This window comes from Canis aureus, chromosome 2 (genome assembly GCF_053574225.1).
Source record: "Canis aureus isolate CA01 chromosome 2, VMU_Caureus_v.1.0, whole genome shotgun sequence".
Lineage (NCBI taxonomy): Eukaryota > Metazoa > Chordata > Mammalia > Carnivora > Canidae > Canis > Canis aureus.
In genome coordinates this window covers 32,369,121-32,513,299 of record NC_135612.1, presented here as the reverse complement: position 1 = coordinate 32,513,299, position 144,179 = coordinate 32,369,121, and the positions used below count along the sequence as shown (strand labels likewise).

Below are 144,179 nucleotides of genomic sequence, written 5' to 3'. Positions count from 1 at the left end.
ACAATCAGGTGGCATTTATTCCTGGGCTACAAGGCTGGTTCAATATTCGCAAATCAATCAATGTGATATACCACATTAATAAAAGATATAACCGTATGATCCATTTAATAAATGCAAAAAAAAGCTTTTGACAAAATACAGCATCCATTCTTTTTTTTTTTTTTTTTAAGATTTATTTATTTATTCATTCAGAGAGAGCGAAGAGAGAGGTAGAGTCACAGGCAGAGGGAGAAGCAGGCTCCACGCAGAAAGCCCAATGTGGACTCGATCCGGGTCTCCTGGATCACACCCCGGGCTGCAGGCGGCGCTAAACCGCTGCGCCACCAGGGCTGCCCCAGCATCCATTCTTGATAAAAACCCTCAACAAAGTAGGGATAGAGGGAACACACCTCAACATCATAAAGGCCATATACTAAAGACTGACAGCAAATATCATCCTCAGTGGGGGAAAAACTGAGAGCCTTTGCCCTAAGGTCAGGAATGAGACAAGGATGTCCACTCTCACCATTGCTATTTAGCATACTATTGGAAGTCAGAGCCTCAGCAATCAGACCACAAAAAAATAAAATGCATCCAAATCAGCAAAGAAGAACTCAAACTTTCACTATTTGAGGATGACAGGATATGCTTTGTAGAAAACCTGAAGGACTCCACCAAAAAACTGCTAGAACTAGTACCTGAATTCAGCAAAGTTGCAGGATATAAAATCAATGTGCAGAAATCTGCTGCATTTCTATACACCAATATCAAAGCAGCAGAAAAAGAAATCAAGGAATCAATCCCATTTGTAACTGCACCAAAAACAATAAAATACTAGGGATAAGCCTAACTAAAGAGGTTAAAGATCCATGCTCTAAAAACTATAGAAAACTCATGAAAGAAATCGAAGAGGACACAAAGAAATGGAAAAAGCATTCCATTTATGCTCATTCGAAGAGCATAATAGTTATTTAGAGGATTCGAAGAGCAAACATAGTTAAAATGTCTATACTATCCAAAGCAATTTACACATTTAATACAATCCCTATCAAAATACCACTAGTATTTTTCACAGGGCTGGAACAAATAATCCTAAAATTTGTATGGAAACACAAGAGGCCCTGAATAGCCGAAGCAATTCTGAAGAAGAAAAAACTGGAGGCATAATGATTCCAAACTTCAAGCTTACAAAAGCTAGGATCATTAAGACAGTGTGGTACTGGCACAAAAACAGACACATGGATCAATGGAACAGAATAGAGAACCCAGAAATGGATCCACAACTCTATGGTCACTAATCTTCAACAAAGTAGGAAAGAATACCCAATGGAAAAAAGACAGCCTCTTCAACAAATGTCTCTTCAACAGACAGTATTCCCAACAAATGGGAAAATTGCACATACAGAAGAATGAAATGGAACTACTTTCTTATACTATACACAAAAATAAACTCAAAATGGATGAAAAACCTAAATGTGACACAGGAAACCACAGAAAGCCTAGAGGAGACACAGGCAGAAACCTCTCTGACCTTAGCTATAACAACTTCTTAAAAGACATATGGCAAGAGGGAAAAAAAAGCAAAAACGAACTACTGGGATTTCATCAAAATAAAAGCTTCTGCATAAGGAAAGAAACAATCAACAAAATAAAAGGCAGCCTTCAGAATGGGAGAAGACATTTGCAAACAACATTTTTTTTAAGATTTTATTTATTTATTTGAGAGAGAGAAAGAAAAAGCACAAGTGGGGAGAGTACCAGAGGGGAAAGGCGGCGGTGGTGGTGGTGGTGGTGGTGGATAGAATCTCCAACAGATTCCATGCTGAGTGTGGAGCCTGAGCCATGGTCTGGGTCTCAGAACCCTGAGATCATCACCTGAGCCAAAACCAAGAGTCTGATACTCAACCAACTGAGCCACCCAGGTGCAAATAACGTATCTGATAAAGGGTTAGTATCCAAAATCTATAAAGAATTTATCAAACTCAATACCCAAAACCCCAAAAATCCAGTCAAGAAATGGGCAGAAGACATGAACAGATATTTCTCCAAAGAAGACATACACATGGCCAACAGACACAAGAAATCAGCTCAACATCACTTGCCAATCACTTGAAATGCAAACCAAAAGCTGATGAGAGATCACCTCACATCTGTCAGAATGGCTGAAATTAACATCACAAGAAACAACAGGTTGCCAAGGAGGCAGAGAAAGGGGAACTCTCTTGTAGTGTTGGTGGAAATGCAAACTGGTGCAGCCACTCTGGAAAACAGGGTGGAGGTTCCTCAAAACATTAAAAATGGAACTACCCTACAATCCAGCAATTGCACTACTAGGTATTTACCAAAAGGATATAAAAATACAGATTCAAGAAAATAATTAAAAAATAAAAAAATACAGATTCGAAGGGGTACATGCACCCCGATGTTTAGAGCAACATTAACAGCCAAACTATAGAGTCCAAATGTCCATCGACTGATGAATGAAGATGTGGTACATACATAGGATGGAATATTACTCAGCCTTCAAGAACAATGAAATTTCACCATTTGCAACAATGTAGATGGAACTAAAGAGTATTACGCTAAGTGAAATAAGTCAGTCAGAGAAAGACAAATACCATATGATCTCATATGTGAAATTTAAGGCAGAAAAAAGGTGAACATACGGGAAGGGGAAAAGAAAAAAAGGAGAGAGGGGGAGACAAACCATAAGAGACTCAACGCTAGAGAACAAACTGAGGGTTGGTGGAGGGAGATAGATGAGTGATGGGTATTAAAGATGGCACTTGTTGTGATGAGCACTGGGTCTTATATATAAGTGACATATCACTGAATTCTACTCCAGAAACCAAAATAATAAATAAAAATAAAAACAAGGACACCTGGGTGGTTCAGTCAATTATTCATGTGCCTTTGGTTCAGGTCATGATCTCAGGGTCCTGCAGTCAAGCCCCATGTCAGGCTCTCTGCTCACAGGGAACCTGCTTCTGCCTCTCCTCCCTACTCCTGAGCTCTCTCGTTAACTCTCTCAAGTAAATCTAAAAAAAAAAAAAAAAAAAAGACTAAAGATATAAACAAAAGCACTGACTACGGTGGTGAAAAATGTGAAACAATAATGTCAATAAACAAGAGGCTGATCAAATATATCACAATATACCCATACTATGAAACACTACACTGCCATTAAAAAGAATGGAGGGTAACTCGGTTAAGCGTCTGCTTCAGCTCAGGTCATGATAGCAGGGTCCTGGGATTGAGCTCCAAGCTGGGTTCCCTGCTCAGCAGGGCGTCTTCTCCCTCTGCCCCTCACCCTACCTGAGCATGTTCGTTCATTCTCTCTCTTCTCTTAATAATCTTAAAAAAAAAAAGAAAAAGAAGGAAAATGAAGATATTCATGATCTTTAAGATTTTATATATTTATTTATTTGAAAGAGAGAGCTAAGCGAGAGAGCACGAGCAGGGGGAATGACCGAAGGAGAGGGAGAAGCAGACTCCCTGCTAAGCAGGCAGCCCCTTGTGGGGTTCAATCTCAGGACCCCAAGATCATGGCCTGAGCTGAAGGCAAACACAACTGAATGAGCTACCCAGGTGCCCCACTTCAAGATCTTTCAATGGGCCAAAATCACTAGGTGAAAAGCTATTATGATATATGCAATATAATCTCATGTTATCAAAAGAACAAAAATTATGTGTATACACAGAAAAGGCTATATAGTACCACAAAATTAGAGGGAATTTCACTTTTACTAAACATAGTTCTGTACTGTTTCAATTTTTTTAATAAGTGGGAGTTTTATAATTTTTCTCATGATTTAAAAGTATTATTTGAGGGACAACTGGGTGGCCCCGTGGGTGTAGCAACAGACTCCAAACTATGGCTTTCTGCTCTGGCGGTGATCTGCAGTGCTGGGATCAAGGCCCACCTGGGGCTCCCAGTTAGGTGGGGAGTCTGCTTGAGATACTTTCCCTCTGCCTCTCCCCTCACTCGCACATGCGTGCTTGCTTTCTGTCAAATAAACGGGTAAATCTTTTTAAAAAACATATTTGAATCTCTCAGATTGTATCCTAAATGAATACTTTTGAAAACTTTGTGCCTCTGCCCCTCAGGGACAAACTAGAAAATGGTTACTCTCAAATCGCATTAGCTAAGTGAACTAAGCCACAAAGACCTCTCATATGGGAAAAGTAATACTGTAGGAATGGAGAACTCAGGTGTTGCCAGGAGTTGAGAATGTGGGAGGGGCTGCCTAATAAGAGACAGCTGAAGGAATTTGGGGGGTGACAGAACTGTTCTCTATCTTGACTGTGACGGTAATTCCATGACTATGTATTTGTCAAAACTCATAACCATACACCAAAAAGCAAATTTTACTATATGGAAATTTTAAAATAAATCCAAATAAACACCTATACAAAAAAAAAAAAAAAAAGAAAGAAAGAAAGAAAAGAAAAGAAAAGAAAAGAAAAAGGAAGAAAAGAAAAAAAACTGAAAAATTTTCTTTGAGCGACCTATCAGCACACAAACATATGTATTAAAATAGGAAATGTTTTCCACCACAAGGATGTTTGCCTCTGTCACAGAGATGATGGTGTGGGGGAAGAGGGCAGCAGGGAATCAAACAGCACCAAATTCCTATTGAATTCGTGCAAACGCATACTTGCTGTGGCTCACGTTTATTTAAATGGTGATTTCAGTTCTGTGTCTGCACATGTACGGTTCCCGCGGAGAACCACGAATGAGCTGCAGGACACCCTCAGTGGTCCAAGCACGAGCACTGGGCGATCAGCAACTGCCACCTCTGGCTGATGAACCCGGACAGGATTTTCTGGCACCATCACCAGCTGGTGACCAAGCGGCAAGCACAGCAATCTGATAAACAGTACCGGGTATCCCTGCTATCTTTTAACGAATACTATTACAAAAATCAATCACGAATTCAATCTTTTAACGAATCTATTAACGAATCTTTTAACGAATACTATTACAAAAAGGCCAAGGAACTCCACTGGGCTCACGAAGCAGCAAAACTGTCCAATGCGGCACACGTACCCTCTGCTGCTGAGAAGAAACACTGCCAGGTCTCAGTCCACAGAAACACAGGTCATCCAACACCTGGTTTATTTATTTTTTTAAACATTGGGTTCAATAAGCAGTTGCTACCTGTAGTGTTTAGACTAACACCAGAGTGGACACGGTCCGGGCGCCTCTCCCAGCTTAAAATTCGCTCCGTAAACCCCGTTTCCAGATGACTCTCACCATTTTTATTACATCCACGATATGCTGCAAACTACATGCACTCATTTCAGGCTTAAAATATACAATTCGGCACGGCCGTGCGGAACAGTGGTGCGCACCTAACCATCCCGGGGCCGTAACAAAGCCCACAACTCCTTCCCAAGAATCTGCAAAATGGTTTCGCCCCGCCAGCGTCCGTCCTGCCCTGGGCCGCAGCCGGCGGGCCCGGGGCGACTCTCGCTCCCGCTGTCGGGCCGGCGGCCGGCGCCTCCCTTTCCAACAATGACCCCGAAACACCGGTACGCCCTGCGCCCTGGAGCTCCGCCACGTGCCGGGGGTCGGGACCCGGGACCCGGGACCCTGGGGCGGGGCCGAGAGTGTGCGGGTGTCCAGGCGCGCACAGGGCGGAGGCCCGGCGGCCACCCGGGGAGGGAGCGAGGCAGGCCGCGGAGGGAGGGAGGGAGCGAGGCCGCGGGAGCCCGAGCCCCGCCGCCCGCGCAGCCCCGGCCGGGCTCCGCCGCCTCCGTGCCCACTGGGTCCGAGGGCCGCCGTGGGGGCCGCAGGGCGGCGGGGACAGCAGCCGTCTCACCTGGTCCGCGGCGCGGCGGCGGCGGCTCTCGCTGGTCTCGGCGGGCCCGGGAGTTTCCTGCGGGGTGAGTCACCCGGGCGCGCCGGGAATGCGCCAGGAAACGCCCGGCCTCCTCCCCTTCCTCCCGGGGCGGGGGCGCTCCGGCTCGGCCTCTTCCTCCCGGCGCTCCTCCCTCCGCGCCGGCCGGGTCCCCGCCGCCTCGGCCTCCGCCCGCCGCCCGCCGCCCGCCGCCGCCCCCGGGTCCCACCGGGCAGCGCGCCGAGCGTCTCCGGGCGGCGACGAGGCGACGCGCTGGCCCCGGCCGCGCGAAGCGCTTCCTAGGACGTCTCTGAGGACCACCGGCCGGCTTGGGCGGCCCCGCTCTGCGTGCACCGTGGGCCCGCCCGTGAGAACCGCCCGGCTCCTGGGGGAGCGGGTCCGCAGCGTCTCCGGGGCTCCCCGAGACCCCGAGGTACTGAGCCGCGGAAGCACCTGGGGGCCGCGGGCGGAGTCGCCCAGCGCGCCCGCCCCCGGCGCCGCGGCCAGGTGAGCAGGGCGCACCTGCGCTCCTCCGGCGGGAAGCCGCTGGCGGCCGGGCACCGAGTCACACGCGCACGCCGCAGCCCAGTCCCAGGCGGCCGCGAGTGGAGACCGACGCAGGCCCCGAAGTGGTCACGTCTGTCCAGCGCCATCTCCCGTGAGCCAGGGGCAAACGCGCGTGCAAACTTGTGGGAATGGCTGACAAGAAAACTCGTCTTGAACAAGTCCCAAAAATCAGTCTTCAGGGAGGCCAATTAAGTGACAAATTGTACGGAAGCAGTGAACGGAGTGAGTTTCTCACAAGCATGTTTAGGAGAAAAAATTGCCCTGAACTCCGCACCCACCCCCACCGACCCACTTCCGCTTCACCCACCCACCCGCATTCTGGTTCTAATGAAGAGCAGTAATGATGGGCATCAAGTATTCTAATCTGCCCACTAGACCGTGGAAACCACAACAGATTTGCTTACTGCATCTGTCCCCTGGATACTGCAAAAAGTCACAGCAAAAGGATCCTGACTAGACCAAAATCTACCAGTTGCCTAAATATTACGAGTTTTTATGGAGGTTCCCGGAGGTCCCTGACACAACTACAAAACATGGGCTTTGACTTTCTGGTTCCCAGCCCACGCATTTTCAGTCAGATCACTGTCTCCCTCTGCCCCTGCCTGAGACTCCAAGTTAGATTCCAAAGGGTTTTGTTTTGTTTTACACTGTAGGTGAAGGGATAGAATATAATATCAAGGTGTACTGTGAGGTTTTAAGAACATTTTTTTAAATTTTTATTTATTTATTTATGATAGTCACATCACACAGAGAGAGAGAGAGAGAGAGAGGCAGAGGGAGAAGCAGGCTCCATGCACCGGAAGCCCGACGTGGGATTCGATCCCGGGTCTCCAGGATCGCGCCCTGGGCCAAAGGCAGGCGCTAAACCGCTGCGCCACCCAGGGATCCCCTTTAGAACATTTTAATTCCTAAAACAACTAATAAAAAATAAGAGGCATAGCTAAAAATCCAAGAAAGGAAACAAAGTAGAATGCTAAAACACTTAATCCAAAGAAGGCAGCAAAGAAGCAAACAGCACAGAGGATAAGGAGTAATAGACAGCAAGCTATTGGGCTTAAATCCAACTATATTAGCAATTACATTAAATGTAAATGCACTAAATACTCCAATTAAAGATAAATTGTCACATTGAATAAAACAAATCCCAAATATATGCTATATAGAAGAGACATGCTTTAGGGGCTCCTGGGGGGCTCAGTAGGTTAAGCATCTGCCTTTGCCTCAGGTCATGATTCCAGGATCCTGGGCTCCAGCCGGAGTTTGACTCCCTGTTCAGCTGCAGGTCTGCTTCTCCCTCTGTCCCTGCCCCCATCATGCTCTCTCTCTCTCTCTCTCTCTCTCAAATAAATAAGATCTTTTTAAAATAACAAAAGAGACATGCCTTAAATATAAGGATACAAAGAAGTTGACATTGAAAAGACAGAAAACATATACCGCTTAGATAATAATCCTAAGAAAGTTGGAGTGACTATGTTAATATCAAAGACTTTTTTTTAGACTCCTAACTCTGGGAAACAAACTAGGGGTGGTGGAAGGGAAGGCGGGCGGGGGGCAGGGGTGACTGGGCGACGGGCACTGAGGTGGGCACTTGACGGGATGAGCACTGGGTGTTATTCAATATGTTGGCAAATTGAACACCAATAAAAATTTTATAAAAAAAAGACTTTTTTATGTTGAAAAAAATTTAGATTTATAGCCAGTTTAAATTATCCCAATTTTGTTGGAAACATCCAATGATGGAGAGAAGAAAGCATATGTTCCACTGGCTACTGACTATGATGCTTTGAATATCAAAGACTTTAAGGCAAAGTGTCACCAGAAATGAAAAGATACAGGGGTGCCTGGGTAGTATAGAAGGTTAAGCTTTGCGCTCTTGGTTTTGGCTCAGGTTCTGTTCTCAGGGCTATGAGATGGAGCCCCTCACCCATGGATCCCCCTCCAGCCTCAGGTTGGCTCCTCCTCCAGCCCTATGTTGGCTCACACTGGAGCCCCCCATTGGCCTCAAGGAATATGCTTAGAAGACTCTCTCCCTCTGCCACACCCTACCGTGCTTACGGCTCCCCACCTGTACTCACTCTCTAAAATAAATGAATCTTTACGAAAGAAAGAAAGAAGAAAGAAAGAAAGAAAGAAAGAAAGAAAGAAAGAAAGAAAGAAAGAAAGAAAGAAAGAAAAGAGAGAGAAAGAAAGAAAGAAAGAAAGAAAGAAGGAAGGAAGGAAGGAAGGAAGGAAGGAAGGAAGGAAGGAAGGAAGGAAGGAAGGAAGGAAGGAAGGAAGGAAGGAAGGAAGGAAGGAAGGAAGAAAGAAAGAAAGAAAGAAAGAAAGAAAGAAAGAAAGAAAGAAAGAAAGAAAGAAAGAGGGGCAAGATGGTGGAAGAGTAGGGTCCCCAGTCCCCTGTCCCCACCAACTTATCTAAATAACTTTCAAATCATCCTGAAAACCTATGAATGCGACATGAGATTTAAAGAGAGAGCAGCTGGAATGCTACAGGGAGAAGAGTTTGCGCTTCTAACAAGGTAGGAAGATGGAAAAAATAAAATAAAAAAGAATCAAGTGGGGGAGAGGCCCCGCAAGGAGGCCAGAATCGCCTTAAATCCAAAACCAGAAAACGACCCCACCAAAAGGGAGAATTATAGACCAATATCCCATATGAACATGGATGCAAAAATTCTCAACAAGATACTAGCCAGTAGGATCCAATAGTACATTAAGAAGATTATTCACCATGACAAAGTGGGATTTATCCCCAGGATGCAAGGCTGGTTCAACACTCATAAAACAATCAACATGATAGATCATATCACCAAGAGAAAAAACAAGAACGATATGATCCTCTTAATAGATGAAGAGAAAACATTTGACAAACTACAGCATCCATTACTTTTTTTATAATAAATTTATTTTTTATTGGTGTTCAATTTGCCAACTTACAGAATAACACCAAGTGCTCATCCCGTCAAGTGCCCCCCACAGTGCCCGTCACTCATTCACTCCCACCCCCCCTCCTCCCCTTCCACCACCCCTAGTTCGTGTCCCAGAGTTAGGAGTCTCTCATGTTCTGTCTCCCTTTGTGATATTTCACACACACTTCTTCTCCCTTCCCTTATATTCCCTTACACTATTATTTATATTCCCCAAATGAATGACAACATATAATGTTTCTCCTTCTCCAATTCACTTACTTCACTCAGCATAATCCCCTCCAGTTCCAACCACATTGGAAATGGTGGGTATTTGTCATTTCTAACGGCTGAGTAATATTCAATTGTATACGTAAACCACATCTTCTTTATCCATTCATCTTTTGATAGACACCGAGGCTCTTTCCACAGTTTGGCTACTGTGGACGTTGCTGCTAGAAACATCGGGGTGCAGGTGTCCCGGTGCTTCATTGCATCTGTATCTTTGGGGTAAATCCCCAACAGTGCAATTGCTGGGTCGTAGGGCAGGTCTATTTTTAACTCATTGAGGAACCCCCACAAAGTTTTCCAGAGTGGCTGCACCAGTTCACATTCCCACCAACAGTGTAAGAGGGTTCCCCTTTCTCAACATCATCTCCAAAATTTGTGGTTTCCTACCATGTTAATTTTCCCCATTCTCACTGGTGTGAGGTGGTATCTCATTGTGGTTTTGATTTGTATTTCCATGATGGCAGGTGATGTGGAGCATTTTCTCATGTACGTGTTGGCCATGACTATGTCTTCCTCTGTGAGATTTCTGTTCATGTCTTTTGCCCATTTCATGATTGGATTGTTTGTTTCTTTGCGGTTGAGTTTAATAAGTTCTTTATAGATCTTGGAAACTAGCCCTTTATCTGATATGTCACTTGCAAATATCTTCTCCTATTCTGTATGATGTCTTTTAGTTTTGTTGACTGTATCCTTTGCTGTGCAAAAACTTCTTATCTTGATGAAGTCCCAATAGTTCATTTTTGCTTTTGTTTCTTTTGCCTTCGTGGATGTATCTTGCAAGAGGTTACTGTGGCCAAGTTCAAAAAGGGTGTTGCCTGTGTTCTCCTCTAGGATTTTGATGAACTCTTGTCTCACATTTAGATCTTTCATCCATTTTGAGTTTATCTTTGTGTATGGTGCAAGAGAGTGGTCTAGTTTCCTTCTTCTGCATGTGGATGTCCAATGTTCCCAGCACCATCTATTGAAGAGACTGTCTTTCCTCCAGTGGATAGTCTTTCCTCCTTTATCGAATATTAGCTGGCCATAGAGTTGAGGGTCCACTTCTGGGTTCTCTATTCTATTCCATTGATCTATGTGTCTGTTTTTGTGCCAGTACCACACTGTCTTGATGACCACAGCTTTGTAGTACAACCAGAAATCTGGCATTGTGATGCCCCCAGATATGGTTTTCTTTTTTAAAATTCCCCTGGCTGTTTGGGGTCTTTTCTGGTTCCACACAAATCTTAAAATGATTTCTTCTAACTCTCTGAAGAAAGTCCATGTTATTTTGATAGGGATTGCATTAAACGTGTATATTGCCCTGGGTAACATTGACATTTTCACAATATTAATTCTGCCAATCCATGAGCATGGAATATTTTTCCATCTCTTTGTGTCTTCCTCAATTTCTTTCAGAAGTGTTCTATAGTTTTTAGGGTATGGAACCTTTACCTCTTTGGTTAGGTTTATTCCTAGGTATCTTATGCTTTTGGGAGCAATTGTAAATGGGATTGACTCCTTAATTTCTATTTCTTCAGTCTCATTGTTAGTGTATAGAAATGCCACTGATTTCTGGGCATTGATTTTGTATCCTGCCACGATACCAAATTGCTGTATTAATTCTAGCGATCTTGGAGTGGAGGATTTAGGTATCATGTCATCAGTGAAGAGGGAGAGTTTGACTTCTTCTTTGCCAATTTGAATGCCTTTAATGTCTTTTTGTTGTCTGATTGCTGAGGCTAGGACTTCCAGTACTATGTTGAATAGCAGGGGTGAGAGTGGACATCCCTTTCTTCTTCCTGATCTTAGGGGAAAGGCTCCCAGTGCTTCGCCATGGAGAATGATATTTGCTATGGGCTTTTCGTAGATGGCTTTTAAGAAGTTGAGGAATGTTCCCTCTATCCCTACACTCTGAAGAGTTTTGATCAGGAATGGATGCTGTATTTTGTCTAATGCTTTCTCTGCATCTTTTGAGAGGATCATATGGTTCTTGGTTTTTCTCTTGCTGATATGATGAATCACATTGATTGTTTTACGAGTGTTGAACCAGCCTTGTGTCCCGGGGATAAATCCTACTTGGTCATGGTGAATAATTTTCTTAATGTACTGTTGGATCCTATTGGCTAGTATCTTGTTGAGAATTTTTGCATCCATGTTCATCAAGGATATTGGTGTGTAATTCTCCTTTTTGGTGGGGTCTTTGTCTGGTTTTGGAATTAAGGTGATGCTGGCCTCATAGAACGAATTTGGAAGTACTCCATCTCTTTCTATCTTTCCAAACAGTTTTAGTAGTATAGGTATGATTTCTTCTTTAAACGTTTGATAGAATTCCCCTGGGAAGCCATCTGGCCCTGGACTCTTGTGTCTTGGGAGGTTTTTGATGACTGCTTCAATTTCCTCCCTGGTTATTGGCCTGTTCAGGTTTTCTATTTCTTCCTGTTCCAGTTTTGGTAGGTTGTGGCTTTCCAGGAATGCGTCCATTTCTTCTAGATTGCCTAATTTATTGGCGTGTAGCTGTTCATAATATTGTTTTAAAATCATTTGTATTTCCTTGGTGTTGATAGTGATCTCCCCTTACTCATTCGTGATTTTATTAATTTGAGTCTCCTCTCTCTTCTTTTTAATAAGGTTGGCTAATGGTTTATCTATCTTCTTAATTCTTTCAAAGAACAAACTCCTGGTTCTCTTGATCTGTTCCACAGTTCTTCTGGTCTCGATTTTGTTGAGTTCTGCTCGAATTTTAATTAACTCTCTTCTTCTGCTGGGTGTAGGGTCCATCTGCTGTTTTTTCTCTAGCTCCCTTATGTGTAAGGTTAGCTTTTGTACTTGAGTTCTTTCCAGTTTTTGAATGGATGCTTGTGTTGTGATGTATTTCCCCCTTAGGGCTGCTTTTGCTGCATCCCAAAGATTTTGAACGGTTGTATCTTCATTCTCATTAGTTTCCATGAATCTTTTTAATTCATCCTTAATTTCCTGGTTGACTCTTTCATCTTTTATCAGAATGGTCCTTAACGTCCACGTGTTTGAGGTCCTTCCAAACTCTTGTGATTTAGTACTAATTTCAAGGCATTATGGTCTGAGATTATACAGGGGACAATCCCAATCTTTTGGTATCGGTTCAGACCCGTTTTGTGACCCAATATGTGGTCTACTGTGGAGAACGTTCCATGTGCACTTCAGAAGAATATGTATTCCATTGAGTTTGGATGTAAAGTTGTGTAGATATCTGTGAAATCCATCTGGTCCAGTGTATCATTTAAAGCTCTCGTTTCTTTAGAGATGTTGTGTTTAGAAGACCTATTGAGTATAGAAAGAGCTAGATTGAAGTCACCAAGTATAAGAGTATTATTATCTAAGTATTTCTTCACTTTGGTTATTAATTGTTTGATATATTTGGCAGCTCCCACATTCAGGGCATATATATTGAGGATTGTTAAGTCCTCTTGTTGGATAGGTCCTTTAAGTATGATATAGCATCCCTCTTCATCTCTCACTACAGTGTTCTGGGTAAATTTTATTTTATCTGATCTAAGGAGGGCTACCCCTGCTTTCTTTTGAGGACCATTAACTGTAAATGGTTCTACAACCTTTTATTTTCAGGCTATAGGTGTCCTTCTGTCTAAAATGAGTCTCTTGTAGACAGCAAATAGATGGGTCCTGCTTTTTTTTATCCAGTCTGAAACCCTGCACCTTTTGATGGGGTCATTGAGACCGTTCACGTTCAGAGTTACTATTGAAAGATATGAGTTTAGTGTCATCATGATATCTATTCAGTCCTTGTTTTTGTGGATTGTTCCACTGGACTTCTTAAAGGGGAATTTTAAGAGTCCCCCTTAAAATTTCTTGCAGAGCTGGTTTGGAGGTCACATATTCTTTCAGTTCCTGCATGTCTTGGAAGCTCTTTATCTCTCCTTCCATTCTGAATGAGAGCCTTGCTGGATAAAGTATTGTTGGTTGCATGTTCTTCTCATTTAGGACCCTGAATATATCCTGCCAGCCCTTTCTGTCCTGCCAGGTCTCTGTGGAGAGGTCTGCTGTTACCCTAATACTCCTCCCCATAAAAGTCGGGGATTTCTTGTCTCTTGCTGCTTTAAGGATCTTCTCTTTATCTTTGGAATTTGCAATCTTAACTATTAAATGTCAAGACGTTGAACGCTTTTTATTGATTTTAGGGGAGGATCTCTCTATTTCCTGAATCTGAATGCCTGTTTCCCTTCCCAGATTAGGAAAGTTTTCAGCTATGAGTTGTTCAAATACATATTCTGGCCCTCTGTCCCTTTCGGCGCCCTCAGGAACCCCAATTAAACGTAGGTTTTTCTTCCTCAGGCTGTTGTTTATTTCCCTTAATCTATCTTCATGGTCTTTTAAGTGTCTGTCTCTTTTTTCCTCAGTTTCCCTCTTTGCCATCAACTTGTCTTCTATGTCACTCACTGGTTCTTCCACCTCGTTAACCCTCATCGTTAGGACTTCTAGTTTGGATTGCATCTCATTCAATTGATTTTTAATTTCTGCCTGATTGGATCTAAATTCTACAGTCATGAAGTCTCTTGAGTCCTTTATGCTTTTTTCTAGAGCCACCAGTAGCTTTGTAATAGTGCTTCTGAATTGGCTTTCTGACATTGAATTGTAATCCAGATTTTGTAACTCTGTGGAAGAGAGAACCGTTTCTGATTCTTTCTTTTGAGGTGAAGTTTTCCTTCTAGTCATTTTGCTCAGTGCAAGGTAGCGAAAAACAAGTTGTATTGGGAGAAGGAGAAAAAGGGAGGAGAGAAAGAAGGAAAGAAAAGAGAAAAAGAAAAAAGAAAAAAGGAAGAAAGAAAGCAAAAAAGAGAAGAAAAAGAGAAAGAAAAAGAAAGGGGGGGAAAAGGGTGGGGGAAGCAAACAGAAATCAAAAAGCAAAAAAAAAAAAAAAGAAAAACATGGGGGAGTATCTTCTGATTTTGTATACTTTAAGTCCCTTGACGTCCCCTGGAACTTGTCCGTCTAGCTGGTCTTCTGGAGGAGGCGCCTGTTGTGCTGATTTTCAGGTCTTAGTACTTGGGGGAGCTGCTCAGCCACCAGCCTGATGCAGGGCTCAGTGGGGATTGTTTACACCGTGAGGCCCCAGGAGGAACAACAACAGTGGCGGCGGCCAGCTCTGGAGCCCTGGAGTAAGCTCCCGCAGTAACTACAGAGCTCTCTCTCTGCAGGGGCCTGGATGCTCCGGGTCAGGGCCGCTGATCTGCTCAGCTCGGGGCAGGAGCGTCCTTGTTGTCCTGGGCCCTCCTGGCCTCTTCCTGTCCCTGGGACAGGCCAGATCCTTGCCTGTGTCCCTGGAGCCCTGTGTTCCAGGGCCTGCGCTGTTGGATTCGCACTCCTGGCTGCGTAGCACCCTCCACGAAGCCGCCACCTGAGCCCCTCCGAGCTGCTCCTGGTCCAGCCGTGTGAGCTGCAGCCCCTTAGGGAGCTCGGCGGGCTCTCCCCGGGGCGCAGGTGTCTGTTAGTGTCCCAGGGAGCCTGAGGGCACCCCTGCCCTCCTGGGGTCCTGCTCTAACTCTCTGTGAGCACCTCTCTGCCCAGGAAGATTGGTGAAGCTCCTGCTTCTCTGGGAGGGGCTTTCCTGTCCTGGGGACACTAGCCCCGGCCTTAGCCCGGCTCCTCGTGGGGCCCCTCCCCCTTGGATGCCTTTTCTTTCTTTATTTCTTTTTTCCCCGTCTTCCACCTCCATAGAAGCGCGAACTCTTCTACTGTAGCATTCCAGCTGTTCTATCTTTAAATCTCAGGCCGAGGGATCCCTGGGTGGCGCAGCGGTTTAGTGCCTGCCTTTGGCCCAGGGTGCAATCCTGGAGACCCTGGGTCGAGTCCCACGTCAGGCTCCTGGTGCATGGAGCCTGCTTCTCCCTCTGCCTGTGTCTCTGCCTCTCTCTGTGTGTGACTATCATAAATAAATTTTAAAAAAATTAAAAAAAATAAATCTCAGGCCGAATTCGTAGATTTCCAGGATGATTTGAAGGTTATCTAGGTAATTTGATGGGGACAGGTGATTTGGGGACCCTACTCTTCCGCCATCTTGCCCGTCCTCCATTCCTCAACATCTTAAAAGCCATCTAGGAAAAGCACACAACAAATATCATTCTCAATGGGGAAACACTGGGAGCCTTTCCCCTAAGATCAGGAACATGACAGGGATGTCCACTCTCAACCCTCTATTCGACATAGTACTGAAGTCCTAGCCTCAGCAATCAGACAACAAAAAGACATTAAAGGCATTAAAATTGGCAAAGAAGAAGTCAAACTCTCCCTCTTCACAGATGACATGATACTGTACATAGAAAACCCAAAAGACTCCACCCCAAGATTGCTAGAACTCACACAGCAATTTGGCAGTGCAGCAGGATACAAAATCAATATCCAGAAATCAGTGGCATGTCTATACACTAACAATGAGACTGAAGAAAGAGAAATTAATGAGTCAATCCCATTTACAATTGCACCCAAAAGCATAAGATCCCTAGGAATAAACCTCACCAAAGAGGTAAAGGATCTATACCCTCAAAACTATAGAACACTTCTGAAAGAAATTGAGGAAGACACAAAGAGATGGAAAAATATTCCATGCTCATGGATTGGAAGAATTAATATTGTGAAAATGTCAATGCTACCCAAGACAACTTACACATTTAATGCAATCTTTATCAAAATACCATGAACTTTCTTCAGAGTGTTGGAACAAATCATCTTAGGATTTGTCTGGAATCAGGAAAGACCCCAGATACCCAGGGAATATTGAAAAAGAAAAACAAAACCAGGAGCATCATGACGCCAGATTTCAAGTTGTACTACAAAGCTGTGATCATCAAGACAGTGTGGTACTGCACAAAAACAAAAATATAGATCAATGTAACAGAAGAGAGATTCCAGAAATGGGCCCTCAAATCTATGGTCAACTAATACTCGACCAAGCAGGAAAGACTATCCACTGCAAAAAAGATAGTCATGTGCAATAATAAATGGTGCTGGGAAAGTTGGACATCCACATGCAGAAGAATGAAACTAGATCACTCTCTTGCACCATACACAAAGATAAACTCAAAATGGATGAAAGATCTAAATGTGAGACAAGAGTCCTTCAAAATCCTAGAGGAGAACACAGGCAACACCCTTTTTGAATATCGGCCACAGTAACTTCTTGCAAGATACATCCACGAAGGCAAAAGAAACAACAGCAAAAATGAAACATTGGGACTTCATCAGATGAGAAGCTTTTGCACAGCAAAAGAACCAGCAACAAAACTAAAAGACAACATACAGAATGGGAGAATATATTTGCAAATGACGTATCAGATAAAGGTCTAGTTTCCAAGATCTATAACGAACTTATTAAATTCAACAGCAAAGAAACAAATAATCCAATTATGGAATGGGCAAAAGACATGAACAGAAATCTCACAGAGGAAGACCTATACATGGCCAACATGCACATGAGAAAATGCTCTGCATCACTTGCCATCAGGGAAATACAAATCTAAATCACAATGAGATACCACCTCACACCACTGAGAATGGGGAAAATTAACATGGCAGGAAACCACAAATGTTGGAGAGGATGTGGAGAAAAGGGTGCACCAACTTTCACTGTTGGTGGGAATGTGAACTGGTGTAGCCACTCTGGAAAACTGTGTGGAGGTTCCTCAAAGAGTTAAAAATAGATCTGCCCTACCACCCAGCAATAGCATTGCTGGGGATTTACCCCAAAGATACAGGTGCTGTGAAACACCGGCACACCTGCACCTCGATGTTCATAGCAGCAATGTCTACAATAGCCAAACTGTGGAAGGAGCCTCGGTGTCCATCGAAAGATGAATGGATAAAGAAGATGTGGTCTATATATAGAATGGAATATTACTCAGCCATTGGAAACGACAAATACCCACCATTTGCTTCGATGTGGATGGAACTGGCGGGTATTATCCTGAGTAAAGTAAGTCAATTGGAGAAGGACAAACATATGTTGTCATTCATTTGGGGAATATAAATAATAGTGAAAGGGAATATAAGGGAAGGGAGAAGAAATGTGTGGGAAGTATCAGGAAGGGAGACAGAACATAAAGACTCCTAACTCTGGGAAACGAACTAGGGGTGGTGGAAGAGGAGGAGGGCGCGGGTGGGGGTGAATGGGTGACGGGCACTGAGGGGGGCACTTGACGGGATGAGCACTGGGTGTTATGGTATACGTTGGCAAATTGAACTAAAAAAATATATACAAAAAAAAGAAAAAGAAGAGAAAGAAGAAAGAAAGAAAGAAAGAAAGAAAGAAAGAAAGAAAGAAAGAAAGAAAGAAAGAAAGAAAGAAAGAAAGAAAGAAAGAAAGAAAGGAAGGAAGGAAGGAAGGAAGGAAGGAAGGAAGGAAGGAAGGAAGGAAGGAAGGAAGGAAGGAAGGAAAGGGAGAAAGAAAAAGAAACGGAACTTTGATAAAGATAAATGGGTCAACTCCTTAAGAATAATATTTTTTAAGTATGTATACACCAAATGAGCTTTGGCATACTTGGGAAACATAAAAGCAAAAGAAGAGGGGCGGGGCAAGATGGCGGAAGAGTAGGGTCCCCAAGTCACGTGTCCCAACCAAATTACCTAGATAACCTTCAAATCATCCTGAATCTACGAATTCGGCCTGAGATTTAAAGAGAGAACAGCTGAAACGCTACAGTGAGAAGAGTTCGCTCTTCTATCAAGGTAGGAAGATGGGGAAAAAGAAATAAAGAAACAAAGGCCTCCAAGGGGGAGGGGCCCCGCGAGGAGCCGGGCTGAGGCCGGGGCGAGTGTCCCCAGGACAGGAGAGCCCCGTCCCGGAGACGCAGGAGCTGCACCGACCTTCCCGGGCGGAAAGGGGCTCGCAGGGAGGTGGAGCAGGACCCCAGGGGGGTGGGGATGCGCCCAGGCTCCCGGGGACACTAACAGACACCTGCGCCCCGGGGAGAGTACGCTGAACTTCCTAAAGGGCTGCAGCGCACACAGCGGGACCCGGAGCAGCTCATAGGGGCTCGGGCGGCGGCTCCACGGAGGGGGCTGACGCCCGGGAGTGCGAATCCAACAGCGCAGGCCCCGGAACACAGGGCGCCGGGGACACAGCCCGGGATCCGGCCTCCCCCCAGGACAGGCAGAGGCTGGGAGGGCCCAGGACTGCAAGGACGCTCCTGCCTGGAGCTGAGTAAATCAGCGGCCCCGCCCCCGGAGCATCCACGCCCTGCAGACGGAGAGCTCTGTAGTTACTGCGGGAGCTGACTCCAGGGCTCCAGAGCTGGCCACCGCCACTGGGGTTGTTCCTCCTGGGGACTCACAGGATAAACAACCCCCACTAAGCTTCACAGTGGCCTCACAGGATAAACAGGTTAAACAACATTCACTGAGCCCTGCACCAGGCAGGGAGCTGAGCAGCTCCCCAAGTGCTGACACCTGAGAATCAGCAGAGCAGGCCCCTCCCCCAGAAGACCAGCTAGACGGACAGAGGGAAAACAAATTATTGACTAAGCAGCACTGGAAGGTTCCAGGGGAAGTCAAGGGATTTATAGTATACAGAATCAGAGGATACTGCCCCTTGTTTTTGTCTTCTGTTTGCTTCCACCCCCCCTTTTTTCTTTTCTTCTTCTCTTTTTTCCCCCTTTTTTTCTTTTTTTTTCTTTTTCTTTTCTTCTTTCTCTTCTCTCTTTTTCTCCTTTTCCCAATACAACTTGTTTTTGGCCACTCTGCACTGAGCAAAATGACTAGAAGGAAAACCTCACCTTAAAAGAAAGAATCAGAAACAGTCCTCTCTCCCACAGTTACAGAATTTGCTTTAAAATTCAATGTCAGAAAGCCAATTCAGAAGCACTATTATAAGGCTACTGGTGGCTCTAGAAAAAAGCATAAAGGACTCAAGAGACTTCATGACTGCAAAATTTAGATCTAACCAGGCAGAAATTAAAAATCAATTGAATGAGATGCAATCCAAACTAGAAGTCCTAACGACGAGGGTTAAGGAGGTGGAAGAACGAGTGAGTGATATAGAAGACAAGTTGATGGCAAAGAGGGAAACTGAGGAAAAAAGAGACAAACAAAAGATCATGAGGATAGATTAACGGAAATAAGTGACAGCCTTAGGAAGAAAAATCTACGTTTAATTGGGGTTCCTGAGGGCGCCGAAAGGCACAGAGGGCCAGAATATGTATTTGAACAAATCATAGCTGAAAACTTTCCTAATCTGGGAAGGGAAACAGGCATTCAGATTCAGGAAATTGAGAGATTCCCCCCCCCCCCAAAATCAATAAAAACTGCTCAACACCTCGACATTTAATAGTTAAGCTTGCAAATTCCAAAGATAAAGAGAAGATCCTTAAAGTAGCAAGAGACATGAAATCTCTAACTTTTATGGGGAGAAATATTAGATTCACAGCAGACCTCTCCACAGAGACCTGGCAGACCAGAAAAGGCTGGCAGGATATATTCAGGGTCCTAAATGAGAAGAACCTGCATCCAAGAATACTGTATCCAGCAAGGCTCTCATTCAGAATGGAAGGAGAGACAAAGAGCTTCCAAGACAGGCAGGAACTGAAAGAATATGTGACCACCAAACCGGCTCTGCAAGAAATATTAAAGTGGACCCTGTAAAAGAAAGAGGAAGTCCAAGGAAACAATCTACAAAATCAGGGACTGAATAGGTATCATGATGACACTAAACTCATATCTTTCAATAGTAACTCTGAACGTGAATGGGCTTAGTGACCCCATCAAAAGGCACAGGGTTTCAGACTGGATAAAAAAGCAGGATCCATCTATTTGCTGTCTACAAGAGACTCATTTTAGACATAGGACACCTACAGCCTGAAAATAAAAGGTTGGAGAACCATTTACCATTCAAATGGTCCTCAAAAGAAAGCAGGTTTAGCCATCCTTATATCAGATAAACTAAAGTTTATCCCGAAGACTATAGTGAGAGATGAAGAGGGACACTATATCATACTTAAAGGATCTTTCCAACAAGAGGACTTAACAATCCTCAATATATATGCCCCGAACATGGGAGCTGCCAAGTATATCAATCAATTAATAACCAGAGTTAAGACATATAATAATACACTTATACTTGGTGACTTCAATCTAGTGCTTTCTACACTCGATAGGTCTTCTAAGCACAACATGTCCAAAGAAATAAGAGCTTTCAATGATACACTGGACCAGATGGATTTCAAGATATTTACAGAACTTTACATCCAAACGCAACTGAATACATATTCTTCTGAAGTGCACATGGAACTTTCTCCAGAATAGACCACATATTGGGTCACAAATCAGGTCTTCACCGATACCAAAAGATTGGGGTCGTCTCCTGCCTATTTTCAGATCATAATGCTTTGAAATCAGAACTAAATCACAAGAAGTTTGGAAGGATTTCAAACACGTGGAGGTTAAGGACTATCCTGCTAAAAGATGAAAGGGTCAACCAGGAAACTAGAGAAGAATTAAAAAGATTCATGGAAACTAATGAGAATGAAGATACAACCATTCAAAATCTTTGGGATACAGTGCAATTGCTGGGTCTAGGGCAGGTCTATTTTTAACTCTTTGAGGAACCTCCACACAGTTTTCCAGAGTGGCTGCACCAGTTCACATTCCCACCAACAGTGTAAGCGGTTTCCCTTTTCTCCACATCCTCTCCAACATTTGTGGCTTCCTGCCTTGTTAATTTTCTCCATTCTCCCTGGTGTGAGGTGGTTTCTCATTGTGGTTTTGATTTGTATTTCCTTGATGGCAAGTGATGCAGAGCATTTTTTCATGTGCATGTTGGTGATGTCTATGTCTTCCTCTGTGAGATTTCTCTTCATGTCTTTTGCCCATTTCGTGATTGGATTGTTTGTTTCTTTGGTGTTGAGTTTAGTAAGTTCTTTATAGATCTTGGAAACTAGCCCTTTATCTGATACGTCATTCCCCCAAAGATACAGTTGCAATGAAACGCCATGACACCTGTACCCCGATGTTTCTAGCAGCAATGTCCACAATAGCCAAACTGTGGTTGGAGCCTCGGTGTCCATCAAAAGATGAATGGATAAAGATTATGTGGCCTATGTATACAATGGAATATTACTCAGCAATTAGAAATGACAAATACCCACCATTTGCTTCAACGTGGATGGAACTGGAGGGTATTATGCTGAGTGAAATAAGTCAATCGGAGAAGGACAAACATTATATGGTCTCATTCATTTGGGGAATATAAATAATAGTGAAAGGGAATAGAAGGGAAGGGAGAAGAAATGGGTAGGAAATATCAGAAAGGGAGAAAGAACATAAAGACTCCTAACTCTGGGAAATGAACTAGGGGTAGTGAAAGGGGAGGAGGGTGGGGGGTGGGGGTGACTGGGTGACGGTCACTGAGGGGGACACTTGTGGGATGAACACTGGGTGTTATTCTGTATGTTGGCAAATTGAACACCAATCAAAATTATTATTATTTATTATTTTATTATTTATTATTATATTATAATATATAATATATAATATAATTATAATATTATTTATTTTTATAATATTATTTATTATTTTATTGTTATTAACACCAATGAAATACAAACGATTTTAAAAACATATTATAAGCAGCTATATGCCAATAAATTATGCAATCTAGAAGAAATGGACACATTCCTGGAAAACCACAAACTACCAAAACTGGAACAGGAAGAAATAGAAAACCTGAACAAGCCAATAACCAGGGAGGTCATTGAAGCAGGCATTAAAAAGCAAAAGAAGAAACATGTAAGTGTACAGTCATAATGAGAGATCCTATCCTCTCTTAGTAATTGATAGAATACGCAAACATAAAATTAGTTATGATACAGAAAAATTTAGAAAGTAATTAATTGGGATACCTGTTTGGCTGAGTCAAAAGTGCATGGGATTCTTGACCTTGGGGTTGCGAGTTTTAACTTTTTTAAAAAATATTTTATTTATTTATTCATGAGAGACGCACAGAGAGAGGCAAAGACACAGGCAGTGGGAAAAACAGGCTCCTCCGTCTCAGGGAGAGTGTGCAGGACTTGATCCCTGGACCCAGGATCATGCCCTGAGCTGAAGGCAGATGATCAACCCCTGGGTCACCCAGGCGTCCCAACAATGGAAAATTTTAAGTATGCTGAATTAATAATGAAAAAACTGCATCAAAATTTGCAAGATGCAGCTAAATGGCTGCTCAAAGGCAAAGTTTACATATGAAGTACACGTATTATAAAACAATAAAGGGGGGATCCCTGGGTGGCTCAGCTGTTTAGCACCTATCTTCAGTCTAGAACATGATCCTGAAGTCCTGGGATCGAGTCCCGCATCGGGCTCCCTGCATGGAGCCTGCTTCTCCCTCTTCTAGTGTCTCTGTCTCACTCTCTCTCTCTCTCTCTCTGTATCTCTCATGAATAAATAAATAAAGTCTTTTAAAAATAAAATAAAAAAGATAATATATTGGTTAGTATGAGCAAGATGGCAAGAGTAGGAAACCCTAGGCCCTTGTTCTCCCATAGAAACACAAACACTGGGAAACGAACTAGGGGTGGTAGAAGGGGAGGAGGGCGGGGGGTGGGAATGAATGGGTGACGGGCACTGGGGGTTATTCTGTATGTTAGTAAATTGAACACCAATAAAAAATAAATTAAAAAAAAAGAAGAAACACAAACACCATATTGACCAAAGTAGCTTTACGAATGTTCTATAAACCAGTAAAGAACCCACAGCAACATGGGGTGCCTGGGTGACTCCATAGGTTATGCTGAGCATAGAGCCTACTTAAAAAAAGGAGGGCACCTAGGAGGCTCCCTCAGTTAAGTAACTGACGCTTGATTTCCACTCAGGTCATGATCTCAGGTCATGAGAGCCAGCCCCACCTTGGGCCACACACAGGGCACCGAGTCTGCTTAAGATTCTCTCTCCCTCACCCTCTGCCCCTCCCCTCACTCTCTCTGTGAGTGCTCACTCTCTCTCTCTGAAACAACAGCAAAAAAAGAATTTGTAGCAACCAACACACAATCAGGAAAAAGTTGCATTCAAAACATTCCAAACAAAATTTCATGGCATTTTTGATCACCCTTGCCTACTCCCTCCCTGGCATGGATTTAGGAGGAAACTTATGGTAGAGACCAGAAGGATGAAAGGGAAAAAGTGGGAGTTGTCTGCAAAGGTCTGACTTGTCTAGGGTTTACTGGAGGGACTGGTTTTTGTCTTGCCTGGCTTACAGTGGTGACAGAAATAGTGGATTAGTTTGAATATCAGATCGGAAGCTGATGAAAGCAGTGGTGGATGCCAGAGAATGGTGGAGAGCTGTAGGGGACTTTGGGGTACCTGGGGGCAAGATATTAATTATGGGCAGGGGAATACAATAGAACATCTAAAGCCTTGAGAAGAAGCAGGGTGAGACTTTTAGGAAAATAAGACTTTTAAAAAGCAGCTATGTATACAGAGAATTAGGGGGGAAAGAAAAAGCATACACACAGGCCCAAGAATGATATATGACCAAAAGAAGAACTTAAGCCTTCATTCTGCAATGGTCAATGAATATCTTCCCCCGTATGGAGTCAGTTTACAGAAACTGGGAGAAACATCAGTTTTTTCAAATGTTCAGTTTTCAACAAAATATCACAAGGCATACAAAGAAGCAGGAAAACATGATCCATTCAAAGGAACAAAATAAATCTCCAGAAAGTGACCTTAAAGAAATACGGATTTCAGAGATCCCCGGGTGGCACAGCGGTTTAGCGCCTGCCTTTGGCCCAGGGTGCGATCCTGGAGACTCCGGATCGAATCCCACGTCGGACTCCTGGTGCATGGAGCCTGCTTCTCCCTCTGCCTCTCTCTCTCTCTCTCTCTCTCTCTCTCTCTCTCTCTGTGTGACTATCATAAATTTAAAAAAAAATACAGATTTCAAACTTATTTGGCAAAGACTTTGAACCAACTGCCTTAAATATGTTCAATGAACTAAGAATACATATAGAGAACTAAAGGAAATCAGGAAAACAAAATAAGAACATATTTTTATATGCCAATATATGAACAAAATGAGAATATTTGACAGAGACAGAAATTCTAGAAATCCAGTATCTGATCTAGCACATCTGGAGTTTGAAACTTGTCATTCTATCTTAACAAGTAAAAAGCTAAAGGAACTGAAAATCAACAACTCTTCTGAGAACTGAAGTAAGTTCACAGGGTAAACTGCTGACTTATCAATCAGAGAGACAGGACAGGTGGATACAAAGAATCAGAACATACCTAAAGAGAAACCCATGAGCAGAAGCCTCTCGGGGAACCAATATCTGGGTAGGGAAACTGATAAGCTGAATCTGATAAACTGCTGGAGGCTCAGTGTAGACTGGCCTAAAATGAAAAAACTCCAGGAGAGCTCCTGTCTTAAATGGGTGTGCCTACTATTTTGTGATTTTTATCTCCAGAAGCCTTACCATGTTCTCACAGCAAAGAATGGAGATAAATCGCCTGTGCTTCCAGCAGGGGAAAAGAAAAAAGGAACCATTTTGAAATATGCCAGAGCATTATGTTCTTAACAAAGCTTGCCTTTAAAAGAACTATATCACAAACCCTAACTCATTCAGGTACTATCAAAGCATAACCATCCTGCATGAAGGGAAATATTCAATGTCAACCTCTCTAGCCATCCTGTCCCACCTGAAGGAGGGGGGAAGCTGAGAAACACTTGTGAAGTTCACAGCCCAGGGACACTGCATCACTAGAAAACTGAGAACTAATCATAATTTCATTAACTATGCAATGTTTAACCTCCCCCTACATCTTAATGCCATATCAATAAAAGTCTATTTACCACAGATCCTCTTACCCAATAGAGAAAGAGAAAATGAAGAGCTCAATAAAAATCTGCTTTTTCTCCATTTCCTGCTTCTATCCTTGCTAGGACCGGCACCTCCATCCCACTTGACACATGCCTTGTAATGCAAATAGCGTATGTCCTCCTTGTAAGGGACAAGGAGCTAATGATTTCTCTAGAACAGATAACATCTAAGGAAGGACCAGGTGAGAATGACCAGATGAAGCGATCATATGTGTATTCCACACCACTAGAGATAGATATCTCAACGCCAAGACCCCTGGCTCCAAGGAATAACACCTGGGCCCTCATCTTTGTTCTAATCTGTTCCTGGATGTCTAAGAGGACATGGACATTGGACCACTGTCCTCAGTAAAAACCCCCAGACTCCAAAGACTCCTTCCTTTCCTTGATGGGTCCCCCAGACACTCTGTATCTGCACTCTCTATAGATCTTTGATAAACTCTGCTTTCCTTCCTGCTGATTTCCATATGCACAGACCTCTTGGCTGGTCTGCAGGATTCCCTCTGGATCTCTGGACCAGCCTGCTAGCATCACCAGTACATCATATATGTATTTCAAGAGAAATCACAAGCATACTAACAAGCAAAAAACACAGTTTAAAGAGATAGAGGAAGCATCAGAACCAGACTCAGATATGGCAGGGATGTTGGAATTATCAGAATAGGATTTTTAAAAACTATTATTAATTAATATGTTAAGAACATATTGTTCAAGTATTCTATTTCCTTATTTGGTCAAAAATCATTTGGCCATATATGGGAGGGTTTCTCTATGGGCTTTCTATTCTATTCCATTGGTCTCTATGTCTGTCTTTATGCCAGTACCACATTGTTATGATTACTGTATGTTATGATCACTATAGCTTTGTAGTAAGTTTTTTAAATCACTCAGACCTAAAAGACAAACAGACACTGCAATCAGCAACAGCAGAATACACATTTTTCTTAAGTGCATAGGAAACATTTCTCTAGCACAGACCATATGTGCAGCTACAAAACAAGTCTTTAAAAATTTAGAAAGATTGAAATCATACAAAACATCTTTTTTGATTATGATGGAATGAAACCAGAAATCAATACCAGAAGGAGCTCTCTGCTCCTCCCTGTTCATCAGATAGTGGCATCTTCTGGTGCAGTGCCAGCCATGTTCCTAAGACACAGTGATGAAGATTGCAGTAAATGGATTTGACTGTATTGGGTGCCTGGTCACCAGGGCTGCTTTTAAGTCTGGTAAAGTGGGTATTGTCACCATCAGAGATCCCTTCATTGACCTCAACTACATGGTCTTCATATTCCAGTATGATTCCAACCACTGCAAATTCAACAACATGGTCATGGGAAACTTACCATCAATGGAAAGTTCATCTCCATCTTCCAGGAGCGAGATCCTGCCAACATCAAGTGAGGTGATGCTGGTGCTGAGTATGTGGAGTCCACTGGGGTCTTTACCACCATGGAGAAGGCTGGGGCTCACTTGATGAGTACAGGCAAGAGGGTCATCATCTCTTCCCCTTCTGCTGATGTTCCCATGTTTGTGATGCGTGTGAACCATGCAAAGTATGACAACTTCCTCAAGATTGTCCACAATGCCTCCTGCACCACCAACTACTTGGCCTCTCTGGCCAAGGTCATCCATGACAACTTTGACATCATGGAGGGACTCATGATCACAATCCATGCCATCACTGCCACTGAGAAGAACGTGAATGGTCCCTCTGGGAAGCTGTGGCATGATGACTGAAGTCCTGTCCAGAAAATCATCCCTGCTTCTACTGGCACTGCCAAGGCTGTAGGCAAGTTCATCCCTGAGCTGAATGGAAAGCTTAATGTCATGGCCTTCCATGTCCCCACCTTCAATGTGTCAGTTATGGATCTAACCTGCTGCCTGGAGAAAGCTGCCAAATATGATGACATCAAGAAGGTGATGAAGCAGGCATCAGAGGGTCCCATCAAGGGCATCCTGGGCCACACTGAAGACCAGGATATCTTCTGTGATTTCAAGAGTGACACACACTCTTCTCCTTTCAATGCTAGGACTGGCATTGCTCTCAATGACCACTGTGTCAAAGCTTATTTCTTGGTATGACAGTGAATTTGGCTATAGCAAATAATAGCTATAAGGTGGTAGACCTTATAGTCCACCTGCCCTCCCAAGAGCAAGAGAAAGAGAGAGGTGCTCAGCTGCTGGGAAGTTCTAGCCCCAACTCATCCCCCAACACACTGATAATCTCCCAAGCCCTACACAGTTTCCATCCTATACTGTCTGAAGAAGGGGTGGGGTTTGAGGAGCCCTACCTTGTCATGTACCATCAATAAAGTACACTGTACCAAGCCCCCGCCAAAATAGCAGAATGAAAATGGAAAAATCCACAAATATATGAAAATAAAAAACACATTCAAATATCAATGAGTCAAAGAAAAAGTCAAAAGGGAAATTAGAGGGGCACCTGGGTGGCACAGTCAGTTGGGCATCCAACTCTTGGTTTTGGCTCTGGTCATGAAATCAGTATTGTGGGACCGAGCCCCATGTTGGGCTCTGTGCTCAGTGCAGAGTCTGCTTGAGATTCTCTCTCCCCCTCTCCCTCTGCCCCTCCCTCTTGTGCTTTCTCTCTTTCTTTAAAATAAACAAATCATTTTAAAAAGAGAGATTAGAAAATATCTAGAAACAAATGAAAATGAAAACACAACATATCGAAACTTATAAGATGCAGTACCCATTTTCAGAGTAGAATCTAGCAATCCATCACCCAAATATGACACCCAGTGCTCATCCAAACAAGTGCTCTCCTTAATACATATCACCCACTTAGCCCCCACCTCCCCTCCAGCCACTCTCAGTTTGTCCCCTTAACTATAGAGTCTCTTATGGTTTGCCTCCATCTCTGTTTTTATCTTTATTTTTCCTTCTCTTCCTCTGTGTTCATCTCTTTTGTTTCTTAAATTCCGCATATCAGTGAAATCATCTGATATTAGTCTTTCTCTGATTGACTTGTTAGTTTACCATAATATACTCTAGTTTCATCCACATAATTTCAACCAGTAATATTTCATTCTTCTGATGGCTAAATAATATACCACATCTTCCTTATCCAGTCATCTGTCAGGGGACATCTGGGCTCTTTCCATAGTTTGGCTATCGTGGACATTGCTACTATGAACACTGGAGTGCATATGCCACTATGTTTATATCCTTTGGATAAATATTTAGTAGTGCAATTGCTGGGTCAGAGTGTCTTCTATTTTTTTTGGAATTTACTTATTTGACAGAGAAATAGAGAGAGCCAGAGAACACAAGCAAAGAGGAATGGCAGAGGGAGAGGGTGTAGCAGGTTCCCTGCTTAGCAAGGAGCCCAAAGCAGGGCTCAATCCCAGGCCTCCGGGATCATGACCAAACTGAAGGCAGATGCTTAACCAACTGAGCCACTCAGGTGCCCTGAGCCACTTCTATTTTTAACATTTTGAGGAACCTCCCTACTGTTTTCCAGACTGCACCAGCTTGTATCTACCAACAGTGTAACAGGGTTCCCCTTTTTCCTCTTCTTCAACATCTGTTGTTTCTCAAGTTGTTAATTTTAGCCATTCTGACTGGTGTGAGGTGGTATTCCTTGTGGTTTTGATTTGTATTTGCCTGATGCTGAGTGACGTTGAGCACTTCTTCATGTGTCTGTTGGCCATCTCTATGTCTTCTTTGGAGAAATGCCTGTTCATATCTTCTGCCTATTTCTTGACTGGATTTTTTGTTTTCTAAGTGTTGAGTTTGATACGTTCTTTATACATTTTGGCTATTAGCCCGTTTCTGATAAAACATTTCCAAATATCTTCTCCCATTCCATATTTGTCCTTTAGTGTTGTTGACTGTATATTTGCTGTGGAGAAGCTTTTTATCTTAATGAAGTCCCAGTAGTTAATTTTTGCTTTTGTTTCCCTTGCTTTTAGAAAGAGGTGTCTAGCAAGAAGTTGCTATGGCTGAGGTCAAAGAGACTGCTGCCTGTGTGCCTCTCTAGGATTTTGCTGGATTCCTGTCACATTTAGGTCTTTCATCCATTTTGAGTTTGTCTTTGTGTATGGTGTAAGAGAATGGCCCAGTTTCATTCTTCTGCTTGTAGCTGTCCAATTTTCCCATCACCATTTGTTGAAAAGACTGTCTTTTCCCATTGAATATTCTTTCCTGCTTTGTTGAAGATTAGTTGACCATAGAGTTGAGGGTCCATTTCTAGATTCTGTACTCTGTATCATTGTTTTTGGGGCAATTGCAAATGGGATCAATTCTTTGATTTCCCTTTCTGATGCTTCATTGTTGTTGTATAGAAATGCAACAAACTTCTGTGTGTTGATTCTATATCCCGTGATTTTGCTGAATTCCTGTATTGGTTTTAGCAATTTTTTGTATCCAAGTTTATCAGGGACATGGGTCTGTAACTCTCCTTTTCTGGTGGGGTCTTTGTCTGGTTTTGGATCAGAGTAACGCTGGTCTCATAGAGTTTGAAAGTTTTCTTTTCATTTCTATTTTTTTGAAACAGTTTCAGAAGAAAAGATATTCATTCTTCTTTAAATGTTTGGTAGAATTCCACTGGGAGGCCATTTGGCCCTAGACACTGTTTGTTTGGAGATTTTTTATTACTGCTTCAATTTATTTGCTGATTATGGGTCTGTTCAAGTTATTTTTATTTCTTATCATTTCAGTTTTGGTAGTTTATATGTTCCTAGGATTGCATCAATTTCTTCCAGATTGCCTAATTTGTTAGCATATAATTTCTCATAGCATTTTCTTATAGTTGTGGGTTTTTTTTAAAGATTTTATTTATTTATTCATGAGAGACACACAGAGAGAGAGAGGGGCAGAGACACAGGCAGAGGGAGAAGCAGGCTCCACGCAGGGAGCCCAACGCGGGACTCGATGCTGGGTCTCCAGAATCAAGCCCCAGGCTGAAGGCAGCGCTAAACTGCTGAGCCACCCAGGCTGCCCTATAGTTGTGGGTTTTTTGGTGTTGGTTGTGATCTCTCCCTTTTCACTCATGATTTTATTTATTTGAGTCCTTTCTCTTTTCTTTTTGGTAAGTCTGGCCTTATTAATTCTTTCAGAGATCTTATTAATTCTTTCAGAGAATCAGCTCCTAGTTTCAGCGATATGTTCTACTAGGTTTTTTTTTTTTATCACTGATTTCTGCTCTGATCTTTATTATTTCCCTTCTCCTGCTGGGCTTAGGCTTTATTTGCTATTCTTTTTCCACCTCCTTTAGGTGTAAGGTTAGATTGTGTATTTGAGACTTTTCTTATTTCTTTTTTTTCTTAAGATTTTATTTATTTATTCATGAGAGACACACACACACACAGAGGCAGAGACACAGGCAGAGGGAGAAGCAGGCTCCATGCAGGGAGCTCAATGTGGGACTCTATCCTAGGACTTCAGGATCACGCCCTGGGCTGAAGGCAGGCGCCAAACCACTGAGTCACCCAGGGATCCCATGACTTTTCTTATTTCTTGGGGAAGTCCTGTATTGCTATATACTTCCCTCTTAGGACCACTGTAGCTGTATCTCAAAGGTTCTGAACAGTCATGATTTCATTTTCATTTGTTTACATGAAAATTTTAAATTCTTTTTAATTTCCTGGTTGGCCCATTTATTCTTTAGAAGGATGTTCTTTAACCTCCATGTATTTGTGTTCCTTCTAAATTTTCTCTTGTTATTGAGTTCACATTTTAAAGCATTGCAGTCTCAATATGCATGGAATAATCTCAGTTTTGTGGTACCAGTTGGGAACTGATTTGTGACACAGTATGTCATCTATTCTGGAGAAAGTTCCATGTGCAGGAAAAGAATGTGTGTTCTGTTGCTTTGGATGAAATGCTTTGAATATATCTGTGAAGTCCATATGGTCCGGTGTGTCATTCAAAGCCCTTGTTTTCTTGTTGATCTTCTGCCTAGAATATCTGTCCATTGCTGAGAGTGGGGTGTTAAAGTCTATTATTATATTATTATTGATGTGTTTCTTTAATTTTGTTATTATTTGGTTTATGTATTTGGTTGCTCCCAACTTAGGGGCATAAATATTTACAATTGTTAGATCTTCTTCTTGGATAGACCCATTTATTATGATATAGTGTCCTTCTTCATCTCTTATTACAGTTTTTTTTCTTTTATTACAGTTTTTGATTTAAAATCTAAAGCGTCTGATGTAGAGATTGCTACTCCAGCTTTCTTTGATGTCTATTTGCAGGATAAATAATTCTCCACTGCCACTTTCAATCTGGAGGTTCTTGGGGTCTAAAATGGGCCTCCGGTAGAGAGCATATTGATGGGTCTTTTTATTTTTTTAAAGATTTTATTTATTTATTCACGAGAGACAGAGAGAGAGAGAGAGAGAGAGAGGCAGAGACACAGGTAGCCAGAGAAGCAGGAGATCCGCAGTCTCCAAGATCACGCTCTGGGCTGAAGGTGGCGCTAAACTGCTGAGCCACCATGGCTGCCTGATGGGTCTTTTTTAATTTTTTATTTTATTTTTATTTTTTTAATAAATTTATTTTTTATTGGTGTTCAATTTACCAACATACAGAATAACACCCAGTGCTCATCCCGTCAAGTGACCCCCTCAGTGCCCGTCACCCATTCTCCCCCACCCCCCGCCCTCATCCCCTTCTACCATCCCAGTTGGTTTCCCAGAGTTAGGAGTCTTTATGTTCTGTCTCCCTTTCTGATATTTCCCACACATTTCTTCTCCCTTCCCTTATATTCCCTTTCACTATTATTTATATTCCCCAAATGAATGAGACCATATAATGTTTGTCCTTCTCTGATTGACTTACTTCACTCAGCATAATACCCTCCAGTTCCATCCACGTTGAAGCAAATGGTGGGTATTTGTCGTTTCTAATGGCTGAGTAATATTCCATTGTATACATAAACCACATCTTCTTTATCCATTCATCTTTCGTTGGACACCGAGGCTCCTTCCACAGTTTGGCTATTGTGGACATTGCTGCTATAAACATCGGGGTGCAGGTGTCCCGGCGTTTCATTGCATCTGAATCTTTGGGGTAAATCCCCAACAGTGCAATTGCTGCGTCGTAGGGCAGGTCTATTTTTAACTCTTTGAGGAACCTCCACACAGTTTTCCGGAGTGGCTGCACCAGTTCACATTCCCACCAACAGTGTAAGAGGGTTCCCCTTTCTCCACATCCTCTCCAACATTTGTGGTTCCCTGTATTGTTAATGTGTGTGGTGGTGTGAGGTGGTATCTCATTGTGGTTTTGATTTGTATTTCCCTGATGGCAAGTGATGCAGAGCATTTTCTCATGTGCGTGTTGGCCATGTCTAAGTCTTCCTCTGTGAGATTTCTGTTCATGTCTTTTGCCCATTTCATGATTGGATTGTTTGTTTCTTTGGTGTTGAGTTTAAGAAGTTCTTTATGGATCTTGGAAACTAGCCCTTTATCTGATATGTCATTTGCAAATATCTTCTCCCATTCTGTAGGTTGTCTTTTAGTTTTGTTGACTGTATCCTTTGCTGTGCAAAAGCTTCTTATCTTGATGAAGTCCCAATAGTTCATTTTTGCTTTTGTTTCTTTTGCCTTCGTGGATGTATCTTGCAAGAAGTTACTGTGGCCGAGTTCAAAAAGGGTGTTGCCTGTGTTCTTCTCTAGGATTTTGATGGACTCTTGTCTCACATTTAGATCTTTCATCCATTTTTTTTTAATTTTTTTTTATTTTTTTTATTTTTATTTTTATTTTTTTTTTCTTTCATCCATTTTGAGTTAATCTTTGTGTATGGTGAAAGAGAGTGGTCTAGTTTCATTCTTCTGCATGTGGATGTCCAATTTTCCCAACACCATCTATTGAAGAGACTGTCTTTCTTCCAGTGGATAGTCTTTCCTCCTTTATCGAATATTAGTTGACCATAACGTTGAGGGTCCACTTCTGGATTCTCTATTCTGTTCCATTGATCTATGTGTCTGTTTTTGTGCCAGTACCACACTGTCTTGATGACCACAGCTTTGTAGTACAACCTGAAATCTGGCATTGTGATGCCCCCAGATATGGTTTTCTTTTTTAAAATTCCCCTGGCTATTCAGGGTCTTTTCTGATTCCACACAATTCTTAAAATAATTTGTTCTAACTCTCTGAAGAAAATCCATGGTATTTTGATAGGGATTGCATTAAACGTGTAAATTGCCCTGGGTAACATTGACATTTTCACAATATTAATTCTGCCAATCCATGATCATGGAATATTTTTCCATCTCTTTGTGTCTTCCTCAATTTCTTTCAGAAGTGTTCTGTAGTTTTTAGGGTATAGATCCTTTACCTCTTTGGTTAGGTTTATTCCTAGGTATCTTATGCTTTTGGGTGCAATTGTAAATGTGATTGACTCCTTAATTCCTCTTTCTTCAGTCTCATTGTTAGTGTATAGAAATGCCATTGATTTCTGGGCATTGATTTTGTATCCTGCCATGCTACCAAATTGCTGTATGAGTTCTAACAATCTTGGGGTGGAGGCTTTTGGGTTTTCTATGTAGAGTATCATGTCATTGGTGAAGAGGGAGAGTTTGACTTCTTTTTTGCCAATTTGAATGCCTTTGATGTCTTTTTGTTGTCTGATTACTGAGGCTAGGACTTCCAGTACTATGTTGAATAGCAGTGGTGAGAGTGGACATCCCTGTCTTGTTCCTGATCTTAGGGGAAAGGCTCCCAGTGCTTCCCCATTGAGAATGATATTTGCTGTGGGCTTTTTGTTGATGGCATTAAGATGTTGAGGAATGTTCCCTCTATCCCTACACTCTGAAGAGTTTTGATCAGGAATGGATGCTGTATTTTGTCAAATGCTTTCTCTGCATCTAATGAGAGGATCATATGGTTCTTGGTTTTTCTCTTGCTGATATGATGATCACATTGATTGTTTTACTAGTGTTGAACCAGCCTTGTGTCCCAGGGATAAATCCTACTTGGTCATGGTGAATAATTTTCTTAATGTACTGTTGGATCCTATTGGCTAGTATCTTGTTGAGAATTTTTGCATCCATGTTCATCAGGGATATTGGTCTGTAATTCTCCTTTTTGGTGGGGTCTTTGTCTGGTTTTGGAATTAAGGTGATGCTGGCCTCATAGAGCGAATTTGGAAGTACTCCATCTCTTTCTATCTTTCCAAACAGCTTTAGGAGAATAGGTATGGTTTCTTCTTTAAACGTTTGATAGAATTCCCCTGGGAAGCCATCTTGCCCCGGACTCTTGTGTCTTCGGAGGTTTTTGATGACTGCTTCAATTTCCTCCCTCGTATTGGCCTGTTTGGGTTTTCTATTTCTTCCTGTTCCAGTTTTGGTAGTTTGTGGCTTTCCAAGAATGCGTCCATTTCTTCTAGATTGCCTAATTTATTGGCATATAGCTGTTCATAATATGTTTTTAAAATTGTTTGTATTTCTTTGGTGTTGGGTCTTTTTTTAAATCCATTCTGATACTCTCTGTCTTTTGATTAGAGGTTTAGCCCATTTACATTCAGAGTAATTATTTAAAGATATAAATTTAGTGCCATTGTATTGCCTGTAAAGTCACTGTTGCTATATATTGCCTCTGTTCCTTTCTGATCTTTGTTACTTTTTGGGTCTCTCTTCATTCAAAGGATCCCGTTTGATATTTCTTTTTTTTTTAAGATTTTATTTATTCATTCATGAGAGACAGAGAGAGAGGCAGAGACACAGGCAGAGGGAGAAGCAGGCTCCATGCAGGGAGCCCCATGTGCGACTTGATCCTGGGTCTCCAGGATCAGCCCTGGGCCAAAGTCAGGTGCCAAACCGCTGAGCCACCCAGGGATTCCCCCCTTTGATAATTCTTGCATGAGTGGTTTAGTGTTCACAAACTCCTTTAGTTTTTGTTTATCTTGGAAATAACCTTTCTCTCCTTCTATTCTGAATGACAGCCTTGCTGGATAAAGTATTCTTGGCAGCACATTTTCCCCATTTAGCATGTTAAATATATCGTGCCAGCACTTTCTGTCCTGCCAGCTCTCTGTGGAAAGGTCTGCTGCCAGCCTTATGTGTCTACTCTTGTAGGTAAAGACTTCTTGTCCTGAGTGGCTTCCAGGATTTTCTCTTCATCTCTGAAATTTGGAAGCTTCACCATTGTATATTGAGATGTCCTATTTTTATTGGTTGGGGGGTTCTCTATGCCTCCTGGACTTGAATGCCTGTTTCCTTCCCCAGATTGGGGAAGTTCTTAGCTATGATTTGTTCAAATAACTCTTCTGCCCCGCCCCCCTTCATCTTCTGGGAGCCCTATATCTGGTTGTTATTTCAATTTATGGAATTGCTCATTTCTTGAAGTCTCCGTTCATGATACAGTAGTTGTTCTTTTATTTCTATAATAAGGGATTCTCTAATGTCTTCTATGCTTTTTCAAGCCCCACTAGTATCTTTATAATCATTGTTTTATTTTTTTAAGATTTTTATTTATTTATTCATGACAATACACATAGAGGAGAGAGAGAGGCAGAGACACAGGCAGAGGGAGAAGCAGGCTCTATGCAGGGAGCCTGACATGGGACTCCATCCCAGGTCTCTAGGATCATGCCCTGGGCTGAAGGCGGTGCTAAACCGCTGAGCCACCCGGGGCTGCCCTAATCATTGTTTTAAATTCTAGTTCAGTCATCCTATTTATATCCAAATTGATTAAATCCCTGGCAGAGTGTGCTCTCTCCTGTTCTTTCTTTGTGGTGAGCATATGGGGAATTTAAGAAACAAAACAGATAAACATAGAGAAAAGGACGAAAAAATAAAATAAGATGAAATAGAGATGGTAACAAACCATAAGAGATTCCTAAATATAGGAAACAAACAAGGTTGCTGGAGGGATAGTGGGTGGAGTGTGGTGTAACTAGGCGAGGAGCTTTAAGGAGAACACTTGAGGGAGTATATAAGAATCTGGCAGATACAAAAGAAAAGGGATGGTTTAAAAATTACCCCCACATCCTTGGACACTTGTCCCACTGGGGGTGAAGTTTAGTTTCCTTCTCCGTGAATATGAGACCTCAGTGACCTGCTCATGATGAAGGAAATGCAGGGAAGTGATACTCTGTGACTTCCGTGGCTGGCTTTCTGCTGTCTCTCTTGGGACACGTATCCTGGGAGCCCTGGGCCACTACCTGAGAAACCTGGCACTGCGAAGGCACCGTGCTGCAGAGACCGCGTAGAGGCCGCTATGCCTTGTGTCTCCCCAGCCCAGATGTCGGGCACGTGGACGAGCCTTCAGATGCATCCTGCCCCAGCTTCCAAAGGCTGAAGCCTAAAGCAGGGGGAGGCAGAGACAATCCTTGCCCCACCCCAGCCCTGCCCAGGAGATTGCGTCCTCAGAAACATAACAAATATTTTATTGTTGTTGTTTCAAGCCACTGAGTACTGCAGCGGGGAATCTGCAGTCCCCGTATTGGACCTCAGGGGAGTGTCATTAAATCAGCAAAGGTGCAGGGACGTGTTGGGATGATGAACCCTGATTCGAGATGATTTGGGTTTTTGTAGAGGTTCTGACATACTTCCACAGCTGACAGCAAGACTCTGGGGAAAAAAAAAAATATTACATGGCTTGTCCTTTTTTTCCCGGAATTTAAATATTATGTAGAACTTCAGAGAATAACATATTCCAGCACCTGGGGGGGAAAAAAAGGAGAACACTTGAAGTAATGAACATTTGGTGTTATGCAACTGGTGAATCACTAAATTCTACCTCTGAAACTAACAATACAGTATATGTTAATTAAATTGAATTAACTTCTAGAAAATATTTTATTTATAATGGGCAGCCTCGGTGGCTCAGCGGTTTAGTACCACCTTTGGCCCAGGGTGTGATCCTGGAGACCCGAGATGGAGTCCCACATCGGGCTCCCGGCATGGAGCCTGCTTCTCCCTCTGCCTGTGTCTCTGCCTCTCTCTCTCTCTGTGTGTGTCTGTCATGAATAAATAAATGAAATCTTAAAAAAAGAAAATATTTTATTTATATATTTTAGAGATAAAGAGTGAGAAAGAGTATGAGTTGGGGGTGGTGAGGGAAGTCAGTGGAAGAGGGAGAAGCAGATCCTCACTGAGGAGGGAGCCTGGTGTGGGACTTTATCCCAGGACCTGAGGTCATGACCCAAACCAAAGGCAGTGGCTTAACCAACTGAGCCACCCACATGCCCCAATTAAATTGAATTTAAGTCAAAAAATTAAAAAAACCTCAATTGAGGAATGGGCAAAGGAGTTGAATAAATATTCTCCAAAAAAAAAAGATCTGCAAATGCATAATATGCACAGGAAAAGATGTTCAACATCACTAATCATTAGTGAGATGCAAATCAAAGCAACAATGAAATTACACCTTACACCCATTATCAAAATAACCACCTGCTCTTCCCACTCCCTAACCCATAAAAAGAGAAAATAACAAGTTTTATGAGGATGTGGAGAAATTGGAACTCTTGTGCACCATACGTGGGGATGTAAAATGGTGCAAACACTGTAAAAACAATACGGAGGCTCTTCAAAAAATGAGTCATAAAATCATCATATGATCTAGCAATTTCACTTCTGTACATATATGCAAAATAATCGAAAACAGCGTCTCAAAGGGATAGTTGTACAACCACGTTTATATTAGCTTTTTTTTTTTTTTTTTTACCATAGTCAAAAGGTGGAACTAACCCAACTATCCATTGACAGATGGATAAACAAAATGTGGTATGTATATACCATGGAATAATATTCATCCTTAAAAAGAAATGTGAATTCTGACACATGCTATGTGGATGAACCAGGAAGACAAAATTCTACATGAAATAAGCCAATCACAAAAAGACAAATATTGTATGATTCCACTTTCATGAGTTATCTAGAGTAGTCAAATCCATAGAGCTAGGAAGTAGAAGGGTGGGATAAATGGGATTTATCCTAGGAATGCAAATATTTAAACATACAAAAATCAACTAACATCACTATTGATTAATACAAAAAATCACACAACCAACTCAATGATACAGAAAAAACATTTGATCAAGCCCAATAACCTTTCATGATAAAAAACATTTAACAAACTATGAATAGAAGTGAACTTCCTCAACACAATGAAAGGCATCTATAGACATCCCCATACAGACTGGATACTTTCCCTGTAAGATCACTTCTATTCAACATTGTACTTAAATTCTACCTAAGACAATTAGAAAAAAAGAAAAGGAATTCACATTGGAAAGGAAAAAATAAAAACCATCTCTCTTAGCAAATGACATAATCTTGTGCGTAGAAAATCTTAAAGACTCCACTAAAAAAATTACTAGAACTAGTAAATGAATTTAGCAAGGTTGCAAGATACAAAATCTGTATCTAAAAATTAATTGCATTTATATACGCTTGCAATGAACGATCTGGAAAGGAAGTGAAGAAAACAATTCCATTCACAATAGCATCAAAAAGAATAAAATACTTAGGAGTAAATGTAACCAAAGAGGTTAAAGACTTGTAGACTGAAAAGTTTAAAATGTTGATGAAATGAATTAAAAATAATCTAAGTAAATTCTATCAAGGCATCTGCTCTAGGATGATGGGCAACATGATAGAATCAATTAAACCTATGAGCACAGGCTCATTTTGTTTTTGTTGTTGTTCTAAAGTGAGTTCCTTGATCAGAAAGAATGCTGTGTGTAATACCATAATGTCAGATAAGGTGTGTCTATTGTGGAAAACTTTGGAAAAAAGACAATTTGCATCCAGAAAACATTTTCCTTATTGAAATATTTTTGCATCCTTTCCTTCTATTTCTCTTGGCCAGACCTGTGTCAAACTTACTCTTGTATATTTCTGTCTTGCAGGCACTGGACTCAAACATTCTTTAAAACTGTTTTCACCTCTGCCTCCCAAGCTCCAAATCTGCTCAACCACTTTTATCACCATCTCATGGAAGGGTACCACTCTTCATCCAGTTGCTGAAGCCATATAATGAGGTCTTCTTCTTCTTCTTTTTTAAATGAAGACACATTCTTGACTCCTCTCCTCATCCTCCATTTGTAATCAAATTCTGCTGAGATTTGAGTCTAGTATATAGGTTTAGATGGAAAGAGCAGTTTGGGGGTGTAAGTCCTGACAAAGATCATCAGTGCCTCTCAACGCAACTATCTCAGGGGGGACTATTACAGATGTCCCTTTGGCTCATTCTTTACTTTACTTTCCTCAATTTCTCTGTGCAGTTAGGAGCAATCATTTAAATCCATTTTATTCTTTATTTTTATTGAAATATTCTAACAAGCACTTGGGCACCTAGAAACTCACCTCCTAACGTTATTCAATTATAGATATCCAGCAGTGAAATTTGAATAACTGTCCTGCCACATGATTCTATGGATTACAGAGTCATAATCAGGGTTATCAGTGCCTTTAAATCTAACCAGTGGATTGCCTGGGTGGCTCACTGGTTGAATGGTTGCCTTTGGCTCAGGGCATGATTCCGGGATCCGGAATCGAGTCCTGCATCAGGCTTCCTGCATGGAGTCTGCTTCTCCCTCTGCCTATGTCTCTGCCTCTCTCTCTCTGTGTGTCTCTCATGAATAAATAAATAAAATCTTTAAAAAAATCTAACCAGAGAACCAATTCCAGATAACCCAGAAAACAATTCAGAGAATTTAATCTTAAGATTCTGTTTCTTTGGAGCCATGTTTAGTATCAAAATATGTATCAATCAGAGTTAAATCAGAAAGGCAGAAACACTAGGAGATATATGTGCATATATAACACCTAGGTTAAAAGATTCATTACAAGGAATTTGCTTACCTAATTGTTCAGACTGGAGCTAAACAAGTCCAAAATGTGTAGGACAGGCCATCAGGAGGGGAAGTTAGCTGGGAATTCTTGGGCATGGGCCAATGCTGTTGTTCACATACTGTCAGAAAGAGATGATTACAAGCAGACAAAAGCTGAATTTGGTGTTCACAGGTAATTGGCAAAGGAAGTGACAGCTAAGTAAGGGAGAACAAGTGCAGAGTTACATGCTAAGAGTCTAGTTCAGACACAGGGGAAGGGAAAATAAAATAAGATGAAATCAGATAGAGACAAGCCTCAAGAGACTCATAACTAGAGGGAACAAACTGAGGGGTGCTGTGGGGGAGGTGGGTGGGTGGTGGGGTAACTGGGTGATGGGCATTAAGGAGGGTACTTGATGTAATGACCCTGGGTGTTATATGCAAGTGATGAATCACTAAACTCTAATTCTGAAACTAATAATACACTATATGTTAATCAAATTTTATTTTATTATTTATTTATTTATTTTAAATATTTAATTTATTTATTCATGAGAGACACAGAGAGAGGCAGAGACACAGGCAGAGGGAGGAGAAGCAGGCTCCATGCAGGGAGCTCGATGTGGGACTCGATCCTGGGACTCTGGGATCACACCCTGAGCTGAAGGCAGACACTCAACCACTGAGCCACCCAGGCGTCCCTCAAATTGAATTTTATATACAAAACTAACAAAAAGAGTCTAGGTCAGAGAATGTCTAAGCGTCTTTTACAGGTCTCCCTCTGATTAAGTAACGCCCACAAAGATATTCTCCTTTATTTACAGTCAACTAACTAGGAACTTTAATTACATCTGCAAAATTATTTTCATCAAAATAAATTATTTACATCAAAACTCATCATACTAAAATACCCAGACTTGGGACCTTGGATTCAGCAACAGTAGAAAGGCTGAGCTCAAAGATGAAAGGCACGGGCAAATTTTATTGGGGCAACAGCTACAGGTAAGGGGTGAGGCATAATCAGGACAGAGGTGTCAGACTCGCTCCTCCAAAAATAGCCACAGAAAGTTTTAAAGGGGCTGAGGTGGGAAAGGAGTGGTGTGTAAGCATGTAGGGGTGGGGAATATAGGGAATTGGGCATACAGTTGTAGTTGACAGAACATGCTTCTTCATAAATTGTAGGTTTCATTTGCATGTTAACTCTCCACCTTTGGGTGTGATTTTTAACATTAAAATGAGAGGAAAATATCAGAAAGGGAGACAGAACATGAGAGACTCCTAACTCTGGGAAATGAACTAGGGGTGGTGGAAGGGGAGGTGGGCGGGGGGGTGGGGGTGAATGGGTGACGGGCACTGAGGTGGACACTTGACGGGATGAGCACTGGGTGTTATTCTATATGTTCGCAAATTGAACACCAATAAAAAATAAATTTATAAAAAATAAAGAAGAAAATAGAAATAGCCTATAATTCTATCACCCAATGCTAATCACTGTCAATGTTTTGGTTTGGCATTATTTCATAACCATTTCTCTACTATATGTAAATGCTTTTCAAATATTTGGATCAAACTTGAAAAAAAATGAGAGGAAAAATCAAAGAAACGTCAGATTTGGTGACCATCCTGTCTCAGATCACATAGAACTTGTCTGGGCTTGTTTCTTGGTTCCAGCTCTGCTCTGCCAGAAAAGCAGTAACAGCCAGCAGGGAATGCCCTGGGTATATAGAGGCTTGTTCTCAAGGTCCTTGACTATATTACTACCATCGTCAAAGTCTTTATTTCTTCATTCCAATCTCCATAACTGGAATAATCAGCTACATGAAATTTCTGTCTCTCCTTTTCATTAATTCTGCATGCTACTCCCAGATTAATCTTTCTGAAATGTTGCATTTCTGTGACTGTAGTTACAAGTCAAATTTCAATTTGAGATGTATAGACAATGAATAATGTAGCTTAAATATAAATATGCTTGGAAAATATTAATGAAAAAAATCAGAACTATCAATTAATAGAGCGGTTTTCTAAAACTTTGAATTAGTACTTTTTAAAATTTAGGATCAGTTTTTTTTAATTGGGTTGAAATTCACACAACATAAAATTTTTATCAAGAAAGAATGCTGTATTTTGTCAAATGCTTTTTCTGCATCTATCGAGAAGATTATATGGTTTTTATCTTTTCTTTTATTAATGTCGGTTATCACATTGATTGATTTATAGATGTCGAACCACCCCTGTGGCCCCAGGAATAAATCCCACTTGGTTGTGGTGGATAATCCTTTTAATGTACTGTTGGATCCAATTAACTAGTATCTTGGTGAGAATTTTTGCATCTAAGTTCATCAGAGATATTGGTCTGTAATTCTCCATGTTGGTGGACTCTTTGGTTTTGGGATCAAGGTAATGCTGGTCTCAGAGAATGACTTTGGAATTTTTCTTTCCGTTTCAATTTTAAAAAATATTTTCAAAAGAATAGGTATTAATTCTTCTTTACAAGTTTGGTAGAATTCCTGTGGGAAGCCATTTGGCCCTGGACTCTTGTTTGTTTGGAAATAGTTGAGTACTGATTCAATTTATTTGCTGATTATGGGTCTGTTCAGGTTTTATACTTTTTTTAGGGTGAAATGCACTGTTTCAATTTTGCTAGTTTGTAAGTTTCTAGGAATTTGTCCATTTCTTCCAGATTGTTAATTTGTTGGTATATAACTGCTCATAATATTCTCTCAAAATTGTTTCTTTTTCTTCAGGGTTGGTTGTGATTTCTATTCTTTTATTCATGATTTTTTACTTGGGTCCTTTCTCTTTTATTTTTGATAAGTTTGGCTAGGGGTTTATCAATCTTGTTAATTCCTTCAAAGAACCAGCTCCTAGTTTCATTGCTTTGTCTTATTGTTTTTTGTTTGTTTTTTTATCATTGATTTCTGCTCTAATCTTTATTATTTCTCTTCTCCTGCTGGATTTAGGTTTTATTTACTGTTCTTTTTTCACCTCTTTTAAGTGTAAGATTAGGTTGTATATTTGAGACCTTTCTTATTTCTTGAGGAAAACCAGGATTACTACATACTTCTATCTTAGGATGGTCTTTGTTGCTTCCCAAAGGTTTTGGACTGTTATGTTTTCATTCTCATCTGCTTCCATGTATTTTAAAAATTCTTCTTTAGTTTCTTGGTTAACCCATTAATTCCTTAGTAGGATGTTCTTTAGCCTCCGTATATTTGTGGTCTTTCCAAATTTTTTTCTTATGGTTGACTTCAAGTTTCATAGTGCTGTGGTCTGAAAATATGTGTGGTATGATCTCAATCTTTTTGTATCAGTTGAATCCTGATTAGGTAACCCAGTTGTGATCTATTCTGAAGAATGTTCCATGTGCATTTGAGAAGAATGTGGCTTCTGCTGCTTTAGAGTGAAATGCACTGAATATGTCTGTGAAGCCTTCTGGTCTAATGTGTCATTCAAAGCCTTTGTTTCCCTGTAGATCTGCTTAGATGGTTTGTTTGGAAGATCTGTCCATTGTTATGAGTAAGGTGTTAAAAGATTATCAGAGTATTATTGTATTATTATCAATGTGTTTCTTTAATCTTATTATTAGTTGGTTTACATATTTGGGTGCTCCCAAGTTAGGGCCACAAATAGTTATAGTTCTTTGATCTTCTTGCTGGAGAGTCCCTTTTATTATGAAATAGTATCCTTCTTTATTTCTTATTACACTCTTTGGTTTGAAATCTAGTTTGTCTAAGGATGGCTATTCTTTCTCTTGATGTCCATTAGCAAGGTAGATGGTTGTCCAACCCTCACTTTCAATCTGGAGGTGTTATTGGATCTAAAATGAGTCTTTTGTAAGCAGCATATTGATGGGCCTTTTTTTTTAATCCATTCTAATACCCTCTGTCTTTTTATTGGGACATTGAGTTCGTTTACATTCAGAGTAATTAATAAAAGATATGAACTTACTGCCATTGTATTACCTGTAAATTCATTGTTCCTAGAGATTGTCTCTCTTTTGGTCTTTGCTCTTTTTCGTCTCTTTCTGCTCAAAGGGTCCCCTTTTATATTTCTTGCAGGGCTGGGTTAGTGTTCAGGAATATCTTTATTTTTTGTTTGTCCTGGAAACTCTTTATCTCTCCTATTCTGAATTACAGACTTGCTAGATAAAATATTCTTGGCTGTATAAATTTCTCATTTAGCACATTGACTATATCATGCTAGTCTTCTCTGGCCTTCCAGGCCTCTGTGGACTGGCCTGCCACCAGCCTTACATGTCTACCCTTGTAGGTTAAGGACCTCTTGTATTAACCTTCTTTCTGAATTTTCTCTTTATCTTTGTGATTTCCAAGTTTCACTATTATATGTTGTGGCATCCAAGTTTCACTGTTATATGTTGTTAATTTTTAGGGGAGTTCTCTGTGCTTTTTGGACTTGAATGCTTGTCTCCTTTTCCATATTAGGTAAGTTCTCAGCTATATAATTTGTTTAAGTAAAATTTCTGCCCTCTTTCCTCCACTCTATTTTTTCTGGGACTCCTATAATATGGATATAGTTTTGCTTTATGGATTCACTGAGTTCCCACTCAGTGAATCATCCCAAAACTTCATAATCTAATAGTTTTCTTTCCTTCTTCTTTTCAGCATTATTTTCCATATTTTTATCTTCTATGTCAGTGATTCACTCTTCTGCTTCATTCATTTTATGGCCTCCACTTGAGACTGCATCTCAATTATAGCATTTTAAATTTTGGCCTGACTAGATTTTCATTCTCTTAGCTCTATAGTAAGGGATTCTCTAGTGTCTTTTATGCTTTTTTTTTCCCAAGCCCAGCTAATATCTGTATAATCATTGGTTTAAATTATTGTTCAGACATCTTACTTATATCTGTATTGATTAAATCCCTGGCAGTGAGTACTACGTCCTATTCCTTCTTTTGAGGTGAATTTCTCCATATTCTCAGTTTGTCCAGAAATTAAAAGAGGAGAGAAAAAAACAACAACTAAAACAAGAAGAAGAACAACAACAAAACACACATAGAAAAAGCTGGATCCTTGGGTATGTCTTGGTATGCTTGTTAAACAAAACTGGATATCATAAAGAAGATATAGATAGATAGATAGATAGATAGATAGATAGATATAATATTGCTCAGCCATTGAAAAGAATGAAATCTTTCCATTTGCAATGGATATGATGGAACCAGAGGATATTATGATAAGCGAAATAAGTCAGAGAGAGACAAATACCATATGTTTTCAGTCATAGTGGAATTTAAGAACAAAACAGATGAATACAGTGGAAATGAAAGAAAAATAAAATAATAGGAAGACAGAAAGGGAGGCAAACCATAAGAGAATCTTAACTATAGGAAACAAACCAAGGGTTGCTGGAGGGGAAGTGGGTGGCAAGATAGTGTAATTGGGTGATGAGCATTAAGGAGGGCACTTGAAGTAATGAACACTGGGTTTTGTATGAACTGATGAACCACTGAATTCTACCTCTGAAACTAATAATACAGTATATGTTAATTAAATGGGATTTGAATAAAAAATTAAAAGAAAAACTGAATCCCAAAATAAGAAAGAAAACTATATCTCCATCTATATATAAAGAAAGAACAATGAAAGGAGACAAAATAGTAATAATGTATAAAGTATATATAAAATAAAAATTAAAAAAGAATAAAAAATGGATGAAATAAGAAAATAACTGAAATAATAATAAATGACTAAAGAATAAAAATACAAAGAATGCTAGATGCTGTTTCTCCCTAGAGCTGAATGTTTGCAAGCCTCTATGATCAGTAAACTCACTGGAAGTGAGTTGTTTGTGCTGGTCTGCTAGGAGAAGGGCCTGGTTGTGCTGATTCTTGGGTGGCAGTGCACCTCCAGGTTGCAGGGAGGCATGACTTGGTGTAGGCAGCTCCAGATACCACTAGATAGTGATATTTTGCTCCCTGAAGGCTTTCAGCACTGATAGGTGAGATGAATCTAGTGGCACCTGCTTTCTAGCCCTGGAGTTGAAAATTTGCACTGCCCACTTCAGTGAACCCTCACAGAAGACCATTCAATAACTCTTGTCTCCCCAGTTGCCATCAGAACTCTATGTTCACCCTGCATGTGTCTGAGCATTTTTATCTCAGGCATGCCACTGAGGTTCAAAACTCCAAGTTTTAGAGACTCTTCTGGCCAGTCCTGCACTGTTCCTTCTGGGGAAGTTCTTGCCATGCTTCTGCCTTTTGCTGGAGCCATCCATGTAAAACAGTCATGTGACTGTGCAGCAGTTCACAATTTATGGCAACATGGAGCAGAAAGCAGGCACCTAGACTTGCTGTTCTCAGCTGGCTTCTATGATCCTATGCTTGAGAACTCTGATGCACTTAGGCATCACCCTCTTCTTTCTGGCACCCAGGGAATCCTGAGACCACACTGCCATACCTGGGATTTCACCACTCGAGCACCTTTAAGCCAGTCATCTCTCCTATTGTAGCAGACTTCTAAAAGTTCTGATTTTGTGCTCCATTGATTATAATACTTTGTGGTAGCCTCCTTAAGCAGTCCCCTTCCCCACCACTGTATCCTCAGCTGTATCACACTGGATTCAAGTCTCTGCACCTCCTGCCTTCCAAATGGTGATCACTTTTCTACTTGTAGACTTGCAACATTTTTCTGAAGCCTCTGATTTATCAGGTATTCAGAATGATTTGATAACTGGTTGTATTCAAAGGATGAATAAATGGACGGGTAAACTTATGGTCCCCCTATCCCTCCACCATCTAACTCCTACCCCTGTAAGTTAAGAACCTTTTGTCCCTAGCTGCTTACAGAATCCTCTCTTTATCTTTGTATTTTGCAATTTTCACTATGATATGTAATGGTGTTGATCTCTTTTTATTGGTTTTGAGAGGAGTTTTCTGTGCCTCTTGGACTTGAATGCCTGTTTCCTTTTCCAGATTAAGGACGTTTTCAGCTATAATTTATTGAAATGAACGTTTTTCAAGCCCAGCTAGTAGTCTCATGACTGTTGATCTGAATTCTTGGTTCAGATATGTTGCTTATATATGTTTTCAGCAAGTCCCTGGCTGTGATTTCTTCTTGATCTTTCATTTGGGGGAGAGTTCTTCCATCTTGTCATTTTGGCTAAATTTCTGTCTTTTGCTTGTCATGAAAACTTGTTACCTGCATCTGAGAGTAATACTATATTAAAATGGGGTTCGAGTATCTGAGTGGCTCCGTCTGTTAAGTGTCTGACTCTTGATTTCTGCTCAGATCATGATTTCAAGATCATGGGATTGAGCCACACGTTGGGCTCCCAGTGGGGAGTGTGCTCAAGATTTTCTCTCTCCTTTTGTCTCTTCCTCCTCTCTCTCTCTCAAATAAATCAATCAAACTTTTTAATAAGGGGGAATGGTGTCATACACTGTCCAGGGCCTGGTACTTTAGGAATTTCTGGTGTATGCTGCAAGCACTCTCCTGTTGCATTTTGGCTGTTATTTCTCACTGGTCAATACTCTGCATAGTTTCCCCTTGCTTGCACTGTGGAGTTTTTGGAATTTTAACTAGGTGTGCTTTTTTTTTTTTTTTTTTTTTTTTTTTTTTTTTTTTAGGTGTGCTTTATTTGTTGAAATAAGCCTGGAAAAAGAAAAGAAGGAAAAAAGCCTGATCCAAGAGAGAGAGAGAGAAAGGGAAAAGGAACAGCAGCAGCAGCAGTAACAGTAACAACAACAACAAAAACAAACCCTAAACTGACAATCAAAAAATAGCCTGATTCCAAGGAAAAAGAAATCTGATCCCTTATATATATGGTAATATATATATATATATATATATATATATATTCTCTCTCTAGAAAGAGAGAGAGAAGGAAATGTAAAACTAACAAACAAAAAACTATAGCCTTATTTCAAAGCAAAAAAAAAAAAAATACAGCTTGGTCCCACCAGAACTGCAGGTGATGATTTGAAGCACTGTATGATCAGTAGACTTGGTGCATGCAGGTTGCTGCCTGTGATGGTATTCTGAGGGAGAGGCCCACTTGCTGGTTCAGAGTTAGTCCTGCTCCAGTAAATATGCACTTTCCAGGCACTGGGGGATGAGGTTTGGTATAAGGAGCTCCCACTTCTATGGGGAGACACTGTGTAGTTCTCTATATTTGGACCGTGTTGGTTGGGAGGGGAAAATGGTGCCACCCCACTCTTGTCCCTGGACCAGGGATCTCACACCTCTCTGCTGTACAGGAAGCCCTCCCAGAAAAGTGAATGCTGTTAGTGTACCTGGTGCCACACCTCTCGTGTGTTTTATCTTTAGCACGTTGTTGGATTCAAAACTCCAAGTCTTAAAGGACTGGCCACTTTGCAGATTTGCTCCTTTCTCTGGAGAACAGCTTCCCTGCCATGCTGTGTCTAGTGTCCTTTGTCCCAGAAAAACAGTCCCATGCCTGCATAATGCACAGAATGTATGTTGTAGCACTGCAAAAAGCATTGACCAGATTAGCCACCCTCTACGCACACCTCTGTCCACTGCCAATGAAAGGCTGTTTGCTGGCACCTGCGGGGTCTTTTGTCCTTGGAGGGGCAATATACCCTCTTCCAAATGTATTCCAGGAGGGGGAATGTTCTCTACTATGCAACTCAGGAGATCCCTGCATCACTTTGTGCAGGAGCCACAGCTCTGCTCCAGCAAAAGTTTAACACTTCCAAAATTCCAAAGTCTGAGCTCTACACACTATTTGCAAAAACCCTGTGACACTCAGTTCTTACCAGTTGGTGGTACAGACAGGTTTCCTCCTTATGTGGACCCAGTGCCATACTGTCTCAACTACTCTTTCTCTCCCTTTTCTCTCTGTGGAAAGGGCCCCATCCCTTCCATGGTGTGGCCGTTTTTCTCCACCTCAATTCACTTCCACATATCTCACACCTGTCACACTGTCTCCCTCCCACCAAGGAAATCTTTCTTCCAATCCTCAGAGTTATTTTCTGGGTGTTCCAAGTGATCTGACCTCAACACAGCTTTGTTCAAGGGGCAAGGAAAACCCAGGGTCCCCCTACTTCTCCACCATTGTAACTCCTCTCTCTTAAATAAAGTTTTACATGCTGTCTTCCCTAAAGGTTGACAGATTAGGCTGTCTGAAAAATGGATTTTTACGTACCTGGGAAGTTTAAAAATGGAAAATAACTTTAACCAATATCAATAAGTATAAAGTCCGATTTGACCTAGGTCAATTGTTGGTACATAACATTAGTTGACATTTCTGAGCAATTTTTGTGAGCTAGCCAGTAATATCTTAAGTAAAATTATGCTTCCTCTTTAAAATTTCCAAATTTTCTTTGTAGACTTCTTGGCATGTTTCTAGTACTAGTGACTCAACACTATTTATACCACTTACTTTTAAAAGAAACCACCGGACCCCCAAGTAAACTCAGAGCTGAGAACTAGGATTCCTGCCTACCTAAGATACAATCTCAGTCATCTCACAGCATCAGTATTTTCAGCATGCAGACAGCAAAGCCTGGGAACAACTCCTCCTGGGAGTCAACTAAGATATGGGGCTTTACCCTGAGGTTTTGGAAGAAATTTGGTGGGGGGGGGGACCTCAGATGTCACAGAATGAACAACTACTTCCAGGTCTCAAGAAAATACTTCGTATAGCCTAGCAACTGTAAGGTATGTGAAGTTTCTTATGATCTGGTCCTGTTAAGTAAAAATCTTCCATTTAGCAGTCATGATGGATTTGAGTTTTAAACGATGATAGGCTGACTCTTCCGGTAAAGTTCTTTTTATTATTTATTTATTTATTTATTTATTTATTTATTTATTTATTTATTTATTTATTCATTCATGAGAGAGAGAGAGAGAGATGCAGAGACACAGGCAGAGGGAGAAACAGGCTCCATGCTATGCAAGGAGCCTGATGTGGGACTCGATCCCTGGTCTCCAGGATCACACCTTGGGCTGCAGGTGGCGCTAAACCACTGCGCCACCGGGGCTGCCCCTGGTAAAGTTCTTTATACAGACAAACCTCATAGATAATCACAGGTTTGGTTCAGTCCACAGCAATAAAGCAAATTTTGCAATAAAGCAAGGCAAATTAATTTTTATTTCCTAGTGAACATAAAAGTTATGTCTATACTATCCTGTATCTTTTAAGTGTGTAATAGTAATAGGATTGAGTCTAAAAAACCCAGTATAGAATATAAATAATAGTGAAAGGGAATATAAGGGAAGGGAGAAGAAATGTGTGGGAAATATCAGAAAGGGAGACAGAACATGAGGGCTCCTAACTCTGGGAAACGAACTAGGGGTGGTGGAAGGGGAGGAGGGCGGGGGGTGGGGGTGAATGGGTGACGGGCACTGAGGGGGCACTTGACGGGATGAGCACTGGGTGTTATTCTGTATATTGGTAAATTGAACACCAATAAAAAATAAATTTATTAAAAAATAAAAATAAAAAACCCAGTATATATGTTAAATTTATTTAATTTTAAAATTTAAGTTAAATTAATTAACATATAGTGTATTGTTAGTTTCAGTGTTAGAAGTCATTGTAAGAAGTCAGTGATTCATCAGTCTTATATAACACCCATGCTCATTACATACATGCCCTCCTTAATGTCCACCACCCAGTTACCCCTCTCCCCTCCATCAATACTCAATTGTTTCCTACTATTAAGAGTATCTTATAGTTTGCCTCCTTTTCGGATTTCATCTTGTTTTATTTTTTCCTCTCTCCCCCTATGATTGTTTTGTTACTTAAATTCCACATATGAGTGAGTGATTTCACATGATAATTGTTTTTCTCTGATTGACTTATTTCACTCTAATACCCTGTAGTTCTATCCACATCATTGCAAATGGCAAGATTTGATTTTTTTGATGTCTGAGTATTCCATTGTACATATATAACATATCTTCATTATCCATTCATCTGTTGATGGACATCTAGGCTTTGTCCATCATTGCTGCTATAAACATTGGGGTGCAGGTGTTCCTATGGAGCACGACATTTGTATCTTTGGGGTAAATACCCAGTTGTGCAATTGCTGGGTCATAGGGTAGCTCTATTTTCAACTTTTTGAGGAACCTCCAGAGTGGCTGTACCAGCTTGCACTCCCACCAACAGTGCACGAGGGTTCCCATCTCTGCATACTTACCCACAACTATTGTTTTCTGTCTTGTTAATTTTAGTCATTCTGATTGATGTGAGGTGTTATCTTATTTTTTTTTTATTTGTATTTCCCTTATGCTGAGTGATGTAGAGCATAATTCATGGATCTGGTGGCCATTTCCATGTCTTTTTTGGAGAAATATCTGTCCATATATATTTTTTTAAATTTTTATTTATTTATGATAGTCACAGAGAGAGAGAGAGAGAGAGAGAGAGAGAGAGAGAGAGAGGCAGAGACACAGGCAGAGGGAGAAGCAGGCTCCATGCACCGGGAGCCCGACGTGGGACTCGATCCCGGGCCTCCAGGATCGTGCCCTGGGCCAAAGGCAGGCGCTAAACCACTGCGCCACCCAGGGATCCCATCTGTCCATATCTTATGCCCATTTCATGACTGGATTGCTTGTTCTTTGGGTGTTGACCTTGATTACTTCTTTATACATTTTGGATACCAACCTTTTATCTGATATGTCATTTGCAAATATCTTCTCCCATTCAGTAAGTTGAATTTTAGTTTTGTTTACTGTTTCCTTTGCTATGCAGAAGCTTTTTATCTTGATGAAGTCCCAATAGTTCATTTTTGCTTTTGTTTCCCTTGCCTTTACAAACTTGTCTCACAAAAAGTTACTATGACTGAAGTTGGAGAGGTTGCTGCCTCTGTTCTCTTCTAAGATTTTGATGGATTCCTGTTGTAGTTAGGCTTTTCATCCATTTAGAGTTTATTTTTGTGTATGGTGTAAGAGAATGGTCTAGTTTCATTCTTCTGCACGTGGCTGTCCAATTTTCCCAGCACCGTTTATTGAAGAGACTGTCCTTTTTTCCAGTGGATATTCTTTCCTGCTTTGTTGAAGATTAGTTGACCATAGAGTTGAGGGTCCATTTCTGGGTTCTCTCTTCTGTTCCATTGATCTATGTGTCTGTTTTTGTGCCAGTACCACACTGTCTTGATGATCACAGCTTTGTAATACAGCTTGAAATCCGGCATTGTGATGCCCTCAGTTTGGTTTTCTTTTTCAACATTCGTCTGGCTATTCGGGGTCTTTTCTGGTTCCATACAAACTTTACTATTATTATTATTATTATTATTATTATTATTATTATTATTTCCACCTCTGTGAAAATGTCAATGGTATTTTGATAGGAATTGCATGGAACATGTAAATTGCCCTGGGTAGCATAGGCATTTCCACCATATTTATTCTTCCAATATGGATTGGAAGCATGGGATGTTTTTCCATCTTGCGTCTTCCTCGATTTCTTTCATAATTATTTTATAATTTTTAGCATACAGATCCTTTACTTCTTTGGCTAGGCTTATTCCTAGGTATCTTATGGTTTTGAGTGCAATTGTAAATGGGATTGATTCCTTAATTTCTCTTTCTTCTGTCTCATTGTTAGTGTTTAGAAATGCCACTGATTTCTGGGCATTGATTTTGTATCCTGCCACATTGCTGAATTGCTGTATGAGTTCTAGCAATCTTGAGGTGGAGTCTTTTGGGTTCTCCACATAAAATATCATGTCATCTGTGAAGAGGGAGAGTTTGACTTCTTTGCCGATTTGAATGCCTTTTATTTCTTTTTGTTTTCTGATTGTTGAGGCTAGGAACACAGGGGTGAGAATGGACGTCCCTGGAGTGTTCCTGATCTTAAGGGAAATGCTCTCAGTTTTTCTCCCTTGAGAATGACATTCGCTGTCGACTTTTCAGAAATGGCTTTTATCATACTGGGAAATTTTCCCTCTAACCCTACACTTTGAAAAGTTTTAATCAGGAATGCATGTTGTATTTTGTCAAATGCTTTCTTTGTACCTACTGAGAGGATCATATGGTTCTTGTCTTTTTTTTTTATTGATGTCATCTATCATGTTGATTGTTTTATGAATGTTGAACCACCCTTGCACCCTTGCATAGGGTTGTGATGAATAATTCTCGTAATGTACTGTTGATCCTATTGGCTAGTGTCTTGGTGAGAATTTTTGCATCCATGTTCATCAGGGTCTGTAATTCTCCTTTTGTGGTGGGGCCTTTATCTGGTTTTGAGATCAAGGTAATCTTGATCTCTTGAGAGAGAAAGAGAGAGACAGAGACAGAGACATAGGCAGAGCGTGAAGCAAGCTCCCTGCGGGTAGCCTGATTCAGGACTCGATCCCAAGACCCCCAGATGAAGACCTGAGCCAAAGGCAAATGCTCAACCACTGAGCCACCCAAGTGCCCCAGTAGAATAGGTATTATTTCTTCTTTAAATGTTTGGCAAATTCCCCTGGGATGCCATTGGGCCCTGGACTTCTGTTTCTTGGGAGTTTTTTGATGAATGCTTCAATTTCCTTGCTGGTTACTGGTCTGTTCAGGTTTTCTATTTCTTCCTGTTACAGTTGTGGTAATTTGTATGTTTACAGGAATGCGTCCATTCTTTCAGATTACCTAATTTGTTGGCATATAGTTGTTCATAATACATTTTAAAAATCATTTGCATTTCTTTGGTATTGCTTGTGATCTTTCCTCTTTCATTCATGATTTAGTTAATTTGAGTCTTTTCTATTTTTAATAAATCTGGCTAGGGGTTTATCTATCCTATTAATTCCTTCAAAGAACCAACTCCTGTTTTCATTGATCTGCTCTACAGTTCTTCTGATCTCTATTTCATTGAGTTCTGCTCTAATATTATTATCTCTCTTCTGCTTGGTTGAGGCTTTATTTGCTCTTTACTCTGATTCCTTTAGGTGCGAGGTTAGCTTGTGTATTTGAGATTTTTCTAATTTTTTGCTTGTAATATATTTCCCACTTGGACTACCTTTGCTGTATCTCAAAGATTTTGAACAGCTGTGCTTTCCTTAGTTTCCATGAATCTTTTTAATTCTTCTCTAATTTCCTTGTTGACCCATTCATCTTTTAGTAGGATGCACTTTAACCTCCAGGTGTTTGAATTTCTTCCAAATTTCTTCTTGTGATTTGAGTTCTAGGTTCAAAGCATTGTGGTCTGAAAATATGCAGGGGACAATTCCAAACTTTGGTATTGATTGAGACCTGATTTGTGACCCCATATGTGTTCTATTCTGGAGAAAAGTTCCATGTACACTTGAGAAGAATGTGTATTCTGCTGCATTAGGATGGAATGTTCTGCATATATCTGTGAAATCTATTTGGTCCAGTATGTCATTCAAAGCCCATGTTTCATTGGTGATGTTCTGCTTAGAAGATCTGTCCTTTGCTGGGTGTGCCTGCTGAGTGTGTTGAAGTCTCCTACTATTAATGTATTATTACCTATGTGTTTCTTTACTTTGGTTATTAATTGATTAATATACTTACTTGGCAGGTCCTACATTAGGGGGATATATATTCATAATTTTTAGGTCTTCTTGTTGGATAGACCCTTTAAGTAAGATATAGTGGCCCTCTTCATCTTTTACCACAGTCTTTGGCTTAAAATATAATTTATCTGATATGAGGATTGCTACCCCAGCTTTCTTTTGGGGACCATTTACATGGTAAATGGTTCTCCACTCCCTCATTTTCAATCTGAAGGTGTCCTTAGGCCTAAAGTGAGTCTCTTGTAGACAGCAAATAGATGGGTCTTACTTTTTTGTCCATTTTAATACTTTGTGTCTTTTGATTAGATCATTCACATTCAGAGTTAACTATTGAAATATATGAATTTAGTGCCATGGTATTACCTTATACAGTCCCTGTTTCTGCAGATTGTTTCTTTGGGCTCCCTCCTTCTCTTATAGGGTCCCCCCTTAATATTTCTTGCAGAGCTGGTTTGGTGGTCACATATGCTTTCAGTTTCTGTCTATCCTGGAAGCTTGTTATCTCTCCTATTCTGAATGAGAGTCTTGCTGGATAGAGTGTTCTTGGTTGCATTTTTTGTTTTGTTTTGTTTTGTTTTGTTTTAGGACCCTGAATGTATCATGTCAGCCCTTTCTGGTCTGCCACATCTCTGTGAAGAGGTCTGCTGTTAATCTGATATTTTTCCCCATATAAGTTAGGAATCTCCTGTCTCAAGGTACTTTTAGGATTTTCTCTTTATCTTTGAAATTTGTGAGCTTCACTCTTATATGTTGGGGTGTTGATTGGTTTTTGATTTTGTGGGGGGCTCCTCTCTCTCTCTTGGATATGAATGTCTGTTTCCTTCCATTGATTATGATTTGTTCACATATACCTTGTGATCCTCTCTCTTTCTTTACCTCGTCTGGAATCCCAATAAGACGAATATTAATCCTTCTCAAGCTATCCTTTATTTCCTGAAGCCTTTCCTCATGGGTTATTAATCGTTTTTCTCTCTCAGTCATTTTTGAGAGACACAGACTGAGAGAGAGAGAGAGAGAGAGAGAGAGAGAGAGAGGCAGAGACATAAGCAGAGGGAGAAGCAGGCTCCTCACAGGGAGCCTGATGCAGGACTCAATCCTGGATCCTGAGATGATGACCTGAGCCAAAGACAGGCACCCAACTGCTGAGCCACCCACACAAATAAAATCTTAAAAAAAAAAATCAACCATGACTTAAGTAAACTATAACCTAGACAATTCTATAGGGGCCAGGGACAAGAAAATTAAAAAAAAAAAAAAAAGACCATGAAAGTGAAAAACAAATTTTAAAAAATAGTAGAAATTAATTTAAAAAAGGGTGGGGAGGAAGTGCTAGGGGAGAGAGAATATAGTCTCACAGAGTGGAACAAGGAGGTGATCCTCTTGATTCTGAGTGTATTTGGTTCTGTATGTTGGAAGGTGCTAAATTCCAAATTTATATAACCAGTAAGACTTACCTAGAGACACAACAGCAACCCTGAAACAGAAACAAGATAAAAGTGGGGGATGGAAATGGAAGGAAGAGAGAATATAATCTCACTGAATGGACCAATGTTGTGCTCCACTTGGTTCTGAGTGTAGTTTGGTCCATATGTTAGAAGATACTAAATTCCAGAATTATAAAACAACACAAGACAACCCCCCATAATCTATATATTTAGAAAAATTAGATTGAATACATTGATAGGAATCCAAAAATGAAGAATATATCTAAGACACGTAATTGGAAATTATGGAAGTCAAAAAGGAAAAAATTTAAAACTGAAGAGTTGATAAAATACTATAGTTATGGCAGGCAAAGAGAAAAAATATTAGAAAATTTTAACCTGAAATATAAATGAAAAATAAGGAAAAAAAACTGGAGTTCTATATACTATTTTCCCTCAGTCCTGGAGCTTCCAGTGCTGCTCAGTCAAGAACTTGCTCTTCCCCTGTCCTTCCAGCTCGTCTTCTGGGGAAGGGGCCTGCTGTGCTGATTCTCAGGTGTGTGTACCTGGAGATGCCCCACCCCCTGCTGAGTGCCGGGCTCAGTGGGAGCTGTTTACTCCATGAGGCCCCTGTTCCCTGGTGGCCCTGCCTCTCCCAGGTGAAAAGAGAGAAGAAAGAAAATTAAAATGACTGTGGCCAGATCTCCAGCCTGGGAGCCAAGAGGTCCCTGCACGCACCAAACTGCAGTCTGTCAGTGCACACTGGCCTAGATCCTCCTGGGGGTGGGCACGGGGCATTGATCTGTACAGACTGAAGGGTGCCGAGCGGCATAACTTTCACTGTCTTGTGCCCTCCCTAGTTCCACCTGTCTCGGAGGGAACAGAGGGTAGTCTGCTTCTGGTCACTCTCTCTCTTGGGTAAAGAGAGCTCAGCTGCTGGCCCTCGAACCCAGCACACTTCTCCCAGATGCCCTGACGGGGTTGCCGTGTTTGAGCTCTTTAGGGAGATCTGACTGTGTTTTCCAGTGTGCTGTCTTCCTGGTGCCTCTATTCTTACTGTGTCTCTGGGAACATTGAAACCTCACTGCCCCTCCTAAGATTCTGCCCTATTTCCTCACTGAGCACTTTTCAGTCAGAAGACTTTCTTAAGTGCAGGTTTCTAAAGGTCCTGCTTGTGTGCTGCACTGCTTTCCTAGGTTCCCTCTTCCGCCATTTATCTTCTGATATATCCCCTCTGTTCCTCTTCTCCACCTTCCTACTCTGTCAGAAGCGATCACTCTTCTCTGTCGCATTCCAGCTGTTCTCTCTTTACATCTCAGATTGAATTTGTAGGTGTTTAGGATGGTTTGAAAGTTAAGAGGTAAGTTTGGGGGACCAGGTGAAACGAGGACCCTACTCCTCCACCATTTTGCCTCCATCTCTCTACCTCCTTTAGATGTAATGTTAGTTTGTGGTTTTGAGACCTTTCTTGTTTCTTGAGAAAGTCTTATATTGCTCTATTCTTCTCTCTTAGGACCTTTGCTATATCCCAAAAGTTTTGGACAGTTTTTTTTTTTTTTTTGACAGTTTTGTTTTTCATTTGTTTCCATGAATTTTTTAAAAAAAATCTTTAATTGGCTTTGTTGACCCATTCATTCTTCAGTAGAATGCTCTTTAACCTCCATGTACTTGAGTTTTTTTCTCAGGTCTGCTGCCAGTCTAATATTTCTATCCTTGTGTGCAATAGACATCTTGTCCCAAGCTGCTTTCAGGATTTTCTCTTTGTCTCTGAGACTTGCAGGTTTCACTATTATCCTTCAGGGTGTTCGCTTATTTTTATTGATTTTGAGGGAGGATTCTTGGTACCTCCTGGATTTGGATACCTGTTTCCTTTCCCAGATGAGGTAAATTCTCTGCTATAATTTGCTCCACTATACCTTCTGCCCCCATCTCTCTTTCCTCTTCTTTTGTGGTTTCAATTATCCTAATAACGTTTTCCTTTATGGCATCACTTAATCCTTCGAATTCTTCCATGATCCAGTAGTTATCTTTTTCTCAGCTTCTTTATTCTCCATCATTTTATTTTCTATATCACCCAGAATCATACATTACAGAGAAAACATTTTAATTTTTTTAATAAATTTATTTTTTATTGGTGTTCAATTTGCCAACATACAGAATAACACCAAGTGCTCATTCCGTCAAGTGCCCTCCTCAGTGGCTGTCACCCATTCACCCCCACCCCCCGCCCTCCTCCCCTTCTACCACCCCTAGTTCGTTTCCCAGAGTTAGGAGTCTTCATGTTCTGTCTCCCTTTCTGATATTTCTTACCCATTTCTTCTCCCTTCCCTTCTATTCCCTTTCACTATTATTTATATTCCTCAAATAAATGAGACCATATAATGAAAACATATTAATTTTAAAAGATTTTATTGCTGGGCAGCCCGGGTGGCTCAGTGGTTTAGCGTTACCTTCAGCCCAAAGCCTGATCCTGGGTTTTCTCTCTGGCCAGTCTACCTTTCCCCTCTTTCCACTGGTAGTCTGCATGTCTAACTCCATCTTGGAGGCTGCTTCCCAGAGAAACTAAGTGGTGATGGTTACGGTGTATTCTTCTAGTTTTATTTTTAAAAATATTTGTATTTATTTGAGAGAAAGAGAACATGTGCATGAGTATGAGCAGGGGAGGAACAGACGGAAAGGAAGAGGGACAAGCAGACTCCCTGATGATTGGGGAGCCTGATTCAGGGCTTGATCCCAGGGCCCTGAGATCATGACCTGAGCTAAAGTCAGACACTTAACCAACTGTGCCACACAGATACCCCTTTTTCTCCAATTTAAACTTGCTAATATTTCCTTGGAAACTCTTAAAATCATAAGAATAGGTCAAATATTACAAGTTTTGTAACAGACCAAAATCCATTTCTGTGAAGAAAGTAGTATATAGTGCAGAGATCAGAGGGTCGTTCAGGGTGGATCAACACCATGATGTTGTTCAGAATGCAGGTTCCTTATGGCTTGTCCTGCCACTGCCTTTGATGCTGCCTTGTTTCCATGATCAAACCTGGGTGGCGGGTCTGCCCACAGGAGGGAAGAAGAGAAGAGGCAGAGGGCAAGCAAATTTCTTACATGGTCATATCATAATCTAGTTGTTAAGAGGCTGAGAACTTGGTTAAGGTATTTGCAGTTCTAGCCTTTTTGAAATGCTGAGGTATAATATATCTACAATTACTCACTTAAAAAAATGATTTTATTTGAGAGTGAGCGAGCCAGCATCGTGGGTGGGGGTGGGGTGGGGAGGACAAGGGCAGAGGGAGAAGCAGGCTTCCTGTTCAGCAGGGACCCCTATAAGGGCCTCATTCTCAGGACCCTGGGATCATGACCTCAGCAGAAGGCAGATGCTTAAGCAACTGAGCTACCCAGGTGTCCTAGAATTACTTATTTTTATCAGAGATTTGTCTGAGACTTGATTCAAATTCTATCTAAGAAAAATTTCTACATTACTTCTCTACTTTGGGTTAGGATACAAAAGACACTAAAGACCTTCACTCCTGTTGTTACAAGAAAATACAAAATACAATTTATATTTTTCTGTGGGATTAGTGCAGACTGTCCATACAGAAAACTTGAACTGAATTCCAGAGAGAAATAAGTCCTTTATAAGAAAGTGAAAGGCTTTGCAACTTCCATACCCTAGGATGGATGAATGGTGAATGTGTGGGTTGGCAGTAGGACCTAGTCTGCCATCGGTGCAGGGAATATACTGGGATGAGAAGAAATCAGTTGAGCCTCTGACAAGCAATGTGTTCTGCTAGGATGGATTAGAATGTGAAAATTGCAAATACAAAATCAATCACTTGTTCCAACAATTCCACCCCACTCCCCCAATCCTCCCCAAATTTTGCTAAGGTGGCAGTAAATAGAAACCTGGGACTATAGTCCTGTGTGTTCTCAGAGTGATTGCATTCTGGAGCCCTAACAAACCTAAATCCAAAGGTTAACCAAAAGCATCTGAAAATGCAGCTTAATCCTTCCTACTTCAATTACTCATGAGATAAAAAGGTAGTGATAGTGGAGGTTAGAGTCTGGAAATCCAGGTCAATTCAATATAATTAAAGCTGAAGTCCAGCTGCAATTCAACCCAAGTCTAGAAGGAATCTGAGGAATCCTTTCCTGTCACAAACTACAGGATTCAGATTCTATATTCCAATTCTGATGTGTAAATGTTTTTTCCCTAAATTAAGTAATTCTCCAACACCAGCTGGCTGCCCCCCAGTTCAATTCTGACACTATTTATCTGCAAGTAGTTTTTGTGGGGACTAAACCCCACAAGAATGCCTCCCCACTCCCACTTCAGACACCAATTGCAAGTCCAGATTGTCACTTCTTCTGACTCACCAGATATAGATCAGAAGTTCCAAAAACCCCCTCCCTATCTGGGTTTGGTTAGTTTGCTAGAGCAGCTCACGGAACTCAAGAGAAACATTTTCCTTTAGTAGGTTACCAATTTATTATGAAAGGATATAATTCCTCAACAGCCAGATGGAAGAGATGCATAGCACAAAAGATATATGGGACGGGGCAGAGTTTCTGTACCCTCTGGGCACTCCACATTCCTAGCACCTCCATATGTTCACCAACCCAAAAGCTCTCTCCGAACCCTGTTGGTTTTAGGTATTTAAGAAGGCTTTGTTACATAAGCATGATTGATTAAATCTTGGCCATTGGTATTTGAACTCAATATTCAGCCCCTCCCCCTGCCCAGAACTGGGAGGTGAGACTAAAGTTCCAACCCTCTAATCACACCAGTTCCTAGGTAACTTACCTGGTTCCTCATCCTTAGGTAAGTTACCCAGGAACTTTACAAAAGTAATCTCATTAACATAACAAAAGACACATTTATTGCTCACATTACAGGAAATCCCAAGGGTTTTAGGACCTCTGTGCCAGGAATAGGACAAAGACCAAATATATGTATTTCTTGTTATAAATCACAATATTGCAAGGACAGACTTGTATTCTCTGGGAAAACAATCTTAACTACAGTGTCCAATGTTCTTTTATAGACATCTAGAATAAAATCTCAAAACCTAAAGACATGTAAGTATGACACATATAAAAAAAATGTCATAATTGAGGAAAAATAGCCAATAGAAGAAAACCAATAGTTGACTCAGAGTTAGCAGACAAGTACTTTGAAATAATTATAGGTGTGTTAGGACGCCTGGGTGGCTCAGCAGTTGAGCATCTGCCTTAGGCCCAGGACATGATCCTGGAAGTCCTGGGATTGAGTCCCACATAGGGCTCCCTGCATGGAGCCTGCTTCTCTCTCAGCCAATGTCTCTGCCTCTCTTTGTCTCTCATGAATAAATAAATAAAATTTATTTAAAAAAATTATAGGTGGGTTGAAGAATTTTCAGGAATAGATGGCATACATGGCAAAGAAAACAGTTATTTCAGGGGCATCTGAGTGGCTTGGTTGGTTAAGTGCCTGCCTTTGGCTCAGGTCATGATCCTGGGATCCTGGGATTGAGGACTGCACAGGGCTTCCTGCTCGGGCCTTCTCTACTCGCTTCTTCTACTCACTTTCTCAAATAAATAAACAAAATAGGTATTTCAGGACAGATATGAGAAATAAAAAAAAAAGGAACCTTTAGAACTGCAAAAGAAATTCTAAAATTTAAAACACCATTCTGACTAAAGGTTAATAAACTTGAAGACACGTTACTATAGACATGTTACTATAGACTTATAGTCTATACTATAGACTATAAGAAGAGAGAGACTGTAAATGAAAAAGTATCCATAGCATAGAGGATAAGTTGGTCTAAGGTATGTGTAACTGATAACCAGAAAGATAGGACAGAGTGAATGTGCCAGAAAAAATATCTTAAAAATAGTGGCCTAACCTCTGGGGCATGGGTTCTCAGTCCAAGCAAAGGGAAGACTCATCCAATAGAGAGTTAGTAACTGTAGAGCTTTTGCTACTGCTTTATTACTAAGGACCTGCTCAGGTTGGGTATGGGGAGAAGGACCATAATAAGGGCTGATCAGTGAGAAGCCAGAGAGCCTATTTGTATTCCCAGGAGCCAATCCTGTACTGTTTTGTAGTCAGGTGAGTGTCAGGGGTGGAGGGGTGGGGGCTCTATTCACTCCACTGGAAGATGAATGTAACCTACATGGTAATAAAAACAATCATTTCCCCTCTGATCCCAGAAGAGCTGGCTCCAGAAAACTGGGATCATTCTGAATGGAAAATATGTTATGAGTCCAGCATAATGCTGATAACAGAAATTTATAGGGGATTGCAAGAAAATAAAATTACAGAAAAACATCTCTCATAAGATAGACCCCAATTCCCTAATGAAATCAAGTCTTTAAGTAAATTGAATTCACCACAGATGATTTATCCCAGAAAAGCAGGTTTGGTTCAACATTTGAAAATCAGTTTAATCAACATATTAACAATGGACAAAAACCATCTAGTTGTCTCAATAGATGTAGTATATGAAAAAAAGCCAACGACCATTCACAATAAAAGCTCTCAACAAACTAGCAATAGAAAAGTACTTTCTCAACCTAATAAAAAACATCTTTAAAAAATCATACTTAATGGTAAAAGATCAAATGCTTTACCCCTAAGGTCAAGAACAAGGCAAACCTGTCTGCTCCCAACACTTCAATGCAATATTATACTGGAGGTTCCAGCCAGTGCATTAAACAGGAAAAAGAAATAAAAGACACAATGATTGGAAAATAAGAAGTAAAATGTATTTATTCCTAAGTGACATAATTGTGTATATTGTAGATACAAAGGAATCTCAAACTAGTAAAACTAATAGATGAATTTAATAAGTTCACAAGATTCAAGGTCAATATAAAAAGTATTTATTAGAAAAACAAACTGAAAAATTTTAATTAAGCAAATATAATAAAGTGGTTTATTTGTAGGATAAAACTAGGTGGTGGGTTCATTATAAAATTCTTTGAACTTTCCTGCATGTTTGAAATTTTATAGTATTAGAAGATAAAAGACCATAAAATATAACATTGAAAATATTAAAGGAATGCATTTAATACAAGATACATAAGACCTTTATATCGAAAACTATAAAGCATTGCTCAGAGAGATTAAGGGCCAAAATGAAGATATACCATATATATGAATTAGAAGAGTCTATGTGAATGTCAGTTCTTCCCACCTGACCTATAAAATCAGCACAACCCAAATTAATTCCAGCAGGCATTCTATGACAGGCTGATTCTAAAATTTATAGGAATATAAAAAGGGCCTAGAATAATCAAAGCGATCTTGAAAGACAATATTATAGGACTTTCATTACCTGATTTCAAGACTTTCTATAAAGCCACAGTCATCAAGATTAGTGTGGTACTGGCAAAAAGATAGACAAATAGATTAATGATATAGAAGAGTCCAGAAATAGACTTATATTGTCTATTTTTTAAAAAACTAAAATATCAAAAAATGTAATGGGGAAAGGAAAGTTTTTAAACAAATGGTGTGAGAACAACTGGATGATTCGAACTATATGACATTCTGGAAAAGGCAAAACTGTGGAGACAATAAAAAGATTTGGTGTTGGAGAGAGGGGAATGAATAGATGGAACACTGGATTTTTAGGGCAGTGACACTATTCTGTAGGACCCTGTAATGGTGGGTACAAGTCATTAATACATTTGTCAAAAACCACAGAATGTATAACACCTAAAGTGAGGACGCCTGGGTGGCTCAATGGTTGAGCGTCTGCCTTTGGCTCAGATCATGATCCCAGAGTCCCAGGATTGAGTCCAACATCGGGCTCCCTGCATGGAGCCTGCTTCTCCTTCTGCCTGTGTCTCTGCCTCTCTCTGTGTGTCTCTCATGAATAAATAAATAAAATCTTAAAAACAAAACACCAAAAGTGAACCCTAATGTAAAGAATGGATTTTGGGTGATAATATGTTAATACAAGTTCATCAACTATAGTAAATGTACATAGCTCTGTACATGATGTACAGATGTTGATAGTAGGGGAGAATGTGCATGTGTAGGGCCAGGGAGTATATGGGAAATCTCTGTACCTTCCTTAGTGAATTTTGCCGTGAACCCAAAACAGCCCTAAAAAATAAAAGTCCATTTTTTAAAAAGTAACACATTGCTGACACACATAATAAGCATTTCAAGATCTTTATGTTGAAAAAAAAGAAGCCAGACTTAAAAGGATTCATGATATATGATTCCATTTATATACAGTTAACAACAAACAATTAATGTATATTGATGACTGGAACGGTGGATGCCTCAGGCAGGCATAGTGCCTGAAAAGGGTAAGGGAGAGCTTTCTGGGGTAATGGAAATGTTCTGTAGCTTTTTTTGTTACACAAGTATCTACATTTGTCAAAACATATATAGCTTTAAGATCTGTGCAATTTACTGTGTAAATTATACCTCAATTCTAAAAAGTAAATATTTTAAAAAGTTCAACACAATTAGGGGCACTTGCTTGGCTCAGTTGGAATAGCATGTAACTCTTGATCTCAGGGTTGTGAGTTTGAGCTATACACCAAGTGTAGAGATTACTAAAAAACATTAATTTAAATTCAGCACAATTACATACCATTTGCACACTTATTAAAACAGCAAAATAAAACAAGAAAGTGACAATATCAAAACCTGACATAGATGTAAAGCAACTGGAATTTTCATACTTTGCTGGTGGGAATACAGAATGGTATAACCACTTTGGAAAAAGATTTTGTTGTCTTCTTTTTTATATAATATTATAAATATACTTTACATGGCCTAGCAATTCCAGCTCTAGCATTTACCCAAGAGAAATGAAATTATGTTCACACAAAAACCTGTACACAAATGTTTATAGCAGCTTTATTTGTAAAGGCCAAAAACAAGAGACACAATCTATCACCTGGTCTATGAATTAACAGCGCCAATTCAAACAAGGAAATACTGTTCAGCAATGAAAAGACATAAACTTGTAACAACCTAGATGGATCTCAAAAACAGTGTTAGGTTAATCCATCCCTAAATGGCTACATATGTATGGTTCCTTATATTCTGGAAAATCAACATAATATGACAGAGAACAGATAAGGTGTTGCCAAGGGCTGGGGCTCAGGGAGGAGACTGACACAAAGGGGCATGCATGAACTTCTGGAGATGACAAAATGGTTCTCTATTTTGAGGGAGTGGTGGGTACATCAGGATTCATAGACCTGCATATCTAAAAAGAATAACTTTTTAAAAATTACGTTTATTTATTTATCTATTTATTTAACTTATTTGAGAGAGAGAGAGAGCGCACAAATAGGAGGGAGGGGCGGAGTAGGATGGAGAAACAGACTCCCTGCTGAGCAGGGAGCCTGATGTGGGATTCAATTCCAGAACCCCCGGATCATGACCTGAGCTGAAAGTAGATGCTTAAACGACTGAGCCACCCAGGCATCCCTAAAAAGAATAACTTTTACCCCAAGTTTTACCTCAATAAATTTGACTTTAAAAATAGAAAGTAGGAAGCTCAGGGGGGCAAGATGGCAGAAGAGTAGGATCCCCAAGTCACCTGTCCCCACCAACTTACCTAGGTAACTTTCAAATCATCTTGCAAACTTATGAACTCGGCCTGGGATTTAAAAGAGAACAGCTGGAATGCTACAGTGAGAAGAGTTCACGCTTCTATCAAGGTAGGAAGACAGAAAAAAAATAAATAAAAAAAGCATCCAGCGGGGGAGGGGCACTCGCAAGGACCCGGGCTAAGGCTGCAGGGCAAGAGCCCCCAGGACTGGAAAGCCCAGGCCTGGAGAAGCAGGAATTTTACCAAATTTCCCGGATGGAAAGGTGCTCGCAGAGATCTAGGTAAGGATCCCAGGAGGGGCAGTGGAGCCCCTAGGTTCCCCGGGTCACTAACAGAGGACCTGCATCCTGGGGGAAAGCGCACCACACACTGAGGGCCGAGATCCATAAAGGGATGGAGCGCGCACCCGGCGGGGTCTTGGGAGCAGCTCACGTGGTGGCTCCTGCGGAAGAGGCTGCATAGTCCTGAGAGTAGTTCAGGCTGCGGCTACGCATGGAGGGGGCTATGCGGCCCCAGGAGCAGGATTCCAGCAGCAGAGGCCCCAGAGCCCAAGGTACCGGGGGACACAGCCCAGGATCTGGCGCTACCCTTGGGACAGGCAGAGGCCAGGAGGACACAGGACAGCAAGGACTCTCCTGCCACGGGTACCCTAAGTAAGCTGTGCAGGCCAGTGCCCTCCACCCCCAGGGGCATCCAGGCCAGTGTGGACTGGGAGCTGCAGTAGTTACTGCAGGAGCTGACTCCAGAACTGGAGAGCTGGCAGCCACCAGTGTTGTTATTCCTCCTGGGTCACCCTGTGCCTGGGAGGAGCAAGGCCACCAGGGAGCAGGGGCCTCACAGGCTAAACAGCTCCTACTGAACCTGGCAGGGGCGGGGCAGCTCCCCCAAGTGCACACACCTGAGAATTTGGCTGGAAGGACAGGGGAAGAGCAAGTTCTTAACCAAGCAGCGCTGGAAAGCTCCAGGGGAAGTCAAGGGACTTACAGTATCTAGAATCAGAGGATACCCCTCCTTGTTTTTTTTCCCCCTTTTTCCTTCCTTTTTCCAGTACAACTTGTTTCTAGCCATTCTGCCCTGAGGAAAATGACTAGAAAGAACTCACCACAAAAGAAGGAATCAGAAACAGCACTCTCACCTATAGAGTTACAGAATTTCAATTACAATTCGATGTCAGAAAGCCAATTCAGAACCACAATTATAAAGCTACTGGTGGCTCTGGTAAAAGCATAAAGGATTCAAGAGACTTCACGATTGCAGAATTTAGATCTAACCAGGCCGAAATTAAAAATCAATTAAATGAGATGCAATCCAACCTGGAGGTCCTAACGTCGAGGGTTAATGAGATAGAAGAACGAGTGAATAACATAGAAGACAAGTTGATGGCTAGGAAGGAAGCTGAGGAAAAAAGAGAAAAAGAATTAAAAGACCATGAGAAAAGGTTAAGGGAATTAAATGACAGCCTCAGAAGGAAAAATCTACGTTTAATTGAGGTTCCAGAGGATGCCGAAAGAGACCGAGGATTAGAAAATGTATTTGAACAAATCATAGCTGGGAACTTCCCTAATTTGGGGAGGGAAACAGGCATTCAGATCCAGAAGATAGAGAGATTCCCCCCACCCCCATGAATGAAATAGAGACCAGAAGAACTGTGGAACAGATAAACAAAAACAGGAATTGGTTCTCTGAAAGAATTAATAAGACAGATAAACCATTAGCCAGCCTTATTAAAAGACAGAAAAGAGTCAAATTAATAAAATCACGAATGGAAAAGGAGAGATCACTACCAATACCGAGGAAATACAAACGATTTTAAAAACATATTATGAGAAGATATATATATATATATATATATCCTAATAAATTAGGCAATCTAGAAGAAATGGACGCATTTCTGGAAAACCACAAACTACCAAAACTGAACAGGAAGAAACAGAAAACTAGAACAGGCTAATAATCAACAAAGAAATTGAAGCAGTCATCAAAAACTTCCCAAGACACAACAGTCCAGGGCCAATTGGCTTCCCAGGGGAATTCTATTAAACGTTTAAAGAAGAAACCATACCTATTCTACTAAAACTGTTCCGAAGGATAGAAAGGGAGAGAATACTTCCAAACTTGTTCTTTTTTTAAAAATAATTTATTTTTTATTGGTGTTCAATTTGCCAACATAAGAATAACACCCAGTGCTCATCCCGTCAAGTGCCCCCCTCAGTGCCCGTCACCCATTCACCCCCACCCCCTGCCCTCCTCCCCTTCCACCACCCCTAGTTTGTTTCCCAGAGTTAGGAGTCTTTATGTTCTGGCTCCCTTTCTGATATTTCCTACCCATTTCTTTTCCCTTCCCTTCTATTCCCTTTCACTATTATTTATATTCCCCAAATGAATGAGACCATATAATGTTTGTCCTTCTCCGATTGACTTATTTCACTCAGCATAATACCCTCCAGTTCCATCCACGTTGAAGCAAATGGGGGGTATTTGTCATTTCTAATGGCTGAGTAATATTCCATTATATACTTAAACCACATCTTTATCGATTCATCTTTCGATGGACACCGAGGCTCCTTCCACAGTTTGGCTATTGTGGACATTGCTGCTAGAAACATCGGGGTGCAGGGGTCCTGGCGTTTCATTGCATCTGCATCTTTGGGGTAAATCCCCAGCGGTGCAATTGCTGGGTCGTAAGGCAGGTCTATTTTTAACTCTTTGAGGAACCTCCACACAGTTTTCCAGAGTGGCTGCACCATTTCACATTCCACCAACAGTGTAAAAGGGTTCCCCTTTCTCCGCATACTCTCCATTTGTGGTTTCCTCTCTTGTTAATTTTCCCCATTCTCACTCGTGTGAGGTGGTATCTCATTGTGCTTTGAAAGAATTAGTAAGAAACATAAACCATTAGCCAGCCTTATTAAAAAGAAGAAAGAGAAAATTTCAAACTTGTTCTATGAGGCCAGTATCACCTTCATTCCAAAACCAAAGATCCCACCAAAAATGGAGAATTACAGCCCAATATCCCTGATGCAAAAATTCTCAACAAGATACTAGCCAATAGGATCCAACAGTACATTAAGAAGATGATCCACCATGACTAAGTGGGATTTATCCTCGGGATGCAAGGCTGGTTCAATATTTGTAAAGCAATCAATGTGATAGATCATATCAACAAGAGAAAAAACAAGAACGATATGATCCTCTTAATAGATCAGAGAAGGCCTTTGACAAAATACAACATCCCTTCCTAATGAAAACTCTTCAGAGTGTAGGGATAGGACAAACATTCCTCAGCATCTTAAAAGCCATCTAGGAAAAGCCCATAGCAAGTATCATTCTCAACGGGGAAACATTGGGAACCTTTCTCCTAAGATTCGGAACAAAACAGGGATGTCTACTCTCACCTCTGCTATTCAACATAGTACTAGAAGTCCTAGCCTCAGCAATCAGGCAACAAAAAGAAATGACAGGCATTCAAATTGGCAAAGAAGAAGTCAAACTCTCCCTCTTCACAGATGACATGATACTGTACATCGAAAACCCAAAAGACTCCACCCCAAGATTGCTAGAAGTCATATAGCAATTTGGCAGTGTGGCAGGATACAAAACCAATGCCCAGAAGTCAGTGGCATTTCTATACACTAACAATGAGACTGAAGAAAGAGGAATTAAGGAGTCACTCGCATTTACAATTGCATCCAAAAGTATAAGATACCTAGAAATAAACCTAACCAAAGAGGTAAAGGATCTATACCCTAAAAACTATAGAACACTTCTGAAAGAAATTGAGGAAGACACAAGAGATGGAAAAATATTCCATGCTCATGGATTGGCAGAATTAATATTGTGAAAATGTCAATGTTACCCAGGGCAATTTACATGTTTAATGCAATCCCTATCAAAATACCATGGACTTTCTTCAGAGAGTTAGAACAAATTATTTTAAGAATTGTGTGGAATCAGAAAAGACCCCGAATAGCCAGGGGAATATTAAAAAAGAAAACCATAGCTGGGGGCATCACAATGCCAGATTTCAGGTTGTATACAAAGCTGTGGTCATCAAGACAGTGTGGTACTGGCACAAAAACAGACACACAGATCAATGGAACAGAATAGAGAATCCAGAAGTGGACCCTGAACTTTATGGTCAACTAATATTCGATAAAAGAGGAAAGACTATCCACTGGAAGAAAGTCTCTTCAATAGATGGTGCTGGGAAAATTGGACATCCACATGCAGAAGAATGAAACTAGACCACTCTCTTTCACCAGACACAAAGATTAACTCAAAATGGATGAAAGATCTAAATGTGAGACAAGAGTCCATCAAAATCCTAGAGGAGAACACAGGCAACACCCTTTTTGAACTCGGCCACAGTAACTTCTTACAAGATACATCCACAAAGACAAAAGAAACAAAAGCAAAAATGAACTATTGGGACTTCATCAAGATAAGAAGCTTTTGTACAGCAAGGGATACAGTCAACAAAACTCAAAGACAATCTACAGAATGGGAGAAGATATTTGCAAATGATGTATCAGATAAAGGGCTAGTTTCCAAGATCCATAAAGAACTTATTAAACTCAACAGCAAAGAAACAAACAATCCAATCATGAAATGGGCAAAAGACATGAAGAGAAATCTCACAGAGGAAGACATAGACATGGCCTGCATCAGGCCATGAGAAAATGCTCTGCATCACTTGCCATCAGGGAAATACAAATCAAAACCACAATGAGATACCACCTCACACCAGTGAGAATGGGGAAAATTAACAATACAGGGAACCACAAATGTTGGAGAGGATGCGGAGAAAAGGGAACCCTCTTACACTGTTGGTGGGAATGTGAACTGGTGCAACCACTCTGGAAAACTGTGTGGAGGTTCCTCAAAGAGTTAAAAATAGACCTGCCCTACGACCCAGCAATTGCACTGCTAGGGATTTACCCCAAAAATACAGATGCAATGAAATGCCAAGACACCTGCACCCCGATGTTTCTAGCAGCAATGTCCACAATCGCCAAACTGTGGAAGGAGCCTCGGTGTCCATCGAAAGATGAATGGATAAAGAAGATGTGGTCTATGTATTCAATGGAATGTTACTGAGCCATTAGAAACAACAAATACCCACCATTTGCTTCGACATGGATGGAACTGGAGTGTATTTTGCTGAGTGAAATAAGTCAATCGGAGAAGGACAAACATTATATGGTCTCATTCATTTGGGGAATATAAAATTAGTTAAAGGGAATAAAGGAAAGGAGAAAAAAATGAGTGGGAAATATCAGAATGGGAGACAGAACATGAGAGACTCCTAACTCTGGGAAACGAAATAGGGGTGGTAGAAAGGGAGACAGGCGGAGGGTGGGGGTGACTGGGTGATGTGCACTGAGGGGGGCACTGGATGGGATGAGCACTGCGTGTTATTCTGTATGTTGGCAAATTGAACTCCAATTAAAAAAAAAGTAAAATAAATAAAAACAAAAATAGAAATATGGATGCCTATCTGGCTCAGTTGGTACAGCATGTGGCTCTTGATTTCAGGGTTTTGAGTTTGAGTCCCACATTGGGTGTAGAGATTACTTAAAATTAAAATTTAAAAAAATAAAAAGAGAAAGTCAATTTACAAGCCAGTAAATGGAAAACTTAGTTTAAATTTAAGTTCAACATATGTCCTAATTCAATGCAAAGAAGCTGACTGACTTGTAAAAGCCAACATACAAAAACAAGGGCATAACTGCACTTCTTCTCATATGCTGGAATACAACATGGAACTCTGATCCTGGTTTATATGCAGATGTATAGGTTCATGACACAGATAATCTATTTTTCATTGTGCTAGGTCTCACTCATTCAACAAACACTGAGCACCTACTGTACACCTTGCCCCATGACAGATGCTGACCATAACATGGTCATATACAGACGTGTTCCCAAGGATCTCACAGTGCAGTGAAGAGCACAAATAAGAAACAAATACATCATTAAAAGGGCATAATTATCAATAAATTAATTACACCTTGTCATCTTCATTATCAGACATAGGAATGTCCATGTTTATCATAATACATCCTAAATGGCATTTGATTATCTGAAGCCCTATCCTTTGCGTATTTCCTTTATTTTAGACAGCTTGCTTCTCCCTCTGCCTAGGTCTCTCATGAATAAATAAAAATATTAGAAAAGAAAATCCCTTTGCAGAGAGGAGTTAAGATGGTGGAGGAGTGGGGTGGGGAGGTAGACTTGCCTTATCTCTCGAACACAATTAGATAAATATAAAATCATTTAACATTTATTTATTTAAAATAAATAAAGATTATATTTATTTACTCATGAGAGACACAGAGAGAGGCAGAGACACAGGCAGAGGGAGAAGCAGGGTCCCTGCAGGGAGTCCGATGCAGGACTCAATCCCAGGACCCTGGGATCATGACCTGATCCAAAGGCAGAGGCCCAACCACTGAGCCACCCAGGCATCCTGAACACCCAAGAAATTGATCTGAGGAGTGAGAGAGCCAAACTGCACTAGGGGTAGAAAAAAACAAAAATCATAGAAGGTAGGAGCTGTGGAGAGTTGACTTGGGGGAGAAAAGAACTACAGGTGCTGCAATGGGAGGGGGGGCCTGATCATGGAGACTGGAGAGAGAGACAGAGACAGAGAGAAACAGTGATCAGCATGCACGGCATTGCACAAGAAAAACTCTTCCCCTAAACCATTGTGGGAGGAAAAGGAAAGGGGCTGACTACCACAAGTACTATTAAGCAGTAGAGCACAAACTCTAAAGTTTTGGATGTCTGTTACATTACCAGGGTTGTTCCTTATGGGTGGGAAGGAGGGTGGAGGCTTGGGAGCAGGCACCATGGTCTCAGGACTCAATTTCCCACTTCAATGCATTTGGGAGAGCGGGTACAACTGCTCCAAGGGCACCACTGGCTGTGCTATTCCCTTGCATGGGAACAAAGGCTGAGGGCAGCAAGCCATGGTGCTATCTATTTGCTGATCTTTACCATAAACTCCAAATGGCTGTGCTGTCACAACTGATTTCTGGGACAAACCGGCAGATGGCAAAAGTGTGGGGAGACCCTTCTCCAGAGGAACAATGTGGGTCTGCACCTCAGGGATCTTTAAAGTTGGTGGAGTTTTGAAACCCAGCTCCATGCCTGAAATAAAATACAGAAGTGTTGTGCAACCTGGCAGGCAGACAGCTTGGATGCTGGCAGGGTGGAGCCAGGGATCTGATGGAAGCTGGGGACAGAAGAGAGGTGACTCTTTGCTCTTCTGTGAGAGCTTCCTCAGGAGTGGTGGGTGTGAACTCCCTGCTCAGGGATAGAGGGAGCAGGGCAACACCATTCTGCCCACTGTCCTCCTTTACCCCCGTACATCAGCACTGAATTCATATCGTTCAACAATCATTCTGAATGTAAAATGGACTAAATGCTCCAATCAAAAGACACAAGTATCAAAATGGATAAAAAACAAGACCCATCGATATGCTGTGTAGAAGAGACTAATTTTGGATCTAAAGATACCTCCAGATTGAAACTGAGGGGATGAAGAACCAACTGATCATACTAACAGATCTCAAAAGAAAGCCAGGGTAGCCATGCTTACATCAGACAAACTACATTTTATTTTTTTTTTCAAACTACATTTTAAAACAAAGACAGTAAAAGCAGCCTTAAGAGGTAAGTACACTGTAATACAGGCCTTTCTCAAAAAGCAAGGAAGGTCTCAAATATACAACCTAATCCTAGAAAAGGATCAGCATATAAAGCATAAAGCCAGCAGAAGAGAATATAGAGCAGAAAGAAATGGTATAGAGGAGTACATGGGTGGCACAGTTAAGCCAAAACTCTTGTTTTAGGCTAAGGTCCTGATCTCAGGGTCTTGAGATTGAGCCCTACATCAAGCTCCATGCTCAGTGCAGAGTCAGCTTAAGACTCTCTTTCTCTCTCTCTGCTCCTCCCCACTGTACTTTCTCTCTCAGATAAACACATAAATGTTTGGAAAAAAAGATATAGAAACAACAATAAAAACCAGTAGAACTGATCAATAAAACTAAAAGCTGGTCAGAATGGGTAAAATCAACAACTCAGGAAACAACATGTGTGGGCGAGGATGTGGAGAAAGGGGAACCCTCTTACACTTCTAGTGGGAATGCAAACTGGCGCAGCCAAATGTATAAAAACATGGCGTGTGTGTGTGTGCACACACGCACACATACTGGAATATTACTCAGCCATCAAAAAGAATGGCATCTTGCTATTTGCACCAATGTGGATAGAACTAGAAGGTATTATGCTGAGTGAAGTCAGTCAAAGAAAGACAAATACTATAAGATTTCACTTGTGGAATTTAAGAAACAAAAGCAAATAAACATAGGGGAAGGGAAGGAAAAATAAATAAGAGGGAAACAGAGAGGGAGGCAAACCATAAGAGACTCTTAACTATAGGGAACAAACTGAGGGTTGCTGGAGGGGAGGTAGTTGAGGGGGTTGGATAAGAGCATGATAGGTATTGAGGAGGGCACATGATGGAATGAGCCCTGGGTGTTAGAAGCAAGTGATACTACTTAGTCCTCTGTTTCTACAGATGAAACAGCTACCTTCTCCCTTTGATTTAGCCCATAAAACGTCTGTCTGCCTCACATGGTATTTTGAACTGTTACACCTGCACTTTCCTGGAAGCTTTTGAAATTGCTAAAAAACTCTATCCTCTGATAAGGAAGAGTTACAAAAGCTACACATAATAGTAGGGTATGACTGAGATCTATTCTGCCATCTACTTTACTTAATAATAGTTCTAAATTCTACTTCTGAGACTAGTAATACACTGTATGTTAACTAACTTGAATTTAAATAAGACGTAAAAAAATAACAGAAACAAAGAAAAACTATGTAAGAATTTCTGCAACCAAGCAAAAGGAGAATAGATTTTAAAATGTCCTCTTTTTAATAGCAGTTAATTGCAAATGACATAATTCACATTTAAAGGTAAGATACCAAAAATGTATCTTACAGTAGGAAATATATAAGTATAAACAGCTTATATACACTTTGCTTTATTGATAAAATTTTATATACATAACCTTGTATACTATCCAATAATTTCCAAAGAAAACATCTGCAAATCTACTTGTCTAGACAGTAGAGAATAGTTTTTAAAATGAATCAGAACAGAGATTCTGATTCCTCAGCTGCATGTGGTGGAATTATATTTGTATAAAGATCAATCTTAGGTATTTACTACATTAAAGATATTTAACTTTGTTCCATTCCAGCCATGAGTGACAGTGCAAGAGATTCCACTGTGGAAATAATACAAAATAAGGTTACAAAATAGGTTTAAATATTTGAAAATAAGGCTTATTAAATACAAATTGAAAAAGTAAGGTTTACTTCATTTTTAAGATTTTAATGCTGAAAACAAAACATCTTGCATTTCACTGAACAAATCACAATTGTCTCCTGTATCATAGAATCTGGAGTCAGCTCATAACAAAATGCTATGTTCTAACCTATGAATGGATCCTCTTTGTGAAACAATCACCCAATGCAAAATGGACAAATAGGTTAATGTTTGCTCTAACACGTGTTTTTAAAAATGTTCAGCTACTCTTAATTAGTACATCACAATTAGAATACACAAAAAAAGGGAAGAGATTAAACCCATACGTTTCTGGAAAAAAAAAAAGCTGTGCAAAGATACTACTTAGTCCTGTTTCTACAGATGAAACGTACTACACATAATAGTAGGGTATGACTGAGATCTATTCTGGTTTACTTAATAATAGTTCTAAACCTTTAAAAAAATTAAAAGCATCTGATATTCACTTATCACATTGTAATTCTGAAAAAATAAGTCAAAGCATGGCACAACTGCTGAGGGACTTTCCAAGTTTGAATAGATAAAAATTTCTAATTCTTCATGAGATTAGTACCAAAATAATAACATGCAGACTTAGCTACAAGAAAATACAAAAGTAGTAATAATTTAACATGGTATACTCACAATGGGGAAAGGATCCTCTACAGACAGCTTTGTTTAAAATGGTTACAAGAAACATATGGCAGTTTTTAAAATCAGACTCCATTTTCTCTATAGATTCCATTCTAGGAAAGAAAGTAAATTTCAATTTAAGTATATAAAGGGTTAATGAGTAGGTTACAAAATATCTTTAGAGGAATTCCAGATGTACTTCAGTTTAATTGCCAAAGTCTAAAGAAATACAAAATTTCCTGCCCAACCTTAAAATACAAGCTTTCCAAATGTTTGAAGAAAAAGTCATTAGGACATAAAGCTTCCTTTTAGGTGGTACTGAGTTCTGAAGCTGAGATGACTGGGGATGTTCCCTTTCCCATTACACATTTCTTTATTTTCATTTACATACCTTCTTTTGAAACAAAGACTACATTAAAGATATAAAACCCTACATTTTAAAATTATTAAAAAAACGGGAGGGAAAAATAAGACAATCAGAGAGGGAGACAAACCATTAAGAGACAAACTGAGGGATGCTGGGGGGGGGATGGGGTCACTGGGTGCTGGGCATTAAGGAGGGCATGTGATATAATGAGCACTGAGTGTTATAGAGGATAATGAGTCACTAAATTCTACCACTGAAACTAATAATACACTATATGTTAATTGAATTTAAATAAAATAAATCATAAAGAATAAAATCTTTAAATTAAATAATAAAACTTTATTATGGGCAATATGCAACATACATAGAAAGAGAGCCCAGAGGACATTCACACATCCACATCCAGCTTCAGCAGGCATGTACCACCTAGGAGTTCTATGCACAGCCAGCCCTACCACACTTAGAAGCAAATTTGAGGCATGACAGCATTCTGACGTAAGTATTTCAGTGTGTATACATTAAAAATAAAACCCTTTTTCAAACATAGCCACAATATCATTTGCTTGAAAATCCTTAATATTTTAATATAATTAAAAAACCAGTCAGTACTCAAATTTCAAGTTGCTTTTGAAATTTTTCATTCTTTTGCTTTAAGTCTGTAAGTTAATTTCCATAAACTATAATGGCAAATAATGCTTCTTAAGCCCTCCTAACTCCTGTTATTTTTCTAACAATTTACTTTTGAAGAAATTGAAACAGTTCAATTTTAGACAAGCATATGCAGCAGTGTTATTTTCTCCTTTATCTCACAGTGATATGGAGAGAAAAAGGTGCTTTACACACTATGAGACAGTCATAACAAAGCAAGTAAGACTTTTATTTTTGCTGCAATTATGAATTTTATTATTTATTTATTTTTAAAAAAGATTTATTTACTTATTTATTTATGATAGACATAGAGAGAGAGAGAGAGAGAGAGGCAGAGACACAGGAGGAGGAGAAGCAGGCTCCATGCCGGGAGCCCGATGTGGGTCCCGGGATTCCAGGATTGCGCCCTGGGCCAAAGGCAGGCACTAAAACGCTGAGCCACTCAGGGATCCCCTATTTGTTTAAAAAAGGATGAATCTTTATTTAGACTCAGAGGGTTTAGTCCACTACAATACAGAAACATACGGCATTTAACAGTTATTTTGTAAAGGTATAAAATAGACCAATTCTATCTTTTAATTAGATTGTATTTATATTTTAATTGATGTCAATTTAAGCTTATTTTGCTAACAAAGGCCTGAGTTTTCATTCTAAGTCCACGAGTACATATTAGAGAGATCCCATCCTCTTTTTTTTTTTAATATATATATATATATATTTTCTTCTTAATTTTATTTATTTATTCATGACAGACACAGAGAGAGAGGGGCAGAGACACAGGCAGAGGAAGAAGCAGGCTCCACGCAGGAAGCCTGACGTGGGACTCGATCCCGGGTCTCCAGGATCACACCCCAGGCCGAAGGCGGCTCTAAACCGCTGGGCCACTGGGGCTGCCCGTCCCATCCTCTTATTTATTTTTTTATTGGAGTTCAATTTGCCAACATATAGCATAACACCGAGTGCTCATCCCATCAAGTGTCCCCCTTAGTGCCGGTCACCCAGTCACCCCAATGCTCCACCCACCTCCCTTTTCACCATCCCTTGTTCATTTCCCAGAGTTAGGTGTCTCTCATGTTCTGTCACCCTCACTGATAATTCCCACTCTTTCTCTCCTATCCCCTTTACTCCCTTCTATTTTTTTATATTCCCTAAATGAATGAGACCATATGTTTGTTCATCTCCGATTGACATATTTCACTCAGTGAAATAAATATTTCACTTAATAACCTCCAGTTCCATCCATGTTGAAGCAAATGGTGGGTATTTATCATTTTTAATGGCTGAGTAATATTCCTTTTTTTAAAATTCCTTATTTACTTTTTAATAATAAGTTTATTTTTTATTGGTGTTCAATTTGCCAACATAAAGAATAACAGCCAGTGCTCATCCCATCAAGTGCCCCCCTCAGCGCCTGTCACCCATTCACCCCCACCCTGCCCTCCTCCCCTTCCACCACCCCTAGTTCGTTTCCCAGAGTTAGGAGTCTTTATGTTCTGTCTCCCTTTCTGATATTTTCCAAACATTTCTTCTCCCTTCCCTTCTATTCCCTTGCACTATTATTTATATTCCCCAAATGAATGAGAACATATGTTTGCCCTTCTCCGATTGACTTATTTCACTCAGCATAATACCCTCCAGTTCTATCCACGTTGAAGCAAATGGTGGGTATCTGTCATTTCTAATGGCTGAGGAATATTCCATTGTATACATAAAACACATCTTCTTTATCCATTCCTCTTTCGATGGGCACCGAGGCTCCGTCCACATTTCGGCTATTGTGGACATTGCTGCTAAAAACATCGGGGTGCAGGTGTCCCGGCGTTTCATTGCATCTGCATCTTTGGGGTAAATCCCCAGCAGTGCAATTGCTGGGTCGTAGGGCAGGTCTATTTTTAACTCTTTGAGGAACCTCCACAGTTTTCCAGAGTGGCTGCACCAGTTCACATTCCCACCAACAGTGTAAGAGGTTTCCCTTTTCTCCGCATCCTCTCCGACATTTGTGGTTTCCTGCCTTGTTAATTTTTCCCATTCTCACTGGTGTGAGGTGGTATCTCATTGTGGTTTTGATTTGTATTTCCCTGATGGCAAGTGATGCAGAGCATTTTCTCATGTGCGTGTTGGCCATGTCTATGTCTTCCTCTGTGAGATTTCTCTTCATGTCTTTTGCCCATTTCATGATTGGTTTGTTTCTTTGGTGTTGAGTTGAATAAGTTCTTTATGGATCTTGGAAACTAGCCCTTTATCGGATACGTCATTTGCAAATATGTTCTCCCATTCTGTAGGTTGTCTTTGAGTTTTGTTGACTGTATCCTTTGCTGTGCAAAAGCTTCTTATCTTGATGAAGTCCCAATAGTTCATTTTTGCTTTTGTTTCTTTTGCCTTCGTGGATGTATCTTGCAAGAAGTTACTGTGGCTGAGTTCAAAAAGGGTGTTGCCTGTGTTCTCCTCTAGGATGTTGATGGAATCTTGTCTCACATTTAGATCTTTCATCCATTTTGAGTTTATCTTTGTGTATGGTGCAAGAGAGTGGTCTAGTTTCATTCTTCTGCATGTGGATGTCCAATTTTCCCAGCACCATTTATTGAAGAGGCTGTCTTTCTTCCAGTGGATAGTCTTTCCTCCTTTATCGAATATTAGTTGACCAGAAAGTTGAGAGTCTACTTCTGGATTCTCTATTGTGTTCCATTGATCTATGTGTCTGTTTTTGTGCCAGTACCACACTGTCTTGATGACCACAGCTTTGTAGTACAACCCTAAATCTGGCATTGTGATGCTCCCAGCTACGGTTTTCTTTCTTTCTTTTTTTTTTTTAATTTATTTATTTATGATAGTCACACACACACAGAGAGAGAGAGAGAGAGAGAGAGAGAGAGAGAGAGGCAGAGACATAGGCAGAGGGAGAAGCAGGCTCCATGCACCGGAAGCCCGACGTGGGATTCGATCCCGGGTCTCCAGGATGGCGCCCTGGGCCAAAGGCAAGCGCTAAACCGCTGCGCCACCCAGGGATCCCTTTTTTTTTTTTTATTTTTTTTTATGGTTTTCTTTTTTAAAATTCCCCTGGCTATTCGGGGTCTTTTCTGATTCCACACAAATCTTAAAATAATTTGCTCTAACTCTCTGAATAAAGTCCATGGTATTTTGATAGGGATTGTATTAAACGTGTAAATTGCCCTGGGTAACATTGACATTTTCACAATATTAATTCTGCCAATCCATGAGCATGGAATATTTTTCCACCTCTTTGTGTCTTCCTCAATTTCTTTCAGAAGTGTTCTATAGTTTTTAGGGTATATCCTTTACCTCTTTGGTTAAGTTTATTCCTAGGTATCTTATGCTTTTGGGTGCAATTGTAAATGGGATGGACTCTCTAATTTCTCTTTCTTCAGTCTCATTGTTAGTGTATAGAAATGCCACTGACTTCGGGGCATTGGTTTTGTATCCTGCCACACTGCCAAACTGCTGTATGAGTTCTAGCAATCTTGGGTGGAGTCTTGGTTTTTCTATGTAGTGTATCATGTCATCGGCGAAGAGGGAGAGTTTGACTTCTTTGCCAATTTGAATGCCTTTCATTTCTTTTTGTTGTCTGATTGCTGAAGCTAGGACTTCTAGTACTATGTTGAATAGCAGGGGTGAGAGTGGACATCCCTGTCTTGTTCCTGGTCTTAGGGGAAAGGCTCCCAGTGCTTCCTCATTGAGAATTATATTTGCTGTGGGCTTTTGGTAGATGGCATTAAGATGTTGAGGAATGTTCCCTCTATCCCTACGCTCTGAAGAGTTTTCATCAGGAATGGATGCTGTATTTTGTCAAATGCTTTCTCTGCATCTAATGAGAGGATCATATGGTGCTTGGTTTTTCTCTTGTTGATATGATCTATCACATGATTGTTTTACGAGTGTTGAACCAGCCTTGTGTCCCGGGGATAAATCATACTTGGTCATGGTGTATAATCTTCTTAATGTACTGTTGGATCCTATTGGCTAGTATCTTGTTGAGGATTTTTGCAAGATTGGAAGTTTTCATTTTAAATTTCTGAAATAGCTTCAGAGTATGTATTAATTCTTCTTTAAATGTTTGGTAGAATTCTGCTGGGAGGCTTACCTCTTATTTGTTAGACTCTTGTTTGTTGGGAGATTTTTGATTACTACTTCAATTTCTTTCCTGGTTGTGGATCTGTTCAGTTTTCTATTTCTTTCTGTTTCAGTTTTGGTAGTTTATATGTTTCTAGGCATGCATCCATTTCTTCCAGATTGCCCAATATGTTGGCATATAGTTGCTCATAATATTCTCTTATAATTGCTTGTATTTCTTCAGTGTTGGTTAAGATTTCTCCTCTTTCATTCACGATTTTATTAATTTGGGTCCTTTCTCTTTCTCTAATCTGGTTAGGTGTTTATCAATATTAATTCGAAGAACCAGCTCCTAGTTTCGTTGATGTGTTCTAATATGGTTTTTTAAAAAAACCTATAGATCATTGATTTCTGCTCTAATCTTTATTCTCTTCTGCTGGATTTACACTTTATTTGCTGTGCTTTCTCTAGTTCCTTTAGGTCTAAGTTTAGGTTGTGTATTGGAGACTTTTCTTGATTCTTGAGTACTGTCTTGCTATATACTTTCCTGTTATAATTATCTTTGTTTCATCCCAAAAGTTTTGAACTATCATGTTTTCATTTTCTTCCATGTTTTAAAAAAAATTCTTTAATTTCCTGGTTGACCCAGTTCTTTCTTAGTAGCAATGCCCCTTATCCTCCATGTATTTGTGTCACTTCCAAATTTTCTCTTGTGATGGAGTTCACGTTTTAAAGTGGTCTGAAAATAGGCATAGTATAGTCTTAATCTTTTGGTACCAGTTGTTATTTAATTTGTGACCCAGTATGTGATCTATTCTGGAGAATGTTCCATGTGTACTTGAGTAGAATGTGTATTCTTTTGCCTCAGGATGAAATGCTCTGGATATAAACTGAAATCCATCTGGTCCAGTGTGTCATTTCAAAGCCCCTATTTTCTTGTTTGATCTTCTTAGATGATCTGTCCATTGCTGTGAGCAGGGTGTTAAAGTCCCCTACTATTATTGTATTATCAATGTGTTTAATACTGTTATTATTAACAGTATACTGTTTATATAATTGTCTGCTCCATAGTTAGGGGCATAAATATTTACAATTGTTAGATCTTGTTGGATAGACCCTTTAATTATGATATATAGTGTACCAATTCTTTTATTGAAGTCTTTGGTTTAAAATCTAGTTTGTTTGATAAAAGGATGGTTACTTCAGGTTTCTTTTTTTATGTCCACTGGCATGATAAATGGTTCTCCATGTTCACACTTTAAATCAGAGGGTATCTTTGGGTCTACAATAAGTCTCTCTTATAAGCAGCATATTGATGGGACTTATTTTTTTATCCATTCTGATACCATATGTCTTTTCATTGAAACATTTAGTTCATTTACATTCAGAATAATTACTGAAAGATTTGAACTTAATGCCACTGTATTACCTGTAAAGTCATTGTCCCTGTAGATTGTCTGTTCTTTTCTGGTCTTTGTTACTTTGGGGCTCTCTGCTCAAAGGATTCCCTTTAATATTTCTTCCAGGGCTGGTTTAGTGTTCACAAATTACTTTTGTTTGTTCTTTAAACTTTTTTTTTTTTTAAGTTTTATACATTTGACAGAAAAAGAGAGAACAAGCACAAGTAGGTGAAGTGGCAGGCAGAGGGGGAGGGAGAAGAGGCTCCCTGCTGAGCAGAGCCTCATGTGGAGCTCAATCCTAGGACCCCAATATTATGGTTGAATTGAAGGTAGATACTTAACCAACTGAACCACCCTGGTGCCCCCTTCCTGAAAACTCTTTTATCTCTCCTTCTATTCTGAATGACAAACCTTGAAGTACTCTTAGCTGCATAGTTTTCCAATTTAGAACCCTGAATATATCATGACAGTCCTTTCTAGACTGCCAGGTCTTTGACCAGGTCTGTTGCCAGCCTTCTGTGTTTACCCTTGTAGATTAAGGACCTCTTATCCCAAATGGCTTTCAGGATTTTTATCTTTATCTCTGAAAGTTGCAAGCTTCACTATTTTACGTTGAAGTATTTGATATCTGACCTAATTTTATTGATGGGGGGGGGGGAGTTCCTCTGTGCTTCCTGGATTAGGGAAGTTCTTAGCTAGAATTTGTTCAAATATACCTTCTGTTTGCCCCCCCTTATCTTCTGGGACCCCTATTATCTGGATGTTATGTTGCTTTATGGAATTGCTGAGTTCTCAAAGTCTCCCTTCATGATCCGGTAGCTTTCTCTCTTCTTTTCAGCTTTATTCTCCATCATTTTGTCTTCTGTGTCACTGACTTCTCTGGCTCATTCATCCTTGCTGTTAGAGCTCTATTTTTTACTGCATTTCAGTAATAGCATTTTAAGTTGGGCTGTTAGATTTTCACTTTTATTTCTCCATACAGGATTCCTGAATATCTTCTATAGTTTTTTCAAGCCCTGCTGGTATCTTTATAATCATTTTAAATTCTAGTTCAGTTATCCTATACTTATATTCATATTGATTAAATCCCTGGTAGTGAGTGGTATCCCCTGTTCTTTCTTTTGTGGTGAATTTCTCCATTTGATCATTATGTCCAGAAAAGAAGAAAACACAATACCAGAAAAACAATAAGAAAAATAACAAACCAGAAGAAAACAAAAAGAAGGCAAAATATGAAAAAAAATCATCAAACCAGACACAAACTGAACAAAACAAAATACTATCTCCTGGGATTATTTTGGTCTGCTTGTTAAAAGAAACTAGATCCTGGGCAGCCTGGGTGGCTCAGCGGTTTAGCGCCGCCTTCAGCCCAGGGTGTGATCCTGGAGACTCGGGATCGAGTCCCACATCAGGCTCCCTGCATAGAGCCTGCTTCTCCCTCTGCCTATGTCTCTGTGTCTCTTTCTCTCTGTGTCTTTCATGAATAAATAAATAAAATCTTTAAAAAACACAAAATGAAAAGAAACTAGATCCCAACATAAGAAACAAAAATGTATGTATATGAAAATAAAGTAAAATATACAATGAATGGAAAGCAAAGATAAAAAATATATACATATATAATGTATGTATAAAAAAAGAATTGAAAAAATAAGAAAATAGCTGTAAAAAAACAGAAAGACTAAATAAATAAAAAAATCACCAATGCTATATAGTGATTTCTCCAAGAGCTGAATTTTGTAGATCTCTATGGTTGGTGGACTCAGTGTTAACTGCTTGTTTCTGCTGCTTCTCTGGTGGAGGCACCTGCTATGCTGATGTTGAGGTGCCCTTATGGTGGTGGAATTCCACCTCCCTTGCCAGTGGGTTGAGATCAGGGTTAGGGGCTCCAGACGCCACCGGGTGGCGCTGTTTTGCTCCCTGAAGGCTTTCAGCCCTGATGAGGAGAATGAAAATGGCCAGGCCCCAGTCTCTAGCCCCAGATCTAAAGGATTGTGACCCCACTCTTCAGTGAGCCCTCATAGACAAGCAGTCATCATAAAGCCTGTTTTAAAAGGAAAGCTGAAATAGTCACAGTGCAGAGGTTCCACAAGCTACTTACTGCCACGTCCCCAGACCTGCTTGCCAACCATCTGCAAACATGAGAGCCAAATTCAATACCTTCATGATGGCTTCTTTCACAAAACTGACCTGGAGATGAAAACCACAGACAAAATACAGGCTCTATAACTATGTTTGGACATGGACACCAACACTTTCATTTAATCTACATGAGTCACAGAAAAAGCTCATCAGTGCAATGACAGCCTTCAGTATAATATGGAAGGGTGCCAGACTATGAATAAGTGCACTTGGAATCAGATACAGGGAATATTAGCAACAGAGCTGACCAATAGAGCAAGAGACCATTTCCTGGGATGGCCATTTAAGTTCATCCACAAAAGGGAGCAAGTAATCCAATGGACTTATCCCATATATTCTTGCTAGCTGGATGCACTTCCTGACTAAAGCACTGTATCATTCCACAACTGCAGACAGAATTTTCCAATTGAATACAAGCGCAGTGTGCAGATGATCACAATGCAGTTCTCATCTGCTTCTCTCAGACACAATTTCTAGTAATATGGCACAAATTTGTAACAAATTTGAAACTCTGCAGAACAGAGGCTTAGTAAGTGTTAAATTCCGAAGCAGATAGACAACTTCCCTTGGCCAGCTTCACTCCTGCCTCAGTGGCCAAATCTGCAGATGACATCTCACTTACCTTTTCTCTTAGCAAACATCGATCATGGATGGTTGACAAGTATCTATAGTGAATCTTAATCAATTGATCTAAATCCTTGGCTTCTTCAACTTGATGTTGAAACTCCAGTCCTGTACTGTGAAGAATCTTGAAAAGAAAGATGAAGTTTAATCAGCAGACTTCTTTGAGGACTTGTGTGCTAGACACAAAACTGTTTATCAACCTCTTCTACTCCTCTCAAATTTTCTTCAATAGTTACATCTGTAAAATTTACAAAGTACCTTTTTTAAAAAAGATTTTATTTATTAATTTGTGAGAGACAGAGAGAGAGAGGCAGAGACATAGGCAGAGGGAGAAGCAGGCTCCCTGTGGGGAGCCCAATGTGGGACCCCCTCCCAGAACCCTAGGTTCACAACCTGAGCCAAATTCAGTTCAAACACTGAGCCACGCAGGTGCTCCGAAGTACCTTCTTTAAAGGCTGGCATTCTTATCCTAGAATAATGGTGGAGGTCAGTTCTTTAGGAAATCCACTTGTACAGTAAATGAATGCCTTAGTTTGTACTAACAGGTTGCTCCTGGTGGCCAGGGGCAAGTACATCAAACCACATACAAAATGCATTGACTTTTTAAAAAACAATTATCAGGTAAATTAAACTTATGTGTTTTTTTTAAAATTTTTATTTATTTATGATAGTCACACACAGAGAGAGAGGGAGGCAAAAACATAGGCAGAGGGAGAAGCAGGCTCCATGCACCAGGAGCCCAACGTGGGATTCGATTCCGGGTCTCCAGGATTGCGCCCTGGGTCAAAGGCAGGTGCCAAACCGCTGCGCCACCCAGGGATCCCCAACTTATGTGTTTTTTTAAGTTCCACTGTTTTTATAATGATCTTTCTTTAAAAGGAAGATAGATGTTTAATGAGAAAACAAGAAACAAGTAAAAACTTAAAAACTCCTACCATTTACTCTCAGTAATTAAGGGTTTAAGGCTGCCTCTGAAGGCCAATATGTGGTAAGCAGAAAGCACCTCTGCCATATGCATCATGTCTAAAACACAGGCTTCAAAGCCTCACTTCTTCCAAATAAGTTGAATTTTCAGAACTTACGTTCAAATGAGTTTTTTTTTAAAGCAGCCATTTTAAATCCCAAATAAGTACTGTCTTCCAAAATACTGCTATTGTTCAAATATCTGAACTCCTATTCCAAACTTCCTCTAGACCTGTTTTTAAGATGTATAAGGAAAGCAGTTTCAGGGGCAACTGGGTGGCTTAGTGGTTGAAAAGTCTGCCTTTGGCTCAGGTCATGATCCCGGGATCCTGGGATCGAATCCTACATCAGGCTCCCCGCAGGGAACCTGCTTCTCCCTTAGCCTATATCTCTGCCTCTCTCTTTCTGTCTCTCATGAATAAATAAATTAAAAATCTTGGGGAAAAAAAGGGAAGAAAGAAAAGCAGCTTCATTTACTTCATAATCAGTTGCTTCTTTTTTTAAAGAAAAAATACATAATCTGGCTGCATCTTCTTCTTTATACACCATACTAGCCTGACAGATTTTTGGCTGTTACTAAAATTTGAAGCCATTTTCCAGGGACAGATCTGTCACCACTGATAAAGCTTAAAAGGCTATATATTTCAAGTTCTGAAGATAATTACAAAAGAGGAGCTCTGGATATACCTGTCCCAAGAGGCTACTGGACAACATGGACAGGAGTCTCTGGTTACACATGTTGTGGCATGTTTAAAAAAAAACATTTCCCCCCACTGCCTTGTTATTTTATGATCAAATATTTTATATGTGCTATTTTCTTACTTATAGTCTACAAGTATTCTCTGGGCTCTTTACTTATAAATATATCACAAGTAGTCCAGGTACAAACCCTGGTCATGATGTAGTTGTGTAAGCTGTTCACAAAGTGCATGAGCTTCACTCTCAAGAGGAACATACGATGAATTTGCTGTCTTACTGGCTCCTTTTGTGGTGCAAACCGAGCAGTTGTATCTTGTTCACATAAAAGTCCTTCTCTAAGTTGTGGTTTTCCAGCAGTACTTGCCAGTTCTATATAGGATTGAAAGAGCAGAGAAGGTGGCAAGAACATCTACTCAAGGCCCACCTGTGCCATTGCACAGGGATGGGACTTCTGATAATGGTCACCAACCTGCAAAGGGCACTCTACAGGAGGCACACTAGTGTCTCTGGAAGGTAGGTAAGACAGTGAAAAGTTCCCCTTATCATCCTGATTACCACTGTCATTAAAATGTAAATGCAAAGTCCCAATATCTGGTCATTTTAAAGATTTTTGTATAATTAAAGAGTATTTATTCTAGCTAAATTCCTTTTTTTTTTAATTTATTTTTTATTGGTGTTCAATTTGCCAACATATAGAATAACACCCAGTGCTCATCCCAATTCTAGCTAAGTTCCTAATCAAGCTGTTATAATTCAGATGGACTGCAGTATAATTCTCTGGTATTTCATTCAGGGAAGTTAATCTTGACATCTATAAAACTGTTGCTGTAAATGCTTGTGATTTGGGCACTTTTGTATACATAAAAAATGACCAAAGATCACCCCCTTCTTTATTTCAGGGTTAAAATTCAATTATAACTTATCTGTTGAAAACAAATCTTACCACCAAATAGTAAAACATCCAGACTATATTTTGCCCACTTTATTTGCAATAAGAGAAGGAACACCTGATTATAAATTTTTTGACATTCCAAACTTATAACAATATCCACAGGCCATGGGATCTATGAAAACAAAAACAAAAAATTAGAGTAGAAAGTAATCTATTACTTGCATGTTGTAATTTCAACAGAAAACAATGTTCTTATAAAGTGTATCAGCACATACCTTATAACTCAGGGTCAGACCATCTAAGATATGAACAGGGAGTTTCTTCTTAGTTGTGTCAACATTTTCATAAGATATAGACAGACTAGAAAAAGAGATTTCAGCTTTAGTTTGTGAAAGTACTATGCTCAAATAAAAATACTCTTTAAAAACCATTAGCATTTTAACATTCACAGCAATTTCAAAGAAGACTCATTTCATAAAAGGAATGCAAATATTTCAATAAAGGTTTTCTAGCGTATATTCCAGAATAGGAATTTGGTTTTAGAAGAGGAGCAAAGTTTTTAAATAATGGGTTTAGCTACGAAAGAGAAGAGACACTTAGATGTAGTAAGTTATTTAGGAAAAAGATGAAGTCAGGGAAGAAGATATAATGGTAATATGCTGGCTGGGTGCTTAATTTTTTTAAAAGATTTTATTTATTTATTCATGAGAGACACAGAGAGAGAGAGATGCAGAGACACTGGCAGAGAGAGAAGCAGGCTCCACATAGGGAGCCTGATGTGGGACTCGACCCCGGGGGCTCAAGGATCGGGCCCTGGGCTGAAGGCGGTGCTAAATCGCTGAGCCACCCAGGATGCCCTGGGTGCTTAATTCTGATAAAATTCAGGCAACAGGCTCAGAAGATAGACTCTTTGCTGAGGGCAGTGGAGGCAGACTGCTCTCCTTGCCCTGGAGAGTGTATATACAAGTCTATTGATAGGAATGGGGTCTGTTTCTAAAGCAAAGATATATACACACTGCTTCATCCACTGTTTCCTAACATTGGTTTGAATGTGACTCTCAACTGAAAGCAACAAATGTACATGGAAATGTCCTTGCACCAGGCACCACATGGGCACTTAAGTGCCCTTACTCATTAAATCCTCAGAGTAGTTCTCTCAGTGGACTGGGAAATGATGCAACACTCCCACAATTACAGAGGCATCAAGTGATGAAACAAGGATGCAGACCATGGAAGGTTTAAGTGTAATACAGATGGGGAGGCAGCCTTACAACCAGAGATGGCAAGCACAGCGTGTGACTTATAAATTAGGCAATTCATTCCATGTCATAGGCACTAGTTAGAATTTTTTTTAGCTTTTAAGTCTATTACATGTGCATCCACTAAGTACTTAGTAGGCACTTACTGGATACCTTGACAGTCACCATGCCAAGCATGTGAAAGAAAAGTCAATCCCTTCCCTTCTACAGGCTCATAGCCTAGAGCAAATCCAGAGCAGACAAGGGTCAGGGTGCTACACCAATCCAGGCCAAGCAGGACTACGTAGAACAGGCCACTGCCAAGCCATGCAAATGGAAGAGCTCATAACTGGAGGAAGCTGTGAAGCAGGGAGAGTATACAGCTCTTTGGCAAACCAGAAATATTCTAAATCCTTGAAATGTATTGGAGATACATACATGGTAGTGTATGGAGAGAGGTAGGAGAGAGAACATGATGTGTCTATATGGGTACATGTAACTAGAAATGGGGTTAGGAAATGAGCCAGGTAGTAAAAGCTTGCCCTCTTATGAGAAGCTCAGCCCATCTGTTATGAGGCACCAATAAGGAGACTGAACACAACTGGTGGAGGGAACTGCTGGTTTACTGTAGTCACTCTGGTGACCCTGTTGGGGTTAAATGGAAGGGAGTGAAGCTTAGACACAGATAGTCAGGAGGTGTCAGAGAGGAGCTCTTGAGTGAGCACCCAGAGGTAAGGGGGAACGTTATCTAAGAGGCAGGACTGAACAATTAGGAAGCTGTAGGAGTTTTAGGAAAGAGGAAGGAATCTAGAGCAAGCCACACACTTCCTTTGGGCACTGGAATGAACAATGGTGCTCAACTAGAAGAGACAAGAGATGATTTGGGATGAGACAATGAAGTGCTCCGTTTTGGACACCAGACATTTGAGTGGAGTCACAAGCAGACACTTGGGCTAAAGGTACTGATCTGCAGGTCATAAGGCATTGCTGAAACCATTAACAGGGACTGGAATTGCCCCTGGCAGGAGTGCTGAGGCAGTAGAGAAAGAAGCTATGCCAAGGACATGTGGAAAGCAAGGGGCCCAAGGGAGATTATAGAAAGAGTAGCAGTGATGTGTGAGAGTTGTAAGACAGAGGCACTGTGCAGGGCAGGGGAGTAGCACTGGCAATGACGCTGGAATTGAGAAGGAGACTCAGCAAGCCTGAGGAGGCAGACAGCTGCCTAGAACACATGGAAGCTTGGAAGCCATAGCAAAAGAGGTCCCCCAGGTGGCTCATTCCTCCTGAGTTAATCTATGACTAGAATGCAATCTCTTTATATTTGATATAAAAATACCATCAAATATTTTGTTTTGGTGGAGCTAGACAAGTTGATGATAAAGTACATTTGGGAAAACAAGCAAACAAGAATAGCCAGGAAAGCCTTTATTATTAAAACAGGATGCTATTAGCACATGATTAAATAGAACAAAGAAACAGAATGGAAAATCTAGAAAGATACTCAAGTACATATGAAAATTTAATGATAAAGGGCATGTCAAATAAATGTAGGAAAGATGGATTTTTTTTAATAACTGATGGGAACAAATTAATCATTTGGAAAAAGATAAAACTAGACCTATTTCTCATGTGTTTAGGGGGATAAATTCCAAATGGATCAATATCTAAATGTAAAAAAATCTAAGTATTAGGAGAAAAGATGGGTGATTTTCTTTGTAATCTGGAAAAAGTAAAACTTATCCTCTCAACTCAAAATCTAAAAGTAGGAAAAGACTGATAAATAATAAAACTAAAAAAAATCTACCTGACAAAACAATAATAAAAAATTATTATAAATGTAAGCAGAATGAAAAGACAAATGTCATTTGGGAAACATATGTAATATGTTTCTAAAAATGGAGAGAATTAGAGACCAATAATCTGATACTAACAGAAATGGTGGGAAAAGATATATACAGTTTTTGTTTAAAAAAATTACAAACAGGGGATCCCTGGGTGGCTCAATGGTTTAGCACGTGCCTTTGGCCCAGGGTGTGATCCTGGAGTCCCAGGGATCGAGTCCCACATTAGGCTCCTTGCATGGGGCCTGCTTCTCCCTCTGCCTGTGTCTCTGCCTTTCTCTCTCTCTCTCTCTCTCTGTGTCTCTCATGAATAAATAAATAAAATCTTTAAAAAAATTACAAATAAATATACGGGAAAATGATAAAAGTCACTCATAATTAGAAAAATGTAAATTAAAACTATACGGAGATACCATTTCTCATCAGATCAGCAAAATTCCAAAACTCTGGCAGCATAGTCTGTTGGAGAGGCTGTGGAGAAAGCTACTCTACATATTGCTGGTGGGAATCAGAAAAAATACAGCCCATATGAAGAGAAATTTGGAATAGCTAGCAGAATTGCACACACATTTACCCTTTTACCCAGCAATTCCATTCTAGGAATATACTCCAAAATTACACTGGCAAAAATATGAAGCAAGATGTACAAGACTTGTTAGTCATTGCATATACGTACAGCAGAACAGAAACCCAAATGCCCACCAACAGGACAAATGACAGAATACAGGGGAAAGCCAGACAGCTGTAAAGAAGTAAGGACAAGCTCTCTAGCTTATAAATGGAGTGTATGTGAGACACATTAGTAACATAAGAAAAATAAACCAGATGCCAGAGTGGGCAATGCATGCTACCTTTTGTATAGTAGGCAATGAGGAAATGGAATACAGACACATGTTTTTGATTCCAAAAAATAAATACCTGAAGGATAAAACAAAATCTAATAAAAACAGTTACTTAAAGGAAAGGGAGAAAAAGGGTGGGAACAGGACTAGAAGACAGTTCTCCCTAGAAGTGCACTGTACCAGTGATTTTAACTTAAGACATATACAGCTGTTTACATAATTAAGAAACAAAAGCCAATCAAGAAAAAAACAAAGCAATTCCTAAAAGTAGGAAATAAATGAAAACAAATGAACTTGAGAACTTGACCCTATATTAAGCTGGTGGCATAATCATATGAAGAATTATTCCAAGTGGCCTTGAAATACAGTATTCTGATGACAGTACAGGAAGAAAAGAATCACAAACCTTAATTTAAGCTCTCAGTGGGCTATTATTACTTTGGAACTATTACTTATTATAGAATTAAAAAACCATTCGTTACGTCAATGTGTTAGTAAGCACTCAAGAGACGAAGTACAAAGGAAAACCAAAGAGTTGAAAACTAATCTTTAATATAAATTGGAAATATCAATATGAAATTATGATTAGTTTTTTTCTTCCTACATATTTCATCGCTCTGTCCACTGAAAAACCCCAGAAGTACTAACAATCCAATACTGATGAATACTCTGGCACCCAGATAAAGGTGTTTTTAAGCTACCAAATAGATGGGCCCAGTGCTTCTGGGAGAGGTGCACAAGCCTAAGGCAGGAGGTGCACAGGACCAGCCTGCACATCCAATTAGCTCTGAAAGTAAAGATACTCTCTCAGATTACTAGGGTCATATGAAGGGGTGCCTTTGGGTAAAAAATGGGAGTCTGAGCAACAAAAAAAGAAAAGCTGCAATAGACTGTGACTTTAAATATAACAAATTTATGAGTTTCTGCTAATAGTGAAAAACAACTTTCCCTGTTTTCCATGGGGGTTGCTGGGCACATAACTCACGAAAATTGTTTTTATGGAGGAATTAAAGGTAATAAAAAAGAATGACACAAAAATAAAAGAAATTAGAATAATCTACTAAGTAGTAGCTTGGTAATCTAGCACGGCTATGAGGAAATGACATGTAATGTTAATTATTATGACTGCTATTCGTGAAGGACCTCTGAGGATGCGAAGAAAAGAAGCTAAGTAAGAGAACCGAGCAGGGATGTGGAAGAGAAAAAAGACTACCAAGCAGTGTATTAGATTCACAAAGATTTGGTGGTACCAACCCACAGACCTGGGTGAGCTGAACGTTCAGCAGACAGACCAAGAGGCACTGAGACAGGCTTGATCAGATCTACAGTTGAGGGTAAGAGAGAGCCGAATCTTAACCACTAGACCACCAGGGTTGCCATAACAGTTTGAAAACATGCAACTGTCTATTAAGTGGTAGAAACCATTTCCCAACCCTGAACGCAGGCTGACCCGTGACTAGGTTTGACCAACAGCCTGTGGTGGAAGTGAAAGTCTGTGATGCCTGAAGCTCAGGCGTCGGCAGGTCTCAGAACATCACCAAAGACTCCTGTGTAAGGAGGCCAAGCACAGCTGGCTGGAAAGTCTGTGATGCCTGGAGCTCGGGCGTCGGCAGGTCTCAGAACATCACCTAAGACTCCTGTGTAAGGAGGCCAAGCACAGCTGGCTGGAGGACAAGGACTTCAGGCCTGTGAGTGTAGGCCACCAGACTGACAGCCTACCTGGCTCCATCTCATCATCTCCTTCTTAGTGGGCAAGTCATTTAGCTACCTTCTGCCTCAGTTTTCTAACATGAAAAATAATATTCATAAAATTCATAGCGTGAGGATTAAATAACATACCTAAGAATTCACAGCAGAAGTGTTGCACATGGATTATTTTATATTATTTAGACTAACAGGTCTTATGTTTTACCGTAAACTATCTTCAGGATAACGTTGTCCTACTGCTTCTTGAAGCTGCACATTAAGGAAAGACACATTCTGCCAGGTCTCCTTTTCTCTTATTTTATCAAAAATTGATGTGTAGAAGTCATACATGGTATCTCCACCTTCCATTAAGAAAAAATTTCTCATGGCTTGTAAGTATTCAACCAACCTAAACAGAAAATAAGCACACAAAGATCTTGCACTCCTGAGACTGAATTCTGGATTAGGACCAGGCTTTGTACACTACTAATTTTAAAATAGGTTTACAAAACCTACATTTACAAAAAATAGAAATGTTAACACCTTTTAAAGACTTTTTAAGTAACAAAAATAGTATATGTTTGTTTTTAATAGAAAGAAATAAATTACTTTCCTATTACATTGTAGAAAGATGGGAAAAGTCAAAAAACTGTAACAAACTGAAGTTAGTCCAAATCCTGCTATTCATAGTGAATTTCTACTGTTAATTCTTGGGGTATTTCTTTCTAGCTCTTTTTTCTATGCATTAAAAAAATATACTTCCCATCATATTATATATCCTGCATTTTAATCTTTAAGAACATTTTATATTATTTCAAACTCTGGACAAACATAATTCTTTTTTAAAGATTTTATTTATTTATTTAAGACACACAAAGAGAGGCAGAGACAGAGGCAGATGGAGAAGCAGGCTCTCTGTGGGGAGCCCAATGTGGGACTTGATCTTGAGACTCTAGGATCATGACCTAAGCCAAAGGCAGACACTCAACCACTGAGCCACTCAGGCATCCCTGAACAAACATAATTTGTATGAAACAAAGTTTATATTTGACATGGATATGCCATAGTTTATACGGCTATATCATATTTATGGATGTACCATTATTTAAAGAACTAATCATCCATTACTAAGTAATTTCATGTTCTTCTCTCTGACAGCAAACTTCTGATGGGCATTTTTGTGCAACAAGCTTTTTCTGTATTTCTTTCAGGACAGAGTCTCAGATACAAAGAATTAAATTTTGCAATATAATGGTATGAAACACTGATAGTTGATTCTCTCAGAAGAAAACTGTTTATCATGTACCCGTTAGTTACTCTATTAACTTGAAATACAGATTTCAAAATAATTTCAACTGTTTTAAAGTACAATAACCTATTTCCAACACAAAACTACTCCCTTAATACCTGTAATCCTTTTTTAGAGTTCGCATGAGGTTTCCACAGCACTCTAGATATTGCTTATCAATATGAGGATAGAGGCAAGATCTCAGTGTTAACTCAAAAGTCTGGCACGTCACAGATTCTGATGATCTATCCACACATATATCTCCACCAGCAAACTTCTCATGAAAGTCACTCTGTTCCAAATATAACCTTTAAGATAAAAATGTGAATCTCTTTTTATGAGCTGTTGTCAACAGAATTCCCTTAATCAAAACTCCAGAGTCCCATTTTTACCTTTAAAGTTACCAAATATTACAGAAAGAAACTTCCCCCCAAAATATTCTTTACACAAAAACAGTTTTTTAGCCATTTCAACCCTTCTTCCTTAAGGGTCAAGTACTGAGTAGATCTTTTTAATCACTGGGCCGCAGGCAGTGAAAAATGGCCATTAGACAACAGGGTGCTAAAAATAGATAAGGGTCAAGATGCATTTTAAGCAGGGTATGTGTGTGTGTGTTTGTGTCTGATGCCTGCACATGACCCAGACGTTCAGAAGTATCTTCTGTATGAGTGATGGCAACTCCCCATGGATATAGGGCACATCAAAAAGCCTGTGGACTTTCATAAACAAGGAGGCCAAACTGAATACAATGTCCTTTTGCATTTCAGTCATTAGAAAAGATGAGCTACAAAGGTTTTTAAGGGTGGAAAGCCCCACCTTGCAGAAATAAATGGTTACTAAATATTGCACAGATTCTATTTAAATCATCCAAAATCTTGCAGGTATGTATCACCTTGCAAAGTTAATTGCCAGCAGTGGATCGTGAACATCATCCAGTTCCAGATGCCTTTCAGCAATGGACTGCATCTTAATTAGGTTCTCTTTGGTTGCCTGCTGTTCAGTGAAGACCTGTGTAGTAGAATCTTCTCCATGTCGAAGGCGTGACTGTACAGATTCCAGAAACAGGGTATACAAGCTTTTTCTTTCTGCATCTGAAACATGAAGAAAGATGTATGGTGAACTATGTTCTGGTAAATGATAGTAACATTAAGAAATACTAAATAGTTCTATCCTTTTTTTTTTAAACATTTTATTTATTTATTCATGAGACAGAGTGAGGGAGGCAGACTCCCCACGGAGCAGGAAACCCAATGCAGGACTCGATTCCAGGACTCTGGGATCTGGGATTCCAGGACCTGAGCCAAAGGCAGATTCTTAACCAACTGAGCCACCTAGGGGCCCTAAATAGTTTTATCTTAATATAGCTTGGTATTTTTCCTTTGGCTTATGAGAGTCTATCCCTGTTTCTTTACTTCTACAGTATGGTAGAACTAAGTAATTTTATATTCTATTAGACAACCGCAAAGCTCAGAAACATTCAAAGCAGAAGCTAATTTTTTCTGAAAGAGCAATACCATAAGCTGGATGCTTAACAGTTAAGTTAACCACCATAGTGGATAGCACTATGATAATACTAATTGGAGTCATAATTTCTTTGGGGAAAACACTTCTGACAGTGACCCTAGAAGCTCATTACATTTTATTATTGAGTCAAAAAGGAAATGTTCCACAAAGTGAAATATTACTTAAGTACAATAATACAAAGAAATGTAAAACTAAGATAATTTACAAACAATTAAGGTCACATATATACTTTCAAGTCTTTTTAAGTCAGTTGATAAAACCTGAAGTATTTCATTACTTAAATTATAAAAAAAAAAAAAAAAAAAGGCCATAAATATATCAAGATTTTCTCAAGATCTATGATCATGTCTGAACCACTAAACCAGCAAATTCCTATCCACCGGGGTTTATATTTATGGTTTTCAACAGCTAAATGCTGCACTGTATTAAGAAATGGAAGAAAATTAGAAACACAGTGCTGAAAATTTCCATTGAGGATATTCTTCAATCAGGAGTAGTAATTTGATCAAAGTGGTAATTTCCACAAAAGTAAAAGGCTTTGATAATTTTCAAACTACAAAATAATTACATATCTATCTCAGGATGACAAGAGTGAAGAGAGAAGAGCTGCCTGAATGCTGAAAGATATATGAAGAAGGAAACTGCTACCTCTGGCTGTGTCCTGGCATGTGGTGCTCTCCACACACTGCAGGTTCTTCAGCAGCTGCATTGACTTGCCAGCCATAATTATCTGCTTAAGGACAGGTTTGAGGAAGGACACCATGGTATGCTGCCTGCTGGAGGGCCCCTGGTCACTTCCAGAACTTGCACTAGCATTATCACTCATTTTTTCTTCATTTTCTGTCTTTTCCGATACGCTGTATAGTGTATAAGTGGCATACCAAAAATCTCTGTGATTTACCGGAACGTTTTTGTTTCTATAGAGATTCAAAAGAATTTTAAATTTCAACTTTTCAGCCTTAAAAACAAGAGTATATCTATTCTAGCTTAGGCATGTTTTCCAGACATTCCAAAAACAGTTTTATCAATTATTAGTAAAATGAAGCACAAAATGGGGCAGAGGTTTATCCGACTTCAGTTTAACATAGAAAAGTAGATAAATACTCTTAATGGCATAGGTAAAATTTAACTAACTAGAAAGTTTCTTAAATTGGAATGCAATGGTCAGTCACTCATCACCCTCTAAGAACAGCCAGAATCCTATTTTCGCAAAATTATCATGCAAGATCAATGAAAAAACAAAATGACAGACGTGACTTAGTTAGAGAAGTTCTGCTTATTTATATGAGCACTGCATAAACAAGGTTACCTTTTCAGAGCTGTAAGAACTTAATGCTCTCCTTCTTGATGAGTTAAATGGATAGCTATCCATAAAAATCATACATCTAAACAGAGTGCATTAATTTAAAACTGAGTTAAGAGAGTTGTATATAGCAGCGTGTATGATTCTGTTCAGAAAAATCAATTAACTGAGGGAAATCGTAACAAGTGACTTATGATTTTCCTTGCTTTATTAAATATTATATGAAGGAGGGTAATCAAAGAAACCCCTAGCTAATTTGGATAAATACCATATTAGAGGCATATTCTGTAATATTTTCATATCTTTTATCCTACAGATAATTTATAATGGGAATTAATTGAAGCCATTTGATATTACCTAAATTCATTTTATGGGAAGCAATGTGCCTTTTACAGTATCAGCCAATCATAAGCACTATCATTTAAAAAACAGAATTTGCTAAGAAAAGGTATAAATTTACATAAAACTTGGAACTTTTTTTGGGTACCTAACATCTACAAAAATGCAAAAGAACTTGTTTATGATAAAAACATAGCTCTGTCACTTGCACTAGTCTCCCTCAGCATCACCTGAACCAACAAAAGTGTATGATTTTCCTGTGAGAGAAAAGAGGTGCAAGCATTTCCCCACATCTCCCGAGCTGTGTGGAGGACCTGACCTTTGGATGATGAACTCCCTAGCACCGTCACATAGATGTCCATGCACGATCCACTCATCCACAATCTGCAGGTAGGGTCGTACTGTTTCAACCCAGAGAGAGAACAGAAGCGAGACCTGAGGGCAGAGTGTACAGTCAATTCTCAGAACTTCCTTGTCCCTGGATAAAATGAAGTTTAAATATTTCTAATACTTTTCTTTTTCTTTTCTAGAAAGGGAAAGAGACTGCACACACAAGGGTGGGTCCAGGGAGAGAGGGGAGAGAGAATCTTTAGCTACCTCCACACCCAGCATAGAGCTCAACGTGGGGCTTGATCTCATGATCTTGAGATCATGATCTGAGCTGAAATCAAGTCACATGCTTAACCAACTAAACCACCCAGGCACCCCTCTGAAATACCTTTTAAAAAGTGATGGGATTTCTGCTTTTTGACAGAAATTAAGAAATTAAAAATCTAAAACATACTTTATAAAAATCCTTATGAAAACTCACCTAAAGATAAGATGACCATATCATCTGTAGTCCATACCAGGACTCTCTTGGGAATTAAAGTTACAAGAGGGTTACAAGAGCAGTCTTAAGTTGGATAGTACAAACTGAGGAACAGCTACCCTATCTAAAACATATTAGCAAAATGTCCATTAAGAATGAAGAAATGAGGGATGCCTGGGTGGCTCCGCGTTCGGCTCAGGGCATGATTCTGGAGTTCCGGAATTGAGTCCCACTTCAGGCTCCCTGCAGGGAGCCTGTTTCTCCCTCTACCTATGTTTCTGCCTCTGTCTCTGTGTCTCTCATGAATAAATAAATAAAAATCTTAAAAAAAAAAAAAAGAATGAAGAAATGATTTCATTCTACTATACTTCCCAGTAGGAAAAAAACTGCATAGCTGAAAGAAATGAAACTTTTATACTGAACTGCAGGACCAAAATGGTGAGAAAACAAAGTTACATCAACGTACTAGGAAACAACACCTAAAATGTGTATCCAAAGAAACCTGCAGCTTTCTAGACTATAGCTTCTGTTAGATTTGTATTTTTTTAAGTTGTATTTTTTAAAATTTAAAAAAATTTTAAAATGGTATGTATTAAAATTTTAAATTAAAAAAATTTTAAATTAAAACATGTAACACAAAAAATACTATCTTAGGCATTTTTGAAAGGCTTTATTTATTTGAGAGAGAGAGAGCACTAGAGAGACAGAGCAAGGACAAGGTGAGAGGCAGAGGGAAAAGGAGAAGCAGACTCCCCTGAGTAGGGAGCCCAACCCAGGGCTCATGACCTGAGCTGAAGGCAGATAATCAACTGCTACTCAGGTGCCCCTGTCTTAAGCATTTTTAAGTGTACAGTTCAGTAGTGTTAAATATATTCATATTGTTGTGAATGTTTTTCTTGGGTATGCTGCAGAACTGAAACTCTGCACCCATTAAACATCTTCCCGCTTCTCCCTTCCCAGTTTGTGGCATCCACCATTCTGTTTTGTTTCTATGAATTTGACTACTCTAGATACCTTATATAATCTGTATTTTTATTGAAGAGTAATTGCAAATATCTATATAAGTCAGCTAGATGTTTTTCACATCTTGCTTTTTACGTTTTGCTTTCTCCTTGCCGCATCCTCCCCATAATCTCTGTGATTAAAGCCAAGAAGCCAGTTTCCTGTAGCGCTGATTTTAGAAGCTTATTTAAAAACTCTGAACAGGGACGTCTGGGTCTGGGTGGCTCAGTGGTTTAGCACCTGCCTTTGGCCCAGGGCGTGATCTTGGAGTCCCGGGATTGAGTCCCACATCAGGCTCCCTGCATAGAGCCTGCTTCTCCTTCTGCCTGTGTCTCTGCCTATCTCTCTCTCTGTGTCTCTCATGAATAAATCTTTAAAACAAAACAAAACAAAACAAAACAAAACTCTGAACAACTGTATGACACACCATGATTTAAGCAGTATTTTTACAAAGAGCTATGACAGGCTATCTACCACTACTTTGGCTGAACAGAAGGGAGTCACACAACTTAGGATGAAGGTCTTACATACAGTTTGCTCAGAGGCTTCTCCAACATTGTCATATTCAAGAATGGCCTTGTACAGGGTGTTGAGCAGATGAGATGCCCGAACAACATTTCGAGTGTCAGGTGGAACTTCTGCTACTCCAGTACTAAATACTTTGTGAAGAACTTTGAGTTGAGCCAGTCGAGGTGACAACTTGTCCACCACTATTGCAAGAGTTATTGTAGTGTCTGCAAAATATCAAAAAATCAAACCCTTTAGCAAGGAAGAATATCTGCATTCAGAAAAGGATATAAATGCTAAGTCACTTATGGAAAGACATGGCAAACTAGGGCATGGTGGATTTTTTTTTTTTTTAAAAGAAAGCACTTTATTTTTTTTAAGATTTTCTTTTTTAATCTATTCATGAGAGACACACAGAGAGGCAGAGGCACAGGCAGAGGGAGAAGCAGGTTCCATGCAGGGAGCCCGACGTGGGACTCAATCCTGGGACCCCAGGATCACACCCTGGGCCGAAGGCGGCACTAAACCGCTGAGCCACTGGGGCTGCCCGGGCGTGGTGGATTTTAATCTCCCATCATAAGGAGGTAATTTCTCTAAAGAAAGAAAACTCAGAAGATAAATAATATATAAAGGAACTCACAGTTCAAGGGAAAGGAAAGGAAATAAAAGTGATTCCTAAATATATAGAGATATTCAACCTCAATTATAACAAAAGAATACAAATTAAAACTACACTGGGCAAATAAAAAAGACTTCAGTGGGCTATTATATTAATGAGGAGATGGTTCCTACGAAGGGGAGCAAGAATAAGTTTTTTCATGGAGATGGAAGAGCTCTGTATCCTGAAGATGGAAGTGGATTTACAAATATATGTGATATTTGTCACATGTGATAAAGTGTCACAGAACTATACACGAAGATACCACTCCCTTCCCCACAAAATAGCAAGTGCCTGCAAAACTGCTGAAACTCATGCCAGGTCTGCAGAACAATAAATGTATTGTTCCAATGTCAATTTCCTAGTTTTGATAATTATTATAATTATCATATATATATAATATATATAATTATCATATACATATCATATATATAATTATCATATCATATTATAATTATTATAATTATTATAATTATTATATACCATTATTATGGTAAGGTGGGAATTATTGGAGGAAGTTGGGTGATGGGAACCTGGGATGTCTGGGTACTATATTTTTGCAGTAGTTGAAAATAAAAGTAGAGGGTGAGGGGGAAGCTAAAAATGCTGGTTACCATTTTAAATCTGTTTGATAACACACTGTTGATAACACACTGTTAACAAGACTGTGAGGACACAGGTACTCATATATATTGCTCGTTTAACAACACACTGTTGGCAAGGGTAATCATATACATTGCAGGCAACCATGTGGAATACGTATCAAAATCACATATGCCATCACATTCTCTTTAACCTAGGAATTCCATTAAGAATTTATGCTACAGGGATGCCTCAGTAGTTGAGCATTTATTTGCCTTTGGCTCAGTAGTTGAGCATTTATTTGCCTTTGGCACAGGTATGATCCCGTGGTACTGCGATTGAGTTCTGCATTAGGGTCCCTGTGGGAAGTCTCCTTCTCCCTCTGCCTATGTCTCTGCCTCTCTGTCTCTCATGAATAAATAAAATCTTAAAAAAAAAATTTATACTATAGCTTGCTTCATATTAAGTAAGCAGTTATCACTATAGCACTATTGACAATAGCAGATCAGAAACAACCTAAATGTATATTCACACAACTAAATACTCAATTTGTAAAAAAGAATGAGGAAGCTCTTCATATTTTTGTATGGTATAATCCTCAAAACCCAAATTAGGAAACAATTTGAAGAGAGGGACGCCTGGGTGGCTCAGTGGTTGAGCGTCTGCCTTCATGCCCAGGGCATGATCCTGGAGTCCCTGATCGAGTTCTACATCGGGCTCCCTGCATGGAGCCTGCTTCTCCCTCTGCCTAGGTCTCTGCCTCTCTCTCTGTGTCTCTCATGAATAAATAAATAAAAAAAAAAAAAATCTAAAAAAAGAAAAAATAATAATTTGAAGGGAGAAGTTAACAGACTAGTAGGTATGTATATATGAATATGTATTGCTTGCATGTGTTTCAATTATTTCTGGGGATGCCTGGGTGGCTCAGTGGTTGAGAGCCTGCCTTCAGCCCAGGGCATGATCTTGGAATCCCAGGATGGAGTCCCATATCGGGCTCCCTACATGGAGCCTGCTTCTCCCTCTCCCTGTGTCTCTGTCTCTCTCTGTGTGTCTCTCATGAATAAATAAATAAAATCTCAAAAAATATATATTATTTCTGGAAGAATGCAAAAGAAACTTATGACTTGGTTGTCTCTGGGGAAGGGAACTGAGTACTTGGCTAGAGAACTTGCACAGGAAGAATAATTTTCACTGTAAACTTTCTGTACTATTTGGATTTTTAGAGAATGAATGGTTTAATACAAATTTAAAATGATTTAAAATGATCATGAATATTACTTATTTGTCATAGAATTTACAAACTTTGTATAATTTAATAACCTAGATGGCATTCTAAATATGACTTATGTGTCTTAGAAGTAAAAAGGAAGGATATTTAAATACCATTATTGATGATGTACTTCTCAATGTCTGTAAGTTCCTTTTTGAAACTAATGAAGTATTTGTATAGGGCCCACATGAAAGCCTGGTATGTCCTAAAGGGAGCTTCAGTCAACTTCTTGGGAAGAGAACCATTTCCAGGTAACATGCCTTCGGAGCTATGCCCCATGACTTCATCGATGAACTCTTGGAGTCGAAATACAACCTGGCCATATGCTGCTATTTGTTCTAGCACTGATCGTAAACAACTCTATAATAGAAGCAAACCGCAAACATTTGAAGTCCTTAATAAACATTCAAATACATATTCGTTCACTAAAATATTTATTTCACGACTGGTTTTTTTGGGTCACTGTTTTAAACACTGTGCTTAGTAGACAACAATGAATAACAAAATGAATAACAATGTAAGCATTAATTTCTACAGAATACAGAATTGTGGCTTACACTTTTTAAAAACACATATAATGTAAGTAAATGTACTACAAATAAAAAATTTATAGTACACAGCTTCCCAATACAGAATTGACAGAAATAAAAAGGAGAAAACATAAATTGAAACTAAATGTGAATATAACAAACTATTAAAGAATTCTCTAGCACTGTAAACATGCACAATTTAATTTTGCCTTTTGGATCTCAAGTACATTTAATAATTAATTTTGATACTGCAAAATGGTTTAAAGTTACAGAACTATGGTTTACATAAACTCTATTATTTGGGCAGCCCGGGTGGCTCAGTGGTTTAGTGCCGCCTTCAGCCCAGGGCATAATCCTGGAGACCGGGGATCAAGTCCCACGCCAGGCTCCCTGCATGGAGCCTGCTTCTCCCTCTGCCTATGTCTCTGCCCCTCTCTCTCTCTGTCTCTCATGAATAAATAAATTTTAAAAATCTTAAAAAAAAGATTTAAATCCTATTATTTAATTTTAATTACAATAAATACAAATAACTTACATGTGTCAAATGAGTTACTGTAACACTGTTTCTCACAGTTACTTTTCCATCTATCAACTGAAATATAAAGAGCTTTTTCACCCCTGAAAGTAACCTAAAATGAAATAAAAGAGATAAGCCTACAAAAATATTCATTACAGTAATGCCTAAAAAAATATTTTCTTCTAAATTTTTATTTAAATTTTAATTAGCTGACATATAGTATAATATTGGTTTCAGGAGTAAAATTTAGTGATTCATTACTTGCATATAATAACCAGCACTCATCATAACAAGTGCCTTCCTTATTAGCCCATCCCCACCCACATCCCTCCATCAATCCTGTTTGTTCTCTACTGTTAAGAATTCTTTTGGTTTGCCTCCCCCTTTCTCCTTCTCTTATTTTCTCACTTCCCACACATTCATCTGTTTTGTTTCCTAAATTTCCCCAAATGAATGACATCATATGGTATTTGTCTTTCTCTGACTGACTTACTCACTTAGCCTAATACACTCTAGCTCCATCCTTGTCATTGCAAACACTGCTTAAAAAATTTTAATGAAAGATTCAGAATTGGGGGTTTGGGGCAAAGAGAGCAGATAATTAGAAAACAGAAGGCATCAATCTTTTTATCTGATTACCATAAGACTCAAGATATTTCAACATCATCTTAGAAGTCAAGACAGCGTTGTCAAAGCTTTTCCTCATCTGTGTGATGGCCTAAATAAGTCTTCCCATTTTTAAGAATGTCAATATTATACTTTGTGGCAGAGGATCAAAACCTGAAAATCTCAGTAGTATCAGCACTACATGCTGCATTTCTCATTTTCATTTTTATGGGAACACAATCTAAATTCTTTTTTTTTTTCCACAATCTAAATTCTTAGGTTCCTGGTTTCCAGGTAAAAGAAACAGGATTTCACTGACATACTCTGCCTATTAAGAGCAGTTAGCAGCAAACTAGGAGCCTTTCTTTGAACTCAGTAATTAAAAAAAGATGGTTTAATCTAATTAAATAGCATACTAAATGATTTAAGATAAAAAAAAAAATAAACATATCAAATTCCCACAATCTCCACAATCAAATTTGAAGTTTGGGTTTCCTGAGTCCCCCCATTTACGCTTAGGTGCCTCCTAGAAACAGTTTTGGGTTAAACCTAATGGCCTGTTTCTAGTATGAATGTGAAAAAAACCATGAATACTTTTGCTTAAAAAACCAAAATTCTGCTTCTCAGTAACAAAGTCTTCTACACTATTAATTAGTTTAATAGGTCTTACCATAAGGTTTCCCGAATAACCTGTGTCTCAGTAACAAAAACTCTGTCATCTGGAACATATAACGGGTCACTGCTATACAAGTGTTGGTCCCTATTAGATAGCAAACATCAAATGTTAATGTAAACGTTTCTCATGAAGTAAAATTATGTTTAGTAACATATGCATTAGGTGGTAATTTAACCAGTAATCAATAAACAAAAAACATGCTTTAAATGCCCTCCATACTCATTTCTACATGTCAATTATAATTCTTTCAGAAGTATTTTCAGAACAATTCCAATTATTATATTCATTATTGATTTAACCAAGTGTTTAAAACTATGCACTGTTTTAGAAAAATAGTAACTGTACTTTTGAAATAAGTGCATTAAAACAGAAATCAAATGGGCTACTTCATACCAATCCATTAGCTTTGAAAATAAATAAAAAAAAAACCAGACTATAATTAAATAATAACTTCATTTTTAAAATAAATAACTGAAAACTATGTTCAATTAGAATTGTTAAAAAAAAACAAGTTTAAATTTCAGGGAAGTATTTGATATAAACCACAAATCAACAGCAAATATTAAAAAATCAAAGTTTCTCCAATTAACACATTAAGTGAAAAACTTAGCTTCTTACCAGACAGCGGCTAAATTGGAGTACAAATGTAAACTATGAGGAAATCTCGAGGATCTGGCTGTCCAGTATTGATGAACCACATGCTGTTCCAGCCAACTCTGGCCATCTATCTCATCTACTAGAAGAATATTTAATAAGTTTAAGTTATGAGAGTTAACAAAAAATACTTGAGCAGCTATCCCAAAATTCTGGATTTACGACTCCATTCAAATATGCAGTTTAAAAAAGCCCTTTAACTTACCAAACTCAACACCCAAAAAACCAAATAATCCAGTTAAGAAATGGGCAGAAGACATGAATAGACACATTTCCACAAAAAAACACATCCAGACAGCTAACAGCCTCATGAAAAGATGCTCAACGTCACTCACCATCAGGGAAATACAAATCAAAACCACAACACAATACCACCTCACACCTGTCAGAATGGCTAAAATTAACAAAACAAGAAACAACAGGTGTTGATGAGGATGCAGAGAAAGGGGAACCCTGCTACACTGTTGGTGGGAATGCAAACTGGTGCAACCACTCTGGAGAACAGTATGGAGGTTCCTCAAAAAGTTAAAAACAGAACTACTCTCTGATCCAGCAATTGCACTATTAGGTATTTGACCAAAGGATATAAAAATACAGATTCAAAAGGATAGATATACTCCAGTGTTTATAGCAGCATTATCAACAACAGCCAAACCATGGAGAGGGCCCGAATGTCCATCGACTGATGAACAGATAAAGAAGATATGGTATACATACACAATGGAGTATTACTCAGTAATCAAAAAGAATGAAACCTTGCCATTTGCAGCCACATAAATGGAGCCAGAGTGCATTATGCTGAGTGAAATAAATCAGAGAAAGACAAATATCATATGATCTCACTCTTATGAAGCAAAACAGATGAGCATATGGGAAGGGGGAAAAGAAAAAAAGGAGAGAGGGGAAACAAGCCATAAGAGACTTAATGATAGAGAATAAACTGAGGACTGATGAAAGGAGTTGGGGATGGGCTCTATAGAAGGGTGATGGGTATTAAAAAGGGCACGAGTGATGAGCACTGGGTGTTGTATGTAAGTGATGAATCACTGAATTCTACTCCTGAAACCAATATTGCACTGTATGTTAACAAAAGTTAAATTAAAAGAATCCTTAAGAACAGAAAAAAGCTCTTTAGAATGTGTGTGTATACACACACACACATATAAAATGTATATTCAAAATTTAAATATCATTGGCTATAAAGAAAAAATTACTCTATTTTAAATGATCTATGAATAAGAAAACACAGACAGTATATTCAAGTAGTTCAATAATCATTAAAGAAATTGAAATGGTAATCAAAGATGTTCTCATGAATCCCCCCAAACCCTTAGGACTGGGACGAAGCTTTAAAGAACTAAATGAATTATAAAGCTAATATAAATTTGCTTCTAAACCAGATAAGAAGCAGTAATAATGACATAAAAATGAAAAATCCTAAATTAAAAACAGCTAACCTAGGGGCACCTGACTGGCTCAGTTTGTTGATCATGTGACTCTCGATCTCAGGGTCGTGAGTTCGCACGAGCCCTACATTAAGCATAGAGCTTATTTTTTTTTAAAAAGAAGTTTTTACTACTTTAATAAGAGAATCATTAATTCATTAATCATTAATAAGAGAATTATTCAGGAATTCAAAGATGATTCACTATCACAAAATCTATCAATGTAGAAATAGAACAAAAAAGAAAAAGTATAGGATTATCTCACAGAGAAGAATATATGATAAAGTTTAATATTCATGACTAAAGACTCTTGGAAAAACAGGAATAGAACTGTCTTAACTCAATAAAGGCCACATACCCAGAACCTATAACAAAACCCATCACACTTAATGGAGGAATTTCAGGTGTAACCCTCTCAGAAGAACAAATCCAGGAAACCTGCTCTCACTGCTGATGCTTTCTCTTCAGACTAAAGGCCTGGCCAGAACAGACACTATTAATGTGTTGCGAAGAAAATACAAGATACAAGAATTGACAGGACTGGGATGCCTGGGTAGCTCAGCAGTTGAGCATCTGCCATCCGCTCAGCATGTGATCCCAGGATCTGAGATAGAATCCCACAATGGGCTCCCTGCAGGGAGCCTGCTTCTTCCTCTGCCTGTATCTCCACCTCTCTGTGTCTCTCATGAATACATAAATAACTCTTAAAAAAAAAATTTGACAGGAGATAAAACTGTTTGCAAATAATGATCATCTATATAAATAAGAAGCTTTTGCACAGCAAAGGATACAGTCAACAAAACTAAAAGACAACCTACAGAATGGGAGAAGATATTTGCAAATGACATATCAGATAAAGGGCTAGTTTCCAAGATCTATAAAGAACTTATTAAACTCAACAGCAAAGAAACAAACAATCCAATCATGAAATGGGAAAAAGACATGAACAGAAATCTCACAGAGGAAGACATGGACATGGCCAACACGCACGTGAGAAAATGCTCCGCATCACTTGCCATCAGGGAGATACAAATCAAAACCACAATGATACCACCTCACACCAGTGAGAATGGGGAAAATTAACAAGGCAGGAAACCACAAATATTGGAGAGGATGCGGAGAAAAGGGAACCCTCTTACACTGTTGGTGGGAATGTGAACTGGTGCAGCCACTCTGGAAAACTGTGTGGAGGTTCCTCAAAGAGTTAAAAATAGACCTGCCCTACAGCCCAGCAATTGCACTGCTGGGGATTTACCCCAAAGATGCAGATGCAATGAAACGCCGGGACACCTGCACCCCGATGTTTTTAGCAGCAATGTCCACAATAGCCAAACTGTGGAAGGAGCCTCGGTGTTTACTGAACACCAATAAAAAATAAATTTATTATTAAAAAAAAAAAAACTAAAGGGGAGAGGCATCCAAGATGGTGGTATAGGATGACTCTGAACTTCCCTCCTCCCACAAACACACCAAAAGTACACCTACATATGGAGCACTTCCTCCTGACAAACAACTGAGGGCTGACTGAACAACAAACAACAGAGGAACCATACAGAGAGGGGTAGGAGAGACAGAAACATGGTCATGACAGGAACCTGACTCCAAATGCTGTGCAGTGGGGAGACAGAGTACTGAGGGACCAATTTGGTCCCTCAAGATTTGCCAGCCGTAGGACACAGAAAAAAGCTGCAGATACAAGGACAACTGGACTAAAATTGATGGAAACCCATTCACTACCCTAGAAGGTCCACCAAATGGCAGAGGAATACCTAAAACTCTCTCCAGGTCAGAGGTGTTGCTGAATACCATTGTTTTTTTGTTTGTTTTTTTAATTTTTTAATTGGAGTTCAATTTGCCAACATACTGCATAATACCCAGTGCTTATCTCGTCAAGTGGCCCCCTCAGTGCCGGTCACCCAGTCACAACCCACCACCCACCTCCTTTTCTACAACCCCCTGTTCGTTTCTCAGAGTTAGGTGTCTCTCATGTTGTCACCCTCACTGATGTTTTCACTCATTTTCTCTCCTTCCCCTTTATTCCCTTTCACTATTTTTTATATTCTCCAAATGAGTAAGACCATGTTTTCCTTTTCCAACTGACTTACTCCACTGGAATACCCTCCAGTTCCATCCACACTGAAGCAAAAGGAGAGTATTTATATTTTTTCTTTTTTTTTATAAATTTATATTTTATTGGTGTTCAATTTGCCTACATATAGAATAACACCCAGTGCTCATCCCATCAAGTGCCCCCCTCAGTGCCTGTCACCCAGTCACCCCCAACCCCCACCCACCTCCCTTTCTACCACCCCTAGTTCATTTCCCAGAGTTAGGAGTCTCTCATGTTCTGTCTCCCTTTCTGATATTTCCCACTCATTTTTTTCTCCTTTCCCCTTTATTCCGTTTCGCTATTTTTTATATTCCCCAAATGAATAAAACCCTATGTTTTCCTTATCCGATTGACTTATTTCACTCAGAATAATCCCCTCCAGTTCCATCCACACTGAAGCAAATGGAGAGTATTTATCTTTTCTAATGGCTCAGTAATAGTCCATTGTATACATAGACCACATCTCTTTAAGATTCTTTATATATATATATTTTTTATTGGATTTCACTTTACCAACATATAGCATAACACCCAGTGCTCATCCCATCATGTGTCCCCCTCAGTCCTGACACCCAGTCACCCCCACCCCCTGCCCACTTCCCTTTCCACAACCCCTTGTTCCCTTCCCAGAGTTAGGAGTCTCTCATGTTTCGTCTCCCTCTCTGATTATTTCCTACTCATTTTCTCTCCTTTCCCCTTTATTCCCTTTCACTATTTTTTATATTCCCAAAATGAATGAGACCATATAATGTTCGCCCTTCTCCTACTGACTTATTTCACTCAGCATAATACTCTCCAGTTCCATCCACGTTGAAACAAATAGTGCGTATTTGTCGTTTCTAATGGCTGAGTAATATTCCATTGTATACACAGACCACAGCTTTTTTTTTTTGTAATAAATTTATTTTTTATTGGTATTCAATTTGCCAACATACAGAATAACACCCAGTGCTCATGCCGTCAAGTGCCCCCCTCAGTGCCTGTCACCCATTCACCCCCACCCCCTGCCCTCCTCCCCTTCCACTGCCCCTAGTTCATTTCCCAGAGTTAGGCATCTTAATGTTCTGTCTCCCTTTCTGATATTTCCCACACATTTCTTCTCCCTTCCCTTATAATTATTTTCACTATTATTTATATTCCCCAAATGAATGAGAACATACAATGTTTGTCCTTCTCCTATTGACTTACTTCACTCAGCATAATACCCTCCAGTTCCATCCACGTTGAAGCAAATGGTGGGTATTTGTCATTTCTAATGGCTGAGTAATATTCCATTGTCCACATCTTCTTTATTCATTCATCTTTGGATAGACACTGAGGCTCCTTCCACAGTTTGGCTATTGTGGACAGTGCTGCTAGAAACATCGGGGTGCAGGGGTCCCCACGTTTCACTGCATCTGTATCTTTGGGGTAAATCCCCAGCAGTGCAATTGCTGGGTCATAGGGTAGATCTATTTTTAACTCTTTGAGGAACCTCCACACAGCTTTCCAGAGTGGCTGCACCAGTTCACATTCCCACCAACAGTGCAAGAGGGTTCCCCTTTCTCCACATCCTCTCCAACATTTGTGGTTTCCTGCCTTGTTACTTTGCCCCATTCTCACTGGTGTGAGGTGGTATCTCGTGGTTTTGGTTGTATTTCCCTCAGGGCCAGTGATGTGGAGAATTTTCTCCTGTGCTTCTTGGCCATGTCTAAGTCTTCCTGTGTGAGATTTCTATTCATGTCTTTTGCCAACTTCAGGATTGGACTGTTTGTTTCTTTGGTGTTCAGTTTTATAAGTTCTTTATAGATCTTGGAAACTAGCCCTTTATCTGATATGTCATTTGCAAATATCTTCTCCCATTCTGTATGTTGTCTTTTAGTTTTGTTGACTGTATCTTTTGCTGTGCAAAAGCTTCTCATCTTGATGAAGTCCCGATAGTTCATTTTTGCTTTTGTTTCTCTTGCCTTCATGGATATTTCTTCAAGAAGTTACTGTGGCCAAGTTCAAAAAGGGTGTTACCTATGTTCTCCTCTAGGACTTTGATGGAATCTTGCCTCACATTTAGATCTTTCATCCATTTTGAGTTTATCTTTTTGTATGGTGTAACAGAATGGTCCAGTTTCATTCTTCTGCATGTGGATGTCCAATTTTCCCAGAACCATTTATTGAAGAGACTGTCTTTTTTCTCGTGGATAGTCTTTCCTGATTTGTCAAACATTAGTTGGCCATAAAGTTGTGGGTCCACTTCTGAATTCTCTATTCTGTTTCATTGGTCTATGTGTCTGTTTTTGTACCACAAAAACAGTACCACACATGACCACAGCTTTGTAGTACAACTTGAAATCTGGCATTGTGATACCCCCAGCTACGGTTTTCTTTTTTAATATTCCCCCTGACTATTCGGGATCTTTTATGATTCCACACCAATCTTTTTTTGTGTGTGTGTGCATATAAGAATAGTTTTTTTTTTTTTTTCCATGAAACAAATTATCAAGTGAGACACTGCATTGGTACACACAGAATCTGGTGTGAACAGAGGCCCCCTGAGCACTGGGTGATATATGTTGCCAAACTGAACTGCAATAAAAATATAATCCAAAAAATAGAGGCTCCCTGGGGAAAACTGCTCGATGTAGAGGCAACCCAGGCCCTGACAGAAAACATGCCCAGAACCTCCATCTGCACTTGCTCCTGGGCCTTCAAGACAGAAGTGATGAGTGTGCATGCCCTGGTGGTCCTGATCCCCTTCTACACGGAGGTTTGTTCTGGGCTCACACTGAAGTCGCCTCACTGTGTCACTTGCACAGTAATACACGGCCGTGTCCTCGGCTCTCAGGCTGTTCATCTGCAGATACAGTGTGTTCTTGGCGTTGTCTCTGGAGATGGTGTGATTCCAAACCAATCTTAAGATAATTTGTTCCAAATATCTGAAGAGGGTCCATGGTATTTTGATAGGGATTGCATGAAATGTGTAAATTGTCCTGGGTAACATTGACATTTTCACCATATTCATTCTTCCAAACGATGAGCACGGAATATTTTTCCATCTCTTTGTGTCTTCCACAATTTCATTCAGAAGTGTTCTGTAATTTTTAGGGTATAGATCCTTTACCTCTTTGATGAGGTTTATTCCTAGGTATCTTATGCATTTGAGTGTAATTGTAAATGGGACTGACTCCTTAATTTCTCTTTCTTCAGTCTCATTGTTAGGGTATAGAAATGCCACTGACTTCTGGGCATTGATTTTGTATCCTGCCACACTGCCAAATAGCTATATGAGTTCTAGCAATCTTGGGGTGGAGGCTTTTGGGTTTTCTATGTAGAGTATCATGTCATTGGCGAAGAGGGAGAGTTTGACTTCTTTGCCAATTCGAATGCCTTTAATGTCTTTTTGTTGTCTGATTACTGAGGCTAGGACTTCCAGTACTATGTTGAATAGCAGTGGTGAGAGTGGACATCCCTGTCTTGTTCCTGATCTTAGGGGAAAGGCTCCCAGTGATTCCCCATTGAGAATGATATTTGCTGTGGGCTTTTCGTAGATGCCTTTTAAGATGTCAAGGAATGTTCCCTCTAACCCTACACTCTGAAGAGTTTTGATCAGGAATGGATGCTGTATTTTGTCAAATGCTTTCTCTGCATCTAATGAGAGGATCATATGGTTCTTGGTTTTTCTCTTGCTCATATGATGAATCACACAGATTGTTTTACGAGTGTTGAACCAGCCTTGTGTCCCGGGGATAAATCCTACTTGGTCATGGTGAATAATTTTCTTAATGTATTGTTGGATCCTATTGGTTAGTTTCTTGTTGAGAATTTTTCCATCCATGTTCATCAGGGATATTGGTCTATAATTCTCCTTTTTGGTGGGGTCTTTGTCTGGTTTTGTAATTAAGGTGATGCTGGCCTCATAGAACAAGTTTGGAAGTATTCCGTCTCTTTCTATCTTGCCAAACACCTTAGTAGAATAGGTATGGTTTCTTTTTTAAATGTTTGACAGAATTCCCCTGAGAAGCCATCTGGCCCTGGACTGTTGTTTCGGGGGGTTTTTGATGACTGCTGCAATTTCCTCCCTGGTTATTGCCTGTTCAGGTTTTCTATCTCTTCCTGTTCCAGTTTCGGTAGTTTGTGGTTTTCCAGAAATGCGTCCATTTCTTCTAGATTGCCTAATTTATTGGCGTAAATCTGCTCATAATAAGTTTTTAAGATCATTTGTATTTCCTTGGTATTCGTGGTGATCTGTCCTTTCTCATTCATGATTTTATTACTTTGAGTCTTTTCTCTCTTCTTTTTAATAAGGCTGGCTAATGGTTTATCTATCTTATTAATTCTTTCAAAGAACTAACTCCTGGTTTTGTTGAACTGTTCCACAGTTCTTCTGGTCTGTATTTCATTGAGTTCTGCTCAAATATTTATTAACTCTCTTCTTATGCTGGGTGTAAGATCTATTTGCTGTTTTTTCTCCAGCTCCTTTAGGTGCAAGGTTAGCCTGTGTATTGGAGTTCTTTTAGTTTTTCGATGAATGCTTGTATTGCGATCTATTTCACCCTCAGGACTGCTTTTGCTGCATCCCAAAGATTCTGAACAGTTGTATCTTTATTCTCATTAGTTTCCATGAATCTTTTTAATTCTTCTCTAATTTCCTGGTTGACCCTGTCATCTTTTAGCAGGATGGTCCTTAACCTCCACGTGCTTGAAATCCTTCCAAACTTCTTCTTGTAATTTAGTTCTAATTTCAAAGCTTTATGGCCTGAGAATATGCAGGGGATGATCCCAATCTTTTGGTATCAATTAAGACCTGATTTGTGTCCCAGTATGTGGTCTATTCTGGAGAAAGTTCCATGTGCACTTGAGAAGAATGTGTATTCAGTTGCGTTTGGATGTAAAGTTCTGTAAATATCTGTGAAATCTGTCTGGTCCAGTGTATGACTGAAAGCTCTTATTTCTTTGGAGGTGTTTTGCTTAGAAGATCTGTCGATTGCAGAAAGCGCTACATTCAAGTCACCAAGTACATGTGTATTATTATCTAAGAATGTCTTAACTTTCGCTATTAATTGACTGATATACTTGGCAGCTCCAACATTCAAGGCATAAATATTGATGATTGTTAGGTCCTATTGTTGGATAGATCCTTTAGGTATGATATGGTGCCCCTCTTCATGTCTCAGTACAGTCTTCGGGATAAACTTTAATTTATCTGATATAAGGAAGGCTACCCTGGCTTTCTTTTGAGGACCATTTGAATGGTAAATGGTTCTCCAACCTTTTATTTTCAGGCTTAGGTTTAAAATGAGTCTCTTGTAGACAGCAAATAGATGGGTCTTGCTTTTTTATCCAGTCTGAAACCCTGCGTCTTTTGATGGGGTCATTAAGCACATTCACGTTCAGAGTTACTATTGAAAGCTATGAGTTTAGTGTCATCATGATACCTATTCAGTCCCTGTTTTTGTGGATTGTTCCCTTGGACTTTTTCTGTTACAGAATCCTTCTTAATATTTCTTGCAGAGCTGGCTTGGTGGTCACATATTCTTTCAGTTTCTGCCTATCTTGGAAGCTCTTTATCTCTTCTATTCTGAATGAGAGCCTTGCTGGATAAAGTATTCTTGGCTACAGGTTCTTCTCATTTAGGACCCTGACTATATCCTGCCAGCCCTTTTTGGCCTGCCAGGTCTCTGTGGAGAGGTCTGCTGTTAATCTAATATTTCTCCCCATAAGAGTTAGAGATTTCTTGTCTCTTGCTGCCTTAAGGATCCTCTTTTTATCTTTGGAATTTGCAAGTTTCACTATTAAATGTCGAGGTGTTGAGTGTTTTTTATTGATTTTATGGGGGGAATCTATTTCCTGGATCTGAATGCCTGCCTGTTTCCCTCCCCAAAGTAGGGAAGTCTTAGCTATGACTTGTTTAAATACATTTTCTGGCCCTCTGTCTTTCTTGGTGATTCTGGAACACCAATTATATGTAGATTCTTCCTTCTGAGACTATTATTTATTTCCCTAAGCCTTTCCTCATGAGCTCTTAGTAGTTTTTCTCTTTTTTCCTCTGCTTCCTTCCTTTCCATCAACTTGTCTTCTATGTCGCTCACTCTTTCTTCCACCTCATTAACCCTATTCGTTAGGACATTCAGTTTGGATTGCATCTCATTTAATCTATTTTTAATTTTGGCCTGATTAGATCTAATTTCTGCAGTAACAAAGTCTCTAGAGTCCTTTATGCTTTTTTCCAGAGCCACCAGTAGCTTTATAATTGTGCTTCTGAATTGGCTTTCTGACATCGAATCATATTCTGTAGCTCTATGGCAAAGAGTACTGTTTCCAGTTCTTTCTTTTGTGGTGAATTCTTCCTTCTAGTCATTTTGCTCAGTGCAGACTGGCTGTATGAGTGAGCTGAGTCAAGAAAATCAACCATGACCTAAGTAAATTTCACCCTAGATGATTCTAACGAGGTCAGAGACCCGAAAAAGAAAACAAAGACCGGAACCAAATAAAACAAAAGGACCACTAAGGTGAAAAAGAAATTTTAAAACAATGTAGTAAAAAACAATATGCCAAAAATCCCAAAGAACAGAAAAAAAAAAAAAGAAAATTAAAAAGGAAAAAGAGAGAAAGAAAAATAAAGAGAATAAAAAACGAAGGGGGGGTACTGGGAATTTGTGGTATTTAAGTTGTAGTGGACGGAGAATGTAGTCTACTGAGGTGATCCTCTTGGTTCTGAGTGTATTAAGTTCTGTATGTCCAAAGATGTTCAGTCCCAAATTTGTATAAACCAGCAATACTTGTAGAAAGGCCCAACACTGACCACCAACACAGAAACAATATATGTGAGAGGGGCAGAAGAGGAATTAAGAGAGAATATAATCTCACAGAATGAACCAGCACGGTATTCCACTTGGTTCTGGGTGCATGCTGGTCATGGTTTAGAAGGTATTAACTTCCACTATTGTAGAACAAAATGAGGCAAAGAAAACAAAAAACACAAAACAAAATCGTATCTTGTATATCTCCCAAAATTAAATTGAATATGTTGAAGGGAATCTGGAAGTGAAAAATACATCTAAGACATGTTATTGTAGAAACATGAAAGTCAGAAAGGAAGAAACTTAGAAATGAAAAGATGGTAAAATATTGTAGTTAAGGTAGGAAAAGAGAAAAAATACTGGAAAATTTTATTTAGTCTGATATAAAAACGAGTTCTACTAGAAAAAATAAGGAAAAAAAAAAAAAAAAAGAAGGGTACCCTCTACTTTATATACTATAAATCCCTCGACTTCCCCAGGAGCTTTCCAGTGCTGCTTGGTCAAGAACGTGCTCTTCCCCAGTCCTTCCAGGTGGTTTTTGAGGTGGGGCCTGCTGTGCTGACTCTCAGGTGTGTGCACCTGGGGCAGATGTCCTGCCTCCAGCTGGGTGCTGGGCTCAGTGGGAGCGGTTTACCTCCTGAGGTCTCTGTTCCCTGGTGGCCCCACCTCTCCCGGGCACAAGGTGACACCGGGAAGAACAATAACACTGGCGGTGGCCAGGTCTCCAGTTCTGGAGTCAGCTCCCCACAGTAACTACCGCAGTCCCAGTCCGCACTGGCCTAGATGCTCCTGGGGCGGGGGGCGGGGGGGAGGCGCTGACCTACACAGCTTGGGGGCTCCTGCTATCCTATGCCCTCCCCAGCAACCTGAGATCTGGGGCCTGTTCTGTTGGGATTGCACTCCTGGGCCGCAGCTCTTGAAAGCAGCAGGGCACAGAACCCTCCGTCCAGAGCTGCCACCTGACCCAATAGCTTTTCCCCGAGGCCCCACCGGCTGCGTACTCCAGCCCTTTACCGAGATTGGCCTCGGTGTGCAGTGCTCTCTATTAGTGACTCTGGGAGAATGGAGGCATCCCTGGCCCTCCTGCGGTTCTGCCCAATTTCCCTGCTGAGGACTTCTCCGTCTGGGAAGAATTTGGTGAGGATTTTTAAGATTCCCGCTTCTCCAGGGCTGGACTTTCCTGTCTCAGTTGTAATCGCCGCCCAGCCTTAGCCCGGCTCCTGGTGGGGCCCCTCCCCGTGATTCTTTTTTTTCCCCCCACCTCCCTACCTTGTTAGAAGCAAATACCCTTTTCTCTGTAGGGTTCCAGCCATTCTCTCTTTAAATCTGAGGTCAAATTCGTAGGTGTTCAGGATGGTTTGAAAGTTATCCAGGTAAGTTGGTGGGGCCAGGTGAGGTGAGGACTCCTACTCTTCCACTATCTTGCCTCTAAACTGCGTCCAGTCCTTTCTAGAGTCTACTCATTCATAGTCTTCACTAAAACTTAAGCATTTCAATTTAAAATTCAATCATATAGATCTTTTTTCCTTTTATTTAGCTAACTTTAGCAAAGTCAACCCTTTTCCAATAAAAAACAAACTGAAACATTTAGGGCTACTAAAGTTCTTAGAACTATAAAAAAGAGAACAGATTTTACTCTAAATCTCTTTTCATATTAATTCTGTAGTATCATAGTATCACTTCTTAGACACTATAGGTCTACTAATGGTTTAAAGATTATGAGGATGGCAGAACTTACCAATACCTTAAATTACATAGAACTGATTCCCAAAATGAGCCTATCCTACTACAAGAAAATGATGCCAACATCTGAGAATACACAGTACCTTTCCAGCTGATATGAGGCCCCAGTTTTCTGTTTTGATCTTGTTCTTCTAACGGTGTCCTGTCCACCTGAATCCCAGAGTCTTCTCTACTTAATGGCTGTTGATCATCTTCGTCTTCACTTTCTTCAGACCAATTCTGATACAAAATGGAAATATATTTTACCCTTATGAGTGTACGGTGACTAGAACTATTTAGATGAAAAGATTATCTGTCTCTGTATCTCTCATAAATAAATAAAATCTTAAAAAAAAAAAAAAGGATGCCTGGGTGGCTCACTGGTTGAGCATCTGCCTTCGGCTCAGGGCGTGATCCTGGGGTCCTGGGATCGAGTCCCACATCGGGCTCCCTGCATGGAGCCTGCTCCTCTCTCTGCCTGTGTCTCTGCCTCTCTGTGTCTCTCATGAATAAATAAAATCTTAAAAAAAAAAAAATAAGAAAAGATTAAGAAAACTTCCAAAGAAGAGCAAAAAGTATATCTAATGACACTTTTTTCTAAATGTCTTCAAAGTTACTAGTTACTATTATAACATGAAATTATTTTTGATGGCAAAACCCCCAAGATTCACAGCTCTATAAAGGATACTTAACATTCATTCTATTCAACTTCCTAGTACTATTGACTCACTGCAAAATCTCAATAAATCTTTGAATATAAACTAATCTCATTTAGTGAACAGTGTTCTTGTTTTGGTTAAGTTACTCTAAGGTGAAAGGAATCATAAAAAACGTATCACTTGACATATATGCATATTTTCAATAGTAAAACTATTGCCACTTACTGGTGTGTCTACATTTGGACCAAGGTCAATTTCTTCACCTTCCATCAAGTATTTTCCCCAGTCAAAATCATCTTTCTTTTCTAAAATGTAACAGAAGAATTTAATCAGCTTTATCAAAATTATGTGGGAGAAATCCCCAAAACTATAAGAAAAAAGTCTAACAAAACTCAAAATAAAATGCACTCAGGTGGGACGCCTGGGTGGCTCAGCGGTGTAGCATCTGCCTTCAGCTCAGAGTGTGATCCCAGGTCATGGGATTGAGTCCCACATCAGGCTCCCTGCATGGAGCCTCCTTCTCCCTTGCCTGTGTGTCTCTGCCTCTCTCTGTCTCTCATGAATAAATAAATGAGCTCTTAAAAAAATAATAATAAAATGCACTCAGGAGATGGAAATTCAAAAATACTGAAACACTCAATTAATTGATATTCTAACACATTTTAAAATTTAACTTATTGTCAAAAGTGACTTTTCTCTTTAAATAATTGAAAGTTAACTAAGAATTTAAATTTTAACAGAGGATTTGCAATTGCAATTGTTTTCAAACCAACAGAAATGTTTTAGTCTCATAGATTTTTACAACTTTTTAAAAATCTCAATGTCACCAATCTTGCTTTTGTTATATATTAAACATTTGGCAACGTACCCACTTCTTTATCTCTTGGTGTTTCCACATAATTGCTGTTTGAAGGTGAATCAGATAGACACAGAAGAAGTGACAGTATGGAATAATGTGCATCTGTCTTGAAAACAAAATATAAATATTATCAATCACTGAGGTTGGTGAGAACTTTCAAAACTAGTTTAAGAAAAGAAAACCCCATGTCAGTTATGTCCCCAATATTTTTTCTAGTTTTAGAAAACATAAATCATATCTAAATATATTCTAATCTCGAAGTCTCTTTTATAGTTCAAATGTGTACGTATAAAGAACTTGTCAAAAATGCATTACCTGAATCATAATGAGGAATTGTCAAAAATACCAAAACTGAGGACAAGTCACCAAATAATTGGCCTGTGCTCTTAAAATATGTCAAGATCAAGGGGGGAGGTTGGGGAGAAGCTGAGGAAGTATTCCAGATTAAAAGAGACTGATTAGTGAACCTGAGCAAAGGATACACTGGAGTTTACTTACTATTCTTCAACTTCTCTTTAAGTTTTTTTTCTTTTTTTAATTATATTTAAAAGACCATATTTGTGGTGCCTGGATGGCTTAGTTGGATAAGCATCTGACTCTTAATTTTGGCTCAGGTCATGATCTCAGGGTTGTGGAATCAAGCCCTGTATCTGGATCCACATTTGGTACAGAGTCTGCTTGTTCCCCTTGGTCTGCTCTTCTCCCTACTTACACTGTCTCTAAAATAAACACATAAAAATAAAATCTTAAAAAACAAAATAAAACAAAACCATGTTTAAAAGTTACCAAAAAATAAAAACACCCCAAATGGGCTGTCATAAACTATGCTGGAAAGAAGAGATGGGTTAAATTCAAGGAGGTAAGTGTCTGATGCTGAAAGACCAGGTGAACTCTTCCTATTCTGCTCTTTTTTTTTTTTTTTCTTTTTCCTATTCTATGTTGTATTCAAGTCTTCTTCCACACTTACAATAGGGTTACATCCCAAGAAAGTCATTGTAAGTTGAAAATATTTTAAGTCCAAAATGTACTTAATATATCTAACTTACTGAACATCATAGCTTGGCCTACACTATTTTTAAGTAATCTCTACACCCAACATGAGACTTGGATGCAGAACCCCAAGATCAAAAGTCCCATACTCTACCAACAGAGCCAGCCAGGCACCCTTGGCCTATTCTATCATAAACATGCTCATAACACTTATATTAGCCTACTTTTGGGCAAAATCATCTAACACAATGCTTATTTAATAATAAAGTACTGAATATCTCATGTAACTTATTGAATACTGTACTGAAGGTGAAAAACAGAATGGTTGTATAGGTATAAAATGGCTATTAAGTGTATTGGTCATTTACCCTCATGAACACCTGGGTGACTGGGGGCTGTGGCTTGTTATCACTGTCCAGCATTACAAGAGTCCTGGGATCCAGCCCCATGTCAGGCTCCTTGCTTAGTGGGGAGTTTGCTTGTCCCTTTCTCTCTCCTCCTGCATATCACTAACCTGAGAAATGATCAAAATTCAAAATCTGAATTTCTACGGAATGTGAATTGCCTGTATACCACTGAAAGTCAGGGACCATCTGTACCACCTTATATAAGTATCCATAATGTTTATCATAATTAAATAACTATTAAAAAACTATCTGAAAAGATAAATAAATAAAAAATAAAAAACTATCTGGGCAGTGATTATCATGTCCTGTTTATTCTGTATTCCTATCACCTTGTATGATGCCAGGGACACACTAAACACTTGCTAAACTTTCCTAGGAATGTTTAGGAAATATATCACTAATAAGAGTGCAAGGAGTTGCCCTTTTCTTATAATTTCTCACCTGCTTAGATGACTGAAATTTAAAGTTCTTTAACAAAGAACTTTTATTCCACAGAGAAAAGTGGAATAAAAAGTGAAAAGAGAGGGGAGGGTGCAAGATGGTGGAAGAGTAGGGGTCCCCAAGTCACCGGTCCGGATCAATTTACCTAGATAACTTTCAAATCATCCTGAAAGCCAATGAATTTGGTCTGAGATTTAAAGAGAGAACAGCTGGAATGCTACAGTGAGAAGAGTTTGCACTCCTATCAAGGTAGGAAGATGGAAAAAAATAAGTTAATTAATTAAAGAGCATCCAAGGGGGAGGGGCCCGGCGAGGAGCCGGGCTAAGGCCGCACTGCGAGTGCTCCCACAGGACAGGAAAGCCCAGGCCCGGAGAAGCAAGAGCTTTACCAACCTTCCTGGGTGGAAAGGTGCTCCCAGGGAGTTGGAGCAGGATCCCAGGAGGGGCGGGGGTGCCCTCAGGCTCCCAGGGGCACTAATAGAGGACCTGCGCCCTCGGGGAGAGTGGACAACACACCGTAGGTCAAGCTCCCTAAAGGGCTGCAGTGCACGCCTGCGGGGGGGGCGGGGGAGGGGGGGTGCTGAGAGCGTGATTCCAGTGGCGCAGGCCCAGGAGCCCAGGGCACTGGGGGACACAGCCCAAGATAAGGTGCTCCAACCTGCAGAGGCCGGGAGGGCCCAGGACAGCAAGGATGCTCCTGCCACCAAGCGGCCTAAGCTGTGTAAATCAGTGGCCCTCACCCCCGGAGCATCCAGGCCCCTGCAGACTGAGAGCTGTGGTAGTTACTGCAGGATCTGACTCCAGGGCTGGAGAGCTGGCCACCGCCACTGTTGTTGTTCCTCCTGGGGCCTCACAAGATAAACAACTCCTACTGAGCCCTGCACCAGGCAGGAACTGAGCAGCTCTCCCAGGTGCTCATACCTGAGAATCAGTACAGCAGGCCCCTCCCCAGGAAGACCAGCTAGACGTACAGGGGAAAAGCAAGTTGTTGACCAAGCAGCACTGGAAAATTCCAGGGGAAGTCGAGGGATTACAGTATATAGAATAAGAGGATACTCCCCCTTGTTTTTTGTTTTCTGTTTGCTTCCCATACTTTTACTTTTTTTTTTTTTCTCTCTTCTCTCTTTTTCTCCTTCTTCTAGTACAACTTGTTTTTGGCCACTCTGCACTGAGCAAAATGACTAGAAGGAACACCTCACCTCAAAAGAAAGAATCACAAAATCCTCTCTCCCACAGATTTACAAAATTTGGATTAGAATTCAATGTCAGAAAGCCAATTCAGAAGCACTATTATACAGCTACCGGTGGCTCTAGAAAAAAGCATAAAGGACTCAAGAGACTTCATGACTACAGATTTTAGATCCAATCAGGCAGAAATTAAAAATCAATTGAATGAGATGCAATCCAAACTAGAAAACCTAACGATGAGGGTTAACGAGGTGGAAGAACTAGTGAATGACATAGAAGACAAGTTGATGGCAAAGAGGGAAACTGAGAAAAAAGAGACAAACAATTAAAAGACCATGAAGATAGATAAAGGGAAATAAATGACAGCCTCAGAAGGAAAAATCTACGTTTAATTGGGCTTCCCGGGGGCACCGAAAGGGCCAGAGGTCCAGAATATGTATTTGAACAAATCCTAGCTGAGAACTTTCCTAACCTGGGAAGGGAAACAGGCATTCAGATCCAGGAAATAGAGAGATCCCCCTCTAAAATCAATAAAAACCACTCAACACCTCGACATTTAATAGGGAAACTTGCAATTTCCAAAGATAAAGAGAAGGTCCTTAAGCAGCAAGAGACAAGAAATCTCTAACTCTTATGGGAAGAACTATTAGATTAACAGCAGACCTCTCCACAGAGACCTGGCAGGCCAGAAAGGGCTGGCAGGATATAGTCAGGATCCTAAATGAGAAGAACCTGTAGCCAAGAATACTTTATCCAGCAAGGCTCTCATTCAGAATAGAAGAGATAAAGAGCTTCCAAGATAGGCAGAAACTGAAAGAATATGTGACCACCAAGCCAGCTCTGCAAGAAATATTAAGGAGGATTCTGTAACAGAAAGAAGAAGTCCAAGGGAACAATCCACAAAAACAGGGACTGAATAGGTATCATGATGACACTAAACTCATAGCTTTCAATAGTAACTCTGAACGTGAATGTGCTTAATGACCCCATCAAAAGGCGCAGGGTTTCAGACTGGATAAAAAAGCAAGACCCATCTATTTGCTGTCTACAAGAGACTCATTATAGGCCTAAGACACCTACAGCCTGAAAATGAAAGGCTGGAGAACAATTTACCATTCAAATGGTCCTCAAAAGAAAGCAGGGTTAGCCTTCCTTATATCAGATAAATTAAAGTTTGTCCCAAAGGCTGTAGTAGGAGATAAAGAGGGACACTATATCATACTTAAAGGATCTATTCAACAAGAGAACCTAACAATCATCATTATTTATGCCCCGAATGTGGGAGCTGCCAACTTTATCAATCAATTAATAGCCACATTAAGACATACTTAGATAATAATACCCTTATACTTGGTGACTTCAATGTAGCGCTTTCTACACTCGATAGGTCTTCTAAACACAACACCTCCAAAGAAATAAGAGCTTTCAGTGATACACTGGACCAGACAGATTTCACAGATATTTACAGAACTTTACATCCAAACGCAACTGAATACACATTCTTCTCAAGTGCACATGGAACTTTCTCCAGAGAAGACCACATACTGGGTCACAAATCAGGTCTGAACTGATACCAAAAGATTGGGATCGTCCCCTGCATATTTTCAGACCATAATGCTTTGAAATTAGAACAAAATCACAAGAAGAAGCTTGGAAGAATTTCAAACATGTGGAGGTAAAGGACCATCCTGCTAAAAGATGACAGGGTCAACCATGAAATTAGAGAAGAATTAAAAAGATTCATGGAAACTAATGAGAATGAAGATACAACTGTTCAAAATCTTTGAGATACAGCAAAAGCAGTTCTGAGGGGGAAATACATCTCAATACAAGCATCCATCCAAAAATTGGAAAGAACTCAAATACAAAAGCTAACCTTGCACCTAAAGGAGCTGGAGAAAAAACAGCAAATAAATCCTAACCCAGCAGAAGAAGAGAGTTAATAAAGATTTGAGTAGAACTCAATGAAATACAGACCAGAAGAACTTGGAACAGATCAACAAAAGCAGGAGATCAACAAAACCAGGAAAGAATTAATAAGATAGATAAACCATTAGCCAGCATTATTAAAAAGAAGAGAGAAAAGACTCAAATTAATAAAATCGTGAAGGAGAAAGATCACCACCAATACCAAGGAAACACAAATGATCTTAAAACCTTATTATGAGCAGAGCAGCTTTACGCCAAAAAATTAGGCAGTCTAGAAGAAATGGATGCATTTCTGGAAAACCACAAACTACCAAAACTAGAACAGGAAGAAAGAGAAAATCTGAACAGGCCAATACCAGGGAGGAAATTGAAGCAGTCATCAAAAACCTCCCAAGACACAATTGTCCAAGGCCAGACGCCTTGCCAGGGGAATTCTATCAAAGGTTTAAAGAAGAAACCATACCAATTCTACTAAAGCTGTTCGGCAAGACAGAAAGAGACGGAATACTTCCAAACTCGTTCTATGAGGCCAGTATCACCTTAATTCCAAAACCAGACAACAACCCCACCAAAAGGAGAATTACAGACCAACATCCCTGATGAACCTGGATGCAAAAATTCTCAACAAGATACTAGCCAGTAGGATCCAAAAATACATTAAGAAGACTATTCACCATGACCAAGTGGGATTTATCCCCAGGATGCAAGCTGGTTCAACACTCGGTAAAGCAATCAATGTGATTGATCATATCAGCAAGAGAAAAAACAAGAACCATATGATCCTCTCATTCGATGCAGAGAAAGCATTTGACAAAATACAGCATCCATTCCTGATCAAAACTCTTCAGAGTGTAGGGATAGTGGGAACTTTCCTCAGCATCTTAAAAGCCATCTACGAAAAGCCCACAGCAAATATCATTCTCAATGGGGGAAACACTGGGAGCCTTTCCCGTAAGATCAGGAACAAGACAGGGATGTCCACCTTCACCCCTCTATTCAACATAGTTCTAGAAGCCCTAGCCTCAGCAATCAGGCAACAAAAAGACATTAAAGGCATTCAAATTGGCAAAGAAGAAACCAAGCTCTCCCTCTTCCCTGATGACATGATACTGTATATAGAAAACCCAAAAGACTCCACCCCAAGATTGCTAGAACTCATATAGCAATTCGGCAGTGTGGCAGGATACAAAATCAATGCCCAAAAGTCAGTGGCATTTCTATACACTAACAATGAGACTGAAGAAAGAGGAATTAAGGAGTCAATCCCGTTTACAATTGCACCCAAAAGCATAAGATACCTAGGAATAAACCTAACCAAAGAGGTAAAGGATCTATACCCTAAAACCTACAGAAAACTTCTGAAAGAAATTGAGGAAGACACAAAGAGATGGAAAAATATTCCATGCTCATGGATTGGAAGAATGAATATGGTGAAAACGTCAATGCTACCCAGGGCAATTTACACATTTAATGCAATCCCTATCAAAATACCATGGACTTTCTTCAGAGAGTTAAAACAAATCATCTTAAGATTCGTGCGGAATCAGAGAAGATCCCGAATAATCAGGGGAATATTAAAAAAGAAACCATATCTGGGGGCATCACAATGCCAGATTTATTTCAGGTTGTACTACAAAGCTTGGTCAACAAGACAGTGTGGTACTGGCACAAAAACAGACACATAGATCAATGGAACAGAACAGAGAATCCAGAAGTGGACCCTTAACTTTATGTTCAACTAATGTTCGACAAAGCCTTTCCTGCTATCCACTGGAAAAAAGACGGTCTCTTCAAAAAATGGTGCTGGGAAAATTGGACATCCACATACAGAAGAATGAAACTGGACCATTCTCTTACATCATACACAAAGATAAACTCAAAATGGATGAAAGACTTAAATGTGAGACAAGATTCCATCAAAATCCTAGAGAACACAGGCCACATCCTTTTTGAACTTGGCCACAGTAACTTCTTGCAAGATACAACCATGAAGGCTAGAGAAACAAAAGCAAAAATGAATTATTGGGACTTCAAGATAAGAGGCTTCTGTACAGCACAAGAAACAGTCAACAAAACAAAAAGACAACCTACAGAATGGGAGAAGATATTTGCAAATGATTTATCAGAAAAAGGGCTAGTTTCCAAGAACTATAAACAACTTATTCAACTCAACAGTAAAGAAACAAACAATCCAATCCTGAAATGGGCAAAAGACATGAACAGAAAACTCACAGACGAAGACATAGACATGGCCAACAAGCACATGAGAAAATGCTCCGCATCACTTGCCCTCTGGGAAATACAAATGAAAACCATAATGAGATTCCACCTCACACCAGTGAGAATGGGGCAAAGTAACAAGGCAGGAAACCACAAATGTTGGAGAGGATGTGGAGAAAGGGGAACCGTCTTGCACTGTTGGTGGGAATGTGAACTGGTGCAGCCACTCTGGAAAACTGTGTGGAGGTTCCTCGAAGAGTTAAAAATAGATCTGCCCTAAGACCCAGCAATTGCACTGCTAGGGAATGACCCCAAAGATACAGATGCCGTGAAATTCCGGAACACCTGCACCCCGATGTTTATAGCAGGAATGTCCACAATAGCCAAACTGTGGAAGGAGCTTCAGTGTCCATCAAAAGATGAATGGATAAAGAAGCTGTGGTCTATGTATACGATGGAATATTACTCAGCCATTAGAAACGACAAATACCCACCATTTGCTTTGACATGGATCGAACTGGAGGGTATTATGCTGAGTGAATGAAGTCAATCAGAGAATGGCAAACATTATATGGTCTCATTCATTTGGGGAATATAAAAAATAGGGAATGGGAATAAAGGGGAAAGGAGAAAAAATGAATGGGAAATATCAGAGAGGGAGACAGAACATGAGAGACTCCTAACTCTGGGAAAGGAACTATGGGGGTTGGAAGGGGAGGTGGGCGGGGGGTGAGGGTGACTCTGTGACGGGCTCTGAGGGGGGGCAGTTGATGGGATGAGCGCTGAGTGTTATTCTATATGTTGGCAAAATGAACACCAATAAAAAAATAAATTTTTATATAAAAAATAGTGAAGGTAATAAAGGGGAAAGGAGATAAAATGAGTGGGAAATATCAGAGAGGGAGATAGTGCAGGAGAGACTTCTAACTCTGGGAAACGAACAAGGGGTGGTAAAGGGAGGTGGGCGAAGTGTGGGGGTGACTGGGTGACGGGCAGTGAGGGGGGCACTTGATGGGATGATCACTGGGTGTTATGCTGTATATTGGCAAATTGAACTCCAATAATAACTAACTAAATAAATAAATAAAAGTGTAAAAATAAATTTAAAAAGTGGAAAGAAAAATGAAGTCTAAAATATAAATACTTAAAGAAAATATCTCTCAGTATAGAAACCTATTATGTTCAGTAAGAATTGGAAGTATCAGATTATTATCTATTTTGGATTCTGTGTACCTGAATGAGGTGAAAGGTGAATGACGAATAAAGTGTGTACAGGGAAAGGGCACACAATGCACCTTTGCAGACCTCCCTACCTGGCCAAGGTTTATAACTATTGCCCTGTAGCACTGTAGGGATGCACAAAAGCAGCTCTTGGTCATGGGAGGAGGACATGAATGATGCCATTTCCCCACTCCTATACCTTATTCATTTTTTGAGTAACTTCTATAAAGGAGCTTGAGCCTGAGACACTCATCAATTGGGTTATCACTGAACTACAAATCAGCACTAATGGTTTAAACACAGCCTACCAACCAGCTATATACATCATGCTTTGACCAAAATTACTAATTGTAGTAAAGAAAAAGAACACTGCTTAGAGTTAGGATTCTGGCACTTACATTTAGAAGATATGAACAATTTTACTTAACGTTAAAAATATAAGTAGGGATGCCTGGGTAGCTCACTAGTTGAGTGTCTGCTTTTGGCTCAGGGCGTGATCCCAGGATCCTGGGATTAAGTCCCGCATCAGGCTCCCCACAGGAAGCCTGCTTCTCCATCTGACTATGTCTCTGCCTCTTTGTAGCTCTCATGAATAAATAAATAAAATCTTTTAAAAAAATATATGTTAATTTGATTTTTTATGTCATCTTTTCACATAATTTTTATTTATGTTCAATTTAGTTAACATATAGTGTACTATTAGTTTCAGGGGGTAGAATTTAGTGATTTATTAGTCGCATGTAACACTCAGTGCTCATTATATCACGTGCCCATCACCAAGTTACCTCATCCCCCCACCCATCTCCCCGCCAGCAGCCCTTGGTTTGTTCCCTATAGTTAAGAGTCTTTTATGGTTTATCTCCCTTTCCACTTTTATCTTATTTTACTTTTCCTTCCCTTCTCTTATTTTCACGTTTTCTCTTTCTCTTACTGACTTATTTTGCTTAGCATAATACCCTGTAGTTCCATCCACATCATTACAAGATTTCATTCTTTTTTGATGGTTGAATGATAATCCATTGTATATATACCACATCTTCTATATCTACTCACCTGTCAATGGACATCTGGGCTTTTTCCACAGTATGGCTATTGTGGACATTGCTGCTATTAACAGTGGGGTGCAGGTGCCCCTTCAGATCACTATGTTTGTATCCTTTGGATAAATACCTAGTAGTACACTTGCTAGGTTGTATAGTAATTCTATTTTTAAGTTTTTGAAGAATTTTCATTCTGTTTTCCCTAGTGGCTGCACCAGTTTCCTTTGTTGTTGTTGTTGAAGTAGGCTCCATGCCTGGGGCACCTGGTTGGCTCAGTCAGTTAAGCATGACTTCAGCTCAGGTCATGATTCCAAAGTCCTGGGATTGAGCCCCATATCAGGCTCCTTGCTTGTGTAGAGTCTGCTTGTCCCTTTCTCCCCCTACCCATACTCCTGCGGTCTCTCTCTCTCTCTAAAATAAATAAAATCTTAAAAAAATAAAAAGTAGGCTCCATGCCTAGTGTGGAGCCCAACACAGGGCCTGAACCCATGACCCTGAGATCAAGATCTGAGCTGAGATTAAGAGTTGGATGCTTAGGGCAGCCCCAGTGGCTTAGTGGTTTAGCACCGCCTTCCGCCCAGAGCGTGATCCTGGAGACCCGGGATCGAGACCCACATCAGGCACCCTGCATGGAGCCTACTTCTCCCTCTGCCTATTTCTCTTTCTCTCCCTTAAAAAAAAAAAAAAAAAAGAGTCGGATGCTTAATTGACTGAGTCACCGAGGTGCCCTGCCATTGGATCTAGATTATTAAATTCTACAGTCTATACAAGAAGCTATATAAAAAAAAAATCAAGAAAAGATCTAAAAAAAGATTTACTTACTTCCTCTCTTTCAAAATGGTCCTTTCGGGAATAATATACAGAAGTGTGTTTTTAATCCTTAGGGCATGGATTCAAAGTACTGTGGAGCTCTCGTTTCCAGAAATACTTTTTATAGCCTTTCCTTAAATTGATAGTTTCAAAAATTATCTAAAATTCTCTTCCTTATGAGGAAGGAAGCTCTCTTCCTTACCACTTCCCACAGTGTAGATAAAGAGGAAGCCTAACAATTACAGAATATCTCGTAGTGCTTATTGTGAGGGTGAATTAATATATATGTGAAATAAAGGATATACTCAGGAAGCCTGAGTTGCCCAAACTCTAATCATCTCAGACTGGCCCTTTACTAGCTCCTGAGAGAATCTCTGAGCCCTTGGAATATCCTGCTAAGATAGTGTTTCTGTATGCTTTGGGTCATGCAGTATCAGTTTGATTCCTTTGGTCATGTAGTATCAGTTTGATTAGTTAGTTTATGCTAACAATGTGACTTATGGTGAATGCATTTTCTTATGCCTGAGGTCCTTAGTTTGACCTCAGAGGGACTGGAGACTGAAGAACTATGGTCAAGCACATGTGTACTGCACATCCATGTGACTGACCCCCAACTAAATGCTAGACACCAAGGCTCAGGTGAACTTCCTTGGTTTGCAAACACTTTGCATATGTTGTCATACATTGCCACTGTTAGAATTAAGTGCACTCTCATACAATTCCAATAGGAAGGCACACCTGGTTTCTTCTGAACGTTATTCAATGTATCTTTTCCCTCTGTTCATTTTAAATCTGTATCCTTTTACTATAATAAACCTAACAGTGAGGATAGCAGTGTTTTAAAAGTTCTGTGAATCCCTCTAGTGAATCATCAAGTCTATAGGTGATCTTAGAGACCCTCAGCTGAATATATGAATGTGCTTAGAACAGCACCTGGTATCTAATTAGCAATACATAAGTAGCTATTATTACCTAGTGCTGAAAAGCCATTTAAAAGTTTTAAGACAGCCAGACAGTGCTACTATTTGTGCCAGTCGATTTCAATTTCCATAGTAGGTTCAGCTTAGAAGACAAACAAGAACATGCCTTTTCACTGATCACAAGCCTGAGGCACACTGGATTTGATGACAATGCTTAAGTCAATTTCCAGAAGGTTCTGCTCCAATTAGCAGATGATTATAAAACAGAATGTTCAAACAGTAACAGAAACAAGCTGATGATAATAGATTGGAAACAATAAAATATACATGAAATGTCACAATATAAGGCTTACCTTTATTTCCTTTATGCTCAGTAGTGATGCATTTAGAAACTCTTCAGTTAATCTCTTCCAACTAGCAGCTTTGCTGAGATCAGAATGAATGATGAATTTTTCATATATTCTAAAATATAAAGAATAAACTGATAGTTACAATAAAAATATCTACAAGAATATACATAAATTTCTGAATATGTACATATATACACACACATATATGAAACTAACTTACCCTTCTATTGTCTTTTCTACTTTGTGGCTGTTAACATCCAAGAAACGATGAAATCTAAAAGATAAAATGCAATTCTTATATGAATCTTGCCATATACCTAAAGAGACTAGTTTCAGAGCCCTCCATAGCCCTACAGATACCCTATATTCAGCAATATATTTCCAGGACTGCATCCCTGTCAGGTCATCTCTATCATCCAAGCAAATAGCCATTCAGTAGTCTAAGGAGGCTGCTCAAGCACAGGTCAGCCTTAGCCTCTTTTGTCCTCTGATTCCTTCATCTTCCCATAATGCTCTAGAGCAGGGTTCCTAATCTTTTTATACCATAGTGAATGAAGCCCAGTGAAATTTAGGGATCTCTTCTCTGAATAACGCTTTTAAACCATAAATTGAAATACAAAGAAAACCAAGTATACTGAAATGTGGTTGTGAATTTTCTAATGTTTGTGATATAATAAGAGACCTATTTATTAAAGCATTAAATAACAAGATCTAGCAGTGGATCCATAACTCACATTAAAGAATAAAAAATATTTAGAAAAATCTGCCATAACTTTATGATGTAAACTATGTGATTTCTACCTTTGACATAGTCATAGGTAAACCAGTATTGCTTGTTGCTTTAATTTGTAATTTAAGAAAATGCTACTTTTTAGTTAGAGGTTAGTGTAATTTTTTTTCTTGTCCAAATTCTTAACACCTGAATTCTATCTTCAGGCTCTCAGGTTAAAAACTCCTATCCTACATCATATGTAATTAACTTTTGTCTCTTTTCCTTTAGGATAGAGGCTATGTCTCACTGACCTGAATTTCTAGGGCCTAGAACATGGCCACAATTAAAAAAAAAAAAAAAAAGGCAGCAGACATGAATTATTCATTTTTCTGATAGATTAAAGTATTATAAAATTGTAGAAGAGCTCACTCAACTCTTGTTTTCCATGTTTTAGTGTCAAAGACAACAATTTGTATTTAAAAGAAATAATTTATGGTACTAAATAATATATCTAATTCTAAATGGCTGAGTAGAACACCAGTTTATCTATTACCATTTAGGTGTTGGGGTAAGAAATGAACAAAACAGACCAAGATCCCTACCCTTGTGGAACTTAGATTGTAGCTGAAAGTAAGGTTAGAGGAAAGAAACCGTCAACAACATAAAAGCTATCCAGTGTATTATGCTGTGCATTTTGGGGAGAGAGAAAAAAAAAGAAGACCAAGGTAAGAGAAATCTGGCTTAGCTCAAGGAGAGAGGAATCCGTAAGAACACTTCTGCCTCACAACCTCACTGCCCTGTCCGGTCCGACACAGCCGCCCTTGCAGGCGTGCGCGTACCAGACGACAGGGAAGCAGACGGCCTCAGGGCACCAAGCTGCCCCAGCAAAGGGAGCGCCAGAGCTCCGCCGGGGCGGGGACCGGGCCGCGCGCCCCGGGCACTGCGAGACCCCTTCCTGTCGCCGGCCTCGCCCAGGAGCCGCACCCCATTACCTGAAGTTGGACCAAGCAAAGTGCAGGGCCAGCTGGAAGTTGGGGTCTGCCTCGTCCTGAAGGCCTGCCACATGGCGAACGAGCTGGCGAACGTCGCGCTCCTGCTGTGCGTCCTGCGGGCCCCATGACAGCGCGGGCCGAGACATACCGCGCAGCCCCAGCGGCAACTCGCCCGGGGAGAGTGAGCCTGCTCTCGCGAGAGTTACACCCGCCGAAACACACCGCTCCAACTCCGACCACTGCCCGTCTTCGCGAGGTTGCGCCGACTCTCGCGAGAGTTCACACTCCCGCGGCTTGACGCTCCCGAGAGGCTCAGGATGCTGTCGCGAGAACTCGCACTCCTGCCACCTTGAGATTCAGAGCCGGCGATCCCTGTGTGTTCCAAGTTGGGTTTTCCTTTCCTTCCTGGGTGCTTTTAGGAGCGTCCTCAGAAACTTAGCCTTTATTGTCTATCACATTAATAACCTCTCCCTGGACGCCTGGGTGGCTCAGTGGTTGAGCGTCTGCCCTCAGCTCAGGTGGTGATCCCGCTGTGCTGGGATCCAGTACCGCCTTGGGCTCTCTGCAGGGAGCCTGCTCCTCGCTCTGCCTCTGTCTTTGCCTCTGTCTCTCTGTCTCTCAGGAATAAATAAATAAAATATTTTAAAAAATACTCTTTGCCTAACTTTGGTTGGTGGTTTAACTTCTGATATTTGGAGAGCACTACTTTTCATCCTCTTTGCACCTGCCTTTTCAGGTACCGTTGACCCCTTATTGTCTATCCTTATCCCAGCTTCAGGTTCTCCTAGAGCTGATCTTAATTATCTCTATTTCACTCTGTCTACCCAGGTCACACTACGCGGTCCACACTGCAGGAAGTGTCAGCAAAGAGGCTTGTCTGGCAGAGGCACACAGGCTGAGCGCTGCTCCTGCTTCCTCTCTGGGAACAGCCAAAGGCGGCTTTATAATCCCTGTTGACCAAATGACGTATTGTCTTTATTATTCATAATTAAATCTGTACCTTTGAACTAACTTTAAAAAAAAAAAGACTTTATTGGGATCCCTGGGTGGCGCAGTGGTTTGGCGCCTGACTTTGGCCCAGGGCGCGATCCTGGAGACCCGGGATCGAATCCCACATCAGGCTCCCGGTGCATGGAGCCTGCTTCTCCCTCTGCCTGTGTCTCTGCCTCTCTCTCTCTCTGTGACTATCATAAATAAATAAAAAAAAAAATAAAAAAAAAAGACTTTATTTATTTATTTGACAGAGAATGAGACAGCACAAGCAGAGGGAGCAGCAGAGGGACTGGGAGAAGCAGGCTTTCTCCTACCCAGGGAGCTAGATGTGGGGCTGGATCCCAGAACCCTGGGACAATGACCTGAAGCCAAAGCCAGATGCTTAACTGACTGAGCGACCCAGGCGCTCCTGAACTAACTTTCTGCCTGGTGTTGTATATAACCATTCCAGAAACCTAGATCTCTGTATTTTTCTTTTAGTGATCTGCTAGGTTTTTAATAAATGTGGTTTATTACATTGCACTACTGTAGTAATAGCCGATACATCATTGTCAGTCCATTTGGGCAGTTGTAACAAAATACTACAAAACAGATGGCTTCTAAACAACAAAAATTTATTTCTTACAATTCTAGATGCTGAAATTCAAGATGAGGGTGCCAGCATGGGGTTTGTGAAGGGCTTCTTCCTAGAGCAGACTTCTGATTGTGTCCTCTATGGTGAAAGGGGCAAGGGAGTTCACTGGGGCCTGTTTTATAAGGGCACTAATCCCATTCATGAGGGCTACCATTTAGTACCTGATCACCTCCCAAGGGCTCAACCTGCTAATACATTGGGGGTTAGGGTTAGGGTTAGGGTTAGTGGTGGGGTAGGGTTATGGTTAGGGCTAGGGTTTGGGTTAGGTTATTGTTAGGGGTGTTAGGGAAGGATTAGGTGCAGGGGTATGGTTAGGGGGAGGCGTAGGGGTACAGGTAGGATTAGGGGTAGGAGTAGGGGCAGGAAAATGGTTAGGGATAGGGTTAGGATAAGGGTTAGGGTTAGGCGTACAGGTAGATATAGGAGTAGGGTTAGGGTAGGGGTAGGTTAGGGCTTGGTGTAGGTGTAGGCATGGGGTAGGGTTAGAGGTAGGGATAGGGGTATGTGTAGTCATAGGGTCAGGTTTAGGGTGACGATTAGGATTGGGGTACGGATAGGGGTAGGGCTAGGGTTAGAGTAGGGTTTCTTTTAGGAATAGGGTTATGATTGGGAAGCGGTAAGGGTAGGGTTAGAGTTAGGATAAGGGCAGATGTAGGAGCATGAGTATGGTTAGGGTTAGTGTTAGGGGTCGGTGTTGGTGTAGGGGTAGGTTTAGGGTTAGGATTAGGTGTAGGGCTTAGGGGAAGGCATAGGGTAGGATTAGCATTAGGGAATGGGTATGCATAGTGGTAGGGTTAGGGTTATGGTTACATTAGGGTTAGGTTTCATGTTAGGTTTAGGGGTAGGGATGGGGTAAAGGTATGGTTAGGGTTAGGGGAAGGTGTAGGTGTAGGGTTAGTGTTTGGGTTAGGGCTAAGGTTAGGAATAGGATTAGAGTTAGTGTTAGGGTTTGGGTATGTTTAGGGGAGAGAGAGGAGTAGCAGTAGAGGGAGGGATGGTGTTAGTTTAGGGTTAATGTTAGGTTAGTGGTAGGGTTAGGGGTAGGGACAGGTAAAGGGGTAGGGTTATAGTATTCTTAGGTTTAGGATTATGTTTAGGGTTAGTGTTAGTGTTAATGGTAGGATTAGGGGTAGGGATAGGTTTAGGATTAGTGTTTGGGGTAGGGGCAGGTGTAGGGTTAGGGATGGGTTAGAGGTTGGGTTTGGGTTAATATTAGGGTTATAGTTAGGGCTAGATGTAGCGTTAGGAGTAGGGGTAGGGATGTGGTTAGGTTAGGGTTAGTGTTAGTGTTATGTTTAGGGTTGGTTTAGGTAGTAGTAATGTTAAGGTTAGGGAGTAGGGTTAGTGTCAGGGTTAGGGGTAGGGATAGGGGTATTGGTGGGTGTAAAGATATGGGGATAGGTAGGGGTAGGGGTATGTTTAGGTGCAGGTTAGGGTTAGGGTTAGGGGTAGTGGTAGATGTTGGATCAGTAGTAGGGTTAGATTAGGGGTAGGGGTAGAGGTGGTGTAGGAGTAGGATTAGGGTTAGGAGTAGGGATAAGGGTAGGTGTCAGGTTAGGGTTAGGGTTATGGTTAGATTTGGTTTAATTTAGGGTTGGGTAGGGGTAGGACTAGGGTAGAGTTTGGGTTAGGGATTAGGGTTAGGGTTAGTGGGAGGGTTAGTGGTAGGATTAGGGTAGGGTTATGGGTAGTCATAGGGGTAAGGTTAGGGTTATGGTAAGGTTAAGTTTAGATGTAAGGTTTTTTTTTTAAGATTTTATTTATTTATTCATCACACACACACACACACACACACACACACACACATACACACAGAGAGGCAGAGACACATGCAGGGAGCCTGATGTGGGACTAGATCCCGGGTCTCTAGGATCACGGCCTGGGCTGAAGGCAGTGCTAAACCCCTGATCCACCCGGGCTGCCCTAGGTGAAAATTTTGATGTGTAGTGGGTGTAGGTGTAGGTGTAGGTGTAGGTGTAGGTGTAGGGTTAAGGTTAGGAGTGCAGTAGTGTTAGGGGTAGGAGTAGGGTTATGGGTAGTGGTAGTGCTAGGGTTAGAGATAGGATTAGGGTTGTGGGTACTTTGAGGGGGATGGGGATGGGTAGCTGTTGGGGGAGGGGTGGTGGTAGTTTAGGGTTAGGATTATGTTAGGGGTATGGGTAGAGTTAGGGTTAGGGATAGTGGTACGGTTTTGGTAGCATTAGGGTTAGGATTAGGTTTAGATTTAGGGTTAAGGCTAGGGTTAGGGCTAGGGGTTGGAGTATCAGTGGTGGTGGGTCAAGTGTTAGGTTGGTACAGGTTAGGGGTAGGTATAGCAGTAGGTTTAGGGTTGGGGTTTCAGTTAGGGAGAAGAGTAGCATTAGGAGTAGGTGTTCAGGTAGGGTTAGGGTTAGTGTTAGGGGTGGGGGTAGTGGTAGGTGTAGGATTAGTGGCAGGGCTAGATTAGGGTTAGGGTTATGGTTAAGGGCAGAGGTTGGTGTAGGGGTAGAATTAGGGTAAGGTTAAGGATAGCTGTAGGGATAGGGGTAGGATTAGTGGTAAAGTTAGTTTAGGGGCAGGGTTAGGGATTATGGGTAGAGTTACAGTTATGGATAGGGTTAGGGTTAGGGGTACGATTACAGTAGTGTTATTGGTAGGCATAGGCATAGGGTTAGGGGTAGGGTTAGGGTTAGAATTAGAGTTAGGAGTAGGGGTAGGAGTAGGTTTAAGTTTAGGGTGAGGGTTAGGGTTGGGGTAGGGGTAGTGTCAGGGTTAGGGTGTGGTTTTGGTTAGGATTAGGATTAGGATAAGGGTAGGGGTAGGTGTAGGGTTAAGGTTAGCAGTAGAGTGGGTTACAGTTAGAATTAAGGGTGAGGTAGTAGTAGGGGTATTGTTGGGGCTAGTGTTAGGGGTAGGGGTAGGATAGGTGTAAGGATAGGTTTAGATTTACATTTTGGGGTAGAGTTAGATGTAGGGGTAGCAGTAGGGGTAGTGTTAGTGTTAGTGTTAGCTTAGGGTTAGGATTAGGGTTAGGGTTAGGCTTAGAGAATGGGTAGAGGTAGTGTTAGGGTTAGGGTTAGGTATTGGGGTTAGTGTTAAGAGTCTTGGCAGGGGTATCGGTGGTAGGGGTAGGGATAGCTTTAGGGGTAGGATTATGGGTAGGGGGAAGGTATACAGGTAGAGGTAGGGTTACTTTTAGGGTCGGGGTAGGGGTAGTGGTATGTGTATGGGTAGTTGTAGCGGTAGGTATGGGGGTAGGTGTACGGGTAATGGTAGGGGTATGTTTAGGGCTAGGCATAGTGTTGGGGAGAGGTAGGACCCAGTGTAGGTGTAGGCTTAGGGGATGGGTTAGTAGGTGTAGGATTAGGGATATGAGTAGGGGTCAGGATAGGTGTAGGGTTAGGGCTATGTGTAGGGTTAGGAAGAGGGTTAGTGTTGGGGTAAGGTTAGGAGTAGGGGTAAGAGTAGGGTTTTGTGTAGGGGTCGGAGTAGGGTTAGTTGTACAGGGAAGGCTAGGGGTAGGGACAGGGTAGGGTTAGGGGTGGGGGATTTGGGGTAGGATTAGGCTTATGGATAGGGGTAGGGGTAGTGTTAGGTGTAGGGTAGTGGTAGGGGTAGAGTTAAGGGTAGGGGTAAGAGTATGGTTAGGGGTAGGTGTAGGGTTAGAGGGACTTATAGGGAGTAGGAGTAAGGATAGATATAGTGTTTGGGGGTAGGGATAGGGGTAATGGTAGAGACAGGAGTAGGAGTCGGTGTAAGGGTAGGGGTAGATGTAGCTGAGGAGTAGGTTAGGAGTAGGGGGTAGAGTTAGGGATAGGGGAAGGGTTAGGGTTAAGGTTAAGGTTAAGGTTAGTGCTAGCTTGAGGGTTGGCATAGGGTTAGGTGTTTGATTAGTGGTAGGGGTATTGGTAGGATGAGGGGTAGGGGTAGGGTTAGGGTTAAGTGTAGAGGTACAGGTAGGTTTAGGGGTAGGGGTAGAAGTATGGGGCAGGGGTAGGTATAGGGTAAGTGTATGCATGGGGTAAGGCTAGAGGTCCGTGTTAGGGTGGGTGTAGGGCTATGACTATGATTAGTGGTAGGGGTAGCAGTAGTAGTAGTAGTGGTTGAGGTAGCAGAAGAGTTAGGAGTAGGTGAAGGGCTGGGGTGGAGGATGGATAGTGGCAGGCATAGGGTTAGGTGTAGGGCCCAGGAGTAGGGGTAGGGTAGATGTTAGGGTAGATTTAGGGGTAGGTAGGGTTAGGTGTAGGAGTAGGGTTAAAGGTAGCTCTGAGAAACAATTATTTCTTGACTGCAGCATTCAAGTAACCTCTCACCTTTCTCAATGGTACAGGTAGAGGCACATTGGGAATGCAAAGTACTGAAGTCTGAGAAACAAGCATTCCTTGAATGCAACATTCAACTACCCTCTCAATAAGGGAGTTAAAACCTACCTCAACAGTCAAGGTGGAGGTACAATGGAATTGAAATGTACTGGGGCAGCCCCGGTGGCTCAGCGGTTTAGTGCTGCCTGCAGCCCAGGGCGTGATCCTGGAGACCCTGGATCGAGTCCCACGTCAGGCTCCCTGCATGGAGCCTGCTTCTCCCTCTGCCTGTGTGTCTCTGCCTCTCTCTCTCTCTGTCTCTATGAATAAATAAATAAAATCTTTAAAAAAAAAGAAATGTACTTAACTCTGAGAACCAAGCTTTCATAGAATGCATCCTTCAAAAGCCTATTACATAAGGGAGATGGAATTTAACTCAATAGCAGGCATAGAGATGCAATGGATGCAATATACTTAACTCCGTGAAACAAGAATTCCTTGAATGCAGTGTTCAACTAGACTGGAATTGAGCTATACTTAATTGTCAGAAGCAAGTGTTCCTATAATGCAGCCTTCAACTAGCCTTTCATATAAGTGAGTTACAACCAATCTCAGAAGTACGTGTGGAGGCCCATTGGAAATGTGCTGTAGGGAACACTGAGAAATAAACTTTCTTTGATTGTGTTTTCAACTAGCACCTCACATAAGGGAAATAGAAACTATTTCAACAGTAGGTGTGGAGGTGTAATGGATATGTGCTATAGTTAACTCTCCGAAACAAGAATTCCATGAATGAAAGCATATGAAACCAGCCTTTCATATAAGTGAGTTAGTACCTACCTCAGAAGGACGTGAGGAGGCCCATTGGAAAGGTGCTTCATGTTACTCTGAGAAACAAGCCTTCCTTGAGAGCAGTGTTCAACTAATTTCTCACATAAGAGAGTTAGACTGTATTAGAGCAGTAGGTGTGGAGGTGCAATGGAAGTGTGATATACATAAATCTGAGAAACCAAATAATGGTGAATGCAGATTTAACTAGCCTCTCACATAAGAGAGTTAGAACCTATCTCAAAAATTGGTGTGGACGTTCAATGGAAATGTGATATTTTGAATTCTGAGAAACAAGCCTTCCTTGAATACAGCTTTCCACTAAACTCTCTTAGAACCTACCTCAGAAGTAGGTGTGGAAGCCCATTGGAACTGTGCTCAAAGGAATTCTGAGAAACAAGCCTTCCTTGAATGCAGTTTTTAACTAGCCTCTCATGGAAGGGAGTTAGACTCTATCTGAGCAGTACGTGTGGAGGTGCAATGGAAAGGTGATACACTCAAGTTTGTGTAACAGTTTCCTTGAAGGCAGGTGTAACTAGCCTCTGACTTACACAAAAGAGTTAGAGCCTATCTCCACAGTACTTGTGGAAGTGCTATGGAAATGTAATATACTTAACTCTCTGAAACAAGCATCCTAAACTTAGCTTGCTAACCAGTCTCTCACATAAGAGAGTTAGAACCTCTCTCAACAGTAGGGATGTTCAATGGATATGTGATATATTGAATTCTGAGAAACAAGTCTTCCTTGAATGCAGCTTTCAACTAGCCTTACACATCAGGGTGTTAGAACCTATCTCAACAGTAGGCATTAACTTTCAATGGAAATTCCATATACTAATCTCTGAGAAACAAGCGATCCCTGAATGCAGCTTTCAACTTGCCTCTATGAAAAAGGAGCTTGAGTCTATCTCAACAGTAGGTGTGGATGCTCAATAGAAGTCAGCTGTACTTAACTCTGAGAAAGAAGCATTCTCTGAATGCAGCTTTCAACTAGCTTCTCATGTGAGGGAGTTAGAAACTATCTCAACAGTAGGTTAATTGGAAATGTCCTGTCTCACCTCTGAGAATCAACCATTCCCTGTCTGCAATTTCAACTAGCCTCTCGCATACTGGTTATGAACTTATCTGAACAAGTAAGTGTGGAGATGCAATGGAAATGAACTGTGCTTAACTCTCATAAACAAGCATTCCTTGAATGCAGCTTTCAACTATCCTGTCACAACTGGGATTTAGAACCCATCTCAACTGTAGGTAAGGAGGTGCAATGGAAATGCTAATGTTAACTCTGAGAAACAAGCGTTCCTTGAATTCAGCTTTCCACTATCATCTCCCATAAGGGAGTTAGGACATATCTCAACAGTCGTCGTGGAATTGCAATGAAAAACTCTGTACCTACCTCTGAGAATCCAGCGTTTCTTGAATGCAGCTTCATAACTAGCCTCTCACATAAAGGAGTTAGAACCAATCTCAACAGTAGGTTTGGAGGTGCAATGGAAACATAAGTGCTGTACTTAACTCTCAGAAACAAGCTTTCCTTGAATGTAACTTTCAACTGCTGAATAGCCTCTCATGTAAACGAGATAGAACCTACCTCAATAGCAAGTGTGGAGGCACAATGGAAATGTGCTGTACTAAACTCTCAGCAACAAACAGTTCTCGAATGCAGCTTTCAACTCGCCTCTCACATAAGGGAGGTAGAACCTATCTCAAAGTAGATGTGGAGACACATTTGAAATGTGCTGTACCTAACCCTCTGTAACAAGCATTCCTTGATTTTTAGTTTTCAACTAAGCTCTCACATACATGAGTTAGAAGCTATCTCAACAGTAGGTGTGGAGTCTCAATGGAAAGGTGATGATCTACTTAACTCCAAGAGAAAAGCATTTTGTGAATGAAGCTTCAACTGGCATCTCACATATGGGATTTATTTTTTTAAAATATTTTTATTTATTCACAAAGACACACACACACACACACACAGAGGGGGGGAGCAGAGACACAGGCAGAGGGAGAAGCAGGCACCACACAGGGAGCCCAACATGGGACTCGATCCCAGGTCTCCAGGATCACACTCTGGGCTGCAGGCAGTGCTAAACCACTGTGCCACCGGGGCTGCCCTCCAGTATGGGATTTAGAAGTTATCTCATCTTTAGGTGTGTAGGCACAATGGAAATGTGATGTAGTTAACTCAGAGAAACAAGCATTCCTTGAATGAGGCTTGAAACTAGACTCTCATGTAAGGGAGTTGGAAACCATGTCTAAAGTCAGTGTGGAAGTTAAATGTAAATCCGTTGTACTTATTTGTGAAAAAAATCATGCCTTGAATGAGCTTTACTAGCCTCTCCCATAAGGGAGTTAGAATCTATCTCAACAGTAAGTGTGAAGGCACATTGGAAATGTGATGTTCTTAACTCTGAGAAACAAGCATTCTTTTTTTTCATTTATTTTTTATTGGTGTTCAATTTGCCAACATATAGCATAACACCCAGTGCTCATCCCATCAAGTGCCCCCCTCAGTGCCCGTCACCCAGTCACCCCCACCCCCCATCCACCTCCCTTTCTACCACCCCTTGTTCGTTTCCCAGAGTTAGGAGTATTTCATGTTCTGTCTCCCTTTCTGATATTTCCCACTCATTTTTTATCCTTTCCCCTTTATTACCTTTCACTAAGAAACAAGCATTCTTGAATTCAGCTTTTTTATTTAAGATTTTATTTATTTATTCATGAGAATACACAGAGAAGAGAGAGAGAGAGAGAGAGAGAGACAGGCAGAGGGAGAAGCAGGCTCAATGCAGGGAGCCCGATGTGGGAATCAATCCCGGGTCTCCAGGATCACACCCTGGGCTGAAGGCAGTGCCAAACCGCTGAGCCACCCGGGCTGCCCTGAATGCAGCTTTCTACTAGGGTCCCACATGAGGGAGTTAGAACCAAGCTCAACAGGAGGTGTGTAGGCACCTTGGAAATGCAATCTACTTACTCTGAGAAACAAGCATTGCTTGAATGCAGCTTTCAACTAGCCTCTCACATAAGGGAGTTAGATACCATGTCACCAGTAGGTGTGACACTAAAATTGAAAAGCGCTATACAGTAGGCATAGTATAGGAGTATTGCCAGGAGTAGGTTTAAAGTTGTGATTAGGGGTAGTGTTACATTTAGGGTTACAGATGGGTTTAGTGATAGGTTTAGAGGTAGGGTTAAGCATAGGGGTATTGGTAGGGATAGGGATAATTGTACAGATAAGGTTAGGTGTAGGGTTACAGATGGTGTAGAAATAGAGGTGGGAGTAAGTTTAGATGTAAGGGTACGGATAGGTCCTGGGGTAGTGGAAGTGGTAGTGGTATGGGTAGGGTTCGAGGTAGGGGTACAGTTAGGTGTAGAGGTAGTTGTAGGGTAAGAGTAGGTTTATGGGTAGATGTAGAGATAGCGGTAGGTGTAGTGGTTGGGTTAAGGGAAGGGGAAGTGTGAGGGTTAGGTGTGGAGATTGGATCAGCCATAAGGATAAAGTTAGGGTTAGGTTTAGGTGTAGGGGTAGTGTTAGGTGTCAGGGTAGGGCAAGCATAGGGTTAGGGGGTAGGATTAGTAGTATGGTTAGGGGAAGCTGTAGGGTTGGGTTTAGGGGTAGGTCCAGGTGTAGGAGTGAGTTTATGGATTGGGGCAGGGGTTAGGGGTAGGTTTTGGGGTAAGAGTTGGGGTATTGATAGGTGTAGTAGAAGTGGTAGGTGTAGATGTAGGTATTGGGGAGTAGGTGTAGAGGTAGGGCTAAGGGTAGGAGTAGGAGTAGTGATGGGGTAGGGATATACATAGAGTTAGTGGTAGGTGTAGGGGTCAGGGTAGGAGTACAGGTATGGGTAGGGGCAGGGATAGATGTAGGTTTTGGGGGCAGGGTAGAGTTACAGGTAGGGTTAGGGGAAGGGGTAGGGTGGGGGTATGGGTTGGGATAGTATGGGTAGGGTTAAGGTATGGGAAAATGTAGTGTTAGGGGTAGGGGTAGGGCAAGTTGTTAGGAAGGAGTGTGACTGTAGGGGCAAGAGTCGATAAGTCATAAGGGTCATGTAGTGGAAGAAATGGGGTATGTGTAGGAGTATTGCTAGGGGTAGGTGTAGTGGTAGGAGTAGGAGTAGGTATAGGGGTAGGAGTGAGTGTAGGGGAAGGGGTAAGGTTAGTGGTAGGGGTAGGGATGGGGTAAGGGTAGATTAAGGAGTGTGTAGAGGTAGGTTTAGGGTTAGGGGTAGGAGTAGGTTTAGGGGTAAGGGTGAAGGAGCAGTAGTTGTACATGTATGGGTAGGGTTAGGGTTATGGATAGGGTTGGGGTACTTTGGGTTAGGGTTGGGGTTAAGGGTACAACTAGCTGTTGGGCTTGAGTAAGGAGTAGAGGTAAGTGTAGCAGAAAGGAATAGTGTAGCAGTAAGTATAAGGGTAGGGGTAGGATTAGCTTTAGGGGTTGGGATAGGGATGGAGGATCCCTAAACATAGGGATAGGGTTTGGGGTAGTTTTAGGTGTTGCGGGAGAGTTGAGTTAGGTCTAGATGTAGGGTTAGGAGTAGGTTTAGGGTTATGCAGAGCTGAAGGTGTAGGGTCAGGGCTTGGGTTAGGGTAAGTGTTAGGTGTACGGGTAGGGGAAAGGGGTATGGGTAGGGGTAAGTTAAACCATAATGGTAGGAGTAAGGTTAGGGTAGGGCTATGTGTAGTGCTAAGGGAGGAGTAGGGTGTGTGTACGGGGTAGGGGTAGGGGTATTGGTAGTTGTAGGGTTAGGGATAGTTGTATGCGTTGGTTTGTGGGAGGTGTACGGGAAGAGTTAGCTATAGGAAGATCTACTCCTACAGGGTTAGGGGGAGGGGTAAGTGTGTGGTAAGGGTGGTGTTAGGAGCAGGTATAGAGGTAGGTGTAGGGTTGGGGTAGGTGTAAGTTTAGAATCAGGGGTAGGGGGAGCAGTAGGTGTACTGGTATGAGTAGGGTTGGGAGAGGGTTAGGGTTAGTGGTAAAGCTAGCAGTTTAGTTTGAGGTAGGAGTAGAGGTAAGGATGGGGTAATAAATAATATAGCAGGGGATACCTGGGTGGCTCAGCAGTTTAGTGCCTGCCTTCAGGCCAGGGCATGATCCTAGAGTCCTGGGATTGAGTCCCACATCATGCTCCCTGCATGGAGCCTGTTTCTTCCTCTGCCTCTTCCTCTGCCTCTTTCTCTGCCTCTCTCTCTCTCTCCCTCAGAATAAATGAATAAAATCTTTAAGAAATAGTTTAGCAGTAAGGGTAAGGGTAGGGGTAGGAGTAGGATTAGCTTTAAGTGTAGGGGTAGATGTACGTTTAGGGATAGGATTCAGGGTAGTCGTAAGTGTTGGGGGAGAGTTGAGTTAGGTGTAAAGGTAGGGTTAGGAATAGGTTTAGGTTTATG

General features: G+C 40.4%; 1 protein-coding gene and 1 pseudogene across 5 annotated transcripts; one reads left to right on the top strand and one right to left on the bottom strand.

Moving 5' to 3' along the window:
* Positions 1-26,574: 26,574 nt before the first annotated feature.
* On the top strand, positions 26,575-27,497 carry LOC144290418 (glyceraldehyde-3-phosphate dehydrogenase pseudogene; annotated as a pseudogene).
* A 9,288-nt stretch (positions 27,498-36,785) lies between these two features.
* On the bottom strand, positions 36,786-132,312 carry TUBGCP5 (tubulin gamma complex component 5). 5 transcript variants are annotated; one of them, XM_077868086.1, is made up of 23 exons: positions 132,054-132,312; positions 130,570-130,623; positions 130,353-130,461; positions 118,843-118,939; positions 118,200-118,279; positions 117,420-117,555; positions 105,230-105,344; positions 104,606-104,695; positions 103,348-103,441; positions 102,396-102,642; positions 99,797-99,999; positions 97,772-97,887; positions 96,456-96,727; positions 95,179-95,377; positions 94,406-94,594; positions 93,225-93,407; positions 87,667-87,751; positions 87,443-87,563; positions 86,690-86,868; positions 84,836-84,961; positions 84,173-84,261; positions 75,601-75,701; positions 36,786-37,041 (listed from the first exon to the last, which is right to left on the bottom strand). In XM_077868086.1, exons 1-23 carry the CDS (start codon positions 132,197-132,199, stop codon positions 36,848-36,850), a joined length of 3,225 nt encoding a protein of 1,074 aa, XP_077724212.1. In that variant the 5' UTR covers positions 132,200-132,312; the 3' UTR covers positions 36,786-36,847. The 5 variants fall into 5 exon arrangements, with proteins under 5 accessions (XP_077724212.1, XP_077724203.1, XP_077724217.1 ...); XM_077868077.1 differs by having other exon boundaries at positions 36,788-37,041; positions 96,459-96,727; positions 105,230-105,347; XM_077868091.1 differs by having other exon boundaries at positions 36,788-37,041; positions 96,459-96,727.
* Between the last annotated feature and the right edge of the window lie 11,867 nt (positions 132,313-144,179).

What these genes read in the sequence shown, in the direction of transcription:
- TUBGCP5 (XM_077868086.1), bottom strand. Translation starts at nt 132,199, where the DNA reads ATGTCTCGGCCCGCGCTGTCATGGGGCCCGCAGGACGCACAGCAGGAG. An exon ending in ACCAAGAGATAAAGAAGTGG is followed by an intron (nt 118,280 to 118,842) that starts GTACGTTGCCAA and finishes GTTACATTTTAG; the next exon opens with AAAAGAAAGATGATTTTGAC. An exon ending in ACTCTAAAAAAGGATTACAG is followed by an intron (nt 93,408 to 94,405) that starts GTATTAAGGGAG and finishes TTTTCTGTTTAG; the next exon opens with GTTGGTTGAATACTTACAAG.